A 105,067-nucleotide genomic window follows, 5' to 3' on the forward strand; every position below is an offset into this window, starting at 1 on the left:
ACTAGGGCAAACCTAGTATTTAGGCCATGAAAGGCCACTCTAGGACAGACCCAAAACCTAGGATGCAAGTAAATGCTACACACACTCAGATGCTTGGTATCTTAAACACTGAATGCGTACTGGACCTAAGGGCAACTCAAGTTCCTTTGGTCAGCCAAAACTCATGGGGTAGAGGCCATATATTTATTGCACAAAGACTGGTCAAGTAGCCTCTAGAATCAAAAAGGGACTGCTTTGTAATATTAGTAACCAGGAGGACACGCAATGACCTCTTAAGTGTCCAGTGTCCAGAGGACCCAGCCCATTTTTATGGCAGGGCTAGTACGCAAGCAGCCACATACTGTTCCTCAAGGCAAAAGCAGTGACCAGGGATGGGACTGCAGAGTGACACCGTAACAGGACAACACCTAGGGGAGGCAAAGAAAGGGCATGTTCCAGGAAGGAGCAAAGGAGCAATAGCCACGGCCACCATATTGTACTTCCATGTCGGATAAAATATCCACAGCCTATCCCCTAAGTGACCTCATAGAAGACACAATTCCATGGAGCTGGGTCTTAGGCTGTGTACAAAGCAGATCAGTATCTATGGGGCACTATCATACTTTTTACTATTTTAAGCAATGTACCTAGCAGATGCACACACTGATCCACCCCAAGACGGATCTAGTATCCTAGGTGCCAAATATATAATGAACAGGTGTCAGGCTTCTATCAAGAATGTCACCAATGAATCAATGATATCACATGACATTAGCAGTATTCCGGGAGCTCAAACTTCTTCCCTTTAGGGAAGGTTCAATACCACTGGGCCATTGTCATGTGTAGCAGGATCAGAGGTTCTCTAGAGCTTATTTTGGGAACAGGACACCCTCTTCTATCAGCAGCCCCTCCCATGACCCTATGGGGGACTATTTGTTCAAATAAAGTTTCAGCTTATTGTTGTACCACATATTCCCCTACGACAGGGGTCCACAATCCTCTGCCAGCAGCTTTTGAATTTTCTGCCTAGACCTATGGCTAGGACATACAATTACTTGTCCATCCCACGGACATAAACCCTAGGTGAACATACTATATCCACTGAAGAACCTTTTAACAGTCGTGTCATGAATGAACTTTCCATCCAACCACGCCCAGGTTGCACACCCTTAACTGGAGTACATAGAGGGGCCTCTGAATAAAAGTGCCTTGCTTGTTGAGATCACTCTGGAGGATGTGCTTGACAGGGCCCCCGCCTATTGTTCCAAAGGAAGAAACATATACTGGCTGTGTGACAGACACTGCCAGAAAGTTCCTCCACATCAACGATGGCTTCTGAGAACATCTTCAAGCCATCAACTCTTTAAGGGAATGAAGTCAACAGGCAAGGTAAAAACAAGTACAGAAAAATTCTAGTCACAGTAAATGTTTGTGAAGGTCTCAATACCTGGGGTTATGATAAGGGCTTGAACCCATGAAATGCTTCCTCAAGACACAAGTCAAGGAAGAAGAATGCCTAAAAATGCAAGAGATACAAACCTGTCACCACAGCACAAAGGACCTAGAAAAAATGTGAGTTGATTAGCCTGTGCTTCACATTAGCAACCTGCTTCAGAGAAAGAAAGGGCCAAGAAATCGTGACATTTATGTCAAGATAGGTAAAATGAGAGGGTAATATTCTGAGAAAAAGAAGCTACAAAAGGAGGAAAATATTGGATAGAGGGACCCAACACCTGATGCTAAAATGATGTTGGCTTAAGAATGGGAATGAGCCAGTGTGTAGCAGGAAGAATTCAGAGATGTACTTCAAGCCATGAATGTGGTAGATTATCATCAATTACCCAGGTTCTGTTCACCAAGCCCAGTAGAATGGTGACTGGTGGCATTGGGCAGCTGAAATTTCTTTTGAAAAGAAAATAATCATCCTTCTTTTGCAGATACAGAGGTTTATTCAAGGTTGCCATGTGTGTGTGTGTGCGGGGGGGGGGGCTCTTCTTGGTAACACTTCTGTTGCTGGCACAGAATGGTACCAAGCTCTCTGTCCACATCCTGGGTCTTCACCCAGACACACAATACCTAAAATCAAAAACCATACAGATTCCACACTCTGGGTCCTTTGAAAATTGATCAGTTCTGCACACTTGTGTTGATGTCACTGCTGTGGGTAGTGCCAACCCAAAGAGCACCCAATTATCTCTCTTTGACCCGATGCATACAAGAATGGAGGTGATCGATTTAGGGAACTTGAGACGTGCCTTGCCCTGGTCACTTGGCTCTTGCCAGAACAGAAAGGAGCTGTTCCCAGTGAGGAAATTCCTCAAGATGTCTCAGATAGTGTTCTCTTACAACCGTGGTAAGGCTAAGGTGCCAGATGTTCCTGGAATCAGAACACATCTTTCTTTTCTTGTTCTTAGCCCACCCACTTGTGGGACTGGCTTTGCCCTACCTCTGTATCAATGAACAGGTGCCTCTTCTATCAAGAAGATCTGAATAAAAAAGGATTTGCTAAGAATTACAAAAAGTCCAATTGTGCATCCCTTGTAAATAACTACCCACCCCCAATGGCCTGAGCCAGGAAAATGCCATGTGCCCCTCTTCCCCCCAGGTTGTCTGTGATGGAAAATGCGTCAATTCCCAGGTCCCTACAGGTGAGACTGGCTGCAAAGCTTGTTCTGTGTTGAGTGATGTCACTGCTATTTTCTGCAGTTTCTAGAGCATCAGGCTTTGGAATGCTCACTGATTGGCTCCAGAAGCATCTGGCCTTTCCCTGCCTGCAATGGACATGAGAATGAAGCAGCAGCACACACAGCAGAAGCAGGAGCAGCAGGAGCAGCAGGAGCAGCAGGAGCAGCAGGAGCAGCAGCAGTAACAGTAGCAGCAGCAGTATGGCAGAAGTAGCAAGGACATGATCATGCCAGGAGACAGCTCTAAGGGAAAACTGATCAATATACACCAAATAGTTTGTAATACAGAGTGGTGTCTGGGGACAGAGGGGTTGAGTTCCTCTTTAACACATTTGAAGTTCTCTTTGTCTTTATACTTGGTGGGAATGGGGCAAGTCACCATGGGCCACCCAAAGGAAAACTTACACTGTCCTGTCAGGGGGACTCATCTGTTTTACCATCAACATTGCCCCCCCACCTCACCCCCACCCCACTGCAATGCTTCTTACCAGCACCTTCTCTGGAATCAAATGGCAAGCACTTCAGATCTCACCTTGGATCTCCTCAAAAGATGGTGCATAGGTAAGCCTCACCTTGCACATGGCTGTGTACCCTGGGCCGAAGTGGGGAACAATGCCCATGCTCACTTCCCATGACTCCCAGAAAGGATGAGAATAGGGAGTTACTTTGTCAGAAGGGAGTGGAGACAAGAGAAAATTGATTTGGGGAAAGGTTACAGAAGGCAGAGTCACTCAAACTATGAAATTACCTTGTTTGTAACGTGGGCTCTCTCCACTTCAAGGAAAGAGCATTAGTACTGACTGTGCCTCTTTGTGTGTCTGTGTGTGTGTGTGTTGTGTAGGTGTGTTGTGTGTCCAACCAGATGTAAAGAATACTCATCAAATGGCTCAAATTTGAGTGCAACATACACAATCAGAGACTAGAGCTGGTAGTTTTGTGAGGGCTTCAGGATCTCTCTCAGTGTGACTATGCAGTAATCAGGCTGCTCTGCTCTGCATCAGAGCTGTGGGTGAGAACCATCTCTGCCCACTCTGTATTCACTTCTGGACTCCAATGGACACTCATGGATTCGCAGTTCTGTTACCTCCTCTTACAATATCAGACATATCTGTTGGATACATGCAACAGGTCAGGTCTTCTGGGTTCCTTCCTCTGCCTCCAGGACCACTCTCTCCTCAGCTCACAAGTACACCTGGAGACAGGCTGCTGAGCTGGCATTCTCACTGTGCATGAAGGTTCTCTGAAGTCTGGTGTTTCTTCTCAGTATCCTTGGTAACCACTAGCACTCCATGGATGTTTCTTCCAGGGGCTTCTGAGTGCTGTGAAGATTAACTCACTGGGCCACAGCTATCCTGGGACTGCTGCCCAGTGTGGAACTCCCTACAGGGGATGGGAGGAAAATCATTCAGAACTTCTAAGAATCTTCCTTCAGACGTCAGGGGAAAATAACATTTTGCCTCTAATTTAAGCCTGCACTATAGACAGATCTTCTCTCTGCCATACAGCCACCAGAAATTCCTGTCTGGCTCTGTCCTCCCTGCTCCTGTCTGCATCCTCAGCAGACTCCTCTCCACTCTCTGGTATCATCCTCCAGGGACCACAGGGCCTCTGATAGCCCTTGAAACAGACAGAAGAAATCTTAGAAATCTGCAGGACTTATGCTTGGCTGTGCAGGCCCTGTGATGGCATGGGACCTCAGGCTGATGCCGCCCAAGTGCTCCATTGATCTCTTCACACATTTCCAGCATCCTTGCCTAGCATTAGGCCACTATCCTCTGCTGTCTACATGTTGCCCAAGTTTTGAGGAAGGGTGTAGTCTTAGGAGGAGGAAGAACAGGATGGGATTTTTCTCTCTGGCATGATAGACCCAATGTCACCAACATCCTTAGTGTGCATGCTGGAATATGTTAAGGGAAGGAGAAACTAGAGAGTGCATCCTTACCAATCATACCCCACCTACTTGTTTCAGCCTGTGTCTCTGAAGCACTCTTCATTGGCTGCCATGACCTTGTTATTTTTCACTGGGAGGCAGCAACACAAGTTCCTTAAGGCTTTGGAAATCCTCTTCTTCAGGCCCCTCCAGGCCAGCTTTCTCAGTGGGACTCTGGGCATACGCTGGGACCTCCTTCGGAGCTGCTCCTGATGGACTGTTTCCCTTGAGGATGAGCTAGTGTCTTGTAAGGATTCGATGCCTATATTCTCTTCCTGGTTCTCCTCACTGGGGGAAGGGCTGCTGGTTCTGGACTCCCAGGAGGACATGCTGCTACTTGTGTCTGTAGCACTAGAGCTCTCTTGGGCCATATCTTGCGTGTTTTCAAAGGTTGAGGATTGTGTGGATATGAAAAGTTACCATGGGGCTCCTGATGATGAGGTTAGCGTTGTTGTTGTTGCCTTTCTTTTTCTTGATGATGATTTTGTGGAATTGATGCTTCTCTCCTTCTCTCTAAATGTACTCTTTCCAACATGAGGCATAAGCCCCTGGAGTGGGGAGGTGTTCTCCAGAAAGCTACTCTCAAGGGAAGAAAGATTGGGAGGTACACTATGCCTCCTCCTACAGCCTTTCCTTCCACATCCGGGCAGCTCAGAGAGAGTGGGCAAAGTGAAGGTGGAAAGAGTACGGGCACTGGTTCCCTTCCTTACAGGCCAGGGAGGGTTGGGGGCTTTTGTAGGGTCCAGAGTACTGCCCTGCCCTCCATCGTGATAAAATTGGGGCTGCCTGGTATACTTCTTTTTTATAATCAAATAAGTCGCCATATCATGATTGTACTTCCGTTCCCTCAAAGCCTCCCTGAGCTCTTTAATGTTGTACCCCATAAGAAACATGTCAAAAGCGAGGTTGGATTCTGGTTCTCTAGGGATTTCCTCTGAAGGTCTCAATGGGTCTTGATCATGGCACAGCCACGGGTGTACCAATATTTCTTTAATGGATGGCCTCATTATGGGGTCTATAGTCATTAATCTCTTTAATAGGTCTCGAAGCTCTGGAGACAGGTGATACGGGATCCAACAGCTCCGGGCTAGGATCAGATGCTTTATCTTGGAGTGCACTGTCTCTCGGAAGGGAAGGTGGCCAATAACTAAATAGTATAATACTACACCGAGACTCCAGATGTCAGTTGGGAGGCCATCATATTGTTTGTGATCAAACACTTCAGGAGCACAATATTGTGGTGTGCCACAAAATCCTTTGAACTTTTCCCCAGAGGCCAGTCTTTTGCCTAAGCCAAAGTCAGTAAGTTTCACATGCCCCTCCCAATCCAATAGGATGTTCTCGGCCTTGATGTCTCGGTGGACAATATTCTGACTGTGGATATAGTTGACGGCCAAAGAGAGTTCTGTAAATATCCTACGTGCCTCTTCCTCGTCCAGATGCCCACACTTGTTGATGTGTTTCAGCAGGGATCCCCGGGCTGCATATTCCATCACCAGGTACGTTTTGTGCCTTGTCTCGAATATCTGGAACAACTGTATTATGTGACTATGGTTCAGGGATTTCACAAGATCTATCTCAGAGATGACCAGGAAGTCTATATTTGTGCCCCTTTTCAATATCTTGATGGCTACCATGGTCTGGGTCATAAGGTGGAGAGCCACTTTGACTTCTGCAAAAGACCCTTTATCTAGGGTGCCCAGGATATAGTAATGCTGTGCCAGGGGGTTCCCTTCATGACAACTGGCCTCGAGGTCCCCCGACATCGCACTTCCATTCTCTTGGTCACCAGGAGCTACAGCAAGCAAAGATGGCAGGGAAAACAGATCAGAATTACTCCTAAGGTAGGTTACTACTAGAGATTCTGAGATTAAGAGACACAGACACTTCCATAGACGAGTCTGGCTCTGCCTAAGGACACAGGGAAACCAGAACAAAGCAAAGACAAACACAGAGGATGGAAAGAAGGAAGAAGGCTCAGAGCAGAAAGAGAGCCAGGGTGATGGAAGATAAAATTTTAGCCAGGAGAACAAGGATCACGATTTCAAAGGAGCAGAACATTGACAAGCTTACCCAAGACGTCCATCATGAAGGACTGAGCTAAAGGCCACACTTGAACATCAAGATAGCTTTACCCAGAAATGTGTGGGATGCAACTTGCCCCAGTAGATACAGTATCTACACGGGATGGGGGCAAAAGTCACACAGCACCTATGAATAAGAATGAAAATTTGTCAGTATTTTTCTGGAATGGATGTTGAGGTCACTCTGATATACAGAACATCTTAGTCCAACAGAGATATATACCACAATTTTTTCCTTATATGCAGGATACTGGTGGTTTGAGGTTGAATTAAAGGGAAGGGGAACTCTGAGGGGACTGGAGGATAAGAGGCAGGATGAGCTAGAGAGTAACAGACAGTGACAAAGTCAAAAGAGAAGTTAGGAAAACAAATATGGATGTTGGCCAGGGAGGGACGCTGCTCAGGTTTCTTCCCACATTTCATCCCAGCACTCCGGAGGCAGGCAAATCTTTGAGTTTGAAGCTACCCTGGTCTACACAGAAAGTTACAGGTTGGCCAAGGCCATACAAAGAAATCCAGTCTCCCAGGAACAATAAAACAAACTGAAGAAGGAAAGAGAAAGGAAGAAAGGAAGGAGAAAGGAGGGGGAAGGAAGGAAAACACATGGATGTTAATCCAGAAAGCAAAATGAAAATAATTAAACGAACAAGCAAACAACAAGAAGGCAAAGCTGTAAACAAAGCTCCCAAATGAATGAAATCACATAAACAGAAACCCAAACCTCTGAGTTTACGGAAACAGCAGGAAAGAACTCAGTCTGTGGACATGTAGCTGATGTTCAATGTCGAAATCCAAACAATCACCGATGTCCAAATCTGATCCAACTACCAAGTCCTGCAGTTCACTACCAAACAGCTCTCTGCACAGAAGGACACAAAACAGCCCGGACAGTGCACTATATGATCAGCTCTTGGTCATTCCTCACAATGGCTCTCTGTGTCATCAGAGCATTAGTGACCAATCAGAGCTGGCACAACCCACAGTGATTTTTCTCACTCCTTACAAGGTGCTCTGTCTGTTACTGTTCATTTCACTGAGAGCAAGCACTGGACAAGAGACACCTTAAGGGAGGGAGAGCTCTATTTAGATTCATGGCATGAGGGGTTTGGAGGGAATGTTGGGGTTCCCCCACTAGGGTTTTAGTCTCATGTCAAAAGGAATGTTTTAGATGGGGTGGGGACAAGAGAATCTCCCCCCCCCCTCTCTCTCTCTCTCTCTCTCTCTCCTGTGTGTTTGTGTGTGTGTGTGTGTATGTGCACACATTTGAGTGTGTGTTTCCAACCAGATGTATAAAAGTACAACAAACTTCATTTCGGAGATTTGGGGGTGAGGAAGCATCCAGGAGAGGGGCTCTCTGCTCCAAGACCAAGCAATCAAAGCTTGTCCTGGATTCTTAGCAGGCACAGATTTCTAAGGGTAGATATTTCCCTTAGAAATAGGTGAAGATTGCTGGAATGTCATGTCCTGATCTTCTGGAGCTCAGAGTTTGGTGGGTTTTTTTTCCCTCAGGAACTAGTGGGTTTTTTGCTTAGTGATTACTCAGTTTTGTTTTTTGGTGTTTGTATTTATTTGTTTCACCCTGTTTCTTCCACATATGCTCCATTGGCCAGGCTGGGAAGTCCTTTCAGGCCACAGGTTGCTTTGGCTTAGGTTCTAGGGCTCAGTCATGGAGCTCTTCAGGACGGGTGGAAAGGACACTGCCCCATGGCAGCATCTGTGGTGGCACCTCATGTTGATGGCAGGAAGAGGGTGGAGAGTAAGCGCACTGCAGTGGTGGATCCTGCTGAGGTACCTCACGGTGGTCACAGGCTGAGGCAGAAAAGGACATGCAGTGGCCTTGGCGGCTTCTCAGCTGTAACCTCACAGGAATGGGGACAGGGAACGATAACAACTCAGGCACTACAATCTAAGCAGAATGTAATAAAGCTTACAACTAACAACAAATAAATCCCTAAGAAATTTACAAACTCCTGGAAATAAAAAAAAAGCATTACTGAATAATTATGTTAATGAAGAAAAAGATTTTCAAAATGTGAAAGCGTAAAATTCCAACATTACATTAGCAGTGTCACATACTTAAAGTAGTCCTATGAGGTAAATAGATACCTATAAGTGCTAACATTAATAAAAGAAATCAGTAAAACAAATATTTTAATTTAATGAAACCTGAAAATTTGAGGAAAAAAAATTTCAAACTTAGTTGTTCTGTAAGTCTCTGGTGAGCCTTAGCTTACCAGGACCTCCTGAATGAGCAACTCAGAGTCAGGAATCGATGTAAAAAACAAGAGGAATTTGTCATTCTAACATGATGGGTCACCCTGCACATGGAGAGAGAACGACCAAGTGCAACCCACCCAGCAGGCCTTTATACAGTCCTCAGGGCAGCCGCCATTAGGCACAATGTGATTGGAGGAGGGGGGAAGAGGAGGAAGAGGAGGAGGAAGAGGAGGAGGAGGAAGGGGAGGAGGAGGAAGGGGAGGTGGAAGGGAAGAAGTAAAGGGAGGAGGAAGGGGAGGAGGAAGGGGAGGAGGAAGGGGAGGAGGAGGACGAAGAGGAGGAGGAAAGAAAAAAATGAAAAGGAGGAAATTAAGAAAGAAGATGCAATACTAAAAAATATTCCACAACACACTTGCAAACAGTGCAGCGGCAGCAGCGGGGGAAGATGGCTGAGGCTGTTCCGCAGCGTGTATGGACTGTGGAGCAGGGAGCAGCTGCCCAAGAAGGAAGGACATCATCAAGTTTCTGCAGGATCCCGGTTCAGATTCGTTTCTCACAGAGCATAAATTACTCGGAAACATAAAAAAATGTAACTAAGACTGCTAATGAGGACCATTTGGTTAGTGCTATAACCATCTTTTTGAAAGTGTCTCAAGATTGCTGAAACCGGAAGTAAAGCGTCTGAACAGGTGAGAAACGTGAAGCTTGGTGATGATAAACCCAAAGAATCCAAGTCTGAGGAGAGTCTCGAGGGTCCACAAAAATATACAAAATCTTTTCTAAAAAAAAAAAAAAAAAAAAAAAAAAAGGAGATAAAAACCAACATTCCTAAAAAGCGAGATGTTGTTCACTGCTGGTAAATGGGGACACTCCCAGATGGAACTGTTTTTGATCCTAATATTCAAACAAGGTCAAAGAAGAAAAATGTCAAGCCTTTTAAGATTTAAGGTTGGAGTAGGCAAGGTTAACAGAAGATGGGATGGAGCACTCTTGACTATGAATAAAGAAGAAAAGGCTCGACTGGAGATTGAACCAGAATGGGCGTACAGAAAGAAAGGACAGCCCGATGCCAGAATTCCACCAAACTCCAAGCTCACTTTTGAAGTGGAACTAGTAGATATTGACTGAAACCGGTACTTCAGATCGGACGTCAGCAAGGATAAAAACCTCATGTGGCCAATTGGAGCTTGTTACTATCGTGACGGAAGAGTCAACAGGAAAATTTAAAGAGTTAAAGTTTGTTTACTTGATCTCAACTTTTGAGAAATTTAATTCCCAGTAACTCCCCTTAAGTCTCAGACATATTCCTACAGTCATGTAAAGTATTCAAGAGAGCTAGATGCAGAAAATTTATTTGATAAATACGTTATGCCCTCATGATAAAAGTCTTAGGAGAATGTAGAACCACAGGGACAATACTTCAGCCTAGTGAAATGATATATGTGAGTAACCCTCAGCCAACATGATCTGATATGGATTAAAGATTAAATCAATCAACCCCTCTGAATTCAGTAATGGGACAGCGACATCTGGGGCTCCAAACATTGTCAATAGCACTTGCTATCTTCACTGTTCTCAAAGTGCAGCTGAGGTAATAAGCAAGGGAAGGAAATTAGAGGCACACAATCAGGAAGGAAGATATCCAGCTATCCCAGTGTACAGTGGACAAGATACTAGATATTAGAGATCCCAGGAATCTGAACAAAAACCTTCTAGAAATGACAAATTCAGCAATGTGGCAGCATAGAGATTCAATATGCATAAATCAATAGCTTTTCTATACATCAAACATTAAAAAATGAGAAAGATCATGAGCATACTCCACTCCACCAGACTCAAAGAAAATAAAGTGCCTGGAAATAAACAACAAAGAGGTGATGGGAATCTACAACGGAAGCTTTAAACCTCTGAAGAAAGACATAAAGACAATGTATTACTCCTGGATTGGTAAAATGAATATTACATCAAATGAATGAGTATTATACCAAAACCTTTTATAGATTTGATTCAACAGCCCCCCCCCCGAAAATCCTCATCTCATTCTTCATTTCAATAGAAAAAAGTGAAACTTACCTTCATATGGAACCACAAAAGACCCCGGGGTGCCAATAGCATCAGAAGCAAAAGGGAAAATATTGTGGGCAATACATTCCATATCTTAAGATGTATTACAGAGCCATAATAAGAGGATCAATTTGGTCCTGACCCATAAAAGATCAAATAAACAAAATCAAGGATGCACACATGACTTCATGTTGTGAGGTAATTGCACCAGCAAAAAAAATGTTTTTTAATAATTTTTTATTTAATATTTCTTTTTACTTATTCACTTTACATACCATTTACTGCTCTTTTCCTGGCCCCATCCCTCTTTCCTTTCTGAGCCAGTGGGGGCCAACTCTGGTTACACCCCCACCCTAGCACATCAAGTCTTTGTTATACTAAGTGCATCCTCTCCTACTGAGGCCAGAAAACGCAGCCCAGAGAGAACATATCCCATATCTAGGCAACAGCTCTTAGGATAGATAGTTCCTGCTCTAGTTGTTTGAGATATGCATGAAGAGCAAGCTCCATATTTGTTATATATGTATGGGGAGGGCTAGGTCTACCCCTGTGTGTTCTTTAGTTGGTGGTTCAGTCCCTGAGAATCCCAAGGGTACAGGTTATTAGATTCTGTCTGTCTTCCTGTGGAATTCCCATTCCCTTAGGGCCCACAATCCTTCCTATTCTTCCATAAGAGTCCCCAAGCTCCATCCAGTTGTGGCTGTCTGGATCTGTCTGAGTCATCTGCTGGGTGGAGCCTCTCAGAGGACAGAAGAGAGTCATGCTAGCCTCCCTTCTTCAAGCATAACAGAGTATTATTAATAGTGTCAGGGATTGGTGCTTGCCCCTGGGATGAGTTTCAAGTTGGGCCAGGTATTAGTTGGCTGTTCCCTCAGTTTCTGCTCCATTCCTCATGGCTGCATTTTTTTTTTGTAGACAGGATAAATTTTTGGTTGGAAATTTTAAGGTGGGTTGGTGTTCTGGCTGGTTTTGAGTGTCAACTTGACACACGTTAGAGTTATCACAGAGAAAGGAGCTTCAGTTGGGGAAGTGCCTCCATGAGATCCAACTGTGAGGCATTTTCTCAATTAGTGATCATGGAGGGAGAGCCCCTTGTGGGTGGTACCATCTCTGGGCTGTATTCTTGGGTTTTATAAGAGAGCAGGCTGAGCAAGCCAGGGGAAGCAAGCCAGTAAGAAACATCCCTCCATGGCCTCTGCACCAGTTCCAGTCCTGACTCTTTTAGTGATGAACTGCAACGTGGAAGTGTAAGCTCAATAAACCCTTTCTTCCCCAACTTACTTCTTGGTCATGATGTTTGTTCAGGAATAGAAACCCTGACTAAGACAGTTGGTGTCCCTATGACTCCCCTGGTCTTCCTGCTTCCTTGTTTCCGGAGGTGGCCTCTTCAGTTTCTGTATCTCCAATCCTTGGAGTCACAGCTAAAGACATCTCCATTGATTCTTGAGGGTCTTCCTTATCCCAGGTCTCTGGCTTTTCTTGGAGATGTCACCTATACACCCTCCTATGAGAAGCAGAATTCCATTTATTTCTAATGGCCATCTAGACATCCCTTCTGTCCTTCCCCACACCTGATCCTTCCCCATTCCCCTTTCTATCTCCTCTCCCACCCATTTCCCAGTTTCCTCCCTCCATCTGCCTCTTATCACTATTTTATTCCTCTGTCTACGTGAAGTTCAAGCATCCTTGCTTCTACCATCCTTTATGTGTAGCTTCTTTAGGTTTGTGGAATGTAGCAGGAGTATCCTGTTGCTTATGTCTAATCTCCACTTACAAGTGAGTACATACCATGCAAACATGTAAAACATTTTCTTTATCCATTCTTAATTGGAGAGACATCTAGGTTGTTTCCAATTTCTGGCTCCTATATGTACAGCTGCTATGAAGAGGATTATCAAGTGTCTCGTGGGATGGGGAGCATCTCTTGTGTATATGCCCAGGAGTGGCATAGCTGGGTCTTGAGGTAGAACTATTCTCAGTTTTCAGAAAAACTGCCAACTTGATTTCCACAGTGCTTGTATAAATCTGCAATCCAAGCAGTAATGGAGGAGAGTTCCCCTTGCTCCACATTCTCACCAGCATGTAGTGCCACTTGAGTTTTTTTGTTTGTTTGTTTTTGTTTTCTCATGTCTTCCCCCATCCCACTTCTGAGTGTTTGTATGTGTTGTTCTTTTTTTTAATGTTTTTATTCGATATAATTTATTTACATTTCAAATGATTTCCCTTTTCTAGCCCCCCCACTCCCCGAAAGTCCCGTAAGTCCCCTTCTCTTCCCCTGTCCTCCCACCCACCCCTTCCCAATTCCCCGTTCTGGTTTTGCCGAATACTGTTTCACTGAGTCTTTCCAGAACCAGGGGCCACTCCTCCTTTCTTCTTGTACCTCATTTGATGTGTGGATTATGTTTTGGGTATTCCAGTTTTCTAGGTTAATATCCACTTATTAGTGAGTGCATACCATGATTCACCTTTTGAGTCTGGGTTACCTCACTTAGTATGATATTCTCTAGCTCCATCCATTTGCCTAAGAATTTCATGAATTCATTGTTTCTAATGGCTGAATAGTACTCCATTGTGTAGATATACCACATTTTTTGCATCCACTCTTCTGTTGAGGGATACCTGGGTCCTTTCCAGCATCTGGCAATTATAAATAGGGCTGCTATGAACATAGTAGATCATGTATCCTTATTATATGGTGGGGAGTCTTCTGGATATATGCCCAGGAGTGGTATAGCAGGATCTTCTGGAAGTGAGGTGCCCAGTTTTCGGAGGAACCGCCAGACTGATTTCCTGAGTGCTTGTACCAATTTGCAACCCCACCAGCAGTGGAGGAGTGTTCCTCTTTCTCCACACCCTCTCCAACACCTGCTGTCTCCTGAATTTTTAATCTTAGCCATTCTGACTGGTGTAAGATGAAATCTTAGGGTTGCTTTGATTTGCATTTCCCTAATGACTAATGAAGTAGAGCATTTTTTTAAGATGCTTCTCTGCCATCTGAAGTTCTTCAGGTGAGAATTCTTTGTTTAACTCTGTACCCCATTTTTTAATAGGGTTGTTTGGTTTTCTGGAGTCTAACTTCTTGAGTTCTTTATATATATTGGATATTAGCCCTCTATCTGATGTAGGATTGGTGAAGATCTTTTCCCAATTTGTTGGTTGCCGATTTGTCCTCTTGATGGTGTCCTTTGCCTTACAGAAACTTTGTAATTTTATGAGGTCCCATTTGTCAATTCTTGCTCGTAGAGCATACGCTATTGGTGTTGTGTTCAGAAACTTTCTCCCTGTACCGATGTCCTCAAGGGTCTTCCCCAGTTTCTTTTCTATTAGCTTCAGAGTGTCTGGCTTTATGTGGAGGTCCTTGATCCATTTGGATTTGAGCTTAGTACAAGGAGACAAGGATGGATCAATTCGCATTCTTCTGCATGCTGACCTCCAGTTGAACCAGCACCATTTGTTGAAAAGGCTATCTTTTTTCCATTGGATGTTTTCAGCCTCTTTGTCGAGGATCAAGTGGCCATAGGTGTGTGGGTTCATTTCTGGATCTTCAATCCTGTTCCATTGATCCTCCTGCCTGTCACTGTACCAATACCATGCAGTTTTTAACACTATTGCTCTGTAGTATTGCTTGAGGTCAGGGATACTGATTCCCCCAGATTTTCTTTTGTTGCTGAGATTAGTTTTAGCTATCCTGGGTTTTTTGTTGTTCCAGATGAATTTGATAATTGCTCTTTCTAACTCTGTGAAGAATTGATTTGGGATTTTGATGGGTATTGCATTGAATCTGTATAGTGCTTTAGGCAAAATGGCCATTTTAACTATATTGATTCTACCGATCCATGAGCATGGGAGGTTTTCCCATTTTTTGAGGTCTTCTTCCATTTCCTTCTTCAGAGTCTTGAAGTTCTTGTCATACAGATCTTTCACATGTTTGGTAAGAGTCACCCCAAGATACTTTATACTGTTTGTGGCTCTTGTGAAGAGGGTCATTTCCCTAATTTAATTGTCAGCCTGCTTATCCTTTGAGTATAGGAAGGCCACTGATTTGCTTGAGTTGATTTTATAACCTGCCACTTTGCTGAAGTTGTTTATCAGCTGTAGGAGCTCTCTAGTGGAGTTCTTTTGGTCACTTAGGTAGACGATCATGTCGTCTGAAATAATGATAGTTTGACTTCTTCCTTTCCAATTTGTATCCCTTTGACCTCCTTATGTTGTCGAATTGCCCGAGCTAGTACCTCAAGTACAATATTGAAAAGATAAGGAGAAAGGGGGCAGCCTTGTCTGGTCCCTGATTTCAGTGGGATTGCTTCAAGTTTCTCTCCATTTAGTTTGATGCTGGCTACCGGTTTGCTGTATATTGCTTTTACTATGTTTAGGTATTGGCCTTGAATTCCTGTTCTCTCCAAGGCTTTAAGCATGAAAGGATGCTGAATTTTGTCAAATGCTTTTTCAGCATCCAATGAAATGACCATGTGGTTTTGTTCTTTGAGTTTGTTTATGTAGTGGATTGTATTGATGGATTTCCGTATATTGAACCAACCCTGCATTCCCGGGATAAAGCCTACTTGATCATGGTGGATGATCGTTTTGATGTGTTCTTGGATTCGGTTGGCAAGAATTTTATTGAGTATTTTTGCATCGATGTTCATAAGGGAAATTGGTCTGAAGTTCTCTTTCTTTGTTGGATCTTTGTGTGGCTTTGGTATCAGCATAATTGTGGCTTCATAGAAGGAATTGGGTAGTGTTCCTTCTGTTTCTATTTTGTGGAATAGTTTGAAGAGTATTGGTGTTAACTCTTGTGAAGGTCTGGTAGAATTCTGCACTGAAGCCATCTGGTCCTGTGCTTTTTTTGGTTGGAAGACTTTCTATGACTCCTTCTATTTCTTTAGGCATTATGGGACTGTTTAGATGGTCTAGTTGGTCCTGATTTAATTTTGGTATTTGGTATCTGTCAAGGAAATTGTCCATTTCCTCCAGATTCTCCAGTTGTGTTGAGTACAGGCTCTTGTAGTAGGATCTGATGATTTTTTGGATTTCCTCAGTTTCCGTTGTTATATCTCCCTTTTCATTTCTAAGTTTGTTAATTTGGATACTTTCTCTGTGCCCTTTGGTCAGTCTGGCTAAGGGTTTATCTATCTTGTTGATTTTCTCAAAGAACCAGCTCCTGATTTTGTTGATTTTTTGTATGGTTCTCTTTGTTTCTACTTGATTGATTTCGGCCCTGAGTTTGATGATTTCCTGCCTTCTACTGCTCCTGGGCGAAATAGCTTCTTTTTGTTCTAGGGCTTTCAGGTGTGTCATTAAGCTGGTAATGTATGCTCTCTCCATTTTCTTTTTGGAGGCACTCAGGGCTATGAGTTTTCCTCTTAGCACTGCTTTCATTGTGTCCCATAGATTTGAGTATGTTGTGTTTTCATTTTCATTGTGTTCTAAAAAGTCTTTAATTTCTTTCTTTATTTCTTCCTTGACCAAGGTATCATTGAGTAGAGTATTGTTCAGTTTCCACGTGTATGTGGGTTTTCTGTTGTTTCTCTTGCTATTGAAGACCACTTTTACTCCATAGTGATCAGATAGGAGGCATGGGATTAGTTCGATCTTCTTATATTTGTTGAGGTCTGTCTTGTGACCAATTATATGGTCGATTTTGGAGAAGGTACCATGAGGTGCTGAAAAAAAGGTATATTATTTTGTTTTAGGATAGAATGTTCTATATATATCTGTTAAATCTAATTGGTCCAAAGCTTCAATTAGTTTCATTGTGTCCCTGTTTAGTTTCTGTTTTCCTGATCGGTCCATTGAGGAAAGTGCACTGTTGAAGTCACCCACAATTATTGTGTTAGGTGCAATGTGTGCTTTTAGTTTTAATAAAGTTTCTTTTACGAAAGAGGGTGCCCTTGCATTTGGGGCATAGATGTTCAGGATTGACAGTTCTTCTTTTTGTACTTTTCCTTTGACCAGCAAGAAGTGTCCCTCAGATTCTCTTTTGATGACTTTGGGTTGAAAGTCAATTTTATATGATATTAAAATGGTTACTCCAGCTTGTTTCCTGAGACCATTTGCTTGTAAAATTGTCTTCCAGCCTTTTACTCTAAGGTAGTGTTTGTCTTTGACCCTGAGGTGTGTTTCCTGTAAGCAGCAAAATGTAGGGTCCTGTTTATGTATCCAGTCAGTTAGTCTGTGTCTTTTTATTGGGGCATTAAGTCCATTGATGTTAAGAGATATTAAGGAATAGTGATTGTTACTTCCTATCATTTTTGACGTTATGTTATAAATTTGACTGCTTAACTACTTTTGGGTTTGATGAAAGGTTACTATCTTGCTTTTTCCAGGGTGAAGTTTCCCTCCTTGTATTGGTGTTGTCCTCCTATTATCCTTTTTAGGGCTGGGTTTGTGGATAGATATTGGGTAAACTTGGTTTTGTCATGAAATATCTTAGTTTCTCCATCTATGGTGATTGAGAGTTTTGCTGGATATAGTAGTTTTGGTTGGCATTTGTGTTCTCTTAGAGTCTGCATGAGATCTGCCCAGGACCTTCTAGCCTTCATAGTGTCAGGTGAAAAGTCTGCTGTGATTCTGATAGGTCTTCCTTTATATGTTACTTGGCCTTTTTCTCTTACTGCCTTTAGTATTCTTTCTTTGTTTAGAACATTTGGTGTTTTGATTATTATGTGACGGGAAGTATTTCTGTTCTGGTCCAGTCTGTTTGGAGTTCTGTAGGCTTCTTGTATATTCATGGGCATCTCTCTCTTTAGGTTAGGGAAGTTTTCTTCCATAATTTTATTGAAGATATTTGCTGGCCCTTTAAGTGGTAAATCTTCACTCTTATCTATGCCTATAATCCTTAGGTTTGGTCTTCTCATTGTGTCCTGGATTTCCTGGATATTTTGGGTTACAAGCTTTTTGCATTTTGCATTTTCTTTAACTGTTGAGTCCATGGTTTCTATGGAATCTTCAGCATCTGAGATTATTTCTTCTATCTCTTGTATTCTGTTGTTGATATTTGCATCTCTGTCCCCTGCTTTCTTCCCAAGGCTTTCTATCTCCAAAGTTGTCTCCCTTTGAGTTTTCTTAGTTGTTTCTACTTCTGATTTTAGATCCTGGATGATTCACTTGCTTGTTTGTGCTTTCCTGTAATTCTTTAAGAGATTTTTGTGTTTCCTCTTTCATGACCTCAGCCTGTTGACCAAAGTTCTCCTCTATTTCTTTAAGAGATTTTTGTGTTTCCTCTTTCATGACCTCAGCCTGTTGACCAAAGTTCTCCTGTATTTCTTTAAGTGTTTTTTGCATTTCCTCCTTGTTGGCTTTTGTATTCTCCTGGATTTCTTTCAATGATTTTTGTGTTTCCCTTGCAAGGGCTTCTAACTTTTTATCCATTTTCTCCTGAATTTCTTTAAGTATGTCCTTCATGTGTTCCTATACCAGCATCATGACCAGTGATTTTAAATCCAAATCTTGTTTTACTGGTGTGATGGGGTATCCAGGACATGTTGGTAGAGGAGAATTGGGTTCAGATGTTGCCATATTGCCTTGATTTCTGTTAGTGACGTTCCTGCGTTTGCCTTTTGCCATCTAGTTCTCACTGGTATGAGTTTGTCTTGTCAGTGCTGGACTCACCAGTGCAAGGTGCCCCTTCCCAGTTGGCCTCTGGTGCACAGCTTACCTCCTGCACTGCTTTTAGACAGGGTGCTGCTGCCCAGGCTGTTCAGATCCCAAAGCAGGCACCCGAAGGCTCCCGCTGGGGCCCACTGGATTCACTGGAGCACACTGACTTCTCCCAGCTGGCCGCCCGGAAGCCCAGCTAGCCTCTTGCAGGACTTGGAGATGTGGTGCGGCCACCCAGGCTGATCTGGATCCGGAAGCGGAGAGAGTTGAGCTGAGGGCTTCCACCTGAGGCCTTGCCCCAGATTGTGTCTGTGGACCAGATGGAGCCCGTGTGTACCCCCAGGGAGTGCCGACGGTGTATGCTGCTGTGACCTCCCCTGTGTTCCGCTCACTCCGATGGGCAGCCGATCCCCCAACCGGGCTGGCGCACACAAGGTTAGCCTGGCTGCCCAGGCCCTGAGTCCAGGCAAAAGCCTGGGAGGCCAAGGTCCGAGCAAAGTTCCCCTAGGGCTATGACTGTTAATTGGGTCTGCCAGGTGACTAGGATGGCGGCCGTGCATGCCCGCGCTCCCTAAAAGCGCTGGGAGAGTCTACTGTGCTAACAACCTCCTGGGCGGGTTGACTCACAGATGGCCCACCAAGCCTCCCAGTTCTTGGGGTCAGTCCTGTGCCTTTTGGGGCCTAGACCCCCGCTTTGTTAGCCTCAGGCTATGCCTGTTACAGCTCTGCCCGCCAGAGCTCTCTGTCGTCCTGCAGGCAAAATGGTGGCGCGCGCGCAGGCCTGGGCAAAAAACCTCCTGGCTGGGTTGGCACCCCGATGGCCCCCCGACCAGCCCAGGGCCTGGGTGCAGGCCAATGCCCGTCGGGCTCAGACCACCGCGGTGTTGGCCTCGGATTATGTTTGTGTACCTCAGTCTGTCCGATCCCTGGAGTCCGAAACCAAGATGGATGCACCTCTCCTGACTGGTGAGAGGCCGAGTTCTGAAGTGGCTTCCGTGCAGGAAAGGCACCGCACAACCGCAGCTGCTTGCCGCCCGACTGGTCAGCGAAGGTCAGTGGTCGTGGGCGCAGGGCCTAACTGGACCCTGTGTCGCCTTGGTTCCACTGCTGATGGCCCTTCAGCTGTACCAGCCACTGCTGCACTGCTGCCGCTGCCGCCGCCACCGCCGCCCGCCACTTGAGTTTTTTATCTTAGCCATCCTTACCCATGTAAGATGGAATCTCAGTTATGCTGAGATTTCCCTGGTGAGTAAGGACTTTGAACATTTCCTTATGAGCTGCTCAGCCATTTGAGATTTCTATGTTGAGAAATCTCTGTTTAGCTTTGTGGCACATTTATTAACTGGGTTAATTTGGGTTGTTGCTATTTAACTTCTTGAGGAAGACATCTCTGTCAAGGTTGGTGAAGGTCCTTTGCCAATCTGTAGGCTACTGTTTTGTCTTGCTGACAGTGTCCTTTGCCTTACAAAAGCTTCGCAGTTTCATGAAGTTCCCTTAATCAATCATTGATCTCAGAACCTGAGCCATTGGTGTTCTGCTTAGGAAGTTTTCTTCTGTCAGAATGAGTCTGTAGCTGTTTTCCAGCCTTTTACTCTGAGGTAGTGTTTGTCTTTGACACTGAGTCTGTTAGGCTATGTCTTTTCTATTGGGGAATTGAGTCCATTGATGTTAAGAGATATTAAGGAATAGTGAATGTTGCTTCTGGCTATTTTTGATGTAATTTTTATATTTGTATGATTATCTTCTTTTGGGTTTGTTGAAGGAAGATTAATTTTTGCTTTTTTCTAGTATGTATTTTCCCTCCTTTTGTGGGTGTTTTCCATTCATTATCCTTTGAAAGGCTGGATTTGTGGAAAGATATTGTGTAAATTTGGTTTTGTCATGAAATACCTTGGTTTCTCCCTCTATGGTAATTGAGGTATTTGCTGTATATAGCAGTCTGGGTTGGAATTTGTGTTCCCTGAGGGTCTCTATGACACCTGCCCAGGATCTTCTGACTTTCATAGTCTCTGGTGAGAAATTCAGAGTAATTCTGATAGGTCAACTTTTATATGTTACTTCAACTTTTCCCTTACTGCTTTCAATATTCTTTCTTTGTTTAGTACATTTGGTGTTTTAATTATTATGTGAGGGGAGGAATTTCTTTTCTGGTAAAAATCTATTTAGGTTCTGTAGACTTCTTGTATGTTCATGGGCATCTCTTTCTTTAGGTTAGGGTCATTTTCTTCTATAATTTTATTGAACACATTTGCTGGCCCTTTAAGTTGGAAATCTTCACTCTCTTTTATACCTATAATCCTTAGGTTTGGTCTTGTCATTTTGTCCTGGATTTCCTGGATGTTTTGGGTCAGGAGCTTTTTGCATTTTGCATTTTCATGGACTGTTGTGTCAATGCTTTCTATGGTATCTTCTGAGATTCTCTCTTCTCTCTCTTATATTCTGTTGTTGATGCTTGGATCCATGACTCCTGACTTCTTTCCTAGGTGGTCTATGTCCTGAGTTGTTTTCCTTTGTGATTTCTTTATTGTTTCTACCTTCATTTTTAGATCCTGTATGGCTTTGTTCAATTCCTTCACCTGTTTTGTTGTGTTTTCCCTTAGTTCTTCAAGGGTTTCTCCCTGTTTACTTGTGTTCTCCTGTGTTTCTTTTAGGGAGTTATTTATGTCCTTCTTGAAGGCCTCCATATTCCCTTGATTTCTGTTAGTAACATTCTTACGTTTGCCTTTTGCCCTCTGGTTATCTCTGGTGTTAGTTGGTCCTGCTGTCAATGGCACTGTGATTGTACCTCCTGTGTGCCTGCAAGCCTATCTCAGCACCCCTGGGTGACCAGCTTTCCCCTGGCACAGATTGCTGTGGGGCTTCCCAGCTCCTGGGTGCAAGTTGGGTCCTGGCAGACCAAGTCCCAAGTGACCTTACACTGGGGTGTTCTCTGTGTTCCTGGCTGCAACAGCCTGCTCAGTCACAGGAGAGAAGATGTTGGTCTTACCTTTAATTTCGGGACTCAATGCAGAGCAGATATCCCCTAGCAGATTAGGTACACTGATGGCTGTGGTGGCACTGCCCAGCTCCTGGGTGCAGGTGGGACCCTGGGAGGGCCGTGTCCCAAGTCCTCTTCTACTCAGGTGATCTCTGTGTACTTGTCTGCACCTCTACAGAGTCACAGGAGCAAAAATAGTGGCACCTCATCTCTAAAGGCGGGACTCCCTCTAACCACCTCCCTGCAGGGTAGATGACCCCTGGCAAGGTAGGTGCCCAGCTGTCTGTGGTGCTGCCAAGCTCCTGGGTGTAGGTGGAGCCCTGGTGGGGTGTGTCCTAAGCGCTCTTCTACTCGGGTGATCCCCGTGTACCTGTCTACACCTCTACACAGTCACAGGAGCAAAGATATAAAAACAGTTCTTAACAATAACAGAATGGCTGGGGAATCACCATCCCTGACTTTGAGCTTTACTACAGAGCAATAGTGATAAAAGCTGCATGGTGTTGGTACAGAGACAGACATGCTGATCAATGGAATAGAATTGAAGACCCAGAAATAAAACCACACACTTATGGACACTTGATCTTTGACAAAGAAACTGAAAATATACAATGGAAAAAAGAAAGCATCTTCAATAAACAGTGTTGGTCTAATTGGCTGTCTGTATGTAGAAAAATGAAAATAGATCCATATTTGTTACCTTGTGCAAAGCTCAAGTCCAAGTGCATCAAAAATCTCAACATAAAACCAGATACACTAAATATAATAGACAAGAAAGTGGGAAAGAGCCTTGAACCCACTGACATGGGGAAAACTTCCTAAACAGAAGTCCAAGTGCTCATTCTCTACCATCAAGAATTGACAAATGGGATCTCATGAAACTGGAAAGCTTCTGTAAGGCAAAGGAAATAATCAATATGACAAATTGGCAACCTACAGAATGGGAAAATATCGTCACTAACACCACATTCAATAGAGGGCTAATATCCAAATTTATTAAGAACTCAAGAAGCTAACACACACACACACACACACACACACACACACACACAAACCCAAACCAAAAATATATAGAACTAAACCAAGATTTCATAACTGAGGAATCGAATGGCTATGAAGCACCTACAAAATGTTCAGAGTCCTTCCTGATCAGGGAAATGCAAATCAAAATGACCCTGAGATTCCACCTTACACCAACCAGAATGGCTAAGATCAAAACCTCAGGTGAAAACACTTGTTGGAGGGGATGTGGAAAAAGAGGAATACTCCTCCATTGCTTGTGGGATTGCAAGCAGGTACAACCACTCTGGAAATCAATCTGGAGTTTCCTCAGAAAACTGGAAAGATATATTTCTGAAGACCCAGCTATACCACACTTGGAAATATACTCAAAAGATGCCCTACCATGCCACAGGGGTACGTGTTCCACTGTGTTCATAGCAGCCTTATTTGTGATATCCAGAAGCTGGAAACAACCTAGATATCCCAGGACAGAAAAATGGATTCTGGAAATGTGGTTCATTTACACAATGGAATACTACTCAGCTGTTAATAACAACGACAACCTGAGCTTTGCAGGCAAATGGATAGATTTAGAAAATATCATCCTGAGTGAAGTAGCTCAGACCAGACCCCAAAGGAAATGTATGGTATATACTCAGTAATAAGTAGATATTACCAAAAAAAAAAAAAAAAACCAATGAACCAAACAAACAAAAGACAGAATACCTGAGATACAGTCCATAGAACTCAAAAAGGTCAACAAGCTGAAGTGCCAAGTGAGGACGCCTCAGTTTCACTTGCAAGAGAGAAAACAGTAATCACATGTGAGGAGGAAGGGAGGGACTTGGGAAGAAAAGTAGACATGGCAGGGAAGAAGAGGGAGAGGGGAGAGAGGGGAACCTGATCTGACATTTGTGGAGGGAAAAGGTTTGAAGCCCTGAGAGCCAGCAAAAAGAATGGGAATAGGCAACCTTAGAAGATAGGTTGGGGGGACCCTACAGGATGCCCCAGAGACCTGGGAGTTGAGATACTCACAGGAGTAAAAGGAAGGGACCCTAGGTAAAATGCCTGACAGTAGGGAGAGGGAACTTATAGAGCCTACCTCCAGCAGGAAGACAGGACTTCAAATGAGTGAGAGGGGGACCATCCCATAGTCATAACTCTGACCCATAATTGTTCCTGTCTGAAAGAATATGGGAATGGAAATGGAGAGGAGCCTGAGGAAAAGAAGGCCCAGCAACAGATTCAAAGTGGGGTCCAGTGCAAGGGAAGGTCCCAAGGCCTGGCACTATTACTGATGCTATAGAGCGCTCACAAAAAGGGACCTAGCATGACAACACTCTGGGAGACCCAACAAGCATCTGAAAGAGTCAGATGCAGATGATTGGCCCCAACCAATGAACAGAAACAGCTGACCCCTGCTGTTGAATTAGGGAAGGCTGAATGAAGCTGAGGGCAACCTTGTAGGAGGTCCAGCAGTCTCAATTAATCTGGACCCCCGGATTGTCTCAAACACTGGACCACCAAACAGACAGCATATGCCAGCTGATATGAGGCCCCTAGTACACATACAATAAAGGACTGTCAGGTCTGTGTTCAGTCAGAGGTGATACACCTAACTCTCAAGAGACTGGAGGCCCCAGGTAGTTTAGAGGTCAGGTGAGGTGGGGTTTAGCGATATCCACGTGGAGACAGGGGGAGGGGAAGTGGTATGGCATGTGGAACAGGTGGAGGGTAGACAGGGTTTGGCAGGGTAGAGAATAAAATATGGAGTGTATAAAAATAATTAATTTTAAAAATTATATTAAAAAAGAATAATAGGAAAGGAAGAGAGTGAAGATTCCCAACTCCAAGGACCAGAATAATGTCTTAAGCAAAATCATAGAAGAAAATTTCCCCAACCTAAAGCGAGAGATGGCCATAAGTGTACAAAAAGCCAAATAGATTGGACCAGAAAAGAAAAATCCTCTCATCACATAATAATCAACATACTAAATATATACAACAAAGAAACTATTAAAAGTTGTAAGAGAAAAAGGCCAAGTAACATAAAATTGCAGACCTACAGAATTACATCAGGCTTCTCAAAAGTCTATGAAAGCCAAAAGAGCCTGGATAGAGATCATGCAGACCTTAATAGAACAAAAAACATCAACTGAGGCTTCAGTCGACTTGAAAACTCTCAATCATCATAGATGAAGAAACCAAAACATTCCATGACAAAAGCAAATTTAAGCAATATCTACCTACCAATCATCCATGATCAAAGCAATCATCCACCATGATCAAGTAGGCTTCATCACAGGGATATAGGGATGGTTTTAATATACAGAAATCTATCAATGTAATCCACTATATGAAGGAACTCAAAGGAAAAAAAAACACATTATAATTTCATTAGATGCTGAGAAAGTATTTGACAAAATCCATCACCCCTTCATGATACACGTAATTCACTATATAAAACAACTCAAAAAAAAAAAATCACATGACCATTTCATTAGATGCAGAGAAAGTATTTGACAAAATCCAATACCCTATATGATAAAAGTTTAGGAAAGATCATAAATTCAAGGACCATACCTGATAATATAAAAGCAATAAACAGCAAAGCAGTAGCCAACATCAAACTAAATGGAGAGAAACTTGAAGCAATCCCTCTAAAATCAAGAGTTAGACAAGGCTGTCCATTCTCTCCCTACCTGTTCAATATAGTACTCAAAGACCTAGCAAAAGCAATTAGACAACAAAAGAAGGTAAAATGCAAATAAATTGGAATGGAAGAAATCAAAATATCACTATTTGTAGATGATATTTGCCTATGGGATTACTACTCAGTTATTAAAAACAACAAATTCATGGAATTCTTATGCAAATGGGTGGAACTAGAAAATATCATCCTGAGTGAGGTAACCCAGTCACAAAAGAACACACATGGCATGCACTCACTAAAAAGTGGATATTAGCCCAGAAGCTTGGAACACCCAAGATAGAATTCATAGAGCAAATGAAGCTCAAGAAGAAGGAAGACTTCAGTACTTCTTAGAAGGGGGAACTAAATACCCACAGGTGGAGATACAGAGACAAAATGTGGAGCAGAGACTGAAGGGAAGGCCATCCAGATACTGCCCCACTTGGGGAACCATCCCTCATACAGTCACCAAACCCAGAAACCATTGTGGATATCAGCAAGTGCGTCCTGAAAGGAAGATGATATGGCTGTCTCCTGAGAGGCTCTGTAGGTGCCTGACAAATACAGAAGTGCATACTCACAGCCAACTAGTGAACTAAGCAGAGGGTCCCCAATGAAGAAGCTAGAGAAAGGACCCAGGGAGCTGAAGGATCTTGCAGCCTCTTAGGAGGAGCAAATATAAGAACTAACCAGCACCCCCAGAACTCCCAGGGACTAAACTACCAACCAAAGAGTACACATGGAGGGACCCATGGCTCCAGCCACATATGTTGAAGGGAATGGCCCTGTCAGACCTCAATGAGAGGAGAGGCCCTGGGTCCTGTGAAGGCTCCACACCCCAGTGACTGGGAATGCCAGGATAGGGAAGCGGGTGTGGGTGGGGTAGTAAGCAGGTGGAGGAGGGATGGGATAGGGGTTTGGAGGGGAAATGAGGAAAGGGGATAACATTTGAAATGTGAATAAAGAAAATATCTAATAAAAAAGTGAGCGAAATAAAAAGTAACAAACACATTGAAAGTAAGAGCATTGTTACATCAGAGCAGGAGGAGGGAGCAAGATTTGAAGGAGAATGTAGAGTTTAATATCTTAAATATAAGGCAACTTTATAAAATAACAGCAATATGCACAATGCAGACAGAAAGAGGCAAAACGAAGAAACTACAGAGAGAGTGGAAGGAGCAGGTAGGACCCTCCTTACCACAGGACAGAACAGGTATTTTCTTAATAGCAAGGCAAGCTTAGTCTTACTAAAGAGGACAAAGCTTTCTGCTATGGACTTGGGTTAAATTCATTTAGCCACAAACTTGAAGAAGCTTTTCTTTCTCTATGCAATAAAGATTGGAGCTCATTTTTCATCCAGAATGAATGAGTTCATTCTGCACTGGTGCTTGATCTTTTGCTCCAAATGCATTTGTAAGTATAGATGTGTGTGTGTGTGTGTGTGTGTGTGTGTGTGTGTGTGTGTAATTATGAGATAAGGATGTAGTTTGGCCCAACTGGTTTTAATGGACATATATGAATGTGTAAGCACGAATCCATATATAATTTTATGTGAGTTTATCCATGTTTACTTATGTAAAAGATTCTTCTGCAAATTTGACTCTCTTCTTCTGGTTCAATAGAAGTTTATTGCTCCAAATCTCGCCCTAGCCAAACAAGCAAGAGGCATCTGGACATGAGGCGAAGGGTTCTAGCAAGCAATCCCTCACTTAATCCACCGCTGTTTTAAAATAAGGTGCTAAGTGCCAGTCTGATTTGAAGATGCTACAATTTTGATTGTATAGTTTTGGCTTCTTTATCAAAAGACGTGTCCACAGGTGTGTGGGTTTAATTCTGGGTCTTTGACTCTATTCGGTTGATTAACCTGACTGTCCGAGTCCGCTATCATGCAATTTATATCACTATTGCTCTGTAGTACAGCTTGAGGTCAGGGATGGTGATTCTTTCAGAAGTCTTTACTTGTTCAGAATTGTTTCATTCATCCTGTTTTTTTTGTTTTTCCATGTGAAACTGAGCATTGCTCTTTCCATGTCAGTAAATTATTGTGTTGCTATTTTGATGGGGATTGCATTGAATCAGTAGATTTCTTTTAGTAATATGCCCATTTTTACTGTATTAAACCTATCAATCCATGAGAATGGGAGATCTTTCCATCCTCTGCTTCCCCAGCATTGCAATATTTTTTTCTTCAATGTATTTTTTAAAAAATCTCTTTTCACCCTGACTCTAGCCCCCCATCTCCTCTTCTAGTTATGATCTTACAAATCCCTCTCCCTCCATATTCCCCTCTACCCTGTGCACAGAGAAGAAGAAGACCCTCTTGGGTACCAACCTAGCCTGGGACATCTAGTCCCAGGGAAAGGTGACAGCATGGCAATTCTAAACCTTCCTTCTTTCAGTGATCTACTGTCTGAGAAATCTAAAGTCCCACCTCTGTCTCCCTGTCCAGTCATTTGCTACGAGCAAATTTATTTAGCATTTAGCACAATCTGGGAGGAAGGACAGTGTCTCACACGTAGACATGCAAATTCTCCTATAACTTGGGAACCCCATTAAGATAATATTAGCAATAAACCAAATCTACAACTGTATATACTTACTTGTAAGTGGATATTAGCCAAAGAGTAAAGAAGAAGGTTGAGGCTTCCATCAGGCGTGAGTGCCTGGGCAGGGCCATGCTGCACCACTTCTGATGAGGTGGAACCCTTCAGGTTCCTGAATGCACTGCCTCATCAGGCTTCCTAGGATCCTGAGACCTGGCTCAGGGAGGCCAAACTCAACTGGTCTGTCCACAGGATGTGGGGCATTGCTCGCAGGAGGCACTGCTGTGACTGCTGCTGGTCGCTTCCACGGGCACGCTGGGCGGTGGCTTCCTCCTCTGGCTCCTGGACATGAGTGGCAATGACCTCGCAGTGCTGGGACCCGATCTGCTGACACTGAGCGGCCCGCGCATGCTGCTGGCCAGGAACAACCCAGCTGGGCGGCCCAGGATCGCTGCCCAAGGGTCTGCCTGGCCCAGTCGCTGCTCTGCTGCAGCCTCCAGGTGCTCAGCCTCAGGGGCAACTACTTCCAGGTGCTGCCCGCCTCCCTGCTGGAGCTTCCAGAGTCTATGGGGGTCAGAAAAGGGCACCAGATCCCCTTGAACTGGAGTTAGAAGCTGCTGCTGTGAGCTGCTATGTGGGTGCTGGGATCTGAAACCCCATCCTCTGCAAGTGCACTGAGCGCTCCCAACCCCAGAGTCCACTATCCAGTCCCTCATCACATTAAAGGTTGAGGCAAGGACTCTCACTCAACCTGGAGCTGTGCAGTCCTGTTTGACTGGCCAGCAAGCTGCAGTCCTGGGATAAGGTATGCACTGCCTCCTTTGATGTGATTATTCGGGTGGCTAAGGTCCTCTGGCTTGCACAGGGGGCACCATCCTGGCTGACCGTCTCCCCAGCTCCTTAGGCAACTTCTAGTTATTAGCTGTGTTATGTATGTGCATGCCTTGGATAATTTTTGTTGTTGCAAAACCGTGACTCTTGTCTGTGTCTGTTTGTGACTGTACTTAAGATCAAACCCACAGCTGTGACTCGACACCAAGTCACAGGGACAGTGGATACTGAGGTCATTGTCTATTTCATGGCTCACATGAGGGAACTGAGGGTGGCCCTGTTAGAATGAGGTCTGTGGTCTGCATAGAGGTCCACAGGATTGGACATACATTTCACTTTTGTTTTCTGGGTGCTAGGGTGGGGCTGGGGACTCTGCCTTAGCCTTATTGTATCTGCTAAGGTTGGAGAGCAGCTCTGGGGGTGCCCCGGTTGGGGAATGACTCCTCAGAGTCACGAAAGCATAGGTCTTGGCTGCCGCTGGAGCAGTGACTAATATCTTTGTAAGATGAGGTAATGACCAGCAACCCAGACCGCCAGCTGTCACAGCAGTGGCTGTGACTGTAGTATTGGGAACCTGACCATGTGCTCCTGCTGGCCGTGACTGCTCCAGGAGCACGCAGGGGTTGGAGTTGGTGAACTGAGGGTCAGGAGGGGAGATGGTTGCTCCAGGGCCTCCTGAGGGAGTGTTCCGCGTGCAAGCCTTCCTTCAGGTTAAATTTTGTTTCTCAATTTTAGTTTTATTTTATGTGAATGGGTGGTTTGCCTGCATATTTCCGTATACCACATGCATGGCCGGTAATCGTGGAGGCCAGAATTGAGAACCAGAGTTACAGATAGTTGTGAGCTACAGTGTGGGTGCTGGAAATTGAACTGAGGTTCTTTGGAAGAGCAGCCAGTGCTCTTAACAGTTACACCATCTCTCCAGTTCCCCTCGGGTTAAATTTTTATTTTTATTCCAGGGGATCTGTATTAGATTCTGAAAACCCACAAGGTAGTCCACACACAACAGTTTGCAACTTCAGTTCCAGGGGATCTGATGCCTCCTTCTGGCTTCTGCAGGCATTGCGTGCATGTGGCACACAGAGATGTGTCAAAACACCCATACACACACAATAAAAATAAGTCCTAAAGACAATTTATTTTTATTACTTTTAAGTGTGTGTGTGTGTTTGAGCTTGGCAGAGGTGGTGCATGCCTTTAATCCCAGCGCCTGGGGGGCAGATGCGGGTGGATTTCTGAGTTTGAAGCCAGCCTGATCTACAGAGTGAGTTCCAGAACAGCCAGGGCTACACAGAGAAAACCTGACATGAAAAAAAACCAAAAAAACAAAACAAAAAAGTGTGTGTGTGTCAGTGTGTGTGTGTGTGTGCATGACTACAGGTACCCTCAGAGGCCAAAGGCCAAAGGACACTCGTGGGCCCAGCTGACGGCAGGCTGATGTCCCGATAGCTGTACGTGCAGGCCCGGCTCTGCTGGACATGGGCCCGGCTGCTGAGGCCCACCGTTCAGTTCTTCTTGGTGGCTTTTGCCATGTATGTGGGCTATACCCGAGTGTCTGACCACAAGCACCACTGGAGTGATGTCCTCGTCGGCCTCCTGCAGGGAGCCCTGGTGGCCTGCCTCACAGTGAGTGCTGCTTGCCTGACCTACAGGATCTGCTCCCCGCCTCAGATGCCCCATGACCTCTGCCTGCTGTTTTGTCTCCAAGAGCTTGGCCCATTGTTGCTACATTTGTTTCCAACCCAATTCCCGGTAAAAGAAATCTCAATCGCTTAACAAAACAAGCTACAAGCCTATATTGGGCAGATCTCCCGCTACACTACTCTATTCCCATCTATATTAGTCCCTGTAACTTGCACTTTCTCCAGGCCTGAGCTTCTTTCTACAGCCTAGCTGTTGATCCCCGTAGCCCCTCCCCTCCTATTTATCCTTCATAGCCCCTCCCCTCCTATTTATCCCCCGTGGCTCCTCCACTCGACTCTCAGCTCCTCCCCCTTCCTCCTGCCCAATCATTGGCTCAAGCCTTTATTTGAAAAGTTAAGAAGAGGGCCTTCTGCAAGGACAGTGGGGAGAAGTCAGTGTGCTCTGGTGAATCCAGTGGGCCCGGCAGGAGCCTTCAAGTGCCTGCTTTGGGATCTGAACAGCCTGGGCCCCAACACTCGGTCTCCAGGAAGTGCGGGAGACCTTGTGTACACCCTGAGGCAGTCTGGGAGCACACAGCTTGATCTGGTGACATGGAGCTTAGGTTCCAGTCCTGAGACCTCTGGCGGGAGCCCTCAGATCTCTCGGCTTCCATATCCATATCAGCCTGGGTGGCAACACCTCATCTCCAGGTCCTGCAAGAGGCATGAGGGGCTTCCGGGCAGCCAGCTGGGAGAAGTCAGTGTGCTCTGGTGAACCCAGCAGGCTCAAGAAGGAGCCTTCATGTGTCTGCTTTGGGATCTGAACAGCCTGGGCCACAACACTCGCTCTCCAGGCAGTGCAGGAGGTAAGCTGTGCACCAGAGGCCACCTGGGAAGAGGCAGCTTGCAGTGGTGAGTCCAGCATTGACAAGACCAACTAACAAAAGTGAGAACTAAATGGCAAAAGGCAAACGCAGGAACGTCACTAACAAAAATCAAGGCAATATGGCAACATCTGAACCCAATTCTCCTTTACCAGCATATCCTGGATACCCCATCACACCAGTAAAACAAGATTTGGATATATAGTAAACTTTCATCAAACCCAAAAGAAGTTAATCAATCAAATTTAAAAAATAACGTCAAAAATGACAGGAAGTAACAATCACTATTCCTTAATATCTCTTAACATCAATGGACTCAATGCCCCAATAAAAAGACATAGACTAACTGACTGGATACATAAACAGGACCTTACATGTTGCTGAGGAAACACACCTCAGGGTCAAAGACAAACACTACCTTAGAGTAAAAGGCTGGAAGACAAGTTTACAAGCAAATGGTCTCAGGAAACAAGCTCGAGTGGCCATTTTAATATCACATAAAATTGACTTTTAACCCAAAGTCATCAAAAAAGACTCTGAGGGATACTTCTTGCTGGTCAAAGGAAAAATACAACAAGAAGAACTCTCAATCCTGAACATCTATGCTCCAAATGCAAGGGCACCCTCTTTCGTAAAAGAAACTTTATTAAAGCTCAAAGCACACATTGCACGTAACACAATAATTGTGGGTGACTTCAACACTGCACTTTCCTCAATGGACCGATCAGGAAAACAGAAACTAAACAGGGACACAATGAAACTAATTGAAGCTATGGACCAATTAGATTTAACAGATATATATAGAACATTCTATCCTAAAGCAAAGGAGTATACCTTTTTCTCAGCACCTCATGGTACCTTCTCCAAAATCGACCATATAATTGGTCACAAGACAGACCTCAATAAGTATAAGAAGATCGAACTAATTCCATGCCTCCTATTAGATCACTATGGAGTAAAAGTGATCTTCAATAGCAACAAAAACAACAGAAAACCCACATACACATGGAAACTGAACAATATTCTACTCAATGATACCTTGGTCAAGGAAGAAATAAAGAAAGAAATTAAAGACTTTTTAGAACACAATGAAAATGAAGACACAACATACCCAAATCTATGGAACACAATGAAAGCAGTGCTAAGAGGAAAACGCATAGCCCTGAGTGCCTCCAAAAGAAAATGGAGAGAGCATACATTACCAGCTTAATGACACACCTGAATGTCCTGGAACAAAAAGAAGCTATTTCACCCAGGAGGAGTAGAAGGCAGGAAATCATCAAACTCAGGGCCGAAAATAATCAAGTAGAAACAAAGAGAACCTTACAAAGAATCAACAAAACCAGGAGCTGGTTCTTTGAGAAAATCAACAAGATAGATAAACCCTTAGCCAGACTGACCAAAGGGCACAGAGAAAGTATGCAAATTAACAAACTAAGAAATGAAAAGGGAGATATAACAACGGAAACTGAGGAAATCCAAAAATCATCAGATCCTATTACAAGAGCCTGTACTCAACACAACTGGAGAATCTGGAGGAAAAGGACAATTTCTTTGACAGACACCAAATACCAGAATTAAATCAGGACCAAATAGGTCATCTAAACAGTCCCATAATGCCTAAAGAAATAGAAGGAGTCATAGAAAGTCTTCCAAACAAAGAAAGCACAGGACCAGATGGTTTCAGTGCAGAATTCTATCAGACCTTCAAAAAAGAGTTAACACCAATACTCTTCAAACTATTCCACAAAATAGAAACAGAAGGAAGACAACCCAATTCCTTCTCTGAATCCACAATTACGCTGATACCAAAACCCCACAAAGATCCAACAAAGAAAGAGAACTTCAGACCAATCTCCCTTATGAACATCGATGCAAAAACACTCAATAAAATTCTTGCTAACCGAATCCAAGAACACATCAAAACGATCATACACCATGATCAAGTAGGCTTTATCCCAGGGATGCAGGGTTGGTTCAATATACGGAAATCCATCAATGCAATCCACTACATAAACAAACTCAAAGAAAAAAAACACATGGTCATTTCATTGGATGCTGAAAAAGCATTTGACAAAATTCAGCATCCTTTCATGCTTAAAGTCTTGGAAAGAACAAGAATTCAAGGCCCATGCCTAAACATAGTAAAAGCAATATACAGCAAACCGGTAGCCAGCATCAAACTAAATGGAGAGAAACTTGAAGCAATCCCACTAAAATCAGGAACTAGACAGGGCTGCCCCCTTTCTCCTTATCTTTTCAGTATTGTACTTGAGGTACTAGCTCGGGCAATTCGACAACATAAGGACATCAAAGGGATACAAATTGGAAAGGAAGAAGTCAAACTATCATTATTTGCAGATGACATGATAATCTACCTAAGTGATACAAAAAACTCCACGAGAGAACTCCTACAGCTGATAAAAACTTCAGCAAAGTGGCCGGTTATAAAATCAACTCAAGCAAATCAGTGGCCTTCCTATACTCAAAGGATAAGCAGGCTGAGAAAGAAATTAGGGAAATGACCCCCTTCACAATAGCCTCAAACAGTATAAAGTATCTTGGGGTGACTCTTACCAAACATGTGAAAGATCTGTATGACAAGAACTTCAAGACTCTGAAGAAGGAAATGGAAGAAGACCTCAAAAAATGGGAAAACCTCCCATGCTCATGGATCGGTAGAATCAGTATAGTTAAAATGGCCATTTTGCCAAAAGCAATATACAGATTCAATGCAATACCCATCAAAATCCCAACTCAATTCTTCACAGAGTTAGAAAGAGCAATTATCAAATTCATCTGGAATAACAAAAAACCCAGGATAGCTAAAACTATTCTCAGCAACAAAAGAAAGTCTGGGGGAATCAGTATCCCTGACCTCAAGCAATACTACAGAGCAATAGTGTTAAAAACTGCATGGTATTGGTACAGTGACAGGCAGGAGGATCAATGGAACAGGATTGAAGATCCAGAAATGAACCCTCACACCTATGGCCACTTGATCCTCGACAAAGAGGCTGAAAACATCCAATGGAAAAAAGATAGCCTTTTCAACAAATGGTGCTGGTTCAACTGGAGGTCAGCATGCAGAAAAATGTGAATTGATCCATCCTTGTCTCCTTGTACTAAGCTCAAATCCAAATGGATCAAGGACCTCCACATAAAACCAGACACTCTGAAGCTAATAGAAAAGAAACTGGGGAAGACCCTTGAGGACATTGGTACAGGGAGAATGTTTCTGAACAGAACACCAATAGCATATGCTCTAACATCAAGAATTGACAAATGGGACCTCATAAAATTACAAAGTTTCTGTAAGGCAAAGGACACCATCAAGAGGACAAATCGGCAACCAACAAATTGGGAAAAGATCTTCACCAATCCTACATCAGATAGAGGGCTAATATCCAATATATATAAAGAACTCAAGAAGTTAGACCCCAGAAAGCCAAAAAACCCTATTAAAAAATGGTGTACAGAGTTAAACAAAGAATTCTCACCTGAAGAACTTCGGATGGCAGAGAAGCATCTTTAAAAATGCTCAACTTCATTAGTCATTAGGGAAATGCAAATCAAAACAACCCTGAGATTTCATCTTACACCAGTCAGAATGGCTAAGATTAAAAATTCAGGAGACAGCAGGTGTTGGAGAGGGTGTGGAGAAAGAGGAACACTCCTCCACTGCTGGTGGGGTTGCAAATTGGCACAACCACTCTGGAAATCAGTCTGGCGGTTCCTCCGAAAACTGGGCACCTCACTTCCAGAAGTTCCTGCTATACCACTCCTGGGCATATACCCAGAGGCTTCCCCACAATGTAATAAGTATACATGCTCTACTATGTTCATAGCAGCCCTATTCATAATTGCCAGATGCTGGAAATAACCCAGGTATCCCTCAACAGAAGAGTGGATGCAAAAAATGTGGTATATCTACACAATGGAGTACTATTCAGCCATTAGAAACAATGAATTCATGAAATTCTTAGGCAAATGAGTGGAACTAGAGAACATCATACTAAGTGAGGTAACCCAGACTCAAAAGGTGAATCATGGTATGCACTCACTAATAAGTGGATATTAACCTAGAAAACTGGAATACCCAAAACATAATCCACACATCAAATGAGGTGCAAGAAGAAAGGAGGAGTGGCCCCTTGTTCTGGAAAGACTCAGTGAAGCAGTATAGGGCAAAACCCCAACGGGGAAGTGGTAAGGGGTGGGTGGGAGGACAGGGAGAGAGAAGTGGGCTTACGGGACTTTCGGGGAGTGGGGGGCTAGGAAAGGGGAAATCATTTGAAATGTAAATAAAAATATATCGAATTAAAAAAATTAAATGACACAAAAAAAGTGCTGGGATTAAATATGTATCCCACTACCACTTGGTTTAAGGCACATTTTTCAAAAGATACTTGAGAAAGCCCATAAAATGAGAGAAAATATTTCCAAATTATATATCTTGCAAAACTGTGGTATATACAATATATAAAGAATTATCGCCACTTGAAATCAGAAATAGACCCCAACTGAGAAGTGTGAAACAGAGGCAGTAGATGTAGCTCAGTTGGTGGACTATTTGGCCATCATGCAAAATTCTCTGGATTCAATTTCTATTACTGTATAAGCCAGGTGTGGCAGCACATATCTAGAATCTCAGATGGAAACAGAAGGGTCAAAAAAAAAAAAAAAAAAAAAAAAGAAGAACACAGGGATGAAAGGTTGGTTCAATATATGAAAATACATCAACCTAATCAAGTATATAAACAAACTAAATGAAAAAAAATTGCATGATCATCTCATGAGATGTTGAAAAAGCATTTGACAAAAATCAACAAAACCTCATGTTAAAATAATGGAGGGAACCGGAATTCAAGGCACATACCTAAACAAAATAAATGTAACATATAGCAAACCAACAGCCAATATCAAATTAATGGAGAGAAACCTGAAGCAATCCCACCATAATCAGGAAAAGAACAGTGATGCCAACTCTCCCCATATCTATTTAATATAGTAAATGAAGGTCTAGCCCGAGAACTACAACAACAAAAGGAAATCAAAGGGATACAAATTGGCAAGAATTCAAGGTATCACTATTTGCAGATGATATGAGAGTATATGTAAGCAGCCCCAAAAATTCTACCTGAGAACTACTACAACTTATAACCAACTTTATCAAAGTGTCTAGATACAAAATTAACTCCAAAAAATCAATATCCTTCCGTTAGACAAATGATCAATGGGCTGAGAAAGAAATAATCAAAATAATGCTCTTCACAATCATCACAAATTATATAAAATATCTTCGTGTAACTCTAACCGAACAAGTGAAAGATCTGTATGTCCAGAACTTCTAGTCTTTCATGAAGGTAATCTAAAAAGACCTCAGAAAATGGAGTCATCCCCCATGCTCATGGATTGATAGTTTAAACATAGTAAAAATGGCCATCCTACCAAAAGTATTGTAAAGGTTCATTTCAATCCACATCAAAATTCAAACAAAATTCATCAAAGACATGGAAATAGCATTCTAAATTTCATATGGAAAAAACAAACCTGCCAGGATAGCAAAAACAATTCTTAACAATAAAAGAATGTGTGGGGCAATCACTACCCATGATCTAAAACTATACTACAGATCAATAGTGATAAAAACTGCGTGGTACTGGTACATCACAGACAGGTTGATCAATGAAATAGAATGGAAAACTAAGAAATATAACCACATGCTTATGCACACTTCATCTTTGACAAAGAAGTAAAAAATATACAATGGATAAAGGAAAGCATCTTTAATAAATTGTGCTTGTCTAACTGGAAGTTGGTATGTAGAAAGATGAACGGAGATACATATTTGTCACATTGCACAAAGCTCAACTACAAGTGGATCAAGGACCTCAACATAAAACTAGATACACAGAATATAAGAGAAAGTAGAAAAGACCCTCAAACACATTGGCACAGAACAAAATTTCCTAAACAGAACGCCAATGGTTCAGATTCTAAGATCAAGAATTGATAAATGGGACCTAATGAAAGTGAAAAACCTCTGCAAGTCAAAGTACATAGTCAATAGGAAAAATCAGAAACATACAAATTGGGGGAAAAAAATCTTCACTAACTCCAAATCTGATAGAGGGCTAATATCCAAAATATATAAAGAACTCAAGAAGCTAACTTCCAACAAAACCAAACAACACAATAAAGAATAAAATCGGGTGTAGAACTAAAGAGAATTTACAACAGAGGAATTTTGAATGACAGATAAGCACTTAAACAAAAGTTCAAATTCCTTAGTGATTAGGGAAATGCAAATCTTAATGTCCTTGCAATTCTACCTTACACCATTCAAAAAGGCTAGGAAAAAAACTCAGTGGACAGTACCTGTTGGTGAGGATTTGGAGAGAGAGGGACACTCCTGGTTGCTGGTGGGCTTGCAAACTGAAAGAACTACTCTGGAAATCAATCTGGAGGTTCCTCAGAAAATTGGAAATAGATGTACCTGAAGACACAGCTATCCTACTCCTGGGCATGCACCCTAAAGGTACCTGACTATGCCACAGGGCACAGGCATCACTGTGTTCATAGTGCCCTTATTTCTGAAAGCCAGAAGCTGGAACCAACACAGATGTCCTACACCGACAGAATAGAAACAGAAAATATGGTTCATTTACACAATGGAATACTCTTCAGCTATTAACAATGAGGGCATCATGAGTTTTGCAAGCAAATGAATGGAACAGGGAAATATCATGTTGAGTGAGGTATCTCATACCCAAAATGACATGAACGGCATGTACTCACTAATAAGCAGATATTAGCCAAAAATATACAGAATTCCCAGGATACAATCCAGAGAACTCAAGTTTAAGAAGCCAAAGGGCCCAAGTGAAGATGCTTCATTTTCATTTTCTTTTTTTTCTTTCTTTTTTTATTTTTATTTTATTTTATTTTATTTTTATTTTTATTTATTTATTTATTTGGTTGGATGGTTGGCTGGTTTTTTGAGACAGGGTTTCTGTGTGTAGCCATGGCTGTCCTGGAACTCACTCTGTAGACCAGGCTGGCCTCGAATTAAAAAATCTGCCTGCCTCTGCCTCCCAAGTGCTGGGATTACAGGCGTGAACCACCACCACCTGACTTAAGATGCTTCATTTTCACTCAGGATGGAGAAGAAAGCAGAGGACAGAGGGACAAAGTGAACTGGGTGGAAGAGATGTGGGTGGTCAGGGAAAAGGGAAACATGATCAGATATTGTGGGGTGGGAGGATCGGGAGTGAAGCCAGAGGGCCAGCATAATGAATGGAAATATGCAATCTCAGGAGTTAGGAGGTTGGGAGACCCTCTAGAACATACCAGAGACCTGAGCGGTGAGCGAATCTCAAGATACAAAGGAAAGGACCTTAGATGAAATGCCCAAAAGTGGGGAGAGGGAAGTTGTAGAATCTACCTCTGGGGGGCTGGAGAGATGGCTCAGTGGTTAAGAGCACTGACTGTTCTTCTGACAGTCATGAGTTCAAATCCCAGCAACCACATGGTGGCTCACAACCATCCATAATGATATCCAGTGTCCTCTTCTGGTGTGTCTGAAGACAGCTATAGTGTACTTACATATAATAAATAAATAAATCTTTAAAAAAAAAAAAGACTCTACCTCTGGTAGAAATACAGGAATCAAGTGGAGGCATAGGGTTGCTGTCCCACAGTGAAAAATGCTGGCCCAGGATTGTTCCTGTCTGAAAGAACTGCAGGCACAAGAATGGAGAAGAGATTGAGAGAAAGAAGGTCCCATGACAGGTCCAAATTGGACCCCATCTGAAGGGGAGGCTCCAAGCCTGACACTATTATTGATCCTAAGATGCAGCTGAATTAGGGAAAGGCTGGAATAATTGAAGAGGAGTGCGACCCATAGGAAGACCAGTTGTCTCAATAAACCTGGATCCTCAAGATCTCTCAGACAATGAACTGCCAACCAGGCATCATACACTAACTGGCCCAAGGTCCCTCACACACACAAACACACACACACACACACACACACACACACACACACACACTAGGACTCACTGAGAGTAGACACACCTATCACTTGAAAGACTTAGGTCCCAGGAAAGGCATAGGCCTGGTGGTGTGTGGTGGGTGGGGTGGGTGTTGGAGGTTGGACCATTCCCTTGGAGACTGTGGTGGAGGAATGGGGTGAGGAAATGTCAGAGGGCAGAGCAGGAAAGGGATAGAGACTGAACTGTAAAAATAAATTGGGGATTAGTAATAATACTGATAATAATAAATAAAAAATATGAAGTACCATTGGTAGCTTTACCACTAGAACAAATAATCACAAAGAGACTTGCTAAGTACAATTTCTAATTATATCATAAAACAGACATGAGACTGAGTCTCAACCCTTCTAGGACATCTGTTAAATATCATGAAACTCTACAGTTCATAAAGACCCTTTATTGTCAAAATCTATGTTTACAATTAAAATAATTAATATAAAAAAGAATTCTTTTAGTCTCCTTTCCTTAGGTTGATTTGCCTTGTCCTAGTTCAAAGAGATGGGCTTTTTTTCTTATATGATTTGCTAGTATGTTTTGTTTTTATCTTACAGAACCCTATTCTTTTCTAATGAGAAACAGAAATGGACTAGATCCAGAAGGGATGAGAGTAGAGAGAAACTGGGAAGATTAGAGTGGGATAAAACTGTAATCAGGATATTTTGTGTAAGAAAATAATCAATTTTTAACAAAAGGGATAAGTTGCCCATGGTTGGCGAATATGTGAGTTGGTAATAAATCTTTAAACTGAATTAAAGTACAGTAAATAAATGAGTTCATAGTTATTATAGCTATTAATAGCAGTCTTTGGTTCAGAGAGAATAAAAAATATTCCCCTAAAAGATTTAGACTGCCAAAGTTGCTGATGGTTATCTAGACAAGTAGCTTTTAGTTGAAGATAGATAATTTTGGCTTCAAGGAAGATTTTATCAGTAGAAAAGGAAAAATATAGGAGAGGAAGCAGAGAGGAAGGAGTGAAGGAAGGAAAGAAGGAAGAAGGAGGGAAGAAAACGAGAGTATACTGGAGTTAGTTTATTTTTTTTGAAAGTAAAGAAAGATGCCTTTGAAGTTCTGAAATTACTATAAATTCAGTGAAAGCAGTGATTCTCAACCCTTGAATCATGTCCCTTCTGTGTTCACAGGACTCTTCACAAGAGTCACCAAATACCTTTGAATAAAGAGATAATTATTTAATGATTCATAACGGTAGCAGAATTATTGTAATGAATTATCCATGAAAATAATATTATTATTGGAGTAACCAGAATATTTTGGAATATATTAAAGGGTCACAGAGTTATAGAGCTTGTGAACCACAGATTTAAGATGGTCAAGCAAATTTTAATTCATGTTAGGAGCAAACCATTACCTTTGTGAGTTTTGGGCAAGTGGTCTGCTAACTTAGTCTGAAAAATGGGGGTTACATGCCCACATTTTGAATAGATTTTAAAAGTAAAGAATTCTATGTGCTAAATATTATGCATAATTTTAGAGCACATTGTTTGCTTGCAAAGACTCAGGATTTAATCCTCTGTTATCCTTATATGATGTCAAGAAATACTTTTAGATTTTGAGATAAACAAAATTTTCAAAATGTGTTGGGAAGAGTTTAAAGGACACTTTTCATAATTTTGGATAAGAAGGTAGAGAATAATGGTTAGAGTGATGTCACAATTAACTTATGGTTCCAGAGGAACAAGAATTTTATTGGTCAATATAATCATGTTACACATTGTACATAATGTGGAGCAGTGTCAGGGATTCGCCCACATGATGCTGACCTCAGACTCAGAGAACTAATTGCTTATTTAGCAGGACAGACATCAAGATGGTTCACATTTAGCTATGCCATGGTTTCTGCTGATTGCTGTTTCAGGACTTCAGTTGAAATGAGAACAGTATTGAAAGATTTGAAAATGTGAAAATTTATGAGGAATGTTGTGGTATGAAGTTTTATGTGGCAGACAAACTGTGTGAAATTCCTGTCATCTGAAACTGTTAGAAATCAATGCCAACAGAAAGACACTGCATAGTCAGCACTGGGAGAAATGAAAAGGTCCTTAAAGGAAAAAAACACCACTGGTTGAAGTAATTAATATGATTTAGAAATAAGAATTTAGCAAAAAAGCCCCAGGACCATCACATGATTTGGTAAATAGAGTGTCCTTATTGCAAAATGTGAGAGATTTCAATAGGAAAAATTAATAATTTAAGTCAGTGGAAACAATAAGAGCTCATGCAATCATATCTCAATGTTATGATTGTTTTCAAAAGGGTTTTCTAAAGTTATATTACATATGTTTACTTATTTTGGGGACTGGAAATGCACTAGTCCAACTTCCGAAAATCAATTCCTTACTTCACCATGGGGTTCCAGGGAATTAAGCTCAGAATATAATATCTGGTGAGAAGAAGCCATACCCACAAACCATCACAGGAAAAAACATGTGACCTAATATGTGATGGTCAGAATGGTAGAGATCCAGTGAAATTCACTTTAGATGAAGAATCATGTGAACTGTGTTTTAAGTAAATATTTGCTCCTGTGGTGTCTTTCATCCCTGGTATGAGGAAGTGTGTTTAATTCTGGCCTAAACAAAACAATGTAGCACTTAGGGACAAAGATTACAATTAGAATGCTTGCACTGGAAGCCAGGATAGAGAACATTTCCATAGCTACCCTGACCTTCCCAGTGGTGCTGTGGTAGACAAGGAGGAACATGACCCATACACTGCAGAACACAAGCATGCTGAAAGCCATGGACTTGGACTTGGATTCATTAAATGTGTCAGGAAGGTTCCTGGACAAGAAAGCCATGAGGTAACTACCCAAGGCCATGACTCCCAGGTAGGCCAGAGCACAGTGGAAGGCAACAGCTGAGCCCTTGTTGCAAAGAATGATGATGTGTCCCTGTTCAGAGTGAGCATCCATGTCAATAAATGGAGGGGATGTACCCAGCCATATGCCAGAGAGAAGTACTTGTATCAGAGTGCAAGCTGGAATGACACACTTAGGGACCTGTGATATCTGCAACCATCTGATCTTTCTTCCTGGAGCTGTAATCTTGAAGGCCATAACTACAGTGATGGTTTTGGCCAACACAGTGGATAGAGTCACAGTGAACAGAAGTCCAAACACGTTCTGTTGCAGGATACATGTGGCTGTGTGTGGAAGACCAAGGAAGAGCAATGGACAGAGGAAACAGAGGGTCAGAGTGATGAGCAGGATGTAGCTGAGAGATCTGTTATTGGACTTGACTATTGGAGTGTCTCTGTGGTTTACAAAGACTCCAAAAGTAAGAGCTGTGAGAGTAGAAAATCCAAGGGACACGAGTGTGAGTCCCTTCCCCAAGGGATCCTCATAGGCCAGAAAGGTGACAGTTTTCTCCAGGCAGTGTGTCTTCTCTGCATTTGTATATTGAGTTTCTGGACAGTGCACACACTGAACCATACCTGGTGGAAATGAAGTTGATCATGAATGCATGGTCAAGTTTCCCTTTACCCTACTACATTTTATGCTTCAAATTCATTGGATTGTTATTACAACCATGTTCCCTTTTCACTTTTGGTATAGAGTTATGAGTATTCTAAAGTAAATAATCACACAAGTTAAGGTTTATACTCCTTTCAAAAAACCCCATGAAGAGTATCCTTTTCTGGAGAAAAGGGTATTTTTCACATTATACATTATAAATATATCACTGAGGAAACCATGGAGGAACTGAAGGGAGGATAAGGAGGTAAGAACTGAAGCTGAGTCCACTGGGGTGTGGTGCTGCCTGCTCTGCCTCTGACCTGCTTTGTTATGTAGTTTGTGATCACCTCCTCAGAGGTGCACCAACCCAGTGAGGCAGTGCAGCCCACAGCAACCACTAAACATGAGGATGTACAAAACTCTTTGCTACAGTCCAGCCCTTCAAAGGATTTTCAATTGTGGTTTTTCTTTTATTACATAAATCTTGATTGTGTCAAAATGACAATGAAAAAAACCCATAAAATCTCATACCGAGAGCCTATTTATTTTAGTTGTATATTGAAGTATTCTTATTTTTAGCTTTTTACCTTTCTTTTATTTATATTTTGTAATACAGTTGAAGCACATATTTTCAAACTAGAAAATACCAAATTACATTGCAATAACTAATTCTACTTTTATACCAGTTCTCAAAAATATTTCTAAATTTCCAATAGAAGATGCGAATTCAATTTTGAAATAGACATTTTTCATTGAATTTCTTATGTAAAATGATTTTTTAGTCTGGGATATATGACACAAATTCATTTTTATTTATAAATTTTTTTCAGTTTGAAAATATTTTCTTCTCATGTGATGTTGGTTGGAAACTACTAAATATGTCTTCAAACCATTCCTTATCTTTCCCCAGCCCCTTTCATTTTTGATGGAAGAAAGTTCTCACAGGTATTATAGTGAATATATGGATGTTTGAGAAAAGTTAATAGGCCTTTTCTCTTTTAAGTACTACTGGGTTCTGTGATGAAATTAAGGGTAGAGTAGGGGATTTAAGTTCCTTTTAATATTGAGATAATATCGTGGCTATTAGTTTACTGTTTTGGAAAACTTTTTTAAACATTTCCAGGAAAAGAACTACTTAATAGTTAAATTTATGTTTTCTTTGTTCCTCCAGAATAGATTTTTTTTTTCAGATTTATTTATTTATTTATTTTTTAATTTTTTTATTCGATATAATTTATTTACATTTCAAATGATTTCCCCTTTTCTAGCCCCCCCACTCCCCGAAAGTCCCGTAAGCCCCCTTCTCTTCCCCTGTCCTCCCAGGGGAAGGGAGAACTTCATTAATTGTGGGTGACTTCAACACTGCACTTTCCTCAATGGACCGATCAGGAAAACAGAAACTAAACAGGGACACAATGAAACTAACTGAAGCTTTGGACCAATTAGATTTAACAGATATATATAGAACACTCTATCCTAAAACAAAAGAATATACCTTTTTCTCAGCACCTCATGGTACCTTCTCCAAAATCGACCATATAATTGGTCACAAGACAGACCTCAACAAATATAAGAAGATAGAACTAATCCCATGCCTCCTATCTGATCACTATGGAGTAAAAGTGGTCTTCAATAGCAACAGAAACAACAGAAAACCCACATACACGTGGAAACTTAACAATACTCTACTCAATGATACCCTGGTCAAGGAAGAAATAAAGAAAGAAATTAAAGACTTTTTAGAACACAATGAAAATGAAAACACAGCATACCCAAATCTATGGGACACAATGAAAGCAGTGCTAAGAGGAAAACTCATAGCCCTGAGTGCCTCCAAAAAGAAAATGGAGAGAGCATACATTACCAGCTTAATGACACATCTGAAAGCCCTAGAACAAAAAGAAGCTACTTCACCCAGGAGGAGTAGAAGGCAGGAAATCATCAAACTCAGGGCCGAAATCAATCAAGTAGAAACAAAGAGAACCATACAAAAAATCAACAGAATAGATTTTAAGAACTAAATCTTTGTGAATAAAACTCAGAGGAGAAAAATAAATGCTCCTAATATTATTTAATCACATATTTCTTGTCACAAATAACTTTCCGTATTTTTATAAAGGCTTTATTTCAAAAACTATTTTAGTTTCACTTTTCCTTAAAAGATACAGAAAGACTACATTTACTTCTTTTTACACTCAGTTCTGTATTTGTGTATCTTTCTTATGCTTTCTTGAACTTTCCTGTCAAATAGTTAACATTTTCTCAATGTGACTATTCATGCTAATGTAACACTTTTACACAAATCTGTTCTGCTGTGTTGTTAGATTATATTTGTTGCTGTGTTATACTAGCTTTTAATATTGTATCTTATAAACAATATTCATTAATTTATGGCAACTGATCTATAAGACAAAATTTATTTCGTATAAGGCGTATGGTTTGTCTTGAAATATATGTTTATTATATTTCCCTGTATTCAAATTCCTTTGATCAGTAATTTCTTTAACTTTTGAGTGTTCAACATATATGTAGCTGTATTTTTAATCAATGCAATCTGATACTGTGATGTAGGTCTAAACCTTTATTCTATTCTATCCCTCCAAATGTACATATCTCTAACGTGTCTGAACTTCAGTCTGTAATAAAGGAAGCATTTTGGGGAGACAGTTGAAGTGGTCCTTCTACAACCACATTAAATTCGTAAGTGAAATTTATATGTCTTCAATCTGCATACAGGAACTATAACCGAATTAAGAGGCAATTAGGTAGTCTATATGTAGCAGAGAAATACCTTATATAAAATATTTTACAGTCAAATAATGGAAATTAATAGATGAGGAAATATAATTATCCAGAAATCTGCACCAGACTTCTATTCTCCCACTACGTCTCTGCCCAGGTTCATCAAGCCTGTTGATCCAGAACCAAAACATTTAGATTTCTTTCCTTCTCTAATCGTCCCTGCCCAAAGAACTTTGTCAGGCATGGCTCTGAGGAGATCGTCCCTGCCAGATATAAAATTTTCTGCCAAGTCTCTTGCCATCTTTTTAAGACCTGCTATTCCAGAACCATATAGCCCCAAAATATACACCAGGGGACTATCACAACAAGATCACGGCCGTTAGCCATCATCCCAATATATATCATAACAGGAACATGCAGTGACTAAAACATCTAGATGGCTGTAGGAGTTCTCTAGTGGAGTTTTTTGGGTCACTTAGGTAGACTATCATGTCATCTGCAAATAATGATCGTTTGACTTCTTCCTTTACAATTTGTATCCCTTTGACCTCCTTATGTTGCCAAATGATTTATTGTTTTATTTATTGTTTTATTATTTAAAAAAAAAACATCTAGATGGCTAAAGGCATGAAACTAACTCAAACAACAAAATTCAAGAATATTATGACACCAACAGGGCAAACTTACTCTACAACAGCAAGCCCTGCAAATCTTAACACAACTGAACCACGGTGCCCTTAAATCCAGTCTTATGCAGATGATAGAGGCCGTTAAAAAGGAAAGGAATAAAATGCTTAAAAAAGAAAAGGAAAACACAATCAGACAAATATAGGACTTTACAGAGGAAACAAATAAATCTCTTAAAGTAATAGCAGAAACTACAGTTAACCAGGGAAATAAGTAAAGCTGTTCAGGAAATGAAAGTGGAAATAGAAGCCAGAATGAAAATACAAACTAAGAGTAAACGGCAGATGGAAAACCTAAAGAAGCTTACAGAACAACAAATGCAAGTATCACCAATAAGATGAAAGGATGTAGGAGAGCATCTCAGGCATACAAAAATAGAAACTGGCACATCAGTAAAAGAAAATGTTAATGCTAAAATATCCCTGAAACAAAACAGCCAAGAAATCTGGAATACAAAGAAAACAAGTAACCTTAGAATGATCGGAATAGTAGAAGGTAAAGAGTCCCAGATCCCAGGGTGAGAAAGTATTTTCAACAAAATAATATTAGAAAAAATCACAATGTAAAGAGAGAAATATCTATAAACATAAAAGATGCTTGTGAAGCACAAAATAGAGTGGGCCAGAAAAGGCCTCCCTCAACAAAATAATTAAAATGCAGAATGTAGAGGACTAAGAAAGACTAAGCACTGAGGGAAAAGACCAGGTATCATTCCATGGCAGACCTGTTAGAATTGTGCATTTTCAATAGATTCTCTAAAAACTGAAGGGCCTGGACAGATATTTTAAAACCTATGAAAACATCACACATGCCAACCTAGAGTCCTATAACCAGCAAAACTGTCAATCACAATAGATGGAGTAAACAACCATAATTCAAGACAAGTCTGGATTTAAACAATATCTATCCAAAAATCCATTCCTAAAACAAAATGCTAGAAGGAAAACTCCAACAGAAAGATGATAGCTAATTTGAAGGAAACACAAGAAATAGGTAATTCCATACAAGGAAAATCAATTTAAACACACACAAACCCATATACACACAACACCAACATCAAATAATAGGGATAAACAAACACTGATCATTAATATTTCTCACCATCTATTGATTCAATTTCTCAATAAATGACACAGACTAACAGAACAAGTACAAAAACAGGAACTCTCTGTACTGGCTGGTTTTGTGTGTCAACCTGACACAGGTTGGACTTACCACAGAGACAGGTGCTTCATTTGGGAAAATGGCTCCATGAGATCCAGCTGTGGGGCATTTTCTCATTTAGTGATTACAGGGAAGGGCCCCTTGTCAGTGTTGCCATCCCTGGGCTGGTAGTCTTGCTTTCCATAAGAAAGCAGACCGAGAAAGCCAGGGATGCTAGCCCAAAAGTAACATCCCTCCATGGCCTCTGCATCAGCTCCTGCTTCCTGACCTGGTTGAGTTCCAGTCCTATCTTCCTTTAGTGATGAACAGCAGTGTGGAAGTGTAAGCTGAATAAACCCTTTCCTCCCCAACTTCCTTCGTGGTCATGATGTTTGTGCAGGAATAGAAACCCTGACTAAGATGCTTTCATTTTGCTGTATAAAACAAAGAACTCAGCAATACCAATAGACATTAACTTAGAGTAAGTTCTGAAAAAAATTTCCAGGACAAAAAGCCCTAGAAGTAAGCTGAAATAATCATTCTTATACTTATTAAAATAAACTTCCAACTAAAATTAATAAAAGGAGATGGGAATGGATAATTCATACTCAGCAAAGGAAAAATCTACTAAGATGATATTTCAACTCTCAACATGCATGCCTCCAGTTCAAAGGCATGAACATTTGTAAATGAAACATTGATAAAGCTTGAACCACATGTCAAACTCTGATCATTACTAGTGGTTAATTTCAACACTCTGTTTTCACCAATTGACATGTTATTTAGTCAGAAACTAAACAGAGAAATAACAAAACTTACAGACATTATGAATCAAATGCACTTAAAAGGCATCTAGAGAATATTTCACACAAACACAAAAGAATATACTGTCTTCTCAGCACCTAATGGATTCTTCCCCCCAATATTTACCAGATAATCAGTCAGAAAGCATCCTTCATGGATACAAGAAAATTGAAACATCATTTTTTTCTGTTATGAGAGAACCTTGGAGGAAATTTGGACTTCAACAACAGAAATACCATGAAACCTAAACACTCATGAAAACTGAAGAACTCATTACTCAATGATCTCTGGATTAGGGGAGAAATAAAGAAATTTTTAGATTTCAATAAAAACAAAGCACAGCAAACCCAAATTCTTGGGAAACAGTAAAAATAGTGCTAAGAGGAAGGATCACTGCACTGAGTGTCTTTATAAAGAATTTAATTTGAAAATTCTCAAAAGAGTAATTTAAACATATATGTGAGAGCTCTAGAAAAATGAAATACAAGGAAGAGGAGGCAAGAACAGGAAATAATCAAATCAGGGCTCAAGTCAATCAGTTAGAGCAAAAGGAATAAAATTAATCAATGAAGACAAGAACTAGTTCAGCGAGAAAATCAATAAGATAGACAAAATCTCACCATATTAACTACTTAGCAATCGTATCAAAATAAATAAAACCCACACTTGAGAATTCTTTGTTTAGCTCTGTACCCCATTGTTAATAGGTTTCTTTTGTTCTCTGGAATCTAACTTCTTAAATTCTTTGTGTACATTGGATATTAGACCTCTACCGGATATACAGTTGGTAAAGATCTTTTCTCAATTTGTTGGTTGCCATTGTGTTTGTTCTATTGACAGTGTCCTTTGTCTTACAGAAACTTTGTAATTTTATGAAGTCCCATTTGCCAATTCTTTATCTTAGAGAATAAGTCATTGGTGCTCTGTTCAGTAAAATTTCCCCTGTGTCCATGTGCTCGAGGCTCTTCCACACTTCCTCTTCTATTAGTTTCAGTGGATCTGGTTTTATGTGGAGGTCCTTGATCCAATTGAACTTGAGCTTTGTACAAGGAGATAATAATGGATCAATTTGCATTCTTCTGTAAGCTGATCACCAGTTAAACCATAACCATTTGATGAAATGATAATCTTTTTCTCACTGGATGGTTTTACCTACTTTGTCAAACATCAAGTGACCATAGGTGTGTTGTTTCATTTCTGGGTCTTCAATTCCATTGCACTGATCTACCAGTCTGTCACTGTACCAGTTTACCATTCACTTTTTAAACACTGTTGCTCTGTAGTACAGTTTGAGGTCCAGGATCCTGGATTCCCACAGAAGTTCTTTTATTTTTGAGAATCGTTTTTACTATCCTCGGTTTTTTGTTATGCCAGATGAATTTGAGAATTGCTCTTTCTAACTCTGAAAAATTGAGTTGGAATTTGGATGGGGACAGCATTTAATCTGTATATTGCTTTTGACAAGATGGTCATTTTTACTATATTAATCCTGCCAATCCACAAGCATGGGAGATCTTTCCATCTTCTGAGGTCTTCTTCAATTTCTTTCTTCAGTGACTTGAAGTTCTTGTCATACAGATCTTTGACTTGTTTGGTTAGAGTCACATCAAGATACTTTATATTGTTGGTGATTACTGTGTAGGATGTTATTTTTGTAATTTCTTTCTCTTACTGAGAAACACCTAAAGAAATGTTCAAGATCCTTAGTCATCAGGGAAATGCAAATCAAAACAACCCTGAATTTCTGCCTCACCCCAGTAAGAATGACTAAGATCAAAAACTCAAGTGACAGCAGGTGCTGGCAAGGATGTGGAGAAAGAGGAACACCCCTCCCCTCCACTGCTGGTGGGACTGCAAGCTGGTACAACCACTCTGAAGTCAGTTTGCTTTTTCCTCAGAAAATTGGACATAGTATTACCTGATGACCCAGCTCTACCACTGCTGGGCATGTACCCAGATGATTCTCCAACATGTAATAAGGACACATGCTACACTATGTTCATAGCAGCCAGAAGCTGGGAAGAACTTACATGTTCCTCAACACTGGAATGGATACAGAAAATGTGGTACATTTACACAATAGAATACACTATTCAGCTATTAAAAACAATGAATTTATTAATTTTGAAATTCTTAGGGAAATGAATGGAAGCAGAAGATATCATCCCAAGTGAGATAACCCAATCACAAAAGAACACAAATGGTATGTGCTCACTGATAAGTGGATATTAGCCTAGAAGCTCAGAATACCTAAGATACAATTCCCAGACCAAACAAAGCTCAAGAAGAAGGAACACCAAAGTATGAATACTTTGGTCCTTCTTAGAAGGAGGCACAAAATGCCCATGGGAGGAGATAAAGAGACCAAGTGTGAGCAGAGCCTGAATGAAAGACCTTCCAGAGACTGCCCCACAGAGAGATCAATCCCATATACAGTCACCAAACCCAATCACTATTGTGGATGCCAACAAGCACTTGCTGACAGTAGCCCGAAATAGCTGTCTCTTGAGAGGCTCTGCCAGTACCTGACAAACACAGAGGTGGATGATCTCAGAAAACCACTGAACTGATCATAAGGTCCCCAATGGAGGACCTAGAGAAAGGTCCCAAGGAGCTGAAGGAACTTGTAGTCCCATAGAAGCAACAACAATATGAACCAACCAGAATCCCCCCAGAGCTCCCAGGGACTAAACCACCAACCAAAGAGTACACATGGAGGAACCCATGGTTCCCGCTTCGTATGTAGCAGAGGATGGCCTTGTTGGACATCAAAGGGAAGAGAATCCATTGGTCCTGAGAAGATTCGATGCTTCAGTATAGGGGAATGCCAGGACAAGGAAGCATGAGTGTGTAGGATGGTGAACTGGGGGAGGGGCGATGGAATAGGGCGTTTTCAGAGGGGAAACGAGGAAAGGGGATAACATTTGAAATGTAAGTAAAGAAAATATCTGATCAAACATAAATAAATATATATAAATAAAAAAATTCAGAAATGAAAAGGGAGGCAAAAACACACACAAGAAAAAAAAAGTGTTAGCTTACTTCAAAGCTTATACTCCACAACACTGGAAAAGCTTAATGAACTGGCTGAATTTCTAAACAAATTCCATACTTACTAAAGTTAAATCAAGATCAGGTATCCTATATAAATATCTGTAAAACCCTAAAAAAAAAAAAAAGAGAGAAGCAGTCATGAAATGTCTCTTGATTAAAAATACCCTAGAAAATTGGAATACCCAAAACATAATCCACACATCAAATGATGTGCAAGAAGAATGTAGAAGTGGCCCCTAGTTCTGGAAAGACTCAGTGTAGCAGTATAGGGCAAAACCAGAACAGGGAAGTGGGAAGGGGTGTATGGGAGAACAGGGGGAGGGAAGAGGGCTTATGGGACTTTTGGGTAGTGGGGGAACAGAAAAGGGGAAATCATTTGAAATTTAAATAAAAAATATATCAAATAAAAAAAAATACCCAGGGCCAAGTGGTTTTATTTCAGAATTCTCCCAGACTTTTAAAGGAGAGCTAAAACCAATTCTTCATGGATTACTCCACCAAATAGAAGCAGGAGCACTGCCATACTCATTTTATGATTCCACGGTCAAACTGATACACAAATTTCACAGACTCAACAAACAAAAATAATTTCGGACCTATTTCACTTATGCATATTGATGCAGAAATACTAAAAACAATCTATAAAAATCAAAACTCACAAACCAATTCCAAGAACACATCAAAAATGTCATAAACCATAACTCAGTAGGATTCATCCCTGAGATCCAAAGATGGTTCAATACATGAAAATCCTTCTGCCTGATTCACCATATAAAAAAATTGAAGAAAAAAAACATATTGATCATCTCATTAAATGCTGAAGGAAACATTATGAAAATGTGATACCAATTCATTCACAGAAAGGAACCTCCTATCTTGACAGAGCACTGGAAATCCCAAAAAGCAGCAGAAAGTGTCAGATGCAGATATTTGTACCCAACCAATAGACAGAAGCAGCTGACCCTTGTTGTTGAACTAGTGAAGGTTGAAAGAAGCTGAGGAGAAGAGCGATCCTGTAGGAGGACCAGCAGTCTCAATTAATCTGGACTTATGTGATCTTTCGATCACTGGACCACCAAACAGGCAGCATATACCAGCTCCAGCACACATACAGTAGAGGGCTGATGGGTCAGTGTTATGAGATGATGCACCTAACCATCAAGAGACTGGAGACCTCAGGGAGTTTAGAGGTCAGGCAGGGTGGGGGTCTGGACCTCCATGTGGAGACAGAGGATGTGAAGGAAGTATGAGATGTTGAACAGTTGGTGAGTCGATGGGGGTGAATAAAATATGGAGTGTAAAAAATTAATTAAAATAAAGAAAATGTGACATTAATTCATTTTTTAAGTGTTTGAAAAATCAGGGATATATGTCAAAGATCTAAATTTTACACAAACAACATATAGAAAGCCAGTATCTAACATCAAATTAAATGGACAGAAACTTAGCTAATTCCACTAAGATCAGGGACAAGACAATGTTGCCCACTCTCACTAATCTATTCAATACAGAGGTTGAAGTAGTAGCTGGAACAGTCAGAGAACTAAAACAGATCAAGTGGCTACAAATTGGAAAGAAAGAAGTCAAAGTATTGCTTTTGACAGATGATATGATAATAAACATAAATAATTCCAAAAATTTCTACCAGAGAACACGTACAACTGATGAACACTCGGGGAGTAGGGGACCAGAAAAGGGGAAATCATTTGAAATGTAAATAAAAAATGTATCGAATAAAATTAATAAAATTAATAAAAAAGAAAAAAGAAATAATAATTAAAGAAATATTAAAAATCAGAAAAAAGTGGCTGAATACAAAATTAACATTAAAAATGCCATATTCCTTCTTTACACAAATGATAAATGAGCTGAGAAAGAAATTATGGAAACAGATTACTTTACAATATTTATAAATAATATAAATATCTTCATGTAATTCTAGCCATGCAACTGAAAACCTATAAGAAATTATCTTGAAATCACTGAAGAAAACATTGAGAAAGATATCAGAATATCCAAAGATCTCTCATGTCCTTGAAATCGAAATTAACATAATGTAAATGATTACCAAACCAAAAGTAACCTACGTATTCAATCCAATTCCCATAAAAATTTCAATACAATTCTTTACAGACCTTGAAATAGTAATCTTAACTTTATATGGAAAAACAAAATCCCAGCATCACTAAGGGAATCCTGAACTATAATAGAACTTTTGGAGGTAACACCATCCTTGACCTTAAGTAATAGTAATAAAATCTGCATGATACTAGTCTAGGAACAAACATATTGATCAATGGAATCAATCCTCAAAGCCACATGCCTACAGACACTTAAATTTCTGACAAAAACCCAAAATCATACAATGGGGAAAAAGGAAAGCATCTAAATAATAGTGGAGAGCTAATGGGATGTCTGATGTAGAGGAATGAAAATAGATGTATATCTATCACGCTGCACAAAACTTCAAGTGAAGTGGATCAAAGATGATAGCATAGACTCCAGAGAACCAGGTAATGCTATTAAAAATGGAATACAGAGCTAATAAAAGAATTTCCAAATAAGGAATCGCAAGTGTCTTAGAAGCTCCTAGTGAATTGTTCAACATTCTTAGTCATCAGGGAAATGTAAATCAAAATGACCTTCAGATTCCACCACACACCCTTTAGAATAACTAAAATCAAACTCTCAGGTGACAGCAAATGCTGGTAAGGATGTGGAGAAAGAGGCAAACTCTTCTATTGCTGGTGGGAATGGAAGCTGGTAAAACCACTCTTGAAATCAGTGTGATAGTTTCTCAGAAAATTGTAAATAGTACTACCTGAGGATCCAGTTACACCACTCCTGGGCATATATCCAAAAGATGCTCCAATATGATCATATCAGACTTTTTTATAATAGCCAGAACTTGAAACAACCCAGATGCCCATCAATGAAAGAATGGATACAATACTTATCATGCAAATACACAATGGACTGCTATTTAGCTATTAGAAATGGCAACTTTGAGTTTTGCATTCAAATGGATGGAAGTAGAAAATACCATCCTCACTGAAAATGTTGAGCAGCAAAAGAACATGAAACATATGTACTACTCTCTCATAGTGATGTGGCTATTAGGCAAAAGGCTTGAAATACCCACCATACAGTGAACAAACTATGAAGATCAAGCTGAAAGAAGACCAAATTGTGGATCCTTCAGTCCAACTTAGAAGATGGAAGAAAATAATAATGGGAGCTAGAGGGAGAAAATTGGTTAACAGAGCCGAGGATGAGGGGAGAAGAGGGGCAGGATACAATTCACAGACTAAATGAAGCTCAAGAGGAAGGAAGAACAAATTATGGATACTCTAGTCCTTCTTAGTAGGGGGAACTAAATACCCACAGGAGGAGATACAAAGTCAAAGTGTAGATCAGAGACTGAGGGAGAGATAAACCAGATACTCCTCACCTAGGGATCCATCTCATATACAGTTACAAAACCTGGAGACTATTGTGGATGCCAACAAGTGCTTGCTGATAGGAGCCTGATATAGCTGTCACCTGGGAGCCTCTGCCAGTGATTGACAAATACAGAGGTGGATGCTCTCAGCCAACCATTGAACTGAGCAAAATGGACGAGCTAGAGAAGAGACCCAAGGAGCTGAAGGGGTTGCAGCACCATAGGAAGAACAACAATATGAACCACCCAGCTCCCCCAGAGCTCCCAGGGACTAAACCATCAACCATAGAGTACACATGGAGGGACGCATGGCTCCAGATATATATGAAGCAGAGGATGGCCTTGTTGGACATCAAAGGGAGGAGAGGCCCTTGGTCCTGAGAAAGCTAGATGCCCCAGTATAGGGGAACCCCAAGACAGGGAAGTGAGAGTCCGTGGAATGGTGAGCAGGGGGAGGGGGATGAGTTAGGGGATTTTCATGGGGAAATCAGGAATGGGGACGACATTTGAAATGTAAATAAAGAATATAACTAATAACAATAAAAGTGCTTGCTCAGAGGAGCCAGATACAGGTGTCTACTGACAGAGCCTGAGAAATACAGATGGGGATGCTCACAGCCAACCGCTGGACTGAGCACAAGAATCCCAATGGAGGAGTTAGACAAAGGCCTGCAGGAGCTGAAGGGGTTGCAACTCCATAGGAAGAACAGTATCAACCAACCAGAACACATGGAGAGAACCATGGGTACAGCTGCATATGCACCAGAAGATTACCTTATCTGGCATCAGTGGGAGGGGAGCCCTTTAGTCCTGTGGAGGGTGCATGACGCAGTGGTGGAGAATGTTAGGGCTCTGAAGTAGGAAGGTGTTGTGTGGGTGGGGGTGGCATCATCATAGAACCAGGAGGGATAGGATTGGAGGGTTGCTGAAGGCAAAACAGGAAGAGAGATAATATTTGAAATGTAAACAAATAAAACAAACAATAAAAAATTTTAAAGAAAGAGCATAGACTTAAAGATCTAGTTGCGAATCTGAAGTAATGTAATTGCCACGTAGTTCTCTTGTTTAGTTTTTTTTCATTACTTAGTTTTGTCAGTGCGCTATAGGGAGGATGTAAAACCCTCTGAGAGACTTGTGCTTCACCTGTCTCATTGGAAATCTCATTGTCTGGGCAAGGACTGCAGTCAAAGCAACAGGTAGGCCTTCCCTCCAGAACAACTTTCCTGAATCCAGGGCTGCAGCTCTCACTGCAGACAGACCAAGGAATCTGAAAAATATTTAATACAAGATACAAAATGCTTAGCTCCTAATCAGTGCCCAAGTACATATTTTATAATGGAAGGTGTATTAATTAAAATTTATATTTAAAAACGTACAAACGTGCTATTGAATGAAAAGTGGAAATGAAGTTTGGCCAGCAACAGCGATCGCTTTCCTCCTGCTGAATGTGGACAGAATCTGCCCAATTTCCTCACATCACTGCTGTCCTGATTCCCTGCCATGATGAACTTCACCCTCCAACTGTGATGTTCTGAAGACAATCCTACTTTCCTCGCATTGGTTTTGTTGCCATTTTTCCAAGATGAGACTTAAGAATAAAGGGACATCCTCTCAGTTTGTTGTGTGTCTGCCAAAGGCTTAAAAGCAAAGGCCTCCAGAAAACTGACTGTGACTGCCTTTCTAGTTGTCTTAGTTGTGGTTTCTATTGTGATCAAACACCGTGCCAATAGTAAACTGAGGACAGACATGTTTCTCATCAATGGAAATAAGGACAGGAGTTAAAGCAGGAAACTGGAAAATTAATAGAAATGGAGAACATGCAGTATTTCTGTTTACTATCCTGCTAATCATGGGTTTCTCACCCATGATTCTTAAACAACTTAGGACCACCTGACACCACTCCATTTTATGTGTCATTGCGATTATTTTTTCACTAATTGTTTTATTAATTTCACATACAGGATGCTACCTCTCCTAGTCCACACCCTAACACTCCTCCCCCTGGCCTGCTGTGCTGAGAGGGTGTGGGCCCCCTGGATTTACTGCCACTCTGCGACATCATGTCTCTACAGGATTAGCTTCATACTCTCCCACTCTGGCCAAGGAAGGCAGCTAATTGTGGAGTGAGTCTCACAGATAGCTTAAGGAGAGCTCCCACTTCAGCTTTTTGGAACAAACATGGAGTTTGAGCTGCACATCTACTACATATTTTGAGGGTGTTGAGACTATGTCTATCTCATGTATGAAGTTTGATTGGTGGATTATTTTGTCAGAGCCCCCAAGGGTTGAGGTTACTAGACTCTTGGTCTTCCTGTGCAGTTCCTAAACTATCCTCAATCCTTCCATAAGAGACCCTTAGCTCTGTCCAGTGTTAGGCTGTGGATCTCTTCATCTGTGTCTGTCTACTGTTGGGTGAAGCATCTTGGACGACACTTGTGCTAGGTCTTTTTCTGCAAGCATAACAAAATATCATTAACTGTTTCAGGGATTGAGTATTGCCCCAGGATGGATCTCAAATTGGGCCAATTATTGGTTGGCCATTCTATCAATCTCTCTTCCATCCTTGCATTTCTTTTAAATAGGACAGATTTGGGATCAAAATTTTTGTGTCTGTGTTGTTGTCCTTATCCCCCCAAGGCAGGACCAGCATGGCTATAGGAGTTGTTTGTCCTCTTCATGTACTATATCTCCACGGCTATTTTTCTCAGCTATGATCACCTGAATTTTCTACTGGTACCCTTCCTAAAGCCATGTTTCTGACACTTCTGTGATTCCCCCAAACCCTCCACTGCTGGCAGCTACAGATTGCCTTTCATTCTTCTAATTCTCCCAACACCTGATACTGAGACCACCATTCCCTACCACCTTCCCTCTCACACCCAAGTCCTTCCTCCATCTGCCAATTATGACTATTTAAAAACCACTTCTAAGTGAGATTCAAGTATGCTTCCTTCAGTATCCTGCCTTATTTAGCTTCACTGGATCTGTGGACTGAATCAGAGCTATCATGTACTTTATGACTAATGTCCTCTCAAGAGTGAGCAAATACAGTGCATGCCTTTTGGGTCTGGGTTACCTCATTGAGGAGGATATTTTCTAGTTCCATCCGTTTTCCTTGAAAATTTATAATGGCTAAGTGTTTTAATAGCTGAATAGTAGACCACTATGTGAATGAACCACATTTTCTGAATCTGTTTTTCTATTGAGGCCTATCTGCGTTGTTTCCAGTTTCTGGCTATTATGGATAAGGATGCTATAAAGATAGTAGAGCAAGTGTCTTTCTGATATGGTAGAGCAGTTTTGGTTATATGCCCAGAAGCAGTATATATACACTTCTTCACGTAGTACTATTTCAAGTTTTCTGAGAAAATGCCAGATTGTTTTCCTGTGTGATTGTACAAGTTTGCAATCATACCAGAAAGAGAGGAGTGCTGCCCTTTATCTATATCCTTACTACCATATGCTATCTCTTGAGTATTTCTTTTTATTTTAGCCATTTTGATTGGTGTAAGATGATTTCTCAGGGTCATTTTCACTTGCATTTCCCTGATGACTATGGTTGTTGAACATTTCTTTAACTGCTTCTAAGACATTCAAGGCTCCTCTTTTGAGAATTCTCTATTTAGTTCTTTACCACATTTTAAAAATTTTGTTATTAGCTTTTCAAAATAAGGAATCTAATTTCTTGAATTACTCATTATTTAGAATATTAGACTTCTACTGAATGTAATGTTAATGAAGATCTTTTCACAGTCTATCAGCTGCCACTTTTGTCCTATTGATAATGTCCTTTGCCTTATGGAAGCATTTCAGGTTCAGTTATCATGATCCGTCCAGGAAATTGTCTTCTCTGCCAATGGGTTCAAAGCTATTTCACACTTTCTCTTCTATTAGACTCTGTGTATCTTGGTATTATGTTAAGGTTTGTTTTTTTTATTTATTTATTTTATTTACATTGCAAATGATTTCCCCTTTTCTGGGTCCCCACTCCCCGCACGTCCCATAAGCCCTCTTCTGTCCCCCTATTCTTCCATCTACCCCTTCCCACTTCCCTGTTCTGGAATTCCCCTATACTCTTGCACTGAGTCTTTCCAGAACCAGGGCCCACTCCTCCATTCTTTTTGGACATCATTTAATTTGTGGATTATGTCCTGAGTATTCAAAGTTTCTAGGCTAACATCCACTTATCTGTGAGTGCATACCATGATTGATCTTTTGAAACTGGGTTACCTCACTTAGTATGATGTTCTCCATCTCCATCCATTTGTCTAAGAATTTCATGAATTCATTGTTTCTAATGGCTGAATAGTACTCCATTGTGTAAATATACCACATTTTTAGTATCCATTCCTCCGTTGAAGGACATCTAGGCTCTTTCCAGCTTCTGGCTACTACAAATAGGGCTGCTATCAATATAGTCGAGCATGTGTCCTTATTGCATGCTGAAGAATCCTCTGGATATATGCCCAGTAGTGGTATAACAGGGTCCTCAGGAAGTGACATGCCCAGTTTTCTGAGGAACCGCTAGACTGATTTCTAAAGTGGTTGCACCATCTTGCAATCCCACCAGCAGTGGAGGAGTGTTCCTCTTTCTCCACATCCTCGCCAACACCTGCTGTCTCCTGAGTTTTTGACCTTAGCCATTCTGACTGGTGTGAGGTGAAGATTAACGGAACAACTGAAAACCCTGGAACAAGAAGAAGCTAATTCACCCAGGAGGAGGAGAAGACAGGAAATCATCAAACTCAGGGCCGAAATCAATCAAGTAGAAACCACGAGAATCATACAAACAATCAACAAGACCAAAAGCTGGTTCTTTGAAAAAATCAACAAGATAGATAAACCCTTAGCCAGACTAGCCAAAGGGCACAGAGAAAGTATCTAAATTAACAAAATTAGAAATGAAAACGGAGATATCACAACAGAAACCGAGGAAATTCAAAAAATCATCATATCCTACTACAAAAACCTGTACTCAACATAACTGGAGAATCTGGAGGAAATGGACATTTTCTTAGACAGATACCAGCTACCAAAATTAAACCAGGATCAAATAGACCATCTAAACAGACCCATAACCCCTAAAGAAATAGAAGGGGTCATAGATAGGCTTCCAACCAAAAAAAGCACAGGACCAGATGGTTTCAGTGCAGAATTCTATCAGACCTTCAAAGAAGACTTAACACCAATACTCTTCAAACTCTTCCACCAAATAGAAACAGAAAGAACACTACCAAACTCCTTCTTCGAAGCCACTATTACGCTGATACCAAAACCACACAAAGACCCAAATAAGAAAGAGAATTTCAGGCCAATCTCCCTTATGAACATCGATGCAAAAATACTAAATAAAATTCTTGTGCACTGAATCCAAGAACACATCAAAACGATCATCCACCATGATCAAGTAGGCTTCATCCCAGGGATGCAGGGATGGTTCAATATACGGAAATCCATAAATGCTATCCACTACATAAACAAACTCAAAGAAAAAAACCACATGATCATTTTATTAGATGCTGAAAAAGCATTTGACAAAATTCAGCATCCTTTCATGCTAAAAATCTTGGAAAAGACAGGAATACAAGGCCCATATCTAAACATAGTAAAAGCAATATACAGCAAACCGGTAGCCAACATCAAACTAAATGGAGAGAAACTTGAGGCAATCCCACTAAAATCAGGGACTAGACAAGGCTGCCCTCTCTCTCCATATCTTTTCAATATGTTAAGGTTTTTGATGCACTTGGTCTTGGGTGTCTTCAGAGTGATAAATATTGGTCTATTTGCCTTCTTCTATAAGCATATATTCAGTAGGAGAGATATCATTTGTTGAAGATGCTTTCTTTCTTTTTCCATTGTAAGGTTTGGCTTCTGTCAAAAATCAAGTGTCCATAAATGTACTACAGGGAGCTGATTTCATTCCACTGATCAACTACTTTCATTTTATAGGAAACTATAAAGGTTTTATACCATTGCTCAGTATTACATTTTGAGGGCAAGGATGGTGATTTCTCCCAAAGTTCTTTTATTGTTCAGGTTCATTTAGCTATCCTTGGTTCTTGTTTTTTCCATATGAAGTTGAGAATTGCTCTTTGAAGGTCTGTAAATAATTGTGTGAGAATTTTCATAGGAATTACACTGTATCTGTAGATTCCTTTATTAAATTTGTAAAATTTAGGTAACACTCTAAATTTCCAATTTTCACTAGATTAATCAAATTCATCCATGAGGATGAAAGAGGTTTCCATCTTCTCACATCTTCTTCAATTTATTTCTTCAAGGACTTGAATTTGTTTTCATACACGTCTTTGATTTCCTTGGTTAGAGATATATCAAAATAGTTTACATTATTTGTGGTTATTATTGGTAAGGGTGTTTTTTTTCACTAATTTCTTTCTAATCCCATTTTTTTTAATAAATTAGGGAAATATCTCCCATATTAATGGTCCCTCATACTACCATGTTTTATGATAATACTCGACAGGTTTTCCTTGATGAAAGAAGATCAGAAATACTATCTATACTAAGATTCCTCTTCTCAGGGAAGTTCAATTTATGTTATTTTGAAAAAAATTTACCTTGGACTCTAGAAGTTAATGTAAACAGCCTGATATCTCTTATGTTACAATGATATCAGAAAGTACTAACTGATAACCTTTCTTTAAAGGTCAAAATAATTAGATAATTTAAAAATATTTAAAACACTTCCACAAGAAAGAGCGATCAGTAAAACTCCTAATAATAATAGTTATGAGTGCATTGATGGGGTAATTATTAACAACCAAGATTTACTACATCAAGAAGCATATAAGATTTACTTAGAATCACACCTCTGTAAATCCTATGGGCCAGTTAATCATGTATTCAGATATCATCAGCTGTTCCCCCTTGGAAGCACTAGGAACAAATGTACCCACTTTCACCAATAGTGAAAGACCTGATGGAAAGTTCCAAACGTTGTGAATATCATACTCTGGATCAGCCATCCTTTTCCAGTCCAGAACCACAGGGTCACCAACAGAGTTTTTGAATTGAATAGTCTTCAGAAAAGGGTGAAGCTGAAAGATATGAGAAATCGTATGATGAAGTTGAAGTTATGGATTTATAATTTAATTATGAATAAGGAGTTATTTCCTGACAATAAGGTATGATGTTAACACTGTTTTAATTAATTATCTATGGGATTGAACACAACAAAAGAAACCTTAGGAGAGAATAAATATAATTTATTTCTTAAATGTCAGTTTGCATAGAAAATGCCAGGCCAAGAAGAACCAAATGATGAAAGATAATACAGCAAACAAGTCACAACTTTTTATCCCTTTTCAAAAGATTGAAACTACTTTATTTCTATCACTATTATCTAATAGAATACAATATAATTCCAAGAATCTATCAAATGCTACAAAAGAGCCTATTACTTTGCCATGGTTGAAAAAAAACTATCTTATTACTCTTCCAAGTACTACTAAATGTTCAAGGACTATGGAGTGAACAGATCTCAACTTCTTTGAAAAACTAGGTATATCCTTATATTTCCGGACATTTTCACAGCCTCAATGTTTAAGATGAGGTTATTTGAGTTTGGTGGAGAGTAGGAGTGGGCTGATTTAGAGCACATACTTATGCTAATGGCATACAGGAATTTTGTATATATTTTGTGTAAAATGAACTTGAAAACCTGGATTTTTTTTACTTTCTTTTTTTTTGTTATCTGAAAATGTTTATTTTTTTTTTATTCGATATAATTTATTTACATTTCAATTGATTTCCCCTTTTCTAGCCCACCCAATCCCCGAAAGTCCCGTAAGCCCCCTTCTCTTCCCCTGTCCTCCCTCCCACCCCTTCCCACTTCCCCATTCTGGTTTTGCCAAATACTGTTTCACTGAGTCTTTCCAGAACCAGGGGCCACTCCTCCTTTCTTCTTGTATCTCATTTGATATGTGGATTATGTTTTGGGTATTCCAGTTTTCTAGGTTAATAACCACTTATTAGTGAGTGCATACCATGATTCACCTTTTGAGTCTGGGTTACCTCACTTAGTATGATGTTCTCTAGCTCCATCCATTTGCCTAAGAATTTCATGAATTCATTGTTTCTAACGGCTGAATAGTACTCCATTGTGTAGATATACCACCTTTTTTGCATCCACTCTTCTGTTGAGGGATACCTGGGCTCTTTCCAGCATCTGGCAATTATAAATAGGGCTGCTATGAACATAGTAGAACATGTATCCTTATTACATGGTGGGGAGTCTTCTGGGTATATGCCCAGGAGTGGTATAGCAGGATCTTCTGGAAGTGAGGTTCCCAGTTTTCGGAGGAACTGCCAGACTGATTTCCAGAGTGGTTGTACCAATTTGCAATCCTACCAGCAGTGGAGGAGTGCTCCTCTTTCTCCACACCCTCTCCAACACCTGCTGTCTCCTGAATTTTTAATCTTAGCCATTCTGACTGGTGTAAGATGAAATCTTAGGGTTGTTTTGATTTGCATTTCCCTAATGACTAATGAAGTTGAGCATTTTTTAAGATGCTTCTCTGCCATCCGAAGTTCTTCAGGTGAGAATTCTTTGTTTAACTCTGTACCCCATTTTTTAATAGGGTTGTTCGGTTTTCTGGAGTCTAACTTCTTGAGTTCTTTATATATATTGGATATTAGCCCTCTATCTGATGTAGGTTTGGTGAAGATCTTTTCCCAATTTGTTGGTTGCTGATCTGTCCTCTTGATGGTGTCCTTTGCCTTACAGAAACTCTGTAACCTTATGAGGTCCCATTTGTCAATTCTTGCTCTTAGAGCATACGCTATTGGTGTTCTGTTCAGAAACTTTCTCCGTGTACCGATATCCTCAAGGGTCTTCCCCAGTTACTTTTCTATTAGCTTCAGAGTATCTGGCTTTATGTGGAGGTCCTTGATCCATTTGGATTTGAGCTTAGTACAAGGAGACAAGGATGGATCAATTCGCATTCTTCTGCATGCTGACCTCCAGTTGAACCAGCACCATTTGTTGAAAAGGCTATCTTTTTTCCATTGGATGTTTTCAGCCTCTTTGTCGAGGATCAAGTGGCCATAGGTGTGAGGGTTCATTTCTGGATCTTCAATCCTGTTCCATTGATCCTCCTGCCTGTCACTGTACCAATACCATGCAGTTTTTAACACTATTGCTCTGTAGTATTGCTTGAGGTCAGGGATACTGATTCCCCCAGATTTTCTTTTGTTGCTGAGAATAGTTTTAGCTATCCTGGGTTTTTTGTTGTTCCAGATGAATTTGATAATTGCTCTTTCTAACTCTGTGAATAATTGAGTTGGGATTTTGATGGGTATTGCATTGAATCTGTATAGTGCTTTAGGCATAATGGCCATTTTAACTATATTGATTCTACCGATCCATGAGCATGGGAGGTTTTCCCATATTTTGAGGTCTTCTTCCATTTCCTTCTTCAGAGTCTTGAAGTTCTTGTCATACAGATCTTTCACATGTTTGTTAAGAGTCACCCCAAGATACTTTATACTGTTTGTGGCTATTGTGAAGGGGGTCATTTCCCTAATTTCTTTCTCAGCCTGCTTATCCTTTGAGTATAGGAAGGCCACTGATTTGCTGGAGTTGATTTTATAACCTGCCACTTTGCTGAAGTTGTTTATCAGCTGTAGGAGCTCTCTAGTGGAGTTCTTTGGGTCACTTAGGTAGACGATCATGTCGTCTGCAAATAATGATAGTTTGACTTCTTCCTTTCCAATTTGTATCCCTTTGACCTCCTTATGTTGTCGAATTGCCCGAACTAGTACCTCAAGTACAATATTGAAAAGATAAGGAGAAAGGGGGCAGCCTTGTCTGGTCCCTGATTTCAGTGGGATTGCTTCAAGTGTCTCTCCATTTAGTTTGATGCTGGCTACTGGTTTGCTGTATATTGCTTTTAATATGTTTAGGTATGGGCCTTGAATTCCTGATCTCTCCAAGACTTTAAGCATGAAGGGATGCTGAATTCTGTCAAATGCTTTTTCAGCATCCAATGATATGACCATGTGGTTTTGTTCTTTGAGTTTGTTTATGTAGTGGATTGTATTGATGGATTTCCATATGTTGAACCAACCCTGCATTCCCGGGATAAAGCCTACTTGATCATGGTGGATGATCGTTTTGATGTGTTCTTGGATTCGGTTGGCAAGAATTTTATTGAGTATTTTTGCATCTATGTTCATAAGGGAAATTGGTCTGAAGTTCTCTTTCTTTGTTGGATCTTTTTGTGGCTTTGGTATCAGCGTAATTATGGCTTCGTAGAAGGAATTGGGTAGTGTTCCTTCTATTTCTATTTTGTGGAATAGTTTGAAGAGTATTGGTGTTAACTCTCCTTTGAAGGTCTGGTAGAATTCTGCACTGAAGCCATCTGGTCCTGTGCTTTTTTTGGTTGGAAGACTTTCTATGACTCCTTCTATTTCTTTAGGCATTATGGGACTGTTTAGATGGTCTAGTTGGTCCTGATTTAATTTTGGTATTTGGTATCTGTCAAGGAAATTGTCCATTTCCTCCAGATTCTCCAGTTGTGTTGAGTACAGACTCTTGTAGTAGGATCTGATGATTTTTTGGATTTCCTCAGTTTCCATTGTTATATCTCCCTTTTCATTTCTAAGTTTGTTAATTTGGATACTTTTTCTGTGCCCTTTGGTCAGTCTGGCTAAGGGTTTATCTATCTTGTTGATTTTCTCAAAGAACCAGCTCCTGGTTTTGTTGATTTTTTGTATGGTTCTCTTTGTTTCTACTTGATTGATTTCGGCCCTGAGTTTGATGATTTCCTGCCTTCTACTCCTCCTGGGCGAAATAGCTTCTTTTTGTTCTAGGGCTTTCAGGTGTGTCATTAAGCTGGTAGTGTATGCTCTCTCCATTTTCTTTTTGGAGGCACTCAGGGCTATGAGTTTTCCTCTTAGCACTGCTTTCATTGTGTCCCATAGATTTGGGTATGTTGTGTTTTCATTTTCACTATGTTCTAAAAAGTTTTTAATTTCTTTCTTTATTTCTTCCTTGACCAAGGTATCATTGAGTAGAGTATTGTTCAGTTTCCACGTGTATGTGGGTTTTCTGTTGTTTCTGTTGCTATTGAAGATCACTTTTACTCCATAGTGATCAGATAGGAGGCATGGGATTAGTTCTATCTTCTTATATTTGTTGAGGTCTGTTTTGTGACCAATTATATGTTCGATTTTGGAGAAGGTACCATGAGGTGCTGAGAAAAAGGTATATTCTTTTGTTTTAGGATAGAATGTTCTATATATATATATCTGTTAAATCTAATTGGTCCAAAGCTTCAATTAGTTTCATTGTGTCCCTGTTTAGTTTCTGTTTTCCTGATCGGTCCATTGAGGAAAGTGCAGTGTTGAAGTCACCCACAATTATTGTGTTAGGTGCAATGTGTGTTTTTAGTTTTAATAAAGTTTCTTTTACGAAAGAGGGTGCCCTTGTATTTGGGGCATAGATGTTCAGGATTGACAGTTCTTCTTTTTGTATTTTTCCTTTGACCAGCAAGAACTGTCCCTCAGGGTCCCTTTTGATGACTTTGGGTTGAAAGTCAATTTTATCTGATATTAAAATGGCTTCTCCAGCTTGTTTCCTGAGACCATTTGCTTGTAAAATTGTCTTCCAGCCTTTTACTCTAAGGTAGTGTTTGTCTTTGACCCTGAGGTGTGTTTCCTGTAAGCAGCAAAATGTAGGGTCCTGTTTACATATCCAGTCAGTTAGTCTGTGTCTTTTTATTGGGGCATTAAGTCCATTGATGTTAAGAGATATTAAGGAATAGTGATTGTTACTTCCTATCATTTTTGACCTTATTTTTAAATTTGAATGCTTATCTTCTTTTGGGTTTGATGAAAGGTTACTATCTTGCTTTTTCCAGGGTGAAGTTTCCCTCCTTGCATTGGTGTTGTCCTCCTATTATCCTTTTTAGGGCTGGGTTTGTGGATAGATATTGGGTAAACTTGGTTTTGTCATGAAATATCTTAGTTTTTCTTTTTGTTCTGGTTTATTTGCAAGAATGAGAACATGCATTTCAAACAATCAAATGTTTTATAAACTTAGCAACATAGAATACAATGGCAGTTTTCAAACTAGAAAGCATAGCTTAACATGAATTGGTAGCTATGATTTACATGTATGTTGACTTCTTTGAAACCCAGAGATACACAGTTGTCCTGTATGCTTCACTGACTTAAAGAGTGCTTATAGTTCCTATGAATAAAAAGTCACACAACATTTCCCTAGATCCAATGACCTAACGCCCAAAAGTCGCCTGACACATGCCTCTCAAGACAGCTTAACAGGGTAACCCCAGGAGACCCAGCATCTTGGCACTTGGATTTGGATTGCAGATGCAGTCACATTGACAACTATGACTACCCATCACAACTAACTGTATGTCATGCTGTGAAACACCAAATTATTCTTATTTATCTAAAGTGGGGTATCCTCTAAACAACATTTTCATTGCCTTTACCCTATAATCACATTTTCTTGGCAATTCCCATTCTACTTTCTAAATCTACTCTAGAATTTGGATCTACATTTCCTTTTTTATAGGTTTTGTATGCTTTTCAATGTAATTATTCAGTTCCATCCTGATTGCAGTTCCTCTTTTTAGACTAATCCATCTCACCACCCAACCCCCATCAACTTCTCTGAGATGGTGGAGCATCCCCTTGGTATTACCAACTCTAAGACATGAAGATTCCTCAGGGATCGGCACATTTATGAAAGTCTTGGTTTTTCTACTGAGAAATTATCAAGACAAATATCTCTGCTATTTTTTTTTGTTTGCTTGGGGGTTTTGGTTCTTTTTTAAGACAGGGTTTCTCTGTGTAGTCCTAGCTGTCCTGGAACTCACTCTGTAGACCAAGCTGGTCTCGAACTCAGAAATCTGCCTACTTCTGCCTCCCAAGTGCTGGGATTACAGGCATGTGCCACCATGCCCAGCTATCTCTGCTATTTCTACAAAAAAGAAGAATTAGTCTGTTGAACAGAATCTTCTACAGGCCACTTATCATATACATAGACATTGAACTATATTGATATCTAAGCACTGAAATATGCACTATGTCTTATGGGTTATTGAATGGAAAAATAATATAGTATTACTAGTTTGAGAGCTTTTCAGGCATCTATTGGTGAATTTAAAATACAAAGAAAGGCACATTACCTGCCAGGGGGATAACAGAGTCCTATCAATATTTGCCTGTGGTTGAACTTGTATTTGATTGAGATTCTTCTCATGGAGACTGTGGGCCACTGCATACACAGCATTGTACACATTGTAACTCTCTTCAGTCATGACCATTTCAAAAAGACTCCTTGGCAACAATCCCAAAGAGGCATTGGGCAGACAGTTTTCAATGATTTTACGTGCAGAATGCAATCTTGAGCAATTGAAAAAAATCATCCACAAGATAAGAAGAAAAGTATCTTCTGGGTACTTAACAGGATTGGCTTCCTGCATAAATTTTATGAAACCAACAATCTCCCCATGATGGGGTGAAAAAGTGAGAGCCCCATGGGATAAATGTGACAGTGTATATGGATGAATACTTGGGCTAATCCATTTTTTATTCATAACCCAGATTTTATTCATTGTGTACTTTCTATGGATATTTACTATTATAGTTAATAGGAAATTATTGTGTTCATAAATTACAATCACATCTGCAGATGACTCTAGAGTACGCATCTGATCATATCTTAGCAAATAATATATTGGTTCTCCCACATATGATACTGTTTCCACAAAAGCTATGCAGGCTTTGTTCTTTTCCATCTCCATTCTAAAATCTGATGCAAACTGAGAACCTTTGTGGTCATCTGTGATGAGCAGTCCCACCCAGGTCCAGCTGAAATGAAGCATCAAAGAGGCAATACCACAGAACAGAGATGTGTCTTTGGGGGCTACCTGGTACAGAGATGTAAACTGATTTGTGTCAATCTTGGCAAGATCAAAAGGCCCAACAGTAAGCTGAAAGGAAATCAGTATTTTAAAAAGTAGAACAATAAATGCCATTTAAATAGTCTTAGTCTTAAAAACCCGATTTAAGTTATAAAGTTGATACTCTGCTCAATAGTTCTTAATGTCACATCTCATCTCCTGAGTGTTTCCAGAAAAATTATTGAAAAGTATTAAAGTTTTAAATTGCCTTGTGTACTGTTCACCCTCCTTACTCTACATCAAAGTAAAAAAAATAACAGACTGTGTCCATACTTGTCTTTCTATTTGCTCTTTAATGCCAATTAATCAAAATCTCTCCTTTTCATTTTGCAAACAGCTAATTCTGAGAAAAGAAAGCTGGCTTCCCACCACTCACATCATGTGCACTCACCTGAGGAAATTTGTAAAGACCCAACAATGTCCCAATGATTTCAGATGATTTCCATGATATTCCAGTAAGTGTAGCAGCCGATTTCCACTTTTTTCTACAATTGTAATTAGGGATAAATATGCTCAAACCTGTGAGCCAATAGAATACACTCTTCAGAATGTTCCTTTCAGTATCTGGGAGACTATATATCTCAAGTCCCAGAGACGTGTTTGGTAAAACATGAGGGTTCAAGTTGATTTCATTGATGGCAAATAACATGGCCAAAACAAGTTGGTAGTTTCGTATATCCATCCTGCATAGAAGTATCACAGCATTCATATTGGGAACTCATAACTATTATACCTATAACTTTAGAGCAATGGCTTTTATATTCTGAAAGCTTGTGTTTGCTTAGAACACACAGTCCTTCAACAAATTCTTCATTTCAAATGATATGCTGAAGAGCAAAACTTATTAATTATATATCCAAGAGAGTTTGCTTTCTCTGACTTCCAGATGTGGAAATATAACATAATTCCGTCGTAGAATGAAATATATTTCTTCACAAATTATCCACTGTACTTATCTTCCATTATGCCAAACTATGAAAAATAGTTTATTTTTCATGAAGCCACCAGATTCATGTGATATACTATTATGAAAGAGCTCACTTTGTGAATTCAGTCTATCTGTGGCAAGATTTGGCTTTTGAAAAACCTGTTCATTTTTGGTTTACCCTGGAAAATAGATGGATGCAACCTTCTCTGTGTGGGCCAGAGATTAAATAACTTTTGCAAGATGGAATGGCTAGAAAGGGAATCATATTGTGTAAACCCTCAGAGCCACTAGGTACCTCATTTGCATGGAAAACTATGTTTTGTGGTATGTGATCACAAGTCTTATGTCCTTATGTGGAAAATATGGCAAATATCCAATTCAGGAATGTAGTAGGGAGTTAGGAGATGCCTACAATCTCTGGTGGGTGCCTGGGTACCAGAGTGCCAGGGTCTCAGACATACTCAAGCTTACTAGGTTTCTGGCTTTTTCTTCTATCCCAGACTCATCTCCTTAAGAAAACTAGGAGCTGGGTGGCGGTGGCACACGCCTGTAATCCCAGCACTCTGGGAGGCAGAGGCAGGCAGATTTCTGAGTTCGTGGCCAGCCTGGTCTACAGGGTGAGTTCCAGGACAGCCAAGGAACTCTGTCTCAGGGAACAGAGAAACCCGGTCTCAGAAAAAACCAAATCCAAAAAAAAAAAAAAAAAGAAGAAAGAAAGAAAGAAAGAAAGAAAGAAAGAAAGAAAGAAAGAAAGAAAGAAAGAAAGAAAGAAAGAAAGAAAGAAAGAAAGAAAACTAGGAAAAAGATCAAGATTGGTGGCAAGTTTCTATGTTGGCACACATTGTGTGATGTTTTGTCACTATTATTGGATTGCTGAATTCTAATCTTTCAGGGAGTAAAGCACTGGCTTAGTTGTCAGTTCTTGGTTTTGCTATTTCTACAGACCATCACTGGCTTGATATTTTGTGAACATACATCCTTCCTCACTTGCCGTTTGGATGTAAGATATATCTGACTACCAATAGCTGGGAAGAAAGTGAATAGCAAAACTTCCAGGAGATATAGGGATACTTCAAAGCAGAAATCAAAGGGAGCAGTCTTGCTAGCAGGACACTGTGGTTTCTGGATGGACCTGAAGATGAGCAGAGAAGTAAAGTGGACCACATCCAGGACATAGTGGCAGGTATTTCAGTGGAGAGTTTCAAAGTTTTCTGGTAATCTGCCCACCTAAAACTCCTATGCTTTAAAATATTGAAACGCATCTGTCATTATCTATACCACTGGTGGGTGCACGAATCTACTACATACAACCTTATTAAACATGCAGAAGCAGGCCTATCTGTAAATTCCAAATGAGTCTGTCTATATCTTGCTTCCAGACAACCCTGGATATACATTAACCCTATCTCAAAGAAAATGAAAAAGTAGAAAAATTTCACTGTGAAGTCACAAATATTGTTAAAAGTACCTAAGTTATCGCTTCTTGACCTTTTGGCTAAGTTAGATGCTCTCCACTAAATGATTCTAAAATACAGGAGAAAGAAAGGAGTCAACATAGTAGGACTTCACTGCTAAAGAGGACAGTCAGGTCTGGAGGTCAGAATAACATATGAACGCCTAGCCTCAAGTGATTTGGTGATTTCTGCTTTTCCTCACTGATGAGCACTCATAGAAGCCCACATAAGCTCTGAAGCTGCAACATTGACAGGATATTTCCCTGCCCACAAACAACATCTACTTTCACTTCTGGTTTTTGTCCCAGAGCTGAACCTGTGCACCAGCTCTCTATACCAAAATACTGCCAATAGAGAGTTAGTCTCCAAGTAGTGATGACAAACCTATGAGCAGTGATAAGACTACCAATCTGCTCTGAGGGACCTGACCAGAGTCCTCAGATCGCAGGAATCAAGGAGAAGTGTGAGATAGAATCACTTGGGTTTCAGTCTCTGCCCAGAGTTAACCATGGGCCACAGAGAGAATTCCTCCCAGAAAGAACTGATATCAAAGGAGTGCTGACACGCAGACTTGCAGAAGGGACAAGCCACAATCAGGGACAAGAATACCAACTAACACCAGAGATAACTAGATGGCAAGAGCCAAGGGGAAGAACATAAACAACAGAAACCAAGGCTACTTGTCATCAGCATAACCCACATCTCCCACCACAGCAAGCCCTGGATACACCAACAAACCAGAAATCAAGGCTCTCATTTAAAATCAAATCTCATGATAATGATAGAGGACTGTAAGTACATAAATAACTCCCTTAAAGAAATACAGGAAAATGCAGGAAAACAGATAGAAAGTGTTAAAGAGGAAAAACAAAAATACCTTAAAAAATTATAGGAAAACACAACCAAATAGGTTAAGGAACTGAACAAAACCATCCATGATTAAAAATGGAAATAGAAACAACAAAGGAAACAAAAGGAGACAACACTGAAGATAGAAAAACTAGGAGAGAGATCAGGACTCATAGATGCAAGCACCTCCAACAGACTACAAAAGACAGAAGAGAGAATCTAAGGTGCAGAAGACACCATAGAAAATATTGACACAACAATCAAAGAAACCACAAAATGAAAAAGGTTCCTAACTCAAAACATCCTGGGAATCCAAGACACAATGAAAAGACAAAACCTAAGGATAATAGGTATAGAATAGAACAAAGATTCCCGACAGAGAGGGCAAGTAAATATCTTCAATAAAATTATAGAACAAAACTTCCATAACCTAAAGAAAGAGATGCCCACGAATATATAAGAAGCCTACAGAACTCCAAACAGACTGAACCAGAACAGAAATTCCTCCCATTACATAATAGTCAAAACACAAAATGCACAAAACAAATAAAGAATATTAAAAGCGGTAAGTTTAAAAGGTCAGGTAACATATAAAGGCAGACCTATCAGGATTACACCAGACTTCTAAACAGAAACTATGAGAGCTAGAAGATCCTCAGCAGATATCATACAAACCCTAAGAGAAGACAAATGCCAGCCCAGGCTACTATCTTTCTACAAATTCACCCCTGCAAAGGGTAACAAATGGAAAATTCCAACAGGAGGAGGGAAACTACACCCTAGAAACAGAAGAAAGTAATCTTCTTTCAAGGAACCCCAAAGAAGATACCCAAAAGAAAAGAACATAATTTCATCTTTAACAACAAAAATAACAGGAAACAACAATCACTATTTCCTAACATCTCTTAATATCAATAGACTCAATTTCCCAATAAAAAGATATAGACTAACAGACTGGATATGTGAACAGGATACAGCATTTTGCTGCATACAGGAAGCATAGCTCACAGACAAAAACAGAAACTACCTCAGGGTAAAGGGCTGGAAAACAATTTTCAAAGCAAATGATCTCAGGAAAGAAGCTGGAGTAGCGATTCCAATATTGAATAAAATCTACTTACAACCAAAAGTTTTCAAAAAAGATAAGGAAGGACACTTCATACTCAACATATGAAAAATATTCCAAGGAGAGCTCTCAATTCTGAACATCTGTGCTACAATTGCAAGGGCACCCACATTCATAATAGAAATTTTATTAAAGTTCAAAGCACACAGTGAACCTCACAATAACAGTGGGTCACTTTAATATTTCAATCTAACCAATGGTCAGATCATGGATACAGAAACTAAAGAGAGAGACACAGTGAAACTAACAGAATTTATGAAACAAATGGATTTAACTGCTAATTACAGATGATTTAACCCTAAAGCAAAATAATAAACCTTCTTCTCACCATGGTACCTTCTCAAATTATCTACCATATAATTTGGACACAAAATAAACATCAACAGATCCAAGAATTTTTAGTTAATCCCATGTATTCTATCAGACCACCACCGAATGAGGCTGATCTTCGATAACTACAAAAACAGGAAGCCCGTGTACACATGGAAGTTGAACATCTATCTCCTCAATGTTAACTTGGTCAGGAAAGAAATAAAGAAGGAAATGAAAGACTTTTAGAATTCAATGAAAATGAAAGACACAACATACCCAAACTTATGGGGCACAGTGAAAGCAGTGCTAAGAGGAAAGCTCATAGCTCTGAGTGCCTCCAAAAAGTAACTGGAGGGAGCATACACTAGCAGTTTAACAGCACACCTGAAAGCTCTCTTACAGAAATAAGCAAATACACCAAAGAGGAGTAGACAGCTGGAAATAATCAAACTCGAGGATGAAATCAACCAAGTAGAAAAAAAAACTATATAAAGAATCAGCAAAAGCAGTTGCTGTTTCTTTATCAACAAGATAGTGGAAATACTTAGCCAAACTAATTAGACAACACAGAGACAGTATCCAAATTAACAATGTCATAAATGAAAAGGGAGACATAGCAACAGAGATGGAGGAAATTTAAAGAAATTATCAGGTCCTAATACCATAGACTATACTCAACAAAACTGGAAGTCCCTTTCTCAGAGGAACCATAGCACCCTCACTTAAGTCCTCCTTCTTCTTGAGCTTCCTGTTCTGGGTGAATTGTAAATTGTTTATTTTGAGCTTTTGGACTAGCATCCGCTTATTAGTGAGTGCATACCATGTGCATTCATTTGTGACTAGGTTACCTCACTCAGGATGACACTTTCCAGTTCCATCGATTTGCCTAAGAATTTCATGAATTCATTGTTTTTAATAGCTGAATAGTATTCCATTGTGTATATATACCACAGTTTCTGTATCCATAATACTCACAGGAGCAATAAGGGAGGCAATGTGTGGAGCAGAGTCTGAAGTAAACGCCACCCAGTGACTGCCCTACGTGGAGATTCATCCTATAAACAGTCACCAAACACTGACACTATGACAAGAAGCATGTACCAAAAGGAGCATGCCATGGCTGTCTCCAGAGGGGCCCTGCCAGAGCCTTACAAATACAGAGGCAGAAACTAGCAACCAATTATTAGACTGGGCTTGTGGTCCCCAACGGAGGATATGGAGGGTGGTCCGGAGGACTGAAGGAGTATATAGCCCCTTGGGAAGAAAAATGACTTCAGACACCCAGACACCCCAAGACTCCCAGGGACTGAACTATCAACAAAGGGGTACACATGCTTCCAGCCAAAAATGTGTCAGAGGAACACCTTGTTAGGCATCAGTGAGAGGAGTGGTCTTTGGTCATGTAAAGGCTCAATAGAGGCCCCAACAAAGGGAAACGAACAGGGGGAATGTGCGGGGGGGGGGGAAGGTTGGACTGTGTCGGGTAGAGGGGCATATATGTGGAGGCAGGGGGTGGGAGGAGGTGTAGGGAATCTTTGGGGAGGGGGGCTTTTGGGAGTTGGTAAATTGGGAAAGGTTTTACCATTGGCAATCTAAATGAAGAAGATACTCAATAAAAAAATAGTAAAAATAAATTAATAAATAAATGCACAGGGCCAGAAGATTTGAGGGTAGATTTCGATCAGAATTAAAGACGTCTTAATACCAATAAACCCAAACTCTTTCACAAAATAAAAACAGAAGGAACACTACCCAATACATTTTACAAAGCCTCATTTATGCTTTGTAAAGCCTCATTTATGCTAAACCACACAAAGACCCAACAAAGAAAGAGAACATCAGAACAGTTAACAATTTCCCTTATGAATATTGCTGTAAAAATATTCAATAGAATTCTAGCAAAATGAATCCAAGAACACTTCAAAATGATTATTCAGCATGATAAATTTTGCTTCATCTCAGGGTTACAGAGATGGTTCAATATATGGAAATCCATCAACTTAATCCATTATATAAACAATGTCAAACAAACAAAAACCCACATGATCTTCTCATTGGATCCTGAAAAACTTTTGACAAAATAAAACACCCCCTCATGCTAAAAGTATAGGAGAGATCCGGAATTCAATTCCATACCTAAACATAATTAAAGAACTATAAAGCAAACCAACAGAGTTAGAGAACAGGAGTAACCAAAGAGGGATAGATGAGCAGGAGGGCAAAAAGGAGGGGCATGAACAGGTAATAGAAGAGACAGGGGAGAAGACAGAAAATAAAACGGAAACAAGTAGCAGTGGAGATGTCGAAACTGGGGCAACCAGAAGACAGTCCCAGACTCCAGAAAAGTGAGAGGCTCCCAGGATGCAATGGGGATGGCTTTAGTAGTAATATCCAAGAAAGAGATACAAAACCTCTACACACAACCTCCAGTGGAGAGTCATGACCCCCAGTTGAATCATGATGCCACCCATGTAATTCAAAACTTTAAACCCAGAAATATTCCTGTCCAAAGGAAAGAGAGAGACAAAAATGGAAGAGAGACTGAAGTAAAAGCCATCTAGAGGCCACCATGAGAGGAATTCATCCTACCTGTAGAAGCAAACACCCACAATATTGTTGATGTCAAGGGCTTGCTGGGAGGAGCCTGATATGACTGTTCTCTGAGAGGTTATGCCAGCAACTGATTATTACTAATGGAGAAACTAACAGGCAACTACTGGACTGAACACAGGGATCCCAATAGAAGAGAAGGGGAAGAACTGTAGGAGCTGAAGGGGATTGCAACCCCATATGAAGAGCAACATCAAGTAACTGGACCATCCAGGCCTCCCAGGGACTAAACAAGCAACCAAAGATTGTACATGAACCAAGACATGATTCCAGATACATATGGAGAAGAGGATGGCCTTCTCTGACATCAAGGGAGGGTAAGGAGGCATGATTCTCTGTGTAAAGGGATGCTAGACTGGTGAGGCAGTACGGGGTGAGTGGGTGGAGGAGCACCCTCTTAGAGGTAAAGAGTAGGGGGGTGAGGGGCAATGTGATTGGGAGCTTTGTGGAAGTGGAACTGGGAAGGGAATTCTCATTATAAATATAAACAAAAAATGATAAATAATGTATTTGTATAAGAAAAAAGAAGACAGCATAGATAAAATAGATATATCATCAAATAAAATGTTAAATTTTAAAAAATTCCAGACCCAAAACATCCAGAAAAATCTTGGACAATATAAAAAACAAGTTTACACACATAGAAATAGGAGAAGTAGAGAATCCCCATGTCAGAAATCCAGGATATTTTAACAAAGCCTTAGAATAAAAATGTCATATCCTATAGAAAGAGTTGCCTATAATCATGCAAGAATCTTACAAAATACCAAAAAGACAAGCTAAGTAAACATTCCTGCTACATAATAATCAAAACACTAAGTACACAAACGAAAAGAAGAAATACAAAAAAAGATTAAAACTAAAAGAGAAAATGGAAAGTAATATATAAAGTCATACCAAATAGAATTACATCAGAATTCTTAAGAGACACTCTAAAAGCCATGTGGGCCCAGGCAGATTTCATATAGACTCCAAGAGACCACAGATATCCATGGATAGTATTTTACCCAGTGAAACCTTCACTAACAATAGATGAAGAAAACGAGATAGACCATGAGAAAGACAAAGTACAGAATGAACTTGTAGAAAAATTCAAACTAAAGGAAGTCAAATGTAGCCCTGAAAATTCAGGCAATAAATAATCTCATACCAGCATAACAAAAGCAGCAAAGCAAACATACACTCCACCCTACCACCAACATCAATACCTAAAATAAAATAACAAGAGTTAATAATCATTAATCATTGTCTCTCATTACCAATGGACATAATTCCCTGAAAAACAACACAACCAAATAAAATGACTACAAAATCAAGATGTTACTTTGCTGCATAATACAAATACTACTCAACATCAAAGATAAAAAAAATTATCTCAGAATTAAGGCCTGGAAGGGGTTTCCAAACCAATATCCAAGAAGATCAGTAAGGTCACGTCTACCAAGATAGACTTCCAGCTAAAATTGCCAAAAGGAGATGGGGAAGTGGACTTCATACTTACCAAGGAAACATCTACCAATAGTATACTTCAATTCTCAACAACTATGCCTCAAATTCAAGGGCACCAGTATTTGAAAAGAAACATTACTAAAGCTCAAATCCCATCATCCTTCACACCCTTGTAGTGCAAGATTTCAATATTCCACTCTCACCAATAGTCTGGACATACCAGACAAAAACTAAACATAGAAATTGTTGATGTAATAGACAATATGAACCAAATGGACATAGCAGATAACTAAAAAGTATTTCGCCCAAACACAAAAGAAAATACTTTCTTCTGAGCACCTCCTCTAACACTCTTAGAAAATTACCACATAATTATAAAACAAAGTATATTTAAACTCATGAAAACATTGAAATAATCCTTTATATTTGATCAGGAAAATACTAATTAACAGGCTATCAACAATGACATCACTTGTAAGCTATCATCAATGACAGAACAACAAATAGCATAGTAACTCATGGACACTGAAGATATCTCTTCAGAATAACTACTGGATCAAGGTATAAATAAAGGAAGAAATTAAAAACTTTGTTGCTATTCAATGAAAATGAATACAGATCATAATCAAAGTTGTGGACTCAATGATGTTGTGCTAAGAGGAAATGTTAAAGCAGTATGTACTTTCATAAAGAAATTGGAGAGATCTTCTACATTCAACTTAACAGCACACCAGAATATTCTACAATAAAAAGAAGCAAACTCATGCAAGATAATTGCATGGTAGGAAATAGTCAAACACATGGCTGAAATTATTTCAACTGAAACAGAAAGAACAAAACAATCAGTTAAACAAGAGTTGATTCTCTAAAACAAACAGGATGAAAAAAAATGTTTATCCAAACTGACTAAAAGGCACGAAAGCTGTACCCAAATTAACAAATTCAGAAAGAAAAAGAGGCAAACAACCAAAGATAACAAAGAAATTCAAATAACCATTAGTTCCTCCTTTAAAGACCCTTCTTCCACATAATTGGTAAAAGAGGTAAAAGAAAGGGACAGTTTTCTTCATAAATACTACTTACCACAGTTAAATGAAAATCAGATAAGCAGAGCAAATTGACCCGTAGCCCCAAAGGATATAGAAGAAGTCATTAAAATCATTCAATTAAAGCAAAGCAACAACAACAACAAAAACTGAAGGTCAGATGGTTTTAGAGGAGAATTCAACAAGACTCTCAAAGAAAGACTAATGCTAATCTTCCTAGAAATATATTCAAAAGGAACATTGCCCAATTCATTTTATGATGCCACTGACACTCTAATGACCAAACACCACAGAGTGTAAGAAAGCCTGTTGTAGAAAAATTTCTACTGAAAGTAGGTGAAACTACTCAATAAAAGACTTGCAAAGAACTGAAAGGGCATTGACAACATCATCTACTATGATCAACCGGGTCTCATCTCTGAGATGAAGAAATGGTTAAATATATACAAATCTTTCAATGTAATCCACGGTATGAAAAACCTGAAAAAAGTGCATAATCATGTCATTAAATGCTGAAACAGCATTTGAAAACATGGAGAAACTTTAAAGATAAATAGTTTTCTACTGATCTGTGGTATAAGGGACATACACTTAAGAAAGCCAGTTTACACCAAGCCTAAATCGAAGAAAGCAATTCTTCAAACATCAGGAAGAAGACAAAGCTGTCCACTATCTCCAGAACTATTTAATATAGTATTTGAAGTTGTAGATTGAACAATAAAACAGAAAAGGAGTTTATGGGAATTCAAATTGAAAAGGAAGCTATCAAAATATCACTATTCACAGATGATATGATAATATAAATAAGTGAGTCCAAAGTCACATATACTAAACTAACCAAATATTATCAATAACCATCTTATATGGAATCAATAAGGAGACCAAGGAAGAAATTGCTAGTGAACCACTCTATACAACAGCCACAAATTATATAAAAATCTTGTGGTAACAAACACCAAGCAAGTTAAAAACATGTATAATAAAAATGTTCAGTCATTGAAAATAAATTGAAGATGTCAGAAGACAGAGATCTCAAGAGCTGATGTAATAGTAGGATCAACATAATGAAAATGGCCTTCTAATCAAAAGAAATCTCCTGTTTCAACTTAATCATTATCAAAATTACAACAGAATACTTTTCAAAACTTAAAAGAATATGAAACTTCATACATAGAAATAAAATCCCACTGTAGATAAAACAATTATGTACAATAAAGAAAATCCCAAGGTATTACTTTCCCTGATATCAAACTGTACTACACAGCAATCGTAATAAAACCATCAAACAGGTTTATTAATAGAATTAAACGAAAAAACCCTTATTGGAATCCATACACCTATGGACAATTGATCTCAGATAAAAATCCAAAAATTATACAATTGTAAATAAGAAAGTATTTTCCATGAATTGTTGTGGTCTCACTAGATGTCAATGATTATAGAATGCAACTAGTTGCACATCCAGGTTTTGCAGAAACCTAAATTCCAAATAGATCAAAGATATTAACATTAGACCAGAAATACTGAATCTAATCCTAGAGAAATTAGGGCAAACCGTTGCATGCATTGAAGAGGAAAGACTTTCTGAACAGAACACCAATCATGCAGTTGCTGTACATTATCACAGCTAATAAAATGATAATAAAAAAGGTTTGGTAAGGCCAAGGAAAGACCAGTTGTTCAAAACAGCAGTCTTCAGAATGCAGAAAGATTTTCACCAATTCCACTTCTTGCAGATAGCTATTATCCAAAATATTTAGAGTACTCAAGAGACTAGAAAACAACAAATCAAATATTTCAATTAAAATGCAGTACAGATCTAAACAGAATTTTCAACAGAAAAATCTTAAGTGTCTGGGAAACATTTAAATAAATGTTCAAAATTCAACAGAAAAATGTAAATCAAAATGATTCCGTGATTTCATCTTACACATGTCTGCTTGGCTAAGATCAGAAACAAAAGTGACAGTTGACACTGGTGAGGACCTCAAGGAAAGGATTTGCTTGCTCCTCCATTCATGGCAAACTTCTACAGTGACCTTGTCCATCAGCAACTCAATAGCCAGCCATACCTCTTCTGAGCATACATCAAAATATTCTACAGTTGTGCCCAAGGACATTTGCTCAACCATGTTCTTTGCAACTTACTGCATAACAGCCAGAAACCAGAAGCAATCTAGATATCCCTCAGTCAAAGAATAGACAAAAATGTGTTAAGTTTACATACTGCCATAGTACACAACTCTTTAATAGAGCATCATGGAATTTGGAAGTAGATTTATCCAGAGCAAGCTTATCCAGACCCAGGAAGATGAACATGGCATGTTCTCACTGACAAGTGGATTAGTTCTGAGGTACAGATTTGGAGAGAGTAAGTAAGAAATAGGGATTAAGGGACAATGCAAGAATATTCACAATGTAACAAATATTAGTGTCATGTGTGTATAAAGAACTTGTTCTTTGCCAGGCGGTGGTTGCACACACATGTAATCCCAGAACTCTGGGAGACAGAGGCAGGCAGATTTCTGAGTTCGACGCCAGCCTGGTCTACTGAGTGAGTTCCAGGATAGCCAGGGCTATACAGAGAAGCCCTGTCTCCAAAAAACAAAAACAACAAATAAAAAACAAAAACAAAACAAAAAAAAAACCAAAAGAACTTGTTCTTTTGTTTATTACTATGTACTTTCACTTCCACAGTACTATTGTCATGTTATTTAGTTAATTTAAATCACCTTACACCAAAAATACTACGGTTTAATGATTAGGATGTTTTGGGTAATTTGAAATCCACCAAATATCCTTGTAACTGAAGGCATCACTAGCAATATTTTTGCTGAAAAAAGTTAGTTATTTAAACACCAGTATATTAAATGGATCAAACATGTAGACTTCATTTTATTGGGAAACACTTCAGCTAGGGGTTTTCATGCTTGCCTGCTGTTTATGATTCCAAAATATTTTTTTTGATTAAAAAAATACCTTCCACTAAACTATTGCAAATTGGATTAATAATAAAAAATCAGAAAATGAGTTCAATTACACACACGTATATTGAAACTCCAGTGTTAAGGCTCATAATTCTAGCCACTCTAAAGCACATGATCATTGTGTTCATTGTGATCCTGACACTTGCACTTGTGCACATAGAAATGGAAAAGGAAGGATGTCAGAAAGAAACACATTGCACCTAACACAATAATTGTGGGTGACTTCAACACTGCACTTTCCTCAATGGACCGATCAGGAAAACAGAAACTAAACAAGGACACAATGAAACTAATTGAAGCTTTGGACCAATTAGATTTAACTGATATATATAGAACATTCTATCCTAAAACAAAAGAATATACCTTTTTTTCAGCACCTCATGGTACCTTCTCCAAAATCGACCATATAATTGGTCACAAGACAGACCTCAACAAATATAAAAAGATAGAACTAATCCCATGCCTCCTATCTGATCACTATGGAATAAAAGTGGTCTTCAATAGCAACAGAAACAACAGAAAACCCACATACACGTGGAAATTGAACAATACTCTACTCAATGACACCTTGGTCAAGGAAGAAATAAAGAAAGAAATTAAAGACTTTTTAGAACACAATGAAAATGAAAACACAACATACCCAAATCTATGGGACACAATGAAAGCAGTGCTAAGAGGAAAACTCATAGCCCTGAGTGCCTCCAAAAAGAAAATGGAGAGAGCATACATTACCAACTTAATGACACACCTGAAAGCCCTAGAACAAAAAGAAGCTATTTCACCCAGGAGGAGTAGAAGGCAGGAAATCATCAAACTCAGGGCCGAAATCAATCAAGTAGAAACAAAGAGAACCATACAAAAAATCAACAAAACTAGGAGCTGGTTCTTTGAGAAAATCAACAAGATAGATAAACCCTTAGCCAGACTGACAAAAGGGCACAGAGAAAGTATCCAAATTAACAAACTTAGAAATGAAAAGGGAGACATAACAACGGAAACTGAGGAAATCCAAAAAATCATCAGATCCTACTACAAGAGCCTGTACTCAACACAACTGGAGAATCTGGAGGAAATGGACAATTTCCTTGACAGATACCAAATACCAAAATTAAATCAGGACCAACTAGACCATCTAAACAGTCCCATAAAGCCTAAAGAAATAGAAGGAGTCATAGAAAGTCTTCCAACCAAAAAAAGCACAGGACCAGATGGTTTCAGTGCAGAATTCTACCAGACCTTCAAAGAAGAGTTAACACCAATACTCTTCAAACTATTCCACAAAATAGAAACAGAAGGAACACTACCCAATTCCTTCTACGAAGCCACAATTACGCTGATACCAAAGCCACACAAAGATCCAACAAAGAAAGAGAACTTCAGACCAATTTCCCTTACGAACATCGATGCAAAAATACTCAACAAAATTCTTGCCAACCGAATCCAAGAACACATCAAAACGATCATCCATCATGATCAAGTAGGCTTTATCCCGGGAATGCAGGGTTGGTTCAATATACGGAAATCCATCAATACAATCCACTACATAAACAAACTCAAAGAACAAAACCACATGGTCATTTCATTGGATGCTGAAAAAGCATTTGACAAAATTCAGCATCCTTTCATGCTTAAAGTCTTGGAGAGAACAGGAATTCAAGGCCCATACCTAAACATAGTAAAAGCAATATACAGCAAACCGGTAGCCAGCATCAAACTAAACGGAGAGAAACTTGAAGCAATCCCACTGAAATCAGGGACCAGACAAGGCTGCCCCCTTTCTCCTTATCTTTTCAATATTGTACTTGAGGTACTAGCTCGGGCAATTCGACAACATAAGGAGGTCAAAGGGATACAAATTGGAAAGGAGGAAGTCAAACTATCATTATTTGCAGACGACATGATCGTCTACCTAAGTGACCCAAAGAACTCCACTAGAGAGCTCCTACAGCTGATAAACAACTTCAGCAAAGTGGCAGGTTACAAAATCAACTCAAGCAAATCAGTGGCCTTCCTATACTCAAAGGATAAGCAGGCTGAGAAAGAAATTAGGGAAATGACCCCCTTCACAATAGCCACAAACAGTATAAAGTATCTTGGGGTGACTCTTACCAAACATGCGAAAGATCTGTATGGCAAGAACTTCAAGACTCTGAAGAAGGAAATGGAAGAAGACCTCAAAAAATGGGAAAACCTCCCATGCTCATGGATCGGTAGAATCAATATAGTTAAAATGGCCATTTTGCCTAAAGCACTATACAGATTCAATGCAATACCCATCAAAATCCCAACTCAATTCTTCACAGAGTTAGAAAGAGCAATTATCAAATTCATCTGGAACAACAAAAAACCCAGGATAGCTAAAACTATTCTCAGCAACAAAAGAAAATCTGGGGGAATCAGTATCCCTGACCTCAAGCAATACTACAGAGCAATAGTGTTAAAAACTGCATGGTATTGGTACAGTGACAGGCAGGAGGATCAATGGAACAGGATTGAAGATCCAGAAATGAACCCACACACCTATGGCCACTTGATCCTCGACAAAGAGGCTGAAAACATCCAATGGAAAAAAGATAGCCTTTTCAACAAATGGTGCTGGTGCAACTGGAGGTCAGCATGCAGAAGAATGCGAATTGATCCATCCTTGTCTCCTTGTACTAAGCTCAAATCCAAATGGATCAAGGACCTCCACATAAAGCCAGACACTCTGAAGCTAATAGAAAAGAAACTGGGGAAGACCCTTGAGGACATCGGTACAGGGAGAAAGTTTCTGAACAGAACACCAATAGCGTATGCTCTAAGAGCAAGAATTGACAAATGGGACCTCATAAGGTTACAGAGTTTCTGTAAGGCAAAGGACACCATCAAGAGGACAGATCGGCAACCAACAAATTGGGAAAAGATCTTCACCAATCCTACATCAGATAGAGGGCTAATATCCAATATATATAAAGAACTCAAGAAGTTAGACTCCAGAAAACCGAACAACCCTATTAAAAAATGGGGTACAGAGTTAAACAAAGAATTCTCACCTGAAGAACTTCGGATGGCGGAAAAGCATCTTAAAAAATGCTCCACTTCATTAGTCATTAGGGAAATGCAAATCAAAACAACCCTAAGATTTCATCTTACACCAGTCAGAATGGCTAAGATTAAAAATTCAGGAGACAGCAGGTGTTGGAGAGGGTGCGGAGAAAGAGGAACACTCCTCCACTGCTGGTGGGGTTGCAAATTGGTACAACCACTCTGGAAAGCAGTCTGGCGGTTCCTCCGAAAACTGGGCACCTCACTTCCAGAAGATCCTGCTATACCACTCCTGGGCATATACCCAGAGGATTCCCCACCATGTAATAAGGATACATGCTCTACTATGTTCATAGCAGCCCTATTTATAATTGCCAGATGCTGGAAAGAACCCAGGTATCCCTCAACAGAAGAGTGGATACAAAAAATGTGGTATATCTACACAATGGAGTACTATTCAGCCATTAGAAACAATGAATTCATGAAATTCTTAGGCAAATGGATGGAGCTAGAGAATATCATACTAAGTGAGGTAACCCAGACTCAAAAGGTGAATCATGGTATGCACTCACTAATAAGTGGTTATTAACCTAGAAAACTGGAATACCCAAAACATAATCCACACATCAAATGAGATACAAGAAGAAAGCAGGAGTGGTCCCTGGTTCTGGAAAGACTCAGTGAAACAGTATTTGGCAAAACCAGAACGGGGAACTGGGAAGGGGTGGGAGGGAGGACAGGGGAAGAGAAGGGGACTTACGGGACTTTCGGGGAGTGGGGGGGGGGCTAGAAAAGGGGAAATCATTTGAAATGTAAATAAATTATATCAAATAAAAAAAAGACAAAAAAAAAAAAAAGAAAGATCCTTTTTCAAAATGACTGTGCACAGCATCACTCTATTATAAAAGATTTAATCAGAAGCATGAATGAAATTTAATAGATCTTACTCTATATTTACTTTATATGAATACTTTATATTCAGATACCCTTTCTTGTAGAAAACTAGATAATTTTAAATTACATTAAATAAGGAGAATATAAATATTTTTAATATATTTATACTTTATACATATATTTATCATACATGAAAAAAGAAATCACTTCCCAAATTCTGTTGTCTTATTTCATATCCTGTTAAATCATCTGACAAGTCATTTTCCACTTGTTAGCATTTGATGAGCTGTTCTACTGCAAATGTGCTTTTGCAGTGAGATTGCTCCCACTACACTGTCTGGACAGACATGGGGCATAGTGCAAAGTGGTTCCTGATGTGGTGCAACTGCACAACAGTGTAAAAGATTTATCAAGTGCATCCATGGTTCTTGCAAAGTTAAAAAAGATATATACCTGGGGCATTTAGAGAGCCACATGAAATATTTCAGCTGGTTGTGAACTTTTGGATTACTCTGATCATCTTTAATATTAAAATTTATTTCAAAATATGAAAAGATGTCTTCTTCACCTAATGATGTTTTATTTCTGAATCATTTCCCTTCTACACTGTCTTGACCTAACAATTTATCAACATACCAATTTGCTAGCAAAGTGTTAGCAATGTTTCTACTTAGACTAAATCCACTTAGACATTCAGCAATTTTCCAGCAACTAACCAGAAGCAGGACATTCATTGCATAGTTTTCCTTCCCCAGGTTGAATTCAGAGTTGAGTGTGTACTTTGTTTCTCTATTTCAGTTCTTTACTTTATATATACCCTGATAGAAATTTCAGCATGCTACAATATACACTTTATTTCCTTGAAAAATTATTGTACATTGCTATTTATGTCTGAGATTACCAAGGAAGTTGAAGCAAACTTTGTCTAGATCTGCTGTTCCTGCAGATATTAGACTGTCTAGGAAAGAGCCTTCAGTGACATAATCTCAGAATATTCCTGTATGAATAAATTCATGAAATCAAGTATTGCATAGTGGAAATTTATAAATTAAATAGGTTGTAATGGATAAAAATCTGAAATCATATGAATTAAAAATATTAGCTTTCAATACTCTGCAAAATGGTAAGGATAGAAAATAAAAGTGAAGAGAGATAAATTTCTAATTCTGCCATCACTGCATTCAAATCTGTGTCAGCTGACACAAACAACACTGATCACTCTAGAACCTGAGGAGGTATTACAATGTCACAGATTACAAAGGTATTACCTGCTCTAATACAATCACAAATGAAACTCCGCGATTCTCTGAAGTGTTGTGTTAGGCTACTGCCAACATCCCTTGTAGCACAGGACTAGCATAATATGTGCTCACAGTTTGAGGAATTGCAGACAGCATGGTGAAAGGTGATCAAACTGCAATGACCAAGTATGAAACACAAAACTCTGTAATGACATATTTCTCTTCTCACTTGAGAGGACATAAGGAGTCATCAAGAAAAGAAAATTAAACAGAGGATCTTGGAAGGGAATATATGAAGGAAACCTCATGAGGAGAAATTTTTGGAATAAGGTTCAAATCCACACTTAAAGTAGGACAAACGAATATTTAAAAATGAGTTGCTACAAATCACTTACCATAAATCATTAGATGTGCCCAAAGGTAATGTTTTCCAATCTATTTTTAAACTTGAAGCAGTGTCACCTATGAGAGGAAAAAATGCACCAATGACCACAGACCCATCATGTTGCAGTACATGTTCTGATTCTGTTAGGCCAAAAGGGGCTGCAATGATCCAGATGGGTGTTCGCATCTGTAAAAACCAGAAGATAAAAAGCCAAGGGAAGAGCATATTAAGAGATGTTTCTGCCAAGATCTAAGTCGTGGGATGGTACAACCTATGGTGTGTTACATACATATATATATATATATATATATATATATATATATATATATATATATATATATATATATACATATATATTCAGTGCTCATATGTGTTTGCATGTGTGTGCCTGTGTGTGTGTGAGTGTGTGTGTGTTTACACTGTTGTTGTTGACATGATGACAGAATATTACACTCTAATCAGCCAGAGATATGTGCAAGGATACTTCCATTCACCCTGTGAGAATTCTATGGCACTTTATCCTTCAGGCTATCCATATGAGTCACCTCACTCAGTGACAAACAGGTTACAGCATCAAAGGACATGCTTTCATTTCCACTAGGAATGACAATAATTACTCCAAGACTGAAACACCCCAGTGTTGCTTTCTGCCTCTGTGTTTATGGCCTAAAATGTTTACCAAGAAAGAATTTATTCGAGAGCCTTTCAAGATAATGCCCACATATCACATCAAAGGAAATCACTGTTGGAAAAATATAAATACACATTAAAGACCCATACCAAGAACTGATGAACTTAATTAAAGGTGCACCATGCTCCAAAAAACTTAATAGTATTGGTCTTAAGTTCACTTTTTACTCTCGTATGGTTCTTAGGGTTCTGAGACAATTCTATCTTTCATACATGCATGTCTACATACCAATACTTGGCCAGTTTACTCCTGCATACCCTTGTGTCACATTTGTGTCACATTGTTGTGTAACCTACTACCAAGGTGAAGTTATTACTTCAGATGCATAACTTAATTTCAAGGTAGAAATCAGGTTAATAATTTGTTCTTTATCCATCCTGGAACAATGAATATATACATATATATATATGTATATGTATATGTATATGTATGTATATATATATATATATATATATATATATATATGTATATATGTATATGTATACGTATATGTATATAATTCATATTCATTGCCCTCTTAACAACTCATTCCTTTTTTTCTTTTTTTGACATGAGGGTATTAGAGAAATTCCCCCCATTTCTCCAAAGAACATATCATATGCTGTGGGAGTCTCTATGTTTCTTTCATGGAGTCACTCAACAAATGTATCATAAGCAGGGAGTATTTTCAATCAATAAAACAATTTAAGGCAGAATAAATACATTGTTCTGTAGTGTAGACGTGCTTGCATTTTCCTGTTAGTTTGATTGCCATGAAGGTTGTACAACATAATAACTAAAAGAATGTATAGGCACGTGTAGGTGAGTGATACAGGTAAGCAAAAACTTCTGTAAATTAAAAAAAAACCCTATCCCACCCTCCCTCCCCCTGCTTCTATGAGGATTCTCCCCGACTCACCCACTCATTCCTGCCTCTATGCCCTACCATTCTCCTATACTGGGGCATCAAACCTTCATAGGACCAAATTCCTCCCTTCCCACTGTTGCCAGATAATCCCATCCTCTGCTACCAATACAGCTGGAGCCATGGTCTCTCCATGTGTATTCTTTGGTTGGTGGTTTAATTCCTCAGAGCTCTGGGGGGGGGTCTGTTTTGTGGATATTGTTTTACTTCCGATGGGGTTGCAAACCTCATCATCTTATTCATCCTTCCTCTAACTCCTCCACTGGGGTCCCCATGTTCAGTCTGATGGTTGGCTGCAAGCATCCTTGCCTGTATCAGTAAGGGTCTGGCAGAGCCTCTCAGGAAATAGCCATATCAGGCTCCCATCAGCAAGTACTTGTTGGCATCAACAATAGAGAATGAGTTTGGTGGCTGCATATGGGATGGATTCCCTGGTGGGGCAGTCTATGGATGGCCTCTCCTTCAGTCTCTGTACCATTCTTTGTCCCTGTGTTTCCTTTAGACAGGAGTTATTGTACATTAAAATTTTAAGAAAGGTGAGTGACACCATCCTTCAACCAGGGGCTGTGCCTAACCTCTGGATATGGTCTCTATAGTTTCTCTCTCCATATTTTGTTAGATATTTCAGCTAAAGTCATCCCCATTGGGTCCTGGGAGCCTCTTGCTTTCCTTGCTCTGGGACTTCCTTTTGGCTACCCCCAGTTCCCATCTGCCATTGGTACAGACCTCCGTTCAATTTCCTGACCCTCTTTACACATCCCCAGTCTCCTCCCACACCTGATCCTGCTCCATCTTTTTTTCTCTCCCTCCTCTCTTCCTTCAAAGTCCCTCCCACCCTCTACCTCTTGCGATTATTTTGTTCTCTTTTCTAAATAGAAGTGAAGCATCCGCAGATTGATATTCCTTCTTCATGACCTTCCTGTTATCTGTAAGGCAAAGGACACAGTCAATAGGACAAAGCAACAACCTTCAGAATGGGACAAGATCTTTACCAACCCTACATCTGATAAAAGGATAATATGTGCCACTGCTGCCTGTCATTTCTACTGGGGCAGACTCTTTCCAGGTCTGCCATAGTGAAAACACCATTTTCTGATACATTCTAGAGAATCAGCTGCACTCAGAGCATTTGAGAACCAGAAGCACTCAGGGACTTTGGGTCTGCTATAGTGAAGACAATGTCTCCTGATGCATCATAAAGAGCCCACTGCACTCAGGGCACTTGGTCCCTCTGCAGGAGTGTGGAGTGGCCTGGGAGCATGGTGATGATCATGGAGCACAGAGCTACATACACAAACACCACCACAGGAGAGCTCGTCTCCCAAGAGTGCCTACATACCAGTGTGCACAGAGAGAACAGGAATCCCAGGAGTACAGATACACAGGCTTGCAGGACAGAGAAGCCACAGCCAGAGACAGCAAGATCAGCTAACACCAGAGATAACCAGATGGCAAAAGGCAAACACAAGAACATTACCAACAGAAACCAAGGCAACATGGCACCATCCAAATCTAGATCTCCCATAACAGCCAATCCTGGATACACCTAACACAACACAAAGGCAAGATCTAGATTGAAAATCACATCTCATGATGCTGACAGAGGACTTCAAGAAGGACATAAATAATTCCCTTAAAGAAATACAGGAGAACATGAGTCAACAAGAAGCCCTCAAAAAACGAAACACAAAAATCCCTTAAAGAAATACAAGCAAACATGGGTCAACAGGTAGAAGCCCTTAAAGAGGAATCACAAAAACTCCTTAAAGAATTATAGGAAAACCCAAACAAGAGAAGGAACTGAACAAAACCATCCAGAGTCTAAATATGGAAGTAGAAACAACAAAGAAATCACAAAGGGAGACAACTCTGGAGATAGAAAACATTGTAAAGAAATCAGGAGTCATAGATGCAAACATCAGCAACAGAATACAGGAGAAAGAAGAATCTCAGGGGCTGAAGATACCAGAGAAAGCATGGACTCAACAATCAGAGAAAATGCAAAATACAAAAAGTTTGTAACTCAAATCATGCAGGAAATCCAGGACAGAATGAGAAGATTATATACCTAAGCATTATAGGTATAGAAGATAGAAAAATTTACAACTTAAAGTGACAGTAAATATCTTCAACAAAAATTATAGAAGAAAACTTCCCTAACCTAAAGAGAGAGATGCCCATGAACATACAAGAAGCCTACAGAACTCCAAATAGACTGGACCAAAACAGAAACCCCTCCCATCACATAATTTAAACACCAAATTCACAAAACAAAGAAAAAATATTAAAAGCAGTAAGGGAAAAAGGTCAAGAAACATATAAAAGCAGACCTATCAGAATTACACCAGACTTCTCATCAGAAACTGTGAAAGCTAGAAGATCCTGGGTAGATGTCACAAATCCTAAGAGAACATGAATGTCACTCCAGGCTACTATACCCAGCAAAACTCTCAATTACCATAGTCAAAGAAAACAAGACATTCCATGACAAAACCAAATTTACACAATATCTTTCCATAAACCCAGCTCTACAAAGGATAATGAGTAGAAAATACCAACAAAGGAGGGAAAATACACCCTAGGAAAAAAAAAAAGCAAGAAAGTAATCTTCTTTCAACAAACCCAAAAGAAGATAGCCACACTATCAGTATTCCACTTTTAACAATGTAAATAACAGAAAGTAGCAATCACTTTTCCTTAATATCTCTTAACATCAATGGTCTCAATTCCCCAATAAAAAGCCATAGACTAACAGACTGGATATGTTAACAGGACCCAACAATTTTCTTCATACGAGAAACCCACCTCAGTAACAAAGACAGTCACTACCGCACAGTCAAAAGTTGGAAAACAATTTTCCAAGCAAATGGTCCCAAGAAACAAGCTGGAGTGCCCATTCTTATATCAAATAAAATCAACTTTCAACCAAAAGTCGTCAAAAAAAGATAAGGAGGGACACTTCATAGTGGTCAAAGAAAAATCTACCATGATGAACTCTCAGTTGTGAACATCTATGCTCCAAATGCAGGGATACCCACATTAATAAAAGAAACTTTATTAAAGCTCAAAGCATACATTGCACCCCACACAATAACAGTGGGAGACTTCAACACCACACACTCAGCAATGGACAAATCATGGAAACACAAGCTAAACAGAGAAACAGTAAAACTAACTGAAGTTATGGCTAAATGGATCTAACAGATATTAATAGAACATTCCACCCTAAACAAAAAGAATATACTTTCTTCTCAGCACCTCATGGTACCTTCTCCATAATTGACCGTATAATTAATTGATCTCAAAATAGGTCTCAACAGATACAGGAATATTGAAATAATTCCATGCACCCTATCAGATCACTACGGCTTAAGGCTGGACTTTAGTTCAAACAAAAACAGCAGAAAATATACATAATCAGGGACGCTGAACAATGTTCTACTCAATGATAGCTTGCTCAAGGGAGAAATAAAGAAAGAAATTAAAGACTTTATAGAAATTAATGAACATGAGGACACATCATCATGCCAAAACTTATGGGATACAATGAAAGCAGTGCTAAGAGGAAAACTCAGAGCTCTAAGTGTCTCCAAAAAAAATGGAGCTTACGCTAGCAGCTTGACAACACACCTTAAAGTTATAGAACAAAAGAAAGCAAATACACCCAAGAGGAGTAAACTTCAGGAAATAACCAAACTCAGGACTGAAATCAACCAAATAGAAACAAAAAGAACTATACAAAGAATCAACGAAACCAGGAGGTGGTTCTTTCAGAAAATCAACCAGAGAGATAAACCCTTAGCCAGACTAATCAGAGGGCACAGAGGCTCTCCCCAAATTAATAAAATCAGAAATGTAAAGGGAGATATAACAATAGAAACTAGCCAGGTGGTAGTGTCACATGCCTTTAATTCCCAGCACTTGGGAGGCAGAGGCAGGCAGATTCCAGAGTTCAAAGCCAGCCTAGTCTACAGAGTGAGTTCCAGGACAGCCAGGGATATACAGAGAAACCCTGTCTCATGGAAAAAAAATAGAAACTGTGGAAATTAAGAAATCACCAGATACTACTACAAGAGCTAATACTCAACAAAATTGGAAAATCTGTACAAAATGGACAATTTTCTAGACACATACCAGGTGACAGCGTTAAAACGGGATCAGATAAACCATCTAAATAGCATCAAAATAGTTACATTAATCCTGTTGAAATAGAAGCAGTTGTTAAGAGTCTCCCAAGCAAAAAAAAAAAAAAAAAAAAAAAAAAGCCCAGAACCAGATGGGTTTAGTGGGGAATTCTATCAGATCGTCAAAGAAGAGTTAATACCAATACTCTTCAAACTATTTCACAAAATAGAAACACAAGGAACACCAGCCAATTCATTCTATGAAGCCACAATAATACTTATACCTAAACCAAACAAAGACCAAACAAGGAAAGAAAAGTTAAGACCAATTTCCTTTATGAACATTGATGCAAAAATACTCAACAAAACTCTGGCCAGCCGAATCAAAGAATGCATCAAAACAATAATTCACCATCATCAAGTAGGCTTTATCTCAGGGATGCAGGGATGGTACAATATATGGAAATCCGTCAATGTAAGCCACTACAAAAACAAAATTAAAAAAACCCACATGGTCATTTTATTAGATGCTGAAATCACTTTTGCCAAAATTCAGCATCCCTTCATGATAAAAAACTTGGAGAGATCAGGAATTCAAGGCCCATACCCAAATATAGTGAAAGCAATTTACTGTAAAGCGGTAGCTACTACCTTATTAGGACTACACATTAAATCCACCTGTGACAAGAGCTCTCTACCCCCAAACTGTAGTAGGCAAATTTGGCATAAGGCTGAATTTGTCCTGAATTGCCTTGTTCATCTTTCCAGGTTAGAAGCTTAGTGCTTTGCTTTGGGTTATTGACATAACCAATCCCTCGGAGGTGAGTGAGCATATCTGACAAGGGCCAAGTTGAAGGCCAGTCTTGTCCTCTAATAATTGTCAGATCAGCTCCAGCATCTATTAATCCTTCAAAGTTTTTTCCCTCAATTGTTAATTTAAGGTTAGATCTCTTACTAGTAATAGATTGAACCCAGTACACAACAGAGGAACCAAAGCCACTCTGTCCTCTCTTACTGGAATCTGGAAGGTAGTTAGTTGATACAAGGGAACTAAGTTGAGCAATTCTTTGGTTAGCAGGTATAGTTATAATACCATGAAGGGAAGCAGCTACAATTTTAATTTCTCCCTCATAATCATTGTCTATGACACCTGGATAACACTGCAGTTCTTTTACAATAGTACTGCTTCGTCCTAGAAGCAATCCACAAGTTTCTGCAGGCAAAGATCCAAAAACTCCTGTAGGCAGGGTCTGAACTCCCATTTCTGGGGTTAATACAACATGGGAGGTTGAATAGATGTCCAATCCTGAGCTGCCTTGTGTTGCCCTGAAAATTCAAAAACAGATGTCCCTGGCCTGGCAGCGGCTTCATGGCCCCACAAAATGCTTGCTGTGGGCATCTGGGAGAGGCTGGCCCCTCTGCCTGAGGCTGGGCCCTCTGCCTGAGGCTAGCCCATCTGCCTGGTTCCAGACATGGGAAAGCCCTGAATATATCTTAGATTTACAGTCCCTGGCCCAGTGATTACCTTTCCTGCATCTAGGACAAACTCCTGGAGATAATTTGATTGTCCACTTACAGAGCCTCTGTTCCTAGGGCAATCACTTCTAAAATGACCCAAACCTCCACATTTAAAACACATTTTATTCTCTGTCTCTGTGAGAGTATTGCTTGCCTGGTGGTTCCTTGCAAAGCTGTAGCCATAGCTAGACTTTGATTGTATGAAGGCCCAATCTCTGCACAAAGGCAAATATACTCAGCTAAATCTATCCGTCCCTTGTAAGGTCTAATGGTGGTGTGACAAGCTGCATTAGCATTCTCATAAGCCAACTGTGTGACAAAGATTCTGCTTGAGAATTTCCAAAAATTCTACCTGATTTCAGTAGCCTATCCACAAAATCCTGAAAAAAGTTCATCAGGTGCCTGTCTAATGCTTGCTAAACTTCCACTGAGATCCCCTTTAGTCGATAATTGATTCCACGAATGGTGAGTGGTGGGCAGCCATTGCAACCTGTGCATACACTCCAACAGGGAACCCAATCTGATTAGCATTGCCTCCATATTGACCTTCTCCTAGTAGCATGTTAGTGTCCCAATCTGGATTACCTGATTCATCCCAGCTGTTCTCTTACTAGCTTCACGCCATTCAGAATTCCAAAGCAAGAAATCTCCTCCTGACAAAGTAGCCTTACATAGAATCTTCCAATCTTGTGGGGTTAAGTTTGACTGTATCACAGTATCCAATAAAGCTTGTGGAAAAGGACCTAGGGCTATGCTGTGCCACAGCTGTCTTTAATTCCTTTATCACTTTGAACTCCAAGGTCTGATATTGTCTAACTATATTCTACTGGTCTATGATCTCAACGACAAAGTTAGATGTGTCCTGCCTTTCCCTGTGAGACTGACTTACACCTCTTTCTAGTGGTGATTGGTGTGTCTCAGGATCACTGTTCCTTTCTGCACTTGATACCCTTTCTGCAACTTAATTTCAAACTCCAATTTATGTAATTGCATCTCCATCTTGGTATCATCTCCTACAATAGAGGCCACAGGCAGAGAAGAAGGTGCACTAGGAGGCCAATCCTCACCATAATATTAGACAGCTCCTTCATCTGAATGAGCTTCCTCCTCTAATGCTAGCTCATCAATAGTGTCTCTATATCTTTCTAAGTTAGGGTTGAGAAGACTCTTTTCTGAAGAAGTCCTCTCTGGCAGGCTTCCTTCTTGAGATTCCTCAAGTTCTCCCTGTGTGATATCTGGTGCCTGTGAGATCTCCTCATCAGTAGCATCTTTTATAAGCATCCGGAGGCAGAGGGTAGTTTTATCTGCCTCGGTGGCTCTTTGTGATTTTCCACTTTTTTCCCAGGTTCTCTTATATAAAGTTCTTTTTTTTCTCGGAACCATGGGCAACAAGAATCTATCTGATCTAAAAAAAACCTTCTAACCATTGTTTTTCAAACCCTACTCTTCTCTCCTGAAGCAGCTCTTGAAGGCTGCGAACAAACACCTGTTTTGAAGTTCCTATCCCATTTCCCACTGTCACCTCCTAAGCAAGCTCAGTGTTGGGTCTACGCTGTCCCACTTAGCCTGTATCCTTCTGCACCAACAACATCAGCTTCAAAAAGATGAAATTTTAGAATAGTGTTAGTATTTAGCTCCTGTATTTACTCACCATGCATGATACTGTCTTTTTCTATTTTCTGCAAAGCTCGGGTGCCAATCTTTAATTGCCCGCAGTTATGTCGAACAGGTTCCCTGGAAGGGAAGCTGGGGATGCATGGGAAGGTGGCAAAAAGAGATGGAGACCAAGACAACAGCACCTGCTCAAAGCCTCAAGGTTTAATGGAGGACTCAGAATTTTAAGGTTTCAGGCAAGACTCTTCCCCCAAATTCCAGGGTGTGTTCTGGGAACTGGTCTGGCTGTTCACTTGGCATTGGCTCCACTGCTGAGACAGCTGGGTGGGTCACCTGCTTAATTCAAGAATTTGTAAATCTGGAGGAACAAAGAACTTCACCTTGGTCTGAGTGCTCCACCCTAGGTGGAGAGGATTATGGCTAACACAAGAATTTCTGCCCAGAGGCTGGGAGAAGAACTTCATCTTTGTCAATGTCAAGTTCCTGCCAGGTGGCATGGCACCCCAATAAGGCTCTCTACACTGGATGTTTTCAGTCAGGAGCTTTTTGCATTTTGCGTTTCTTTGACTGCTGTGTCAATGTTTTCTATCTTCTGCACCCGAGATTCTCTCTTCTTTCTCTTGTATTCTGTTGGTGATGCTTGCATCTATTACTCCTGATTTCTTTCCTAGGTTTCATATCTCCAGTGTTGTCTCTCTTTGTGATTTCTTAAATTTTCAACTTCAATTTTTAGATCCTGGATTGTTTTATTCAGTTCCTTCACCTGTTTGAGTGTGTTTTTCTGTAATTCTTTAAGGGCTTCTATCTGTTTACCTGTGTTCTCCTGTATTTCTTTAAGTAAGATACTAATGATATTCTTTTTTTTTATTCAATATAATTTATTTACATTTCAAATGATTTCCCCTTTTCTAGCCCCCCCACTCCCCGAAAGTCCCGTAAGCCCCCTTCTCTTCCCCTGTCCTCCCATCCACCCCTTCCCACTTCCCCGTTCTGGTTTTGCTGAATACTGTTTCACTGAGTCTTTACAGAACCTGGGGCCACTCCTCCTTTCTTCTTGTACCTCATTTGATGTGTGGATTATGTTTTGGGTATTTCAGTTTTCTAGGTTAATATCCACTTATTAGTGAGTGCATACCATGATTCACCTTTTGAGTCTGGGTTACCTCACTTAGTATGATGTTCTCTAGCTCCATCCATTTGCCTATGAATTTCATGAATTCATTGTTTCTAATGGCTGAATAGTACTCCATTGTGTAGATATACCACCTTTTTTGCATCCACTCTTCTGTTGAGGGATACCTGGGCTCTTTCCAGCATCTGGCAATTATAAATAGGGCTGCTATGAACATAGTAGAGCATGTATCCTTATTACATGGTGGGGAGTCTTCTGGGTATATGCCCAGGAGTGGTATAGCAGGATCTTCTGGAAGTGAGGTGCCCAGTTTTCGGAGGAACCGCCAGACTGATTTCCAGAGTGGTTGTACCAATTTGCAACCCCACCAGCAGTGGAGGAGTGTTCCTCTTTCTCCACACCCTCTCCAACACTTGCTGTCTCCTGAATTTTTAATCTTAGCCATTCTGACTGGTGTAAGATGAAATCTTAGGGTTGTTTTGATTTGTATTTCTCTAATGACTAATGAAGTTGAGCATTTTTTAAGATGCTTCTCCGCCATCCGAAGTTCTTCTGGTGAGAATTCTTTGTTTAACTCTGTACCCCATTTTTTAATAGGGTTGTTCGGATTTCTGGAGTCTAACTTCTTGAGTTCTTTATATATATTGGATATTAGCCCTCTATCTGATGTAGGATTGGTGAAGATCTTTTCCCAATTTGTTGGTTGCTGATTTGTCCTCTTGATGGTGTCCTTTGCCTTACAGAAACTTTGTAATTTTATGAGGTCCCATTTGTCAATTCATGCTCTTAGAGCATACGCTATTGGTGTTCTGTTCAGAAACTTTCTCCCTGTACCGATGTCCTCAAGGGTCTTCCCCAGTTTCTTTTCTAGTAGCTTCAGAGTGTCTGGCTTTATGTGGAGGTCCTTGATCCATTTGGATTTGAGCTTAGTACAAGGAGACAAGGATGGATCAATTCGCATTCTTCTACATGCTGACCTCCAGTGGAACCAGCACCATTTGTTGAAAAGGCTATCTTTTTTCCATTGGATGTTTTCAGCCTCTTTGTCGAGGATCAAGTGGCCATAGGTGTGTGGGTTCATTTCTGGATCTTCAATCCTGTTCCATTGATCCTCCTGCCTGTCACTGTACCAATACCATGCAGTTTTTAACACTATTGCTCTGTAGTATTTCTTGAGGTCAGGGATACTGGTTCCCCCAGATTTTCTTTTGTTGCTGAGAATAATTTTAGCTATCCTGGGTTTTTTGTTGTTCCCGATGAATTTAAAAATTGCTCTTTCTAACTCTGTGAAGAATTGAGTTGGGATTTTGATGGGTATTGCATTGAATCTGTATATTGCTTTTGGCAAAATGGCCATTTTAACTATATTGATTCTACCTATCCATGAGCATGGGAGGTTTTCCCATTTTTTGAGGTCTTCTTCCATTTCCTTCTTCAGAGTCTTGAAGTTCTTGTCATACAGATCTTTCACAAGTTTAGTAAGAGTCACCCCAAGATACTTTATACAGTTTGTGGCTATTGTGAAGGGGGTCATTTCCCTAATTTCTTTCTCAGCCTACTTATCCTTTGAGTATAGGAAGGCCACTGATTTGCTTGAGTTGATTTTATAACCTGCCACTTTGCTGAAGTTGTTTATCAGCTGTAAGAGCTCACTAGTGGAGTTTTTTGGGTCACTTAGGTAGACGATCATGTCGTCTGCAAATAATGATAGTTTGACTTCTTCCTTTCCAATTTGTATCCCCTTGACATCCTTATGTTGTTGAATTGCCCGAGCTAGTACCTCAAGTATAATATTGAAAAGATAAGGAGAAAGGTGGCAGCCTTGTCTGGTCCTTGATTTCAGTGGGATTGCTTCAAGTTTCTCTCCATTTAGTTTGATGCTGGCTACCGGTTTGCTGTATATTGCTTTTACTATGTTTAGGTATGGGCCTTGAATTCCAGTTCTCTCCAAGACTTTAAGCATGAAAGGATGCTGAATTTTGTCAAATGCTTTTTCAGCATCCAATAAAATGACCATGTGGTTTTGTTCTTTGAATTTGTTTATGTAGTGGATTGTATTGATGGATTTCCGTATATTGAACCAACCCTGCATTCCCGGGATAAAGCCTACTTGATCGTGGTGGATGATCGTTTTGATGTGTTCTTGGATTCGGTTGGCAAGAATTTTATTGAGTATTTTTGCATCGATGATCATACGGGAAATTGGTCTGAAGTTCTCTTTCTTTGTTGGATCTTTGTGTGGCTTTGGTATCAGTGTAATTGTGGCTTCGTAGAAGGAATTGGGTAGTGTTCCTTCTGTTTCTATTTTGTGGAATAGTTTGAAGAGTATTGGTGTTAACTCTTCTTTGAAGGTCTGGTAGAATTCTGCACTGAAGCCATCTGGTCCTGTGCTTTTTTTGGTTGGAAGACTTTCTATGACTCCTTCTATTTCTTTAGGCATTATGGGACTGTTTAGATGGTCTAGTTGGTCCGGATTTAATTTTGGTATTTGGTATCTGTCAAGGAAATTGTCCATTTCCTCCAGATTCTCCAGTCATGTTGAGTACAGGCTCTTGTAGTAGGATCTGATGATTTTTTTGATTTCCTCAGTTTCCGTTGTTATATCTCCTTCTTCATTTCTAAGTTTGTTAATTTGGATACTTTCTCTGTGCCCTTTGGTCAGTCTGGCTAAGGGTTTATCTATCTTGTTGATTTTCTCAAAGAACCAGCTCCTCGTTTTGTTAATTATTTTTATGGTTCTCTTTGTTTCTTCTTGATTGATTTCGGCCCTGAGTTTGATGATTTCCTGCCTTCTACTCCTCCTGGGTGAAATAGCTTCTTTTTGTTCCAGGGCTTTCAGGAGTGTCATTAAGCAGGCAGTGTATGCTCTCTCCATTTTCTTTTTGGAGGCACTCAAGGCTATGAGTTTTCCTCTTAGCACTGCTTTCATTGTGTCCCATAGATTTGGGTATGTTGTGTTTTCATTTTCATTGTGTTCTAAAAGGTCTTTAATTTCTTTCTTTATTTCTTCCTTGACCAAGGTATCATTGAGTAGAATATTGTTCAGTTTCCACGTGTATGTGGGTTTTCTGTTGTTTCTGTTGCTATTGAAGACCACTTTTACTCCATGGTGATCAGATAGGAGGCATGGAATTAGTTCTATCTTCTTATATTTGTTGAGGTCTGTCTTGTGACCAATTATATGGTCAGTTTTGGAGAAGGTACCATGAGGTGCTGAGAAAAAGGTATATTCTTTTGTTTTAGGATAGAATGTTCTATATATATATCTGTTAAATCTAATTCTTCCAAAGCTTCAATTAGTTTCATTGTGTCCCTGTTTAGTTTCTGTTTTCTTGATCGGTCCATTGAGGAAAGTGCAGTGTTGAAGTCACCCACAATTATTGTGTTAGGTGCAATGTGTGCTTTTAGTTTTAATAAAGTTTCTTTTACAAAAGAGGGTGCCCTTGCATTTGGGGCATAGATGTTCAGGATTGACAGTTCTTCTTTTTGTATTTTTCCTTTGACCAGCAAGAAGTGTCCCTCAGAGTCTCTTTTGATGACTTTGGGTTGAAAGCCAATTTTATCTGATATTAAAATGGCTACTCCAGCTTGTTTCCTGAGACCATTTGCTTGTAAAATTGTCTTCCAGCCTTTTACTCTAAGGCAGTGTTTGTCTTTGACCCTGAGGTGTGTTTCCTGTAAGCAGCAAAATGTAGGGTCCTGTTTACGTATCCATTCAGTTAGTCTGTGTCTTTTTATTGGGGCATTAAGTCCATTGATGTTAAGAGATATTAAGGAATAGTGATTGTTACTTCCTATCATTTTTGACGTTATTTTTTGAATTTGATTGCTTAACTTCTTTTGGGTTTGATGAAAGGTTACTATCTTGCTTTTTCCAGGGTGAAGTTTCCCTCCTTGTATTGGTGTTGTCCTCCTATTATCCATTTTAGGGCTGGGTTTGTGGATAGATATTGGGTAAACTTGGTTTTGTCATGAAATATCTTAGTTTCTCCATCTATGGTGATTGAGAGTTTTGCTGGGTATAGTAGTTTTGGTTGGCATTTGTGTTCTCTTAGAGTCTGCATGAGATCTGCCCAGGATCTTCTAGCCTTCATAGTCTCAGGTGAAAAGTCTGCTGTGATTCTGATAGGTCTTCCTTTATATGTTACTTGGCCTTTTTCTCTTACTGCCTTTAGTATTCTTTCTTTGTTTAGAACATTTGGTGTTTTGATTATTATGTGACGGGAAGTATTTCTGTTCTGGTCCAGTCTGTTTGGAGTTCTGTAGGCTTCTTGTATATTCATGGGCATCTCTCTCTTTAGGTTAGGGAAGTTTTCTTCCATAATTTTATTGAAGATATTTGCTGGCCCTTTAAGTTGTAAATCTTCACTCTCATCTATGCCTATAATCCTTAGGTTTGGTCTTCTCATTGTGTCCTGGATTTCCTGGATATTTTGGTTTACAAGCTTTTTGCATTTTGCATTTTCTTTAACTGTTGAGTCCATGGTTTCTATGGAATCTTCAGCATCTGAGATTCTTTCTTCTATCTCTTGTATTCTGTTTTTGATATTTGCATCTCTGTCCCCTGATTTCTTCCCAAGGCTTTCTATCTCCAAAGTTGTCTCCCTTTGAGCTTTCTTAGTTGTTTCTACTTCTGATTTTAGATCCTGGATGGTTTTGCTTAGCTCCTTCACTTGCTTGTTTGTGCTTTCCTGTAATTCTTTAAGAGATTTTTGTGTTTCCTCTTTCATAACCTCAGCCTGTTGACCAAAGTTCTCCTGTATTTTTTTAAGTGTTTTTTGCATTTCCTCCTTGTTGGCTTTTGTATTCTCCTGGATTTCTTTCAATGATTTTGTGTTTCCCTTGCAAGGGCTTCTAACTTTTGATCCATTTTCTCCTGAATTTCTTTAAGTATGTCCTTCATGTGTTCCTGTACCAGCATCATGACCAGTGATTATAAATCCAAATCTTGTTTTACTGGTGTGATGGCGTATCCAGGACATGCTGGTAGAGGAGAATTGGGTTCAGATGTTGCCATATTGCCTTGATTTCTGTTAGTGACGTTCCTGCATTTGCCTTTTGCCATCTAGTTCTCACAGGTGTTAGTTTGTCTTGTCAGTGCTGGACTCACCAGTGCAAGCTGCCCCTTCCCCCTTGGCCTCTGGTGCACAGTTTACCCCCTGCACTGCCTGTAGACAGGGTGCTGCTGCCCAGGCTGATCAGATCCTGAAGCAGACACCCGAAGGCTCCCGCTGGGGCCCGCTGGATTCACTGGAGCACACTGACTTCTCCCAGCTGGCCGCCCAGAAACCCAGCTAGCCTCTGGCAGGACCTGGAGATGTGGTGCGGCCGCCCAGGCTGATCTGGATCTGGAAGCGGAGAGATTTGAGCTGAGGGCTTCTGCCTGAGGCCTTGCCCCAGATTGTGTCTGTGGACCAGATGGAGCCCGTGTCCACCCGCAGGGAGTGCCGACGGTGTATGCTGCTGTGACCTCCCCTGTGTTCCGCTCACTCCGCTGGGCAGCTGATCCCCCAACTGGGCTGGTGCACACAAGGTTAGCCTGGCCGCCCAGGCCCTGAGTCCAGGCAAAAACCTGGGAGGCCAAGGTCCGGGCAAAGTTCCCCTAGGGCTATGACTGTTAATTGGGTCCGCCAGGTGACCAGGATGGCGGGCTTGCGCGCCCGCGCTCCCTGAAAGCGCTGGGAGAGTCTGCTGTGCTAACAACCTCCTGGGCGGGTTGACTCACAGATGGCCCACCAAGCCGCCCAATTCTTGGTGTCAGTCCTGTGCCTTTTGGGGCGTAGACCCCCTCTTTGTTAGCCTCAGGCTATGCTCGTTACGGCTCTGCCCGCCAGAGCTCTCTGTGATTCTTCAGGCAAAATGGCAGTGCGTGCACAGGCCCGGGCAAAAAAACCTCCTGGCTGGGTTGGCACCCCGATATCCCCCCGATCAGCCCAGGGTCTGGGTGCAGGCCAACGCCCGTCGGGCTCAGACCACCGCGGTGTTGGCCTCGGATTATGTTTGTGTACCTCAGTGTGTCCGATTCCTGGAGTCCGAAACCAAGATGGATGAGCCTCTCCTGACTGGTGGGAGACCGAGTTCTGAAGTGGCTTCCGTGCAGGAAAGGCGCCGCACAACCGCAGCTGCTTGCTGCCCGGCTGGTCAGCGAAGGTCAGTGGTCGTGGGCGCAGGGCCTAATTGGACCCTGTGTCGCCTTGGTTCCACTGCTGATGGCCCTTCAGCTGGACCAGCCAATGCTGCACTGCCGCTGCCGCAGCCGCAGCCTCTCCGAATGTACTACTAATGTTATTCTTAAAGTCCTCTATCAGCATGATGAGATGTGATTTTAAATCCAGCTCTTGCTTTTCCGATGTGCTGGGGTATCCAGGATTGCTATGGCGGGAGAACTGGTTTCAGATGTGCCAAGTAGCGTTGGTTTCTTTTGCTTATGGTCTTGTGCTTGCCTTTGCCATCTGGTTATCTCTGGTGTTCATTGTTCTTCCTTTTTTGGCTGGAGCTTGTCCCTCCTGTGGGCCTGTAAGCCTGTGTCAGCACTCTTAGGAGACCAACTCTCTTCTGACAGGATCTGTGTGCAGATGGCTGTGGAGACTCTCGGCTCCAGGGTGCAGATGGTAACTGGACTGCTCCTGTCCCAGCTGCTCCACTGGATGCCGTGTGCATTCCTAACCTTTCCCCTCCAGACAGTTATTGGAGACAAAGTGTGGATCTCACCTCCACACCCAGAAGTGAAGGCTCTGCTGGGAGATCCCACTCTCCTGATAGGCAGTGCACAGAGAGAAGTGGAGATGCCGGACTCCCTGGTGCAAATGGTGACAGGAGGGCTCCTGTCCCAGCTGCTCCACTGATCATATGATGGTGAACATTTCTTTAGGTGCTTCTCGGCCATTTGATATTCCTCAGTTAAAATTTATTTGTTTACCTCTGTAAACCGCGTTTACTAGGGCTACGTGTTTCTCTGGAGTCTAACCTTTTGAGTTGTTTGTATTTATTGGGTATTAGCCCTCTGTTGTATGGAGGGTTGGTAAAGATCTTTTCCCAATCTGTTGACGGAAGTTTTGCCCTCTTGACAATGTCTTTTGCCTTACAGAACCTTTGCAATTATATGAGGTCCCATTTGTCAATTACTGATTTTAGAGCCAAGTCCTTGATGTTCTGTTCAGGAAATTTTCTACTGTGCCCAAGTTCTCGAGGCTCTTCCCCACTTTCTCTTCTATTGGTTTCAGTGTATCTGGTATTATGTGGAGGTCCTTGATCCACTTGGACTTGAGCTTTGTACGAGAAGATAAGAGTGGATCCATTTGCATTCTTCTACATGCTGACCTCCAGTTGAACCAGCACCACTTGCTGAAAATGTTCTTTTCCACTGGGTGGTTTAAGCTCCTCTGTCACAGATCAAGTGATCATAGGTGTGTGGGTTCATTTTTGTGTCTTCAGTTCTATTCCACTGATCTACCTGCCTGTCTTTGTTCCACTACCATGTGTTTTTTATGACTATTGCTCTGTAACACAGCCTGGGGTCAGGGATGGAGATGATTCCCAGAGAAGTTCTTTTATTGTTGAGAACAGTTTTTGCTATCCTGAAGCTTTGGTTATTCTAAATAAATTTGCGCATTGCCCTTTCGAACTCTATGAAGAACTGAGGTGCAATTTTGATAGGGGTTACATTTAATCTGTAGATTGCTTTTGGCAAGATGGCCATTTTTTTTATATCAATCCTGCCAATCAATGACAATGGGAGATCTTTCCATCTTCTGAAATCATCTTCAATTTCTTTCTTCAGGAACTTGAAGTTCTTGTCATACAGATCTTTCACTTGCTTGGTTAGAGTTATAAGGATTTTATATTATTTGTGACTATTGTGAAGCATGTTTTTCCCCTAATTTTTTCTCAGCCTGTTTATCCTTTGAGTAGAGAAAGGACACTGATTTGTTTGACTTAATTTTATATTCAGCCACTTGCTGAAGTTGTATTTCAACTGTAGGAGCTCTCTGTTGGAAATTTTGGTGTCACTTAAATATACTGTCATATCATCTGTAAATAGTGATATTTTGACTTCTTCCTTTCCAATTTATATCTCTTTGACCTAAGTTTGTTGTCTAATTGCTCTGCCTAGGACTTCAAGTACTATATTGAATAGGTAAGGAGAGAGTAGACAGCCTTGTCTAGTCCCTGATTTTAGTGGGATTGCTTCAAGTTTCTCTTTATTTAGTTTGAGGTTGGATACTGATTTGCTCTGCATTGCTTTTACTATATTTATGTATGGGCCTTGAATTCCTGACTTTTCCAAGATGTGTACAATGAAGGGGTGCTAG

General features: G+C 40.2%; 1 protein-coding gene and 2 pseudogenes across 1 annotated transcript; 1 reads left to right on the forward strand and 2 right to left on the reverse strand.

Annotated features, from left to right (window-relative positions):
* Positions 1 to 5,550: 5,550 nt before the first annotated feature.
* LOC127670602 (sperm motility kinase X-like) lies at positions 5,551 to 6,359 on the reverse strand (annotated as a pseudogene).
* Positions 6,360 to 9,339: 2,980 nt separating this feature from the next.
* LOC127670844 (peptidyl-prolyl cis-trans isomerase FKBP3-like) lies at positions 9,340 to 10,019 on the forward strand (annotated as a pseudogene).
* A 31,652-nt stretch (positions 10,020 to 41,671) lies between these two features.
* LOC127670603 (vomeronasal type-2 receptor 116-like) lies at positions 41,672 to 86,997 on the reverse strand. The gene is made up of 6 exons (XM_052165091.1): positions 86,783 to 86,997; positions 68,859 to 69,150; positions 67,691 to 68,497; positions 61,343 to 61,570; positions 55,653 to 55,776; positions 41,672 to 42,615 (listed from the first exon to the last, which is right to left on the reverse strand). The coding sequence occupies exons 1-6, from the start codon at positions 86,995 to 86,997 to the stop codon at positions 41,672 to 41,674; spliced, it is 2,610 nt and encodes an 869-aa protein (XP_052021051.1).
* Positions 86,998 to 105,067: the final 18,070 nt, after the last annotated feature.

Source organism: Apodemus sylvaticus, chromosome 20 (genome assembly GCF_947179515.1).
Source record: "Apodemus sylvaticus chromosome 20, mApoSyl1.1, whole genome shotgun sequence".
Lineage (NCBI taxonomy): Eukaryota > Metazoa > Chordata > Mammalia > Rodentia > Muridae > Apodemus > Apodemus sylvaticus.

Excerpts from the sequence above, each read along its gene's own strand:
- LOC127670603 (XM_052165091.1), bottom strand. The coding sequence starts at position 86,997 with ATGCTCTTCCCTTGGCTTTTTATCTTCTGGTTTTTACAGATGCGAACA. Across the intron at positions 69,151-86,782 it reads GGCACATCTAATGATTTATG|GATGGATATACGAAACTACC; the intron begins GTAAGTGATTTG and ends ACTTCTATGCAG. Across the intron at positions 61,571-67,690 it reads CTCTGTTATCCCCCTGGCAG|CTTCACCCTTTTCTGAAGAC; the intron begins GTAATGTGCCTT and ends CATATCTTTCAG.